The sequence below is a fragment of the Neopelma chrysocephalum genome, unplaced genomic scaffold, assembly GCF_003984885.1.
Source record: "Neopelma chrysocephalum unplaced genomic scaffold, ASM398488v2 Primary Assembly neopelma1_96936, whole genome shotgun sequence".
In the NCBI taxonomy this organism is placed as follows: Eukaryota; Metazoa; Chordata; class Aves; order Passeriformes; family Pipridae; genus Neopelma; species Neopelma chrysocephalum.
The window spans coordinates 2,725,861-2,870,039 of record NW_020925579.1 but is presented as its reverse complement, the minus strand read 5'-3'; the positions used below and the strand labels follow the sequence as shown (position 1 = coordinate 2,870,039).

The following is a 144,179-nucleotide window of genomic DNA, read 5'->3' as shown; positions in this document are numbered from 1 at the left end:
ATCTGTGGCAGCCTTCTGTGTCAATGAGCATTTCAGAATTTCAATACTTGCTGCTGTGGTAAAACATCCTTTAAATGTCAGATAATATGCACTTTATATATCCTTTGTGTACACTACATAAATTCAGCATAATACAAACTACATCAGAGTATTAGCAAAATACATAAACACGTCAAAGGCTGTTGTTAGAAGATATGATGGTATTACAGGATTCTCTGACCCCTTCTAATGGCTCCTAATCCCACTTCAGAGCTGGGTCTGCCTCCCTAACAGGCCACCGTCATACTGGGCTTGGTAGTCCCCACCGGCACACATGCAAGCTATGAGAAGATGCAGTTACAGAGCAAGTCTCCTTTGCTAAGTCAAGGTGCTTTGAGTGATGGGAGGATTTGCAAACAGGAAGAAAGGAAGTAGGGGACTTGGGCTGCAAGTGCCAGGTCTGTGTGGAGGGAACAAACCATTTCCTTCAGAATGGGAAAGATGGAAGTAAGTATGAGGTGTGAAACAGAGGACACTGAGAGGACACTTCACCCTCACACAAGGAATAACACATATTTGGTCATTCTCTAAATCACAAAATTACTTATACAGCCAGTATTTGTCAATTTTAGAAGCAATCTATAGAGAGAAATACAGGTTTATACGTGTCTGGTTGTTCTGATTACTGATACAGGAAACTTTTATTCCTGTAAATAAAAATAACAACAAAAAAATAACAATTGTTTTGTAATCCAGAGATAGAATTGCTGTTCCTTTTTACCATTCCTCCTACACTTTTCTTTTGATTCTGCATATCCATCAAGAGCTATTACTAGCTCCATATTCAGCTACCTTCACACTGTTGTGGTGGATTTTCATCCAGGCTCAGACCAATTCCTGTCTGTGTCAATGGGAGGACCTATGTTTCATCTGAACCACTGGAAGATGGACTAGCTCTTTCAACAGCTGAAAAATAAAATAACATTGTTAGGCACTGTTCCAGATTTCATACTGACAGATGCAGTTTCTTAATAGTTTCTATCATGCCATAACCAGTGATCTTTTTACCTTGCTCTTGGTGTGACCAAGGAACTGTCAAACAAAAGAAGTGCTTCTCACAGTTGGCATGGGACAATTTCAGATGCTCTAGACACCTGCACAGAGCTCAAAGGATTAGGCCAATACATTCAAAATTGTCTGCTCATGTTCATATGCTCTGCATTTCCCCACAAATCAAAGAGCAGAGATGGCTTACAAAAGAGCCAAGGAAGAGCCAGCTGGACAAGATGCTGGACAAGGTACCTAACTTTCAGATTACTAAAATCTACAGTTACCTGCATCTCACTGGAGTGTTTATGCCTATACATGACAACTCAGGAACAGAGAAGGATTGCACTGTGAGCAGGTCAACTGGATGAGTGCTGGGAATACAATGTGCTGGACCTGCATATTTACAATTTTGAGGGGGATACTGATGCCATAACCATCACCTTATTATTTTTTGTCTTTTCTTACTTTACAACATATTTTCTATAAAAATTGCATAAAGATTTGGTAGCTATACAATGTTGGGACTTTTTCTTGTTTGCAATCTCATTTGCATTCCTTTCAGAATTACTAATACACGCAAACTACATTTGAAAAAAATTTGAACACAAACAGTATAACTATTCCAGTAGTTCATATTTTGCTCTTTAAAAAGTTTACATTGTCCAAGAATGGATCAAACCCACTATTATGAGACTGGCCTTCACATCTATACTACAGTATCTGAATACTGAGACGATCAGCTAAATAGCACTCAGTAGGAAGACAACTGAGTAATGAAATTGCTCCAGTAATATCTGAGAAAAACAAATGTGTCCCAAGAACAGACATCAAGATGTGCTCTTCTGTCTTGCAATTGATGTTACTGGAAAAGAAGATCAGTATTGTTTTGATGCTAATATTTCCTATGTAGCCTACATCTTCTCATGAAAATCAATGTGAAATCAGTTTTCTGTTTTTACAGAAAAATAAAATTGAATTAGACAAAAATATAGAATTGAAGTCAGGAAATTGAGAATTTTTTTCCCACTTTTTTTTTTTTTTTTACCAATTTGAGTTATCTTTCTAATTTCTAAAAAGCTTGTTTTCTTGTCTAAAAACATGTCTTTTTCAAAAGTCTTAACCTTTGTTTACAAGGAACTGAACAACTAGAGTAATCAGCATCATAGAGAGGCTTTTCAGCAAACAAAGCTTTACTGGAGATTGAGGCTTTATCCAACAAAATATGATTTAACCAACAGAGTTCAGGTAGAAGGATGAAGATACTCAAATCAGGGAAAGATGAAACACAGGAAGCAACGCATGACTCATTTCCATGGGGACCCTCGTTCTACCTGCCTCAGGGTAACAAAGGAAAGAGAAGGAGACATAAAAAGGGTACAGAACAAAAAGTGGCCATGAACAGGACAAAGGGAAGATAAAACGACAAAAAGGTCAACAGCAACATAATTGTCTATCTTGGGATAGGCTGCCAAATAAAGCGATAATATTCAGCTTTCTGAAAATCATAAGCTACCTTAATTCATTAATCATCTACTGAGACACTTTGCAAATGCTAAATAACCTCCTCTAGCTGCTCTGGTTTCAATTATAACATAAACGCTACCATCTGCATGAGATGGTGCATGGTCTCCTTTGTGCCAAATGTGATGGAATTACTCCTGTCTCTACATCTCTTGACGGTTACATCCGCAAAACCGAGATGTTGCCTTGGCTTCGTTCAGAATCTACAGACATTGAGCTTTACTCAATCCTGGCCAAGCACTACTGTGCAAGCTAAGTCTTATTTGTACTCCCAGGATACATACTGAACTATAGCTTAAGGAAGCCAAAAGCCAAAAAAGTGTCAAGTTATCACACACACTCAGTTTCATTAACTACTAAAATCTGATGCAGTAGAAAGTTTTTGCATCCACCTAACTTGTCCTGTGTAGTAGTATTTTCTTGTCTTAATCTATCTTGGTTATTCGAAATATAAAAGCAAATTAACCCTTGGTATAATATCAACAAATGAACACCACAGATCATGCAACCTAACTGTGACCTCCTAAGCTCTCCTTGTCTTCTGTACCAAAGCTTTCTTAAGGCTCAAAGGTCTTCAGCAATATACTGGATTTAACCCTGCAAAATCGGGTCATTAGTGTGCCCCTCACATAAAATTTTTGGTATAACTACTTGGTGTAGTAGATTGTGTGTTCAAGGGGAAGCAATCAGCCTATTCCAAATGATTTCTGAATGAGTGCTAAGGATAAACTCATGTAGTGAAACACAGCAGACTGATACCTCTAAATTTGACAGTAAGAAACTTTACCATAGAGCTGATCAAATACTACACAAAAATTTGTGACTGTATGTGTAATGGATTGCTTCTTCTCTATCTGAGTCTGTTGGAGTTTGTATATTCAAGATGTTCATATCCTACCTAGGTGATTCGATCAAGTGTATACTTCAGGTTTCCATATACTCAGCCATTAGCATGTGCGACAGACTTTGTGCTTTCACTTTAGTAGTGACCCTTGCTTAGGCATTTTGAAGCTGGTACACAAAATACCAGACATTGCAGCATGCATAATCCATGGGCAGCTAATTCTGTGCTAGTAACATTCAGCAAATATTTTCCGATCCAGTGTAATTCGCAGGTAGTAGCACTGCTTCCAGAATCCAAGAAAAATTTGTGGAGAATAGAGGGAATTTTCAGTGTTTTCATGAAATAGAAGGATTTCTTTAGATGACTATTTAGTCTCTTATTGATGATATATAACACCTCTGTAGCTGCTACAGAATACCCAGTATTGAATTGTTCACATTAAAAAAATCAGCCACATGCTTTAAGAATTTTTACTTGGATATCCTTTAGACAAAAGTCTAAAAACTAAAACATTTTTGGTGTTTATGTTTTTAGCATGAAATATATTTTTGTTGAAACAACGGGATACTTTTTTACAAACATGTAACTAAAAACCAATTATCAAAAAGTAACTACAAGATGTTTTCAGCTATCTCTATTCACAACTCTGACCCCAAAACAGCTCTGAAAATGTTGACCAGAGTATGTTTTCATCTGTCTTCAATTATGCAAGTCAGCCACTGAAGACAAAATAGTCGACACTCTGTAACCAGCTTTCTGCATTCCATTACAATACTCTGATCTTCTAAAATTAAGAAGTTGTGAGTCATTCCCAAAATCACGAGATGGGCTTAAAATTACCAGATTTCAAAAGACAGCTTGGGGGAACTTTAATTCATATATTCAAGTGTTTCAGGTTTTTTTCTAGGCTACCACAAGAATAAAGGTATTTTTGGGTTTTTTTTTCTTGGAATAAGAACACATGTACAAGTCTGGGCATTTTAAGAAACAACAGATATTAAAAGGTTTATGCTGAAATCACAGGAGTTTGTAGCACTATCAAGAGCAAATTCTTCCCTGCTGACCTATGGTACTCAGCTTTTGCAGTAAGATTGGCATTCATAGTTTGAAGAAGTTGAGAGTCATGATCCAGAGTGAGGTGCTATTGCTAAAGAAAACCAATAAACCACCTGTAGAGAAACTATGATGCATACAGGAAAACGTAAGATTGCCAGCATGAATGCTAGGATTCCCTGAACTGTTAGAAAAGTGATACATGATGCTAAAAAGTCAGTGGAAATTCAAAGAACCAGACACTTCCAGTCTTCTTTCTGGATTTAAAAGAACAAAGGAAAACATTCAGGTTTAGTGCAGGGACGACATAAGGGAAACCCAAATTACATAATTGTTTTTTGGAAGATTACTTATATTGTTCTTCACATGACATTGTCTCAGTCTATAGGACATCTGCTTCCTTTCTCTATCTGCTCAGACCGACTTCTGGGATAGTAAGAAGATATCACAAACACTCAATTCACTTGTTTGCAGCAAAGGGCCTTTAAAGAAAACAGCTTATGGCTATTGGGTTTTTTTCCCAACTTGGATTTGAACATCAAGCTTCCTAATCTAGAAAGCAGATGTTTTCACAGTGCCTGGGAAATGATTTTTAGCATGTTTTATGTGATCTAAACATAATCCAACCAATAGAAACTGCTATTCAGTGTTTAACCTTTTCCTTAAGATTCTTTTCCCCAGTAGATTTAGTGTTTAACACAGAACAGCTGGAGACCGTAACATTTTTGGCACAAAAGACAAAAATGGAAAGCTTTTTCCAGTACAAAATTGTTTGCACACTTTCTCTTGACAATGCCACCTGATTCCCTCTGGAAGGATTAAATTTCTCCAAATCCATCATATCCAAATAGTACAGTATCAAGAGACCAGCAATACCATTAGTTTGCCCATCCACAACTGACATTCAGTACATTTCTGTCTGAGTAGAGCTGGAGGATGATTTAAAGGTAAATTCCAGACTAGCATTTTAAGACACAAGTCCTTTTGTCAACTGACTTTTGCTCTCACTTCTAGACTCTCCATAACCTCATTTGGCACGTAAAGCAGCTTCAAGCAGGAGCTTGCGTACTGTCGCTTTGTAGAAAAATCCTGCTAAATAAGCTACATACATTCAGCTCTTGATAATAATTAAAATTTTTAAAAATTCAGCAAAAATTCCAGGCTTAACAATAAAAATATCAGAATCTAAAAGGTGCATCACATTGCTGGATCACATTACAGCCCATGTGAAAGCTGACACATTGTTAACCTAATAAAAGTACACTGCAATTTATCAGAGCATATCTGTCTCGCTGGTCCTAATATTTTATTTAATGATTTTGAATTATAAAATAAGGCCTGAACTTTAACTGCTACTTAATCTATATAACCATTGGAAAAAAATTCCAAGAGTTTGTGAGTATTTAGAAAGCTTCACCAAGCTTCCTGGCTCAACCATAGGTCTCAAGACTCTGTTAAAAATAAGAAAGTGTAGAGTTTTCTGATTGGCAATACTTATGATAATCTGTTTCCATGTGAACACTGTGTTTTCACGCTATTTATTGAAAAGATTCTATTTTAATTTTGGTGAATACAAGTAAAAAAATTAATACAGAGATGTTATTTATTTGCTACCTCTGCAAATTGCCCATAGGATTTTTGAGGAATGCGGACAATTTGGGGTATGTCTCTCTGGGTGCTCAAAAACAAAAGGCAATGAAAGTTTGCTGAACTGTTTCAGAAGAGAAATGACAGCTCTCACATATCTACCATGTATCTTCTAAAAGAAGAATCTGCATTTGCCAAGTAAAGCTATAAAATATTATTGCTATTTTTCTACAGTGTTCAAGATTTAGTTCTTGTGATGTGCACTCTCTTAAATTGTGTATACACTGCAGTCACTTTAAAGTATATGGTTTCAATTTCTGGGTAGATTTAGAATTTCACAAGTGTTCTACCCCTTCTGAAAAGGTGTTTCTTTGAATCTTGAGTAACACTCATTTTGCAGCTAAGATAACATTTCAAATGGATCAAGTCTGGAAGTGGGATGCAGCCTTACAATTCATATATACAGTTTTGAAAAATAGATTGAAGGCACTCTTTGTACTTGTGCTGTGCATGTACTCACATGTGGAATCACAGAAATTACTTGTGAAATTGTAACTTTTATTGTCTACTTCATTTCAGTTGGCTCCATCATTCAGCTGCTCTTCAAATTTTTATCCCATAAGGGGTCTCAAGTGTTTTTCTGTTGCTCTAAGGCAGGCAGTATCTACAAGAAAATATAAAAATAAACCTACTTTCTAATGTTTCAAAACATATTTTAAAGTAATACATAGATATATTATTTTTATTTATTTATTTATTTATTTTCTTAGACTTATTTGGCTATATCCTATATATAACAGCCTATATTTATTTTCAAGGTAAGCAATGGTCTTTTTATTTGTGATGAAGGATTGGTACAGGTTGCCCAAAGAGGTGGTAGATGCCCCACCCCCGGGAAAACCCAGGTTGGGTGGGGCTCTGAGAAACCTGGTCTAGTTGAAGATGTCCCTGGTCATTGCAGAGGGTTTAGACTAGGTGACCTTTAAAGGTCCCTTCCAACTCAAATTATTCTATGTTTCTATTTTGTGTGAAGTATAATTTAGTAAAAAGATTAGATATTTTATTAGTTTTAATACCTTTTTCTCACATTTAAGATCTACATTTTTAATTCAAATGTTTCTTCTCTCTCTGAAGGTCCAGGATGCCTTCAGCACAAATGTAATACACAGTTTCCCTAAAGTTCCATTTCTTAGAAGCATCTATGGCATGATTAGTTACCTACTCAACCAATAGTTACTTTATGAATAAAGCAGACACAGTTATTAGGTTTCATGGGTAGAAAGGCAGATGGAACTTGCCACAGCGCTTTGAAGTTTTAAAGTGTTTTTTCCTTACTGATGCAGCTGAGCAGCTGCAGTTTTCTTTGAGATTGTGCAAATGAAATATTTTGTTTTTATTGCACATTCCAGTATAATACACCATGGAAAAGGTTTACTCCCTAAAGAACAGGCTTTGGGCTAAGGTCCTTGCCATGTTGAAAGGGAAAACAAACTGTGATGATGACTGCACTTGATCTATTGAAATATTTCATCCTCAGCAACATGTGGGACAACACAAGCAGGATAGCTCCACTGTTTCCTAAAACTTAACTGTGTATATGATCATCCATTAACTGGAAAAAAGCCTAACACGCATTTGCAGTCAATGTAGTTTTAAAATTAAAAACTAAACCTAGTTACTAGCTAGCATAATAGGCATATAGTTCACTCCTAAGTGCCAGCATCAACTCCCTACCAAGAGGCAAAAACCTCCTATGTATTACTGGTATAGATTTACAAAATTTAAACTCTGTATTATTGATAGAGATGTACAGAATTTGAAGGAGCATTTCAAAATAACCCACAGAGAGATACCTAGTGTTTCCATGAAAATATGTTATTTGTTAATCACCTGTAATGCATGTATGCATAGGACTTTATTAACAATGAAGCCCATGTCAAATTCTCTGAAAGGCTGTGAGCTACCTGTCTAATTGAGCTCCAAGCAGTGACTTTCAGACAGGAGTCAATTTTAGCTAGGGTAACACAAAGTCATACACAGCTGAATTCTCTTCCTTTCACAAACTAAAGGTAACACCAGTCATATCTTCTAGACGGAAACACCTTTTGGATTCTAGTTTCGAAAACAGCAGCCTGGTGAGGGGTTCTGCCTCATTTGAACACAACTTTAATTCATTTTTTTTTTAGAGACCCCTGGTGGCCTAGTGGTTAGCGTGCAGGACTTTCACTGCTGCGACCACGGGTTCGAGTCCCCGGTCTCCTGGCCTGATGGAGGTCGTTAGCCCTGTGAGGCCATCCATCTATGAGAAGGACACTCTAAACAAACCTACGTCCTGAGGACCTCACTGCCATTGTCCAAGCTTGCTTGGCCCCGGCAGATGAACCTTAGGATTAAAGGGTGGGCTCAGTTCAGCGCAGGCTGTGTCTCACCTAAAAAATACATTGCGCAGGCTGGAAAGGTAAAAAAGACCTTTCCCCAAATCTTCGTTCGCGAAGATGGGCCATTATTATTAATTCATTTTATCCTGCTCTACGCTCCCTGTCTTTTGTTATCAAGATGTCCAAACAGCAAAATAACAAGTGGCAGTCATTAGATATTCCTGAAAGACAATTACTATGAGGTAAAATTAATTCAATATGTGTAATTTTGTTGCTAGGGAAAAATTGATGGAGATTAGATAGCCTAGCACCTTCAGCCTCAGAAAAGAGATATCTGGGTAGTATACTGATGTAATCACAGGTGCTGTAGAAAAAGCAAACCAAGAATGGCTATTCATTACTTCCCACAATATCAGACCTGTTAATAAAGCAGGTAGCAGACATGAAACAAATCCGTTGGTCACTCTGATTATTAAATTGTGCTTAGCAGTGGTGGAGAGGAATCTTTGCATTCCACTGGCCATCCATTGTCTTCACTGACTCTTCACACAATTTAGACCAACCATTTCTGATATTATCTAAATGGAGAAAGATTTCCAGCAAGTGAGCTTTGATTATGAAATGCCAGTGCAGAAGTTTGACTTGTGCTATCCCATGCACATGCTGATGTTCAGGTCAGAGTCTGTCTACATGGAGGAGGAGGCTGGTGGTATAAAGGAGTAAGGGACTCGTACTAGCCGTGTAAAAACCAAGGAGTTCATTAAATAACTCTCCATAGAAGAAAGTACCTACTTTATCCTAGAAGCTGTTACTGAGCCATGCCAAGAATCAGTCTTCAGAACATCATCATGGTCAAAAGCCCTGGCAATATTTACATAGGTAGTCTTTTTAAATGTTTTTTTGCTATTTCTAACTGCTGGGGCTTTTTTGGTTTTGTTTTAGTTTTTGGTGGTTTGTGGTATTTTTTTCCCCACACAGCCTCAGTAAGGCAGTTCTCAAATATTATTTGGGACAAATCATTAAAGTTAATGAAAGAATGGAGATGAAAGAGCATGAGACTACTCTGCAGTGAAAATATTAATATGAAGAAAAGCAGCTGTCAATAAGCTAGTGGAGGATAATAAAAATAAAATTATTTCACATGAAGAATTATTTGATCAAGTGGGCTGTTCAAAGGATGGGTCACCTCTGCAAAACATTCTCTTATCTGCTTTGTGGCACCACAGCTATTCCCTGGACAGCTAAACATATTTCTGGTCTTTTATTTCACAAAGGAACTAGAAATAGGAAAAGAGCAGAGTTGGTGTGCATACCTGTTATGATCCAATTCTTTAAAATTATTAGAGAGATACCTCTGCCCGCATTAAAGTGCAAACAAGACCACATGCCATAGTCAATAGTACAGATTTTTATTTTACAGTAAATGTGAGGTAGAGAGAAATGGAAAGAAATAGGAAAAAGAGAGAAAGGGGGAGAGAAAGAGAGTGACAGAGAGACAGACTATGTGGGAAAAAATATCACTGTGGATTCTGACGGTATCCCACTGATGATCTTCTTGTGGTGTTCTCGGTGGTGAGAGTACCAGTCTTGTCAAAGTGATGGTTGCAGTCTGGATCTGTCAAGGGAAGCCCAGGGTGGTGAGGGAAGAAGTTCAAGTGTGTGAAGGAAGTCCTGTGGAGGTGAAGGAAGTCCCATGTATGTGAGAGAAGAAGCCTGTGTAGCCCAGGGTGGCAGGGAAAGTCCTGTGTGGTGAGGGAAGAACAAGTGTTGAGTGAAGACTGAGTGAGGGGAGTTTTACGTTGGACGATGTAATACTGCATATCCACAGCTTGCACCTTGACTGTTTGAGCCATCAGCATTCCAGTCTTTCATACCTGTGGATACGTTCTTCTCCTGGGATACTGGGACAATAGACCACTCTTATCTCAAGTTCCCATCACAGTCCAAATTAGTAGGCATATTCAGAGAGGTGTGGGCTTCTGTGAGCAGTTGCTTCTTTGCACAGTTTGGTACAGTGGACAAAAGTCCTTCAGTGATTTTAACAATGTTTAAGCCATGAACCCCTTCAGTGTTTCACAATACCAAGACCCCCAGGACATTATGATCGAAGTACCAGCAATAGTTGCATATGTCATTTCCCTGAGACCAAGAGTCCCTACTATTTTTACCATGCAATAACTCATGGTTAACTAAAACCGCAGTGATAATAGTCTGGACTAGAGTTAATGTTGGTCTCTTGAAGGTATGAATCCATTCTGAGTACTGAGTAAATTCTCCACAACATGGACAGCAAGACTGTCACTGGCTTCCATAACACAGCTGCTGTCCTCTGGCAGCTGGACACGAGTCCTCCTGAAATCAGTCATGGAGTTACCTTAAATGGTCAGAATTGACTAGAATTCCTCTCATCCACTCTTTGGTCTTCATTGTAGGGGAGCATGTCACACAAAGGAGCTATTTTCTCAAATATGATTAGGAGAGAAGTAAACGGAGAAGTGGTAAAATGAAAACACTTCATTTGCAGAGAGATTTAGGGAAAGATTAGTGCTTCTAACTAAAGGATTACTAACTTCTAAAAATTAGGTATATGCTTCCAGATGTTTGCTGTATAAGTCAGAATTCAGTACATGAATTTCCATTCTGGTGAACACAAAAAGGTGGATGTCTTAAAAGAGAGGCTCAAGAGGCTCAAAGGCTGAGTAGGTGGACAACAAACTACTCCATTGATGGAGAATGTGTACTTAAATATGCACAGACCTCTTAGATGTCCCACTTCAACACTCATATTATTCACCTAATCTAAAAGCATAAAGTCCATTCAATTGAGGTCAGTACTTCAAAAATAACATTGCTATTTCTAATGTGTTCCCCTCTTTGTATAAAGGCATATTGGCATGAGCAGTAAAGCCAAGAATAGAAGTGATGGGTTGTCAAGTCTCCGAAACCACACACAATGAAAATGCTGCAGTTTAGATCTATCAAGAAAATATGGGCCACCGGGTATTTCTGTCAAAGCTGTACCATCATGCAGAGAGGAATGTCAGACTAATGAGGCCAGAAGGTGCAACAAGAAGGTGCATGCTCCTGTCTTCCAGCTCCTGGGCAATCTCTTTAACCACCAGGCTACTGTGAAAAAGGCTTGACCACAATCATGGAAATACTTCTGCACAAGAAGGACCAGAGATGTTTTCCTCTGAAGTGGACTGTCAGAAATCACTGAGTGCTCCAAGCTGAGATTCCCCTGGGCATATATGGGATGCAAGTGCTGTGCTAGTTTGTAATGTTTTTATTTTGTTTTTAATGGGAGCAAGGTGATATGCACTGCAGTCTAGATTTAGGCATAATAGAAAACATGTCCAGCACAGAAAGGTGGGTAACGTTTACAGTAGAAGGAGCCCTAGCGCACAGACAGGATTAATGTACCTAGTTCTTCCAAGGTCTTAGCCCAGACACTGAAACAAACAGTGTAGGTGCTACCCAGAGAAAATAGCCAAGTTGCCTCCCAGTTGGTTTCCTTACAGGCTTCCCATGAGTCAAGTCCTACAAACTGTCAGATAGTTGTTGCACATCTGCATGCAGGCTCTAGAAAGCCCCCTGCCTTCAGGGGGTGCATGGACCAGGCCCTGAAGAAAAAAATAGTTGTAATTTGTCCAAACAACAACATTGTAAGCATTCTTTTTTCCACAAGTAACATTTGGCTATGAGTATAACAAGTTCATAAATCAAATTTCCCTTGCCAATGCAAATAATGCAAAAAATATGCATTACTTATGACTCTAGTTGATCTGACTTCCTACTGAATATGTCAAACACTAAGCACAAAGGGAGGTCCCAATTTGGCAAATGCTTGTACAAGGACGACTCTCTTCATGTTAGTGGTGCAAAAATTCAGTGTGAGTTGGAAGAAGGGAAGGGGAAATGTGGGCAGACATCTCCAGGGGACAGAGACCTTACATACTAGTTGAGGTATTCTGTTTGCAGTGGACGTATCTCAGTGTCTTTCTTTTAAGAAAAACGTTTTTTGCTTTCAGGTTCATTACTGAGAGTTCACTAGAGTAAATGTTTTTTGAGCATACCTTACTTCTGGCTCCTGGCCAGGCCTAAAAGCAGTTGTGGTTTCTTCACAGAAATACAAATTTTCACAAAAAAATAAAACATTTCAGCTTGTAATTCCCCAGTGGTCGCCTCTCCAGCCAAATCACCCTTGGAAACATATTTTAAACTATTTGAGCAGGGGAAAATATTTGGAACTTTGCCTGTTTTGCTAACGCTCAGCATCAAATTACACAGACAGAGCTTCTGTTTTTTTAAAAAATATTTTATGTCTATACTATTTTGAAGTACATGGAAAGTAGTATTTTTTAAAATAAAATAAATGCTCACTGGCGCCAGTATTACATCAGTGACTGTAACAATTGTGTGCATTGTATCTCTGGTAAGGATTTCTCAATCTTAATGCAATTGACGCAGGACATCAGGCTAGATGCAGTAGAAGATGTGAATGCAATTAAGTCCTTCCCTGAGTTCTTTAGGAAAACAACAGCACTATTACAATTTGATTTATGCTCCTCAGGTGATCTATGCCACATCCTTCATCTTTTAATAGAAAGTAGGACTGAAAACTGGGATCTAAGCCCAGTTTCATGTTGGAACATTTTTTTTCATTAGCAAATAAGAGCCAGAGTCTTACAACACTTACTAAGATGAATAATCATTGGTTTGGTCTGCAGCTTAGTGAACATACATGGTGACAAAAGGGCCAAGTCCTTAACTGGTACAAAATGGCAAAGCTCCAGAACTTAAAGGAACTTCACAGGAGCTCAGTTAATTTATGCTTTCTGAGGATCTACCCCAAGACATCTGCCTATGCGTATGTAGGCTTTGTGTATGTGTGTGATGATTGTGTGACATATTGAACTGCAGGGCATTTGATAAAGAAATATCCAAGCAACTTATCACATAGCTATGATTGCATCATCTACCCATTAATCAGTCTCCCCAGTTCAGTCTGGCATTTCTGGCTCTTAAACTGTTTCAAACAGCGCCATTTATATTTTAAAGCCAACCTGTCATGGAAGTATTTCCTCCCTCTCCCCACCAAAAAAATGGAATTTCCTCAGAAATTATACTGCATGAGGTCCAGGACAGACATGATGAATTTTGAAAATCATGAAATTGTCCTGGTTATAGAGCTGTATATGTGTATTGTCCTAGTGAATGAAACAGGAAGAACTTCAGCAGCTTCCCAGCAGACCAACTCCCTGAAATGTAGAGAGTCTGAGATACTAGGCTTTAAAACAGTCATTTTTATTCATACAAGTGATCCTAAATTATTTCAGATATGTTCTAAAAGTCCTAGTTTTAATTATTCTTTTCCTCATGGCAGTCAAGGCACTTTGCTTAACCGGCTAAAAGACACAAGGAACAGGCTCCTGAAAATGTTTTTCAAAGTTTCAAAGTATTTTAGAAGAGTTTTTATATAACATACATGGCAGGAACTGCAAATCCCAAACATTCTAATGAAACTGAGCTGCCACAGACTGGACATATACATTCTTAAACATCTATGTCAAAAGATTGTTTGGGCTGGAAAATCAAGCTTTCGAGAATTATGAATGAGAAGTTGCAAGATTTCTCAATTTTAATGTCATTTGTCCAATCCATATTATATATAAACTACCACATAGCCATATAACCCTCCCTCTGACCCATCTAAGCTGTGCTCCATTGAGTAAGCAGATGGATATTCTTTATTTGTTCCCATTTCTTACCTGGGCCTGCAATTTATTTGATACAATGTACTTAAGCTCCTGTGCTGGATGCACAAGTATTCAATCCTTGGCTCATTTAGGGATGCTCTTACCATGCCTTTGCTAGACCATTTGCAGGTTCAGTGCCCTCTATTCCCACCCCACAGCCTGAGAGTATAATGTACTGGAAAGGGAACACCAAACTTGTCAAAGACAGGTGGCTGGTGTTCAATCTTTTGGCATATTTAGAACCACAATGCATACTGCATGTATGGGGCATCTGCAATCAGCTTTACTTGCCCCTGTGTGCTCTCAGCCATTCTGAAAACCTGCCTGCAGATGTGTTCCTTGGATGGTCAGAAAAATATGTAGCTAATGGCCGTGCAAGAAGAGTCTGACTCAAATGGTGGTCCCACAGAAGATGTAGAGAAACAATCCAGTGGCTGAAGAAGCCATCATCTGCTTTAAACAGGAAACTAGCCTTTCTTTCAGTGCAACTTCCTACCCAGAGGAGATCCAAAAGAACAAACTGAGGAGAAAAAAATTGTACTCAGTGCCTACTGGTCTGCTGTGGGCTATAGTCAGCAGAGAAGGCCTCTGTGGCTGTTTAATTCTTAAGTTTCTGCTGAATTATTAAAAACAAATAAACAAAACAAAAACAAACAAAACCCAAACAAAACCAAAACAAACCCACAACCAAACAAAAACAAATAACAAAAACAGAAAACCAAGACCAACAAACCAACAAAAAAAACCCAAACCAAACCAAATCAAAACCAAAAAAAAGCCTAAAACACGGCCAAATATGTGAGGATTGTTTGAGTGTTTCCCCTGCTCATTACAAGGAAGAAAAGGAAACAAAGGGCACATTCTGTCATGAGGTCAACACGCCCTCTTCTTTAAAGGCTTACTTGAAATTATGGGATTGAAGATTAAACTGAAAATAAATTAATTTAAATATAGGTAGCATACTTTATTTCCTCTAAAGACAGTCTAAATTCAATTTGAAGCAGATATCTAGAATGGAAAACTTGCAACCTGAACAGTTAAAACCATTCGGTAAATTTAGCATCGGTCATAGGAACGAGGCTTATAATGGGAAATATACAGAAACTGTAGGTGTAGTTAACACATCTGCTTATGAAATGTGGAATAGGAGATAGATGCTGAGTAGAACACAAGATTCCAACTTTGCCCAGAGTGTAATCTGTATTTATTTAATTGGAGCTTTATATTATGACTTCTCATTCTTCTCCTGCATTCTTTCCACCTCTCACACTGACACTTTGCTACAGACCATGTGATGAGAAAACAACACAACAGAACACTTTCTTGAGGATATTTTTTATCTGTATAAGTGATAACAAAAGAATGAAAAGGAACTATGAAAGAAAAGGAGCAAGCACTACAAATTAAGACACTGACATGGAATATACGGTGCATTTATTCTTCAATGAGTGTGTTGTACACAAATGCAATGGTAGAGCAGCACAGGATGTGCAACTTGAGAGTATGCAGGTGATCTCGGATCTTGGAGTGATTGGAGAGGAATGAAAAGAAAAGTGACCGAGGAGCTCTGAAGCCAGGAGTGGGGAAGTGAAGACTAACAAATTGAACAGGGTATAGGTACCAAACTAGAACAACCCTGCTCCTCCCCCTTCTTCACTCTTTCTTCTCTGTTTCATCTCATCTCTAAGAGAACATTAAGATTTATTGCATTCATTAGTTTGTTTTCAGGAGTGATTTTTACTTGCCAAGCCTGTGCATGGATCTGGAATGCCACAGTCAAGCCCCACTTTGTGAGAACCTAGACCAACAGCACCTAGGGATTTTCACTAGCCTGAGCTCTCCTTCATTTACACCACTTCTTTGTTCAGAAGGTTCAGCATCTCTTCACTGGTTTATTTTCTTGCTGTCAGGCTGAAGAATTCACCAGGGAATCCCTCGTGCACATTCCCCTGTACCCCATCTGCTTCAAGGCAGAGAGATCCTTCTTCCCTCAAGGTTAATTTGTTGCATAGACTCTCTTTGATGAATCAGATATTTATTTTATACTGCTTTCTTTCAAATCCAAGTTCAATAAATGCCCAGGAAAAACTGACACAGTGTGCAAAAATATCTCCAATCTCATTCTTTTTGGCCAGAATGCAAACAGGCAACTCATAGCCCACCTTTTTGAAATTGAGCCTTTCTCCCTGCCAAGTATTTTTTAGTTTTGCCTAGTCTAGGATTGAAATACAGAAAGAGGAAAGCTTCTGTCACCGTCTAGTGATTTTCTCCAAGGTGAGAATGTTTTTTCTCTCCTAATTTTCTTCCACTGCTCCCAGCTCCACCTATGGGTTCTACCCAAAATGACTTAGCCTTTCTATACACCTGTGCAGGTGCACACAAAGCCTGAAGTCCTGGAAGTAGAATTCCACTAACCCATGCTCCTTGTTAACTGCACAAACTTCAGAGCCCCCAAAGCTTACATTTTCAGTGCTTGCAGATGAAGTTTTCCCCCTTTCCTTCCATACAAATTGCTGCATTTGAAGCTACATAGCCTGTTTTCTGATGGGACTCCCACATGTGGTTCACATGGAGCTTGTCCAAGTCACATTTAGCAGCTGCCTTGGTTTCCCTACTAGACGGAAAGACATTTATGTAACTACAGACACAAAGCAACCTTCTTTTCTGCCTTAGTACTGAGACCTAAGCAATCTGATTGTGTATTCAATATCCCTGTGTACTGCTATAGGCCCCCACAATATCTGGTGTCTTGCCTGGCAAGTTATTATAGAAAATGTAGAAGACAGACAACAACCAACAGCATGTGACAGGGTTCAATCTCACGGATTGCCCCCAAGTTATGACATCTTACAACCCATATTTTTGGTTATGATTGTGTCCAGCCGACACAGAAAAAAATCTTAATTCTATAATGATAGCGACTGCACCTACATGATGGTTATCATACACCTTTGGTTGTGCAAGCCAGCTCCAGTGCCAGCAATGAGGTTGCACAGTCCACCTATGTGAACAGAGGGGCAACTCTCCAGTAGTCATGCAGATGCATATGGCTTCTTCTATTTGCAAATCCAACTTCTTGTTATGAGTCAGAAGAGAACTGATCTGATTTGTGAAGATGGGCTATGAGGCTGTTGCCGTGAAGCGTTCATTACCACTTTCTTGTTGTCTCATCCCACACTCTCTTGTCATATCACATTCCAACTCTTGGAAGGTTACTGAAGACAAAGACAAGGTTATACCTGTATCTGTCTGCACTGGATGTTATTCAAGGACTTCATATTCTTTGCTCCTTCACCTTATACCTGACTTTTGTACTCTTTATAAAGAGAAAGATGTCATTCCCCATTGCATTCTGCAGACTTCTGGATGACTGTCCAAGTCCATTAATTATGTTTTTGGAAATATTTCATGTCAATGTTCTTTCAGTTCTACCCAGATAGCAAGCAGAGGCAGTTCCTCTTCCTGTGTCAGTGCAGCTGTAGAAAACACGGTACAGAGATATAGTGCACAGGTGTAAACGGCCTGATGCTGAGCAAGACTGCCACTTAAATAGGTAGATGATGCCTCATCACCATGAATAAAAGAGTAGATGCTCGTATATCCTGGCAAGGTTGCAAAATAGTGCTGCCAAAACAGCACTCAGACCAGATGGACAAACAGAGTCATCTGCACACTGACTTAATACTGAATAAACCAACTGCAATTTTAAAATAGCAATATAGAACATGCGTTATCTCACCAGCTAATACATGCTAAAACATTGTCAAGCAAACTGAGATCATTTCAAATGAACCATCCATCCCCTTCTACTATCTTGCAGGCAAGTTTTTAGCATATGTTTTTCCAAACAGTCCTTGGCAGTTATTCTATATTCCAAGCCTTAGCACTTTTAAAATGGACAGAAAATAGTTTTGGAAAATGACCAAACGTTAATTGTTAAAACTCAAACAAAGTAGTATGAGTCAGGAAACTAATCTTTTTTTAATATATATCTGAAATGAGAAATGAAATTCAGTTTGGAAAACATTTTTATTAAAAACTGTAGCTGTCTGTACTCTGAAACACCCTGGAGGTCTAAAGATGATATCAGTATATAAATATTCAGGGCTTCCTGAATATTTCTTTTCAGAAAAGAGTTACTTTTTTTTCCCCTTACAATTTCTTTGACCTTTAGAAAACAGTCACTATTTGTAGCTTGATTTTTTCAAGATGTTCTCTGGTACATAAAGATGGTAGGGAATTTAATTTAAAAGTCAACTCATGAAACACCATATAATAGTCAGAAGATAGCATTGCTTCAGGCAATATTTTATTAAGTGAACAGTCATTCAAAGCATTTTGGAGAATATTATATCCTATTCAAAGGCATTCACTTTATTCAGTGCTACAGCGAAAATATTTTACAGGAAAGATGATATTTGAATTATCCACAGGCATATGGGTAAGATGGTCAATACTCAGATTTAATGGAGATGAGTCTTTTTGCTTTACTGTCAAAAGGACTGATTTATAAAAAGATCAGGTTGTTTTTTTTTTTTTAAAGAGAACAAGACTTTCACGAGCTCCCACAGAACAGCTGCAAAAATACCTTCAGTCTGTCATCTGGAATTCCTGAAGGTGACTTGTGGATTTGTGGCTAATGAAACACTGCAAAATAGCACTCACCATGTTGTAAAATAGCCCTAATGTTTTACTAACCTCTTACAGGGAAAAAAACGAAAGGTGCCCAAAGCATTTTATTCTGTTATAACTGTATACAGCACAAAGTTAGAAAGAAATAATGTCAGAACAGAACCAAACATAGGGAGAAGTCTCTGTGACCTCAAAAGTGGATCACAGATGATTTATGACATTACAAAGCAATCACTGGAGATCTGGGGTCCAGTTAAGGATTCTCACTGATGAAAAGCAGTACACTTTCTCACGATTTACAATGAAGCAAGATTAAAATTTGGTCACCTAAAACGTATTCCACTTGACCTTCTACAGAACAAGAATTTGTTCCTGAAACAGGACTAGCTCACTCCACAAAGAAGCCATCTGATAAGAGTAGCAGTGGGTAATAGATTACTTAGGGTTGAGAGCAAGGAGAGGGCACCAAGAGAACCGTTTTCTCAAAGGTTCAGAAAACACAGTATGCATTATATATCATAAAGGCTTTTACTATTTCTGTTCTTCTACCTTTACAAAACAAGATTTAGTAAAGTACAGGAAATTACCCTATTTCTAAATTAATGACCTTGTACGCTGTCTCTTAAGATGAATTAAAGGGGAAGCTGTTTCCTCCTAAACCACATTACAATTCAATAATTTGAATTTTTAGGGAAAAATATAATACATTTGTATTTTTGTCAAATAAAAAGTAGCTTTAATAATTTTCTTTTACTAAATTTACCTTTGTTTAAAGTGTTCCAATTCAAAAAAAAATCTCTGCCAGACAAAAATAATCCAATGCTATTCATGGGGAGAAAAACCAAGTAAACTTGTAGGAATGCAACTAATAGCTTTACATTCCTGGGGAAATATTGACCCAAATTGCAAGACAATGCTTGCTGATAAAAATGGCAGACAGACACAACACAGCTGCAGCTGGGTTTTAATCACCTTGCCAATGTGGACAAGAGTTTTCCCCTTCTCACCGTTTCCAAGACATGTTCCATGAACAAAGCCAATCTGCATCAGATTTCTTAGGGACAAATACCTGTTCCCAACATAAAAATCTTTCTGGACGTAGATGGACCATGTAGACATTCCCCTTCAACCTTAAATCTGCCCAGTTTTAAGCACTTTGGTTGTAGTTCCAGGAAAAGGATACACAGGGCTTTTTTTCTGCCTATTTGAACAGGGGTGATTTTCATCCACAATGATGATAAATGCCTACCTGATTCAAAAGAAGTGTAACTTGTATTCTTTCTGTGCCTTTTCAGGTGTGCTGTTTGAGCACATTAACTTATCTATTACATAGCTCAACCTATATAATGGAAATTCTAACATCCAGAGACATCCTGAAGACATGAACATTACTGAGATTACATTGAATCCAAAATGCCAATAGTGGAGAAATATTATGATGCTTTTCATCTGCAATCGGAACATTTTCTCTACAACATTCATGTTTTCTGGAAAAACCCCCAACCCTTCTCTTTTGCTGAGTTGTCAAATCAAAACATGTAGAAAAACCAAAGGCCTTTTATTCCTTGTTTAATGGTCCAGCACAATAAAAGTTAACATGATAATAATGACAGTGACAGTTCAACATATGTTAATTACTTATTCAAAAACAAGGAAGAAGAAAACGAGCAATTTCTCTTCCCTGTTATGTCTACTGTTTCTCCTCTATTTTCTTACCTCCTTTCTTCATAATTTTTTAAAATATATTTGTTTTAAGAAACAGATATCTGGCCACCTCTTGCCCACATCTTCAAAGTATTGTACTAGAGTTAGCCTGTTTCAAGGCTGATTACAAACTGGGCCTCATTTGACTGAAGGGAGAGTTGCAGTAGTCACTTGCATGCTACTGTCTCAGGCTGGATGAATTCTGTCTGCCTAATTCGGAATCCCCTTGAACATCAAAGGTCTAACTCACACTTTAGGGTTAGCAGGGTCACATTCCACCTAAAAGAAGACTAATACTGCCTGAACTGTTCACAACAAGCTTCTTGTTTGACAGTTTTTGCCCTATTTTCTGTTCTCAAATGATGTGCAAGCAAATTTACATTTTGCCACATTCTTTAATAATTCACTTAGCACTTCATATGAATTGATTCAAATGACTTTCTCTGAACTATCTGCTCTGAGCCTTGAATATTTGTACTGTGCCATTCAGCCTGCAATTTTCCACCTGGTTTTAACTCCTGGTTTCTGGAATGTTCCCAAATCCACAGAAAGATTTCAGGAGGGACACCTAAATGATTCTGATGCAAAATCTCACAGAAATACATTTAGGTATGAGTTTGTACAATGCTTTGCCTTTGATAAATAGTTTTGTGAAGGAAAATTCAGTTAAGAAAGTTGGCAAAATGCAACTGGAGAGGTCAAAGCAGTATCAATAAATATGAACAAGTAGAAGACCTTTTCTCTGTTGTTTTTTCTAAATGTCAGCAGGGACTGAAAAATAAAAGCAATCAAGAAAGGGCCTGAGTGAGAGAAATGCAAGGGAAAAAACAGAGGCATAGGGAAAATAAGTATAAAGGTGTTACCACGAGAAGATAACCACTCAGTGGAATAAATAATGGTGAAAAAATTTAAAGGACATTGGTACTAGCCACATGAATATATATATGATCCTTTGATCTAACCTTGAGGAAATTCACTATCTTGCAGTAAGCATCAGATTATCCACATCAAAACACACTGCTAAGTTTTTCGGTGTATGGGAATTCAGTCCAGTTGAGGACAAACAACATGTTGGAATTCATAAGGCGTGGTTAACCCAAAACAAGCAATCAGTTAATGATCCTACTTTTCTGTCAAAAACCCAATGTCTAACACAGTCATTTACATTAGGTTAAATTGAGGTTAAAACCAACTATGAAATAGACATATCCTTTGAAAACAAGGTGTTATAAAAAGCTTTAAAGCACTCATGTACCAGGAGTGTATTGCAAAGCCTCACCTCTATAGCACCTCTACAGCACCTTCCCAGTGGTATGAAACAAATTTAATGAAAGCAAGTATTCTGTGAACTTAACTCCGACCATCACTGGAAGAAATCCAACTTGGACTTTAAGAAAGAGGCAAGCAGAGAGAACAGAGAATTTTCTCTCTTTCACCCCTGAATTAAAGAAGCAAATGCCAAACGTAGAAGGCAAGGACATGGTATAAACTTGTAAGGCTACTCTATTTTTTCCTAAGACATGAATCTTAATTTAGGGAGTATCCTTTCCACTATTTCTAAGTCTTTATGTCACGTCTTGTAGCTCATAAGCACAAGTAGGGTATCCAGAATAGGGTAAAGTCTGTGAACAAAAGAAAGAAATAGAGTTGTGGGGTGACTGTATAAGACCAATCTTAGAATAGAATGAAGTAAATGTAAATGCTATTGACTGGATTTTACAAGAATATTTGCAAAAACGTTATACTAAATCCTAACCCTAGTTTGCTTTAACTCAGTTTAAAGTCTGAATACACACAACAGATAAAAGCAACTAGACAATGTTACACAAGCAGCAGTTCCACCCACAGTGTAATGAACTGAATTGGCATGGGTGTCATGAATAACTAATCATCCAATCATTAGCCTAATATTTTATGAATACCACAGGAATTAACATTTTTAGAAAATTACCTGGGTGGGAAAATTAAATATAGCTGTGAACAAGGATATTTAAAGATGATAAATTTGCATAAGTTAGATGTTTCCAAACAAAGAAATCTATTGAAAGAAAGTAGTCGCAACTTCTTAATTTATCACTTAGGACACTTAAAATAGGCCAGAACAAACCACTGGAAAATTTAGCACAATGACTAATCTCACACTGACTGCATAATCTTGCAATAGGGATAGAGAATGTTCCAAAACCTCTTATTCCATCTCTAAGGTCTCACATCTGTAAGCCCCTGCACACGTTTGGGCTATCCAGCCACAGATATTAGGTCTGGCTCCAGAAAACAGCACGATGCCTGCGTTCCCAGAGTTTGGGAAATTTCCAGAGTACCACTGTTGCTAACCACTTTCCCAAAAGTAATGACTTTACTCTCATCTTTACAGTGTCCCTAATCCGATCCATCCCTTTTGCAGAACTTTGAAAAGAGCAGTCACCTTAGGCAAGTAGAAAGAAGCTCACCTTCACAAGAATGCACACAGAGAATGACTGCTATTTGTTAGGAAGAACAAAATACTCATTTGCAACACAACTGTAAACAGGTGGTGTCTCAGTGTACTTTTATATATCAAAAAAATGAACACAATAATTCACCTGAAAAGAAAATTGTAGTTATTATATGGTGTTGTTACTGAGATTTCCCATCTCAATATTTTAATGTTGATTGTTGGCACAGTGACAAGTTTATGACTAACCGTATTTCTCTATCATATAAGAAACCGTTAATTTTTGTTAGCTGCAGAAAGGAGATACATTTTCAAGTCTATCCATGACTGTGAATGATTCCTGTTTGAACATCAAATTAGAAAATCTGATTTTCAAAGGTTAGGTGCTCAACATATTTTGAAAATCAGGCTGTCTGGAAATGCCTCAGACTGTGCCTCTAATAAAGAAGCAACCGAATCATTCATCACTTTTGCAAATTAAACTTTTGAGACACAAAGACATTTTTCTTTCATCCCAGTATTCAAATACCACAGTTAAGGGTGTATTGAGGAATGGAGCAAAACTCTACTAACTGCTTTGACATCTTTTAATTTTAGGTGAAGTGTAGGAAGATGCATGTACCTGCATGAATATAGCTGCTGTTCCTGTCATAAAATCTGCTGATTATCCATCCTATCTCTCCCCCATACAGAAATCCACCTTAATTAATTTTCCTCTGATATTTCAAGCAAATGAATGAACAAACTTAAGGGAGTTTAGGCTGCTGACCATAACAAAAGTTGTACTGATTAACTTAACTAACTTTTAAAAGGCCTAGTTAAATCAAAGTAAATCTTTGCCTGAGCACACTTAGTTTATTTATTGAGTAACATTAATATATTTGAGTTGGTAATCTAGGTCAGGACTGTGAAATATTTGCATGCCTACTTCATGTTTAGCACACTATTTAGTCTAAATACATCTTGTTTCAGTAGATTGAAAGAATGAAACTCTTCTAAGAAGGTGTCATAAACAAGTCTGACACACTTATAGCAGGTCAACTCAATAAAGACATCTATTGATGTGAAGCCAGCTGTGCTTAAAGAGACCTATTGGAACACACCCAAAACCAGTCTGTTAACCCCCAATTTATGTTGAATTAGATTTTTATTACTTTAATCAAATTGTTTTGAAAGATGGTTTTATTTTAACCACAGCTACTTTTGTGTATAAACAATGCCTCAGGCAAACATCATCACAGGATACATCCAGGATAGCTAATAAATTGAACAGATTGATGATATGTTTCTGAATGGCATGCTTCACTGTTTCACTACAGCCATCCTCAAATTGTAGTACAGAAATTGAGTTTGGGAGTAGAAGAAGTAGGAGACCAAACTAGGTATTACTCTTCCAGAGTACATGTTCCACTTGCGTTGATGTAATCTGAAATGACAAAAATGAAACCACTACTCTTTTTTTGTCCATCAGACTATATGAGTGAAACTCTGCTTACCCACAAAGTTACTCATTTCTTCCTGCTTCTCATATAGAAAACCTCAGAATTTCCAATTTCTTACAAATTTGTATTATATGAATTTCAAAGAAGCATATCCAGAAAATTAAACAAAAATTTATTAATTGCTTCAGGGAATATGTAGTTGTAAACATTTGAAAAATATGAAAATAAAAAAGCCAACAAACCAAAACAAACTGACAAATAAAAAAATCTAACTGCTTTTGTGTGTGTGTTTGTTGACATGTCCAATAAAGAACTCTCATAATACAGTCATGGCTGAAATTGGTTTGACATGGCAGAGTAGTAGAGAGAAGACTCTTGGTAAGGCACAAGAAATATGACACTGATCTTGTGGATGATTATGATTGAATTTATTGCTAATACAGTATCTAAGTATAGTCTATGCAGTATATAATATAAGCATGCCCTAAGGGTTATAATATAAGCAGATTCGGCTAGAAATGTACAGGTTTACAGTCTTTCGTCTTACTGAATGTACAGTTACAAAGCAGCAGAGCACCTCTATAGCTACTTTAGAATTTTATTTCCACATGGGACTAGATCTCAGCACTTTTACTCACCAGTCCAAAAGTGAGTGTTTCCCTGTTGTCATGCTGGGTGTACAATGCAGGCATCCTGGCTGGGGAGGCGATCCACCTGGAAGCAACTGCAACGTTGGGAGACCAATTTGCCCAGTCTCCAGCAGCATTTTATACCCTTTTGCAGACCCTGTGTAACAAAGTCAACCTCAATCATCACAGCTCCATCATCTCCAGACTGCATTCATCATGTGAGCACCCAGACAGTTCCTCCCACAACTGCCACCTGGTGTTCTCATCTTAGGACAATTCCCATCTAGTGTTCTATCTAAGACAAATCATGTTGCCCATTGGAGACAATCACAAGTGTGTGGGGAAGGGAGGATGAACGTGAAGACCTGACTATCCCATGTCACATAGTGACAGTGCCTGTGGTTTATATTTATCTTGGTTAAATAACATGGTTATAATTATTTATTATAACATTTTAAATAACATGGTTATTTAAAATCTGTATCTAATTGGCTTAACAGGTGACCAGAAATCTCTTGGCTTCACCGTTACTTTTGCCTTTGTTAGGACCAAAAAAAGGGTTGGTAGCCTACTTTCTTCTTAGATTTGTTTTAACAGCATGTGTGGTCTAGTTGTAATTTAGATTGGAACAGAGTTTAAAAAAGGAGAAGTCCAGCAAAGTATTGTGCAATATTTCCATGTTTACTCTACTGGATGCACTGGATAAATCTCTCAGTGTTACTTACTACTTCATATATAAATAACAAACTCCAACTTTTCAAGGATGCTACTCAATTTTTAAGTAAATACTACAAACAAAAAAGGCATATTGAAGAAAAAAGGAGACAGTAGATTAAAAATCTATTTCAGACCAACCTGCATATCCTCTTGAATGGATGGACCTCAAGGCAGAGACTGGGGGACCAAAGTCCCTCCCACAGTAAAAGAACAACCTGAACATAAGTCTGTGGGACCTGATGAGATGCATCCCAGAATCCTGAGGGAATTGGCTAATGTAGTTGCCTGGGAAATACAGACCTGTCAGCCTCTCTTCTGTGCCTGGAGAGATTATGGAACACATCCTACTTGAAGCTATGCTAAGGCACATGGAGGACAGGGAGGTAACTTGAGACAGGCAGCACAGTTTCACCAAGGGCAAGTCCTGCCTGACCAACTTAGTGGCCTTCTATGATGGAGTGAGTAGGTCAGTGAACAAGGGAAGGGCTATGGATGTCATTTATCCGGACTTCTCCAAAGCCTTTTTTAGTCTCCTACAACGTCCTTCTCTCTCAATTGGAGAGAGAAGGATTTGATGGATTGTCTATTTGGTGGATAAGGAATTGGCTGGACAGTTGCATCCAGAGGGTAGTGGTCAATGGCTCAATGGGTGAATGGAGATCAGTGACAAGTGGGGTCCCTCAGGAGTTCTTACTGAGACCAGTACTGTTAAATATCTTCATTTTTGACATAGACAAAGGGATTGAGTGCACCCTCAGCAAATTTGCAGGTGATACCAACCTGAGTGGGTGTGATTGACACCTCTGAAAGACAGGATGCCATCCAGAGTGAGCTGGACAAGCTTGAGAAGTGGGCCTACGGGAACATCATCAGTTTAACAAGGCCAAGTGCAAGGTCCCGCACTTGCGTCAGGGCAACCCCTGGTATCAATACAGGCTGGGGGACAAAGGGATTGAGAGCAGTCCTCAAGGACTTAGGGGTAGTGCTGGATGAGAAGCTGGACATGAGCCAGCAATGCGTACTTGCATCCCGCTTGGAGTGCAGTGTCCAACTCTGGGGTCCTCACCCAGGAAAGATATAGACCCAACGGAGCAGATCAAGAAGGTGGCCACAAAAATGATCAGAGGGATGAAGCACCTCTCTTAAGAACACAGGCTGAGAGAGTTGTGGTTGTTCAGGCTGAAGAAGATTTCAGGGAGACTTTATTGTGGCCTTCTAGTACCTAAAAGGGGGCTACAAGAAAGATGGAGATAGCCTTCTTAGTAGGGCCTGTAGCAATAGGACAAGGGTAATGGTTTTGAACTAAAAGACAGTTCAGACTAGATATAAAGAAGAAATTTGTTGCAATGAGGGTGATGAAACACTGCTACACATTGTGCAGAGAGTTGGTGGATGCCCTGTCCGTGAAAATAGTCAAGGTCAGGTTGGATGGGGCTTTGAGCAACCTGATACACTTGAAGATGTCACTGCTCATTGCAGGATGGTTGGAATTGGAGGATGTAACAACGCTAAGGTTGTGGGTTCAATTCCACGGTACAGACCATTCCCTTTAGAGCAGAACTCGACAATCCTTGTAGGCCCCTTCCAACTTAGAATATTCTGTGGTTCTGTGGTACCCTGTCACGAAATTGTTTGGCTGGGAAGGGACCCTAAAGATCATCTAGTTCCAACCCCCTGCCATGGGCAGGTGTTGGCAAAGGCCAATATGTGATTGTATCCCTGCAGGTGTAGGCATGGAAACCAAATAGAGGTCTTGTGTTTTGTGTTGCCATGGAACTGGAGAGGGAAGGGGAGGGCAGGATGTGGAGCAAGGTGCAGGCTGCACAATCTCATTCTTTGACCTGATATTCAGAAATGTTTTGAACAAACCAAGTACATCTTCTAACAAGAAATATTCTGTACACCCACAAAGAAGACTTGACCACATTCCCACCCCCAGCACTTTGAACAACAGTGGCTATAAGAAGTACCCCAATTTTGCATCTAATCAAGAGAATTAGACATGAAATTGCAGGGACAGATTGACAGGTTTGTTCTCCTCACCCTCCCCCAAAGTGATGTCTTTTGGTAAGCCTTGTGTCCTCAGCTATGCTGAGTGTTGACTGGGGATATTAAGCCTGTGACTGCAATTGTATTGTTAGGGCTATATGCAGCTACTCTGCAGTTAACGCATATCCTAAAGGCAATCCTAAAGAATCATATATGTTGCATTCAATAAATCGTGCTGTTCATTAATCCAACTGGCTCTTTTGCTTGTGGCAGGACCTATAGCTCATAAGACTATTAGTGAATTCAGCATCGGACCTATAATTACATTTTTGCAACAGCAGGGCATCTTTATGTCATCATCAGAGATGACCTTTAAAGGTTTCTTCCAACCCAATTCTGTGATTCTATGTATGCAGTTAACCATTACTGCACATTTGCAGGACCCACAATGTTGTAAAGTTCACAAGACTTAACACTGGCAAAGACAAGCTTACAAACGAAGAGCCAACATAACAATGTCTAACTGGTCCTACAGCATGAGGTTCAGTAGTCTCATCAGCTATGAGCTTCAACTCAACCAAGTGACTATCGGTCAATACAACTACTGTCTATCCTCCCCGTTCATTATTTGTCTTTCTGACTAAAGCAATAGGGAGAAGGGGTGCTCACACTGGAAAGTCATGCACATTCAAGTGAAGAAAAAATTACTGTTTTGGGGAGAATTCACATCTAGTTTAGGTGGCTAACTTAAGACATGAATTTCCTAAGCAGGCCTGCTCAGACAATAAAAAGATAAACTACTCCAGATGTGGAGCAAGAACGTAATTTAGATGCCTTCACTCTTCCTTACTTCTCCATTGAAACAGACACCACTTGAGAAGGTATTATATTCATTCCCCTGCCCCCAATTTGTGCTGGGAATCTGGTAAGTCACGAGGTTTTTCTTTTGTAACTTTAGAATGCAGAAGGTATTATTTAAGGGTCTCTGAGGCTACATCAAATCCAAGTACCATGCACTGTGCACATGTTCATATTTAGTCATCTGCATAGGCTACTGTGAGTGACACTGGGCCATTTTTACAGGATGAATGTTGGTGCATGAGTAGGGCTTTTGCGGCCTCCCATGACCCTCATGCACCATAATGCCAAGGTTCTGAGAACTATTTACAGAGATGTAAATAGGAGGATGCTGCCTTTCACTGGCAGATGAAATCTACTGTTAGTAGAGAATTGAGTCCCTTCTTCAAGAAGAAAAATTGCTCTCTCACTGTGTATCCTTATCAGACACATATTTAAGATATTACTGGATGTACATACTGAAATTGTGTCAGAAAATTATTTCACAGGACAACTGCCAGAAATTTTTAATAGCAGTTGTAAATCTCTTAAAATGCAGAAAAAAGCAATATAATCCAATAAAAGAAATGTGCTTAAAAATAATCTGAAAGGAGTTAACCACATATACAGGCCATGTATTTCAATTACAACTGAACGTGAACTGCTAAATTTTTAAGGTCAACTGGTTTTGTGTCTATCTGGTTTTCTTATTTTCTAAACACTCTCAATGAAAAACAGGTCAGAGAAAGAGCTAAAGAAAATACAATTTGGAAAGGAGATCCATTAGGAAAAGGTGTGAAACAAGAAAGGGGGGAAAGACATCAGGATTAAACAAAAAGGTGCCCAGGATTCTTTCCAATAAATCCAGATAAGATAAGCACTGGCTTTTCTGGTTGCCAAAATGACCCCTAGTGCTGAAAGACAGTTACTCTATAATAATTTGGAGAGCTGGTGTAAAGAACAAAATTAATTGTTAAGACAGGAAAAAATGGCATAGAGAAACCTAGCAAATGTGGGAATTCAGAATGCTACCAGATCTTATTTTACTGGTGTAAAGTAAAATATATCCAGTTGTGGGATGTATTGTCTTATTTGGTGCTTTGTGAAGCAAAGCAAGAGTTGCTTTCCATTTTACCTTCATAGCTGCTCTGAAAACCGAAAAGCTGAGTTTGACAAAACAATTTCTGTTGTTAGAAAACCACAATCAAAGAAGTGGGGCCAGACAGTTATTTCCCTAGGTTTAGTTCCACACAAGAAAACAATTCTTTCCTCCAACAGAGCACTGTGATCCCTGGAGTCCTCACTCAAAATGGTCGTTACAAATACAGACAGAATCCAAATGCTCAATAAATAAGGACAGACAAGTATGTTTTAAAGCATTTCAAGAAGCTAATTTATTGATTAGAATATAATCCTGGATGTAGATGATCATATTCTAGATGGCTAAAAGGTGTGGGAATTGAAGAGCCCAGCTATTTTCTGTTAAAATTTCTGGCAGTTTTAAGATACCAAAGATAATTCCAAACTTCAGTCAATATATGCCTTATTATTATTACTACTGTATGAAACTTGCATTTCTTTAGCTGAAAGCTGTATGTGAAAATCTCTGCCTATGAATAATGCAGTGCTTCGTGCCATGTCTTGCCTTTCAGACCGGCAGGCAACATGAACACTGTCCCTAGCCAGGGAAGCCCGTCAGCACTAGTGCGACCAGGCGCTGATCCACTTTCTGCTCAGGCAGCACCACAGCAGCCTCTTCCCAGCTACGCAAGGGTGCAAGGTCAGCAGTGAAGGCTCCTCTACTCCCCCTCCTGGGAGGTCCGAAGTTCAGGTGCTGCCTTTCCTCACTTAGTCAACAGCCTGTTTTCTGCTCCAGAAATGAAGTACAGCCGAGCTGGACAGATTTTGTAGATGAAGGCAGGAGCTGGGAAGGGGCAGAGCTCATCTCCCAGCTGTCCATAGAAGGCAGCCCCACTGGCACAGATAGCCACTCCTGCTCTCCTGTGCTGGGGAAGCTCAGGAGGCCACAAGGCGTGACTCTTTTCCATTGAAGTCCCCTTTTTCAGACTATGTCTGGAACACCCCAGCATCCAGGCCTCATTCTTTCTAGCTGCACTGTGGAGTGGCTTCCCTAAGAATCAGACAGCACAGCAGCACTTTGTATAGTGCCTGCAATGCCATCTTCAACCTAGCCACCCCAAACTAGCTGATTTCCACCAGTGACAGTGTTATCATCAGTGAACAAGATTACAAAGAAATGCATGAGCAATCCCAGTGTAGATAGCTGATGCATTTATTGCACCCTGTTTGAATGGCATCTGGCATTTTCAATACCATCATTCAGAAAGAATTGAAACAGCTCTAAACTAGGAGGATGAAGGCAGGGTTTCTAAACGCAGTTTTCGCAGATTTAAAAACAACAACTTTTGCAACAGAATAGGCAAAACTATACTGAAGGAGAAACACGAGCAACTTGTAAAATTGATGACAATGGAGCAAGTCCTTAAGAATGCTTCTCAAAACATCAATCATACTGACTCCCAGCCACACCACACCACCATTACGCAGTCCATGTGCTTTTAGACAGACATCATTCCACAGTACATCGGATTCCAAAATCACCGAGTTTCTGGAAAATAGATTTTGTCCTGATTTTTGTGACAGATGGAGTTGATAGTCTCAGAATAGAAAACAGCGCCAGTTTTGACAGGCAGCAAATACCGATGCCCCTTGTGGTTGGAGACGATGTTGCTCTGGAATTAAGGTAGCACTGAAAAGAAAGGCAATGGGTAAATTCACCACTATTTACTTTGCTATGCTCCTCTCGCTGTGCCTTAATATTTTTATATCTACTTCCTTATAAGCAAAACAAAGCGAACGGAGGACTTCAGAAAGTATTTTGCTTTCACTGAAAACTCTCTAACAGATTTTTAAAAACTTTTTACTAGTTGGCAGATAAATTACCAAAGAACTATACTCAGATCTACTGTATTTCTGTCAACAGACACCTTGTAAGTCTGTGTCTTAAAACCGTGCACAAAAATCTCAGGCGAGAACCTGAGTTGAGTTTAAAATCGGTGGAGTATGTGGCAAGTGGAAAGTTGCAATACTGAAGGCACAGCAATGAAGTACTTACATGGTCGCAGCACACCACTAATAGAGATAGCTTTGTTCTCCCTGAATGTACTAGCACACTGAAACCAGGAGATCTGTCTCTATTTCAGTAAGAACAAACTCGGTCCCATTTTGAGCCTGATCCTCCCTACCTTTCGAAGGGAAGCGGCTCTGCCCTGGCTTGAATCACTGGGAAGTTCGGGAACACGCGTCATCCGGGCTAGAGACCTTTTTTTTTTTTTACCCCCCTCGTTGTAAAGACCAGGACCAGCGTCAGAGCAACGTCCCCGCAAGAGCAGCCCGGAGAGCTCCGCCGCTCGTCCCCGGCGCGGTGCTGCCGAGCACCCTGCGAAGCCGCCACGGCGCGGGCAGCCCCGGGGCACCGGCCCGCCCGCTGCCCGCCGAGCGCCTCTCGCCCGGCCGCCGCGCCGCCTTAACGGGAGGAGGGGCTCCTCGGGGGCCTGTCACTCTCCTTAAGCCTTTCCTTTCAAGCTTTGAATGTGAGCTGCCCTCCAGCCCCCCTCTCTCCTTCCCTCCCTCCAGCACATCGTAAAGAGAAGGAGGGGGAAAAGAAAAAGGTTTCAACAACAGGCTGGGCCAATGGCAAGTGGCGAGGCAGGGAAAGGGGGCCGAGCGAAAGGAGAAAAAAGTGGAGAAAGAGAGAAAGAGAGCGAGAGAGCGCAGGCTGGGGGGGATGTGTAAAAGAAGAAGCGTTGCTAATTTTTTTTTGTTTGTTTGCTTTTCCATGCATGCATAATGGAGCCTAATCAGAGCACGTTGCTGCTGCTCGGAGGGCACTTTTGTATTTAAAGCCTTGCAAAGAAAAAAAGATCCACAGACGGATCCGCAGAGCAGCTTGCAGGGCGTGTTGACAACAGAAGCAGCATCAGTCGCCCAGACAGAAAGAGACCGCGAAGGCTGCCTCTTCTCCTTTCCCCGTGCTCTCGTCTTGCTAGCGGGGAGAGACGTTTCTTCTCCTCGCCACCCTACAGCGCGACCAGTACCCAGAGGGAGTGAGCGGAACCGAGACTGTGAATGGGATCGGAGCGGCTGGCATGTGCAGAGATGCTACGAGCGGAGAGTTAAAAGCGCCCGAGGCAGCAGCAGCTGGGCATTTATTTTGTGGAGGGAAAAAAAAAAAAAAAAAGAGCCGGCTGCATGAAGAGCAGGACAGCACTATGAACTCTCCCGGCCGCCTGGGCGTGGCTGGGGGTGTACTTGGGATCCCCTTTCGTCCGAGCCCCTGTTTGCTCTGACTCCCCCCCCGCACCTCTCCGGGCGCCTCCGCCGCCGCCTCGCCGAGCCGGGAGCAGCGGGAGGTGGGCACAGGACGGCCCTGGACGCCCGCTTCGTACCCACGGCTTCAGCTCCCGGGGGCTGGAAGGCCCCGGGCCCAGCGTGCATGGATTGATGCGACGAGACCTCATGCACACGGCCGGCGGGAGTTTTGGAAACTTTTCCACGGGCTGCAGCTCCTTCTCCTCTTCCTCCTTCTCCTTCTCCTCCTCTTTCTCCTCGTCTACTAGCGCCTCTTCCCCGCTCGCCCGCGGCCACCCCCGTCCGCAATGGTGGCCCGCTCGCCCGCTCGGCACGGAGGCGGCAGGCGGCGGTGGCCGCGGGCGGCCGCCTGGCTGTGGCTGGCGGCGGCGCTGGGCGCAGTGTGGCCGCCGCGGGGCTCGCTGGTGCTGGGCCGGCGACTGATCTGCTGGCAGGCGGTGCTGCAATGTCAGGGGGAGCCCGAGTGCAGCTACGCGTACAACCAGTACGCCGAGGCGTGTGCCCCGGTGCTCCTGCAGCAGCAGCCGCCGGCGGCGGGCGGCGGGGACAGCCCGATGGGCGCTGCAGGCGCAGCCGCCCCCTCCAGGCGGCGGTGCCCCAGCCACTGCATCGCGGCGCTCATCCAGCTCAACCACACCCGGCGCGGCCCGGCGCTGGAGGACTGCGACTGCGCGCAGGACGAAAACTGCCGCGCCACCAAGCGCGCTATCGAGCCCTGCTTGCCTCGCACCAGCAGCCCCGCGGGCAGTGGCCCCGGCGGGTCTGGCCCCGGTGGCCCCGGCGTCATGGGATGCACGGAGGCGCGGCGGCGCTGCGACTGGGACAGCCGCTGCAGCCTGGCGCTGAACCGCTACATGACCTACTGCGGGAAGCTGTTCAACGGGCTGCGCTGCACGCCCGAGTGCCGCGCTGTCATCGAGGACATGCTGGCCGTGCCCAAGGCCGTGCTGCTCAACGACTGCGTCTGCGACGGGCTGGAGCGGCCCATCTGCGAGTCGGTCAAGGAGAACATGGCACGCCTCTGCTTCGGCGCCGACATGGGCGGCAACGGCGCGGGCAGCAGCGGCGGCTCGGACGGCGGCCTGGAGGAGTACTACGACGAGGACTACGAGGAGGAGCCGAGCCAGAAGGGGAGGGACGACGCGGAGGACAATGCCGGCGCCGATCCCGGCTTCGCAGTGCAGGCGGATAGCGTTGGCCGGCCCGCCGCGGCAGCCGCGGCGCTGCTCGCCTCCGTCTTGCTGCCCCTGCTGCCGCGGCTCTAGGATCCCTCCCTCCCCGCATCCTTCCCTGCCTCCCTCTATCACTGTCTCTCTCCACCACTGCCTCCCTCTGTCCCCACCGCCGGGCCGGGCCGGGCCAGGCCCCCTGCGCCGAGCCGCCGCGGGCCTCCAGTCGAGCGCTCCCGCCGCGGCCGGGGATCCGGCCGGCGGGGCCCCTCGGCACGGAGCGGCTTTAAACGTTCCGGCCGTGGATCCCCCGACCCATCGCCCCGGCGCCCCGTCCCCCCGTGTCTCCCTCTCTGCCTCCGCTGCTGCCCGCCGCCCCCCTCCGCCCCCTCGCCCCGGCCCAGCCCTGCGAGTCGGTGGCTGGAGCGGTGGCCGTGGCGCAGGAGCCGCTCGTGTTTCGGGTGTTGGTCTCTCTCGAGCGTGCACTATGCAATTGCTGCCACCCTGCCTTCGTGTTACCAGCGAGCGGAGCGGCTGACAGAAACTGCGAGCGAGGCCGTCAGCTGCCCTCCGGTACAAACCGGGAGTCATAGCACGCTGGTAGTGAGGGTCTTTTAAGAGTTTTGACATGAAGGTTAGTAAGAGGAAAGCAACCCAAACTTGCTGCCAAAGCGTTGCCGTACTGATCAGTCAGCAACTTGACTATCATTCGCCGTGTCTCGCTCTTCGTGATGCCGTGGTGCCTGAAAGGGGTTTACGCCGCATCTGCCATTAATTAAATTTAGGGAAATAGCAGACTGAATAAATTCGGTGGTTTACAGCACTCACTCTTGCACACACATCTTCCCTATAACAAAAGCGTGCCAGCAGCCGTCTCTTCCTCTGTAACCTAGCGACATTAAAAAAATATTTTTTTCAGAGTTGTTGGCTATACTGAACAATGCAACTTTTGTTTTAAAAGAGCTCTGCACTGTCATCTTTGAAAGACACTTTTAAACTCGAGAACATGTGTGTACAAATATCCTGAAAAGTTTTATTGCCTCGTCGTATCAGGGTGCTGACCTCTGGTAAATCTTATATAAAAAAAAGTATTTAAAACTGGGATTTGTTACCAGTCGCTGTTCATTGTATATAGAATTCTATAAATTGTATGCTTTGGGGATAATTTATTTAAAAAAAATAAGAAAAAGTTTGAATTCCGCATCTTATTTGCCAGATAGCTGCATTTGCTACTCGTTTCTGAAAAGGTACAGGTTTTCATTTTATGTTTAAAGGGATACCAGCAACACTGATTAAGTGAAGTATTTTCCAGAACATCAAATGTACAGTGTATTTTACAGATTGAAAGTTAACTTTCTTATTTGAAGAGACTTTATGAACGTGTTAGAATTGTATGAACGCATTTCTGAGCTGCCTTAAACCTTGCATTTTTTATAGGAGGTGTAAAAAAGGCCTGTGTTTTAAATATGTATGGCTTTTTGTATTTTCTAAACGCGTAAATTAGTAAAGAAAGAGCTTTAAATAATGGATGCGGTTAAATTGTTTTCCAGGGACACTTGAACTCTCAGAACCCGCGGTTGGGGGGGGATGGGAGGAAGCGGGAATTGAACCACAGAATAACGAACCAAAAAACACTCAACAAACAAAAATCTCTGTTTGCCTGTAATACTTTACATGGATGTAAATTACTGCTATTCTTACTTTAATGAATAATTACATGCAAAAAGTAAATACAGCTTTGAAAGTACTACTTTAAATGAGTTGTTCATTTTATAATGCGTTGGCATGGTAACTTGCCAGTGCTAGAAAAGAGGAAAGCAATTCAAAGACAGTGCTCGTGTATGTATGTATGCACCGCGCTTTCTTCGTGGGGGTACGTTGCTCTCACTGACTCTTGTAGAAATGCTCCTAGGCGTGCAAACAAGTGGTGAGAAATACATCACACAGAGATGGCAAGCGTTTCGAACAAGGCTTCTCTTGGGGCAGGCAGGGGCACAGGCATCAAGGCGACTGCAACAAAACGCAAAGTTTATCACTCAGCCTGCCTTCTCCCACAACGAAGAATGCAAAAGTAAACACACTGAAGGGATCAGCAATTACTAGATCTTGTAATACTGTTCTTAAGAGTTGCTTTGCGTCGTGTTGAAGCCTGGTTTGCTGCCAGAGCTACTGATCTACACTCAAACACCCTTAGATAAATAATTACACTCTTAAGCTGTGTCGAGTGCTGATACACTTGACCTTGTAAATAGAAATGTTTGCAGTAGGAATAAACTCCAGCATTGGAAAATCTTTTAAACATTAACACAAAAGAGAGAGCTCAGTCCTCTGGGGATTTGAGTTTGGACTGTCAAGCTAGGCACTCACAAAAAAAAAAAAAAAAAAGCAGGGGGAAAACGTTTATTTATCTTCCATTGATGGTGTTTATTTAAAGCTTTTCGTTTTAAAGTCTGTAATTGGAAGGCAAGTCAGAAGTTTAAAAGCTACCACAAATAAACTTTGACTGAGGGGGCAACAGATTAGCAAGATAGTTTTTTTTTCATCTTACCAGATCTTGACAGAGCACAAATCCACATCTGTCTGTTGTATAAATCAAAAAAATTAGAAATCCCTGCTTCTGGATTAGTTATTTCAATTAAAGATTATTTTATTATTTCTTCAGGATGTGAATTTGATTATTTTGCCCAGCAGTAAATGCACACAAGTGCACATGCACACGCATAAACCAACCCCAAATAGTTGAGATACCTAACAAGTGTGTGAGTATGGTGCGCGGCTATGATCTGAAGTTTGTTTTTAAAGTCATCTGAATGGTTGAGTAAGCTTATTGTTAAAACAAAGCTGGAAACTGTTTCTCCAGGAGGAGGACAGAGTAGTTGAGTGAGTCTTGTAAATAGAGTCAGTTTTCTATACAAAGTGTTGAGTTCACAATTGGGTAGGGTTGATCTTAAATACCTCTTCAGAAGATGACCAGAAACATTTTTTCAGTTTGTCAACAGTTAGCACCCATAAGGACTATTTAACTCGTTGTTGATGAAAAATTAAGTCCCAGCTAAAACCTTTATTTTTCTTCAGTTAGGAGTAAAGACATTAGCACTAGAAAATTACTGACAATTAACTGTTACAATAAACTCAAGACTTAATTTTACAAGCTCCTGTCAGAAGCATCTGCCTGGAATAAATCAACGCTGAGCACCACTAGGCAGGGACGACTCATCTGTATGCTTCCTTCTCCACAGAAAGTGGATCGTTTTAATTTAAATAATTGTACAGTAAATACAGCTGAACTAATTCTGTCCTGTGAGCTCCTCTGCATAAGGAGATAACTCTGTGGGTTTTACTGTGTTGTCGAAGTAAGCACAATTTCCAGGAGAAATGGCTGCCTGTATTGGTATGTGTCCCAGCCAAAAAAGCCTGTGCAGATGTTGATGTCCATCAAATCTGTATGTCTTTTGCTTGATATTTAGACAAATGGAAATTCTTGAACTGTCAAGTAATGTAGCAAGGACAGATTTAAGCAAGGAAAATCTCCCTGACAGAGGGAGATTTTTCACAGGAAGGGAAGTTCTCTTGTATGTCTGGGTATTGGATAGTGCTCTGTGCTGAGGTTCTGTCCATCCTCTCTCTTCCAGGGGGAGAAGGAACTTTCCATCATTTCATGTAAAATAATCCACTAAGTTCTGCTCCCTTTTCATTCCCAGTTACCAGGTTTGAATTCTTGGTGACAGTTTATTTGTCTTTGCAGGCACTTCAGTGACAAATGTTTAAGGGAGTGTGGGACAATGGTGGAGAACAAGGAGGCAGTTCATTGAACTGACAGTGACCATACAGTAAATAGAGGGAGATTCAAGCTTCACTGGTCACCCAAGCACACAGCAAAGCTTTTGTATGCAATCACAATGGACATAACATAAGGTCTCTGTTTATTTTTAACAATATACACCAGTGTATACAGACAGCCATACATAACTTTAAAATTATTATGAAACTAAGCCTTGCAATGGCCATAAGCAAAGCTCTGGTTTGGCCAAGTCTTTTCATGGTCACATTGGAAGGCATGATGGATTTTAGTTACAACCTCCTCTCCACTCCTCCTAAGAGCTTTTGGTGTACCAGATCTCTCACTGCAGGCATGCACCTATAGGACATATCTCAGAAACGGCTGCACAGGTGGTGGCAGACAGCTTTGCAGGTGCAGAACCAGACATTCCATCTCAATGCAATGCAAAACCAGTACTTGCTTTTTGGTTTATTTTTTCTTTTGAAGGTTGTTTTTCCTTTGGAAGGTGAGAGGTACTTCAAGTGCACATATAAAAAGTAGTGGGACACAAAATCATCACCAACTGAGTAATGGAAAATGCTTCTTGAGTGACTGAGTTGCATTGCATCTTCAAATGTCCCTAAAAAAAAATTCAGACCTTCAAGCGATTTTGTTCCTGTCCCCAGTAATAACATCACACACTGCCACACTGCCTGTGATAACATACCCATTGCAAGTCCTCAGAAGTAGGTAGTCGTGCAACAGAAAACATTTTCAAATAGGAAGAGCAGTACTTCTCTGTGAGATTTCATGTCTATGATACAGATTTGTAAGCAGTAAAATCGAAAGTTACTGTATTTTACTGGAGGCATTGGCTGTGGTAGACGGTTGAAAAGGCTCACATTGACAGTGTGAACGACATAAGTTATGTGCTATTAGCATAAATACTTTCTAAGACATCCATTTAATCAATTTCTTAAATAACAGAATGATCTACTACAAAATAGTGGACTGTATACACTATATTTTGGCACAAAGATGGTCATTCTCCCACTAGTAACCAGGGGCTCTAAATAAATGATTTCAACAATGTTTTATTAAAGGAGGACAAGAGCCCTCGAGCTGCATTAATCGGGGAGAAGTCGAGTGGCACTTTTGTTATGGAAATGTTAAACACATAATAGTTCAGGCAAACAATGTGGAGCCACTTCATTCTCCCAGCCATTCTGACACCTCTTAAAGAGGAACTGCAGGGAAGGATGTGGGAAAGATTTGCTTTCTTAAGAAGCTTTCAGCTAATATTTTGGATATTTACCTCCAAAATTCAGCCAGTGCAAATATAACTGAGGGGCATAAAAATAAAATCATAACGAAGGATGATTTATGCAGCTACGGCTAGTGATGAAAGTTTGGTGCTTAAAATCAAAATAGTCATTGACAAACTCTTCTTTTCTTTAAAGTTTCTTTTTAAAATGAATTTATTATGAGTCAAGTGGATAATATAGTATAAGCTGAATGTGCATGAAGAGAGATTTTTCTTAACACACAGTGATATAGCATTAATACTATACCTTGCACATACGTCAGCAAGGGGAAAGAGGAACACCCCAGAGTAAGGAAATATATGGAATGAGGTTTAGTAGGATGGGTCATGAGATGAAGTGTGATGTGTAGGCAACCTAGAAATACATGAATAAAGTGATACAGAGTGAAGACATGGCTACATAAAGAGGGATTCACTTTTGAAAGTGGTATCTTGAGTGGGTGAGAGGAAGAAAGGGTAAGGAAAGGAGATGCCCATTGTGTAGAGAAAGTTTGGAGAATGAATAAATAGTGTACTTGCTAATGAGGAGAATGAAGCTGCAAAAAAATATCAAGAAGTTAGCTGAGACACAGATTGAAAATAACAGAGGGCAGCACAGAAAGGTAGCTGGCTTTAATAATGATGGGAGAGCCAGAAAATAGGAGTAATGTAAGATTAAGTAATGTAGGAGTAAAGGAGTAAAGGAGTAATGTAAGGAGTAAGATGAATATTCAGCTTTGGAAAGGATTTTTTTTTCCCCATCTCCGTAAGCTAGAGGTGAAAGCTATCATCCCCATGTTCTTGGAGTTCATGACCTTGAACCTTAAACACTGTGTCCAGTTTTGAGACAATTCCTCTCTCAAGTTAAGGAAGGATATTGAAAACTTGAGGGGCTAGTGGAAGACTGCCATAAGGCTAGAGTTTGTGACCAACAAGGAAAAGATGAGGGAGCTGAACTTTAGTCTGGCTGAGAAGAGGCTACCAGGAACCTAATGGTAGCCTATAGCCATAGGAAGGGACTTCTGTAAAGACTGCAGGGCCAGACTCTTCTTGGTAGTGCTAGAAAGAAGGTATGACGAGGTGCAGCAGGCACAAACTGTGGCCGGTAGATTCAGACTGAGCATTAGGAAGAACTTTGCCAGGAGGTGAAGGAGGTAGTACAGCACCAAGACAGGATTCCTAGAGAAACTCTGTCACCTCCATTGTTAGAAGTTTTCAAGACTTGGCTAGCAAGAGTTACAGCTGACTTCATTTAGCATTGGCTGGAATACAGCTTCTAGAAAAAGTAGATGATCTCTGGAGGTCCCATAAAATAACTTTCCATTATTCTGTGGTTGTAATGTTGATCTGATGGTGGGACATCCAGAAGGGTCTTTAGGTAGATACAGAGTGACATGAGTCTCAGGAACATATATGGCATGTTGCAATGGAGATGGTGATGCATGGAGATTGAGGAGAGGACGTGGCTGTTACACATGCCTACAAGGGCAGAGAGGGTGGAAACAGCTGAGAATGGGTCAATGGAAATTTAGGAAGAGAGTGGAGACAAGAAAGAGAATTTAGTCCAGGACCTGGAGAAAAGAGGGAGAGAAGAACTATAACATGAGGGAAATAGTGAAATATAAGGGAATATAATGAAGAAAATGAAAGTGTCTGACAGTAACATTTATAAATTGGAAAATGGGCATTTTGGTTAAAAAAGGGAAGGATAAGTCTGGGAAAAAATTTGGAGAAAACTGGGAGTGCATGTTTATAAACATGTCCTTAGCACTTGTCACCACAGTATCTTGCTGCCTTGAAACAATAGAAATAAAAGACCACTGAATCTTCGCCCTTACACATATGTCTACATGTTAATATAGACATTGCAGATAAAATAGTGTATTTTTAATGTAGTGCTATCTGGAGATTACAGTGCTCTGTGTAGTCACAAAACACACACCTTCATGTAAATAAATATAGCTTGCTAGATGCCATCTATTAATACAAAATCAAGCCTCACCTGTTTATAATGTCTTATACTAAAATAATGCAATCACTTGCTACTTTATGGTGTGAGTGTATACTTGGTTTGCTTACTTTTAATTGTTTAAAAAATATAGGAAGCTAGGTGGTTTAAACAGTACAAGTACAAGCACTGTAATTTCTGGTCATCCACTGGCAATGACTCTAAGCCTTCTAATTCCAACATTGATAGCAGCTGAGGAAGTCTATTGTCAGCATGACCTTTGTAGTTTTAGCATGATAGCACTTAAATTTGGAAATTTCTCTAACAGGGTACTCGCCTGTCCTCTGTAATTCTATTGCATTCTGACATATTGCATCCCTACAAGGAGAAAATCAGAAAAGATTGCATGGATGAACAAGGAGCTTCTGGAAAAACTGGTAGCTTACAGAGGGTGGAAGCAGGGAAAAGTAGCCTGGGAGGAATACGGAGAAATTGCCTGAACAGCAAGGGAGATGGTTAGGAAAGTTAAAGCACTGGCAGAAGTAAATCTAGCCAAGGACATCCAGGGTAACAAAAAAAGCTTCTCTAGGTACATTAGTAATAAAAGAAGGGAAAATGTGGGTCCCTTCAGGAAGGATACAGAACATCAGGTCACCCAGGACATGAAGAAGGCTTGAGGGACTCAACAACTTTTTTTGCCTCAGTCTTCGCTGGCAAGTGCTCCAGACTCACTGCATAAGTTGCAAAAGGTGAAACAAGGGATTAGGAGAATGAAGAACTGCCCACTGTAGTAGAAGATCAGGGTCGAGAACATTCTAAGGAACCTGAAGGTGCACAAGTCCATGGGACCTGATGAGATGTATCTGAGGGTCCTGAGGGAACTGGTGGAGGAAGTGGGTAAGCCACTGTCCATTGTATTCGAGAAATCATGTCAGTCCAGAGAAGTTCCCACTGACTTTAAAAATTTTCCATTTTTAAAAAAGGAAATAAGGAAGACCCAGGGAACTACAGGCTAGTCAGCCTCCCCTCAGTGCTTGGCAAGATCATGGATCGGATCCTTCTGGAAACTATGCTGAGACATGGTAAATAAGTAGCTGATTGGTGGCAACCAACATGGCTGCACTAAGGGCAAATCATGCCTGACACATTTAGTGGCCTTCTATGACAGGATTACAGCAGAGGTGGGTGAGGGAAGGGCAACAGATGCCATGTACTCAAATTTGTGCAAAGTAGTGGACACTGTCCCACACAACATCCTTGTCTCTAAACTGAAGAGACATGGATTTGATGGATGGACCACTCGGTGGATAAGAAATTGGCTGAATGGTCGCAGTCAGAAAGCTGCAGTCATTGGCTCAATGTCTAAGTGGAGACCAGTGATGAGTGTTGTCCTTGGGGATAGGAGTTGGGACTGGTGCTGTTTAACATCTTTGTTAGTGACGAGGACAGTGGGATTGAGTGCACCCCCAGCAAATTTGTAGATGACACCCAGCTCTGTGGTGTAGTCAACAGGCTGGAGGGAAGGAATGCCACCCAGAGGGACCTTGACAGGCTTGAGAGATGGGCCTGTGTGAACCTCATGAAGTTCAAAAAAGCCAAGTGCAAGGTCCTACAGCTGAGTCAGGGCAATACCAAGTACAAGTACAGGCTGTCATACTAGCCCTGCAGAGAAAAACTTGGAGGTGTTTGTGGACAAAAAGCTTGATATGAGCCGGCAACGTGCGCTTGAAGCCCTGAAGGCTAACCACTTCCTGGGCTGCATCAAAAGAGCCATGACCAACAGGTCGAGGGAGGGTATTCTGGCCTTCTACTCCACTCTTGTGAGACCCTACCTGGAGTACTGCTACCTGGAGTATTGCATCCAGGTTTAGGATCTCCAACACAAGAAAGATGTTGACCTCTTGGAATGAATCCAGAGGAAGGCCACTAAGCTTTTCACACGGCTGGAGCATCTCTCCTGTGAAGACAGGCTGAGAGAGCTGGAGCTGTTCAGACTGGTGAAAAGAAGGCTCTGAGGAGATCTTTTAGTAGCCTTTCAATACCTAAGGGGGGATTACAAGAAAGCTGGAGAGGGACGTTTTGCAAGGGCATGTAGTGATAGGACAAGGGGGGAATGGCTTTAAGCTGGAGGAGGGCAGGCTTATATTAGATATTAGGAAGAAATTCTTTACTGTGAGGATGGTGGGGGCACTGAAACAGGTTGTCCAGAGAGCTCCCCAACCCTGGAGGTGTCCAAGACTAGGCTTGATGGGGCTTTGAGTATCCTGGTCTAGTGCAAGGTTCCCTGCCCTTGGCAGGGGTGTTGGAGCTAGAAGATCTTTAAGGTTCTTTCCAACCCAAACCATTCTAGGATTCTACATTTCTGTAGGAATCACCATCACACTTGGTAGTGATGTTCTTCATGTTATCTCTTTTCGAGAGTTACAGCATCATTCTAAACTCATTCAAACATTTTTTATGTCATGTAAAAGTGGACTATAGCAGGAAATAAAGCAGCAGTCCAGAGAAAACTGTTATGCTGTCTTGTTTTTCATATTACTGCATTCAGGTGTATACCATATGTTTGCAAATTAGTCTAAAGGACATGGCAAAGTCAAGTGTAGACATATGTGTTGATCTGTGCATCTCAGGAACTGAGGCCATGGAAAAAATGTAATATAAGAGTGTGGATTTTATAGAAAGAACATATCTGCCAAGTATCTTGTCCAAAACATCTCACCTTTCTATGATGTAAAGTCTTGTTTGCATAGTTCCAAATCATTGACTCCTGTTAGAGGTAGTCTGAGTTTGCAGTAGTATAATTGTTGTTAGTATTTAGCCTATGGCTGTATTTCTGTGCTTAGTGAGAAAGATTACTCAGCTGAATGATGGCTGAGAAGGCACAAGCTTATGTGAATCAACTTAACAAGCAACTAACACTTGGGTTTGGCCTGGTGTAGCTAAAAGAGTTGGCCTAAAACCTATTGAAGTGAATAAAGCTGTGTGCTTGGATGTGTTGAAGAACATGTTACTATGCAAAAGGTATTCCTAGCGTGGAGAGGACATATCTGTAAAACCAGTAGATAAAAATGATATGGAAGTCTGAGAAACTGGAATCTTTTCCCTTTTGGATTACTCAAACCTTGAATGGTTTCGTCTTCGGCAATATTAGTCTAAATCTTAGAACACACTGTTTCCATGTAGAGTCTGAATATATTCAGAAATAATTCTGACTCTTTTCAGATCTCATTTAGAAGACTTTGGTCAGAATGTTGTCTGGTTGGCTCACATCTGTGTTCATTAAGCAAGGGAAAGAGGTATAGCAACCAAGTGCTTCCTCTGTACTAGGAATCATCCTGTCCTGTAAGCTGTATGTACAAGCTAGCTAAAGTCTGCCTTCAGGATATTCATGGGAGCAAATTTGATTTCCTCAAGTAGTTTAATAGGGAAAATTTGTTAAACTTATGAGAACAAGTTAGAGCATTGTGTGGTGATGCTCTCTCAGCTCAGCATTGTCACAATACTCTGCTATGTAAATTAAGGGAGATAGTTACACATTAGCAGCTCTGACTCAAAAGATGTTTCTGTTTTGCAGTAGGGATAACTGAGGCAGAAACTGTTTCTAACCCTGCCCTGATTCTACTCAGGCCCTACCCTCATCCCAGGGTATAGAAATACTTTAAACTCCACTTGCCATTCAGTCATCTTCTGGAATGCTACATCAGCAGGGCACTGCTGTTTGGAAAAGGGTTTGAGCCTTAATCTCTTTACCCCTGCTGTCCTTCTGGGTGAGGAGATTAAGACAGGGTGCAGAAAGCTGGTTAAATTACCTCCGTTCTAGAGAGTCTTCTACACTGGGGCAGTTTTAAATATCATGTTTGCTGCCAGAATGGGCAGGGACCCCATCAAAGACTTTTGCCAGTAGGATTCTGTTAAAAAAAAAGGAGTAACTGTAGTAAATGAGATACAGCCTTTTGGAATGGTACAAATATGCCCTTGACTCGTAGTCTGTAGAAATCGTGTAACTTCCATTTGTTTGGACTATTTTTGTGATCTTTCAGTGGACAAGCTTTATGGCAAAATAGTTCTGCAAACAATTAGTGCTGCTTTATATTTTATGTTGTCTATTTTGGGAGAGGTAGTATGGAGAAGAGGTAAAAATATATTCCAAACTTCACCTAAAATTTGGAGAGAATAATGGGAAACCTTTTTCCTTGCATTTCATTGACGATAATAAGCTAACTGAAAACACCATTTTGAAAATATTTCCCTAACTGTTTACAGCTTTTACAAATCTCAACATTAAAGTTATCAGGAATGCATAAATACTGACAAAATTACTATGAATGTATCAAGACTCTAGGTCAGAGGAAAAAAAGATAAAAATGAAAAGCTGCAACCTTGCAACTCTAAGGTTGTAGTATAAATTGTTTACTGTGGAAGATAACATAAGTAGCCCTGGGCCAGCAAGACAATCTGAGAGGTATTGTGGCATGAAAAAAACCCATTATTTTAGATACATTATACTGAAAACATAAATCCTAATAACAATATTCGCTTCAAAACTGATTTAATCTTTAAAACAATGGCATTTTTATTAAAAATGGCGTTTATTTTTTCTGAGTTTCCTTAAATACCTCTGAGGATATACATATCTTCAAAGAAAATCATTTAATATCACACAGGGCTGAGACTTTAAACATTAAGACCTTCAGGAAATTCTAGTCTAGATGAGTGATTTTTTTTATTAGATTTAAAAAAAAAAATATTTTAAGTAACTACCTGTATTTAACAATAGCTAAATACTCACTCTGGAGAAAAAGTGATGAGTGGTATAATATACCAGCCAGACTTGCTTTTCTCCTAAGATTTCTATTCTTCCATTTGTTTCAGATTTGTTTAAGAAAAAGAATGTGAAAGACACGGTTTCAGAAACACACTGCCACTTTAAGAGGATACAACATGCCTATTAATAATTGTATTACTCCTCTATTATTGTTAAGAATAATGAAGGAATGGGAGCGTTGGCCCCCAAGCTGAATTTATCCTGAAATGTTTTCAATTAACTCTTGGCACTGGCAGGAAAGCATCAAACCTTTCCCATGCTGAAATATGGAAAATCTGCAGGGAACATCCCAGCAGGAGTGGAATTTCATTAAAACAAGCACATCATAATTCAACGACTTCTGCACCCTTTTTAAGCCTTTCTATTGATAAGGAGTCTGAGGTGATTTTTATGGATTTGCAAGGAGAAATGATTTCATAAGATCTTTTCAAAGAGTTTGTTTTGGCTGAGGCGTTTGAGTTATTATCTGCTCCCTGATGAAAAAAGAGTAAGATATTTGGCATAAGTGTGACTACTAAATAAGAGGCAGGACTAAAGAGACTTTAAGCAAAATTTTATCCTTCAGACAACCACTTTCTGTAATCTCTATATGAACTGACTCTGTAGGAACTGATTTTCCCAGATCTTTTAAAGAAAGTATTGCCATTAAAACCTGCCCTTTTGAACAACTACCTGTGGAGACTAAAACCAGCTTGGGGTTAATTACACATTCAAATAGAGACACAGACATTTTATATTAAATATACCCATACGTTTAGTAGTAGAATAATAAATTGAAGTGTGTATTGATTTGACAATATGCATATCACTTTGCTGGTACATGGGCTGCCTTAAAATATTTGGCTATACTATATGTAAATAAAATTAACACATATGTGGGTTCTAGTGTATTTTTAAACACTGCTGAACACTTAATACTTTTTTCTAATAAGTGCTGCATGATTTTATCTTGACATATCTCTCCACAACCTGCAAAATAATTTTTCCTGTCAGGATATAGCTAGGACATAGAGACATGAATTGTTGCTCATTACAAAACACTAGCATTTATGTTTCTTAACATATGTTATAATCAAGTATTTATACTAATCCCCAGAAAAGGCTCAGGCTGCATTTAAAGTGTAAGATTGAATATCTGTGTCAGTCTTGGTTTCCCTGTTTTGAAGTGGTATTGAAAATTTACAGGAATGTCTTGTCCTTTTTCTACTCAGTGCTCAAAAAAAGCATCTACTTATTTGCTGCCATTCCCTCAATCTCACCACTACTCCTAAGGCAGAAAGAGCATCATGGAGAGTTAGGAAAGCAAGCTGCTGAGGCTGGTACCACACAGGGACAGGTTATGGGGAAGATGCTGAAGAAGGAGATGATACTTTGAGTGTGCTTTCTGTTGTCAGTCATCTTTTTTTCCCCATGCCTGTCCCACTCCTCCTAAAATGCCTCCAGGCTAAGCATCTCCAGTGCTGACTTGAGCACACACACAGCCTTTCCTTCTGAGAATGGAATGGTGCATGTTAACATGATGCCTCCATTTGCCATGTTAACAAGTAATTGCTAGATTCACATGGTTATCCTTTAGCAAGGTTGGACTGCAGGAGCCCTTTCCAGTCTGGCACGGACAGGAAAACTCATATAAACAAATCAGCCTATGTGATTTGAAACCTGGCTGCCACAATATCACTGCATGTCTGTTATTCAACATGAACAGGAGGACTTCGCAGACACACATATACCCATAGTTTCACGGCGATCTGCTTATGACCTAAGCAACAAAGATTTATTCTTAGATTTCAGCAGACTGATACTCTTACAGTTTTTCTTTCACATATATGACAGATGAAGAAACAATGTAGGAGTTAGAGTACTAAGGATTCTATTTTTCTGAAAGTACTGCAGGATTTTTCTGCCTTCAGTGTGCCATGTTACAGCTACACCTTCTGCACTCCCAACAGCCTGCAGCAAGAATTTACACTACTTAACTGCACAGTTTTAAGAAGGTTTTCCTTTTTTTGGTGGGACTTTGCCACCTGACCTTTCCCTTGCTCCACAGTGATTTTATAGCTCTTTTCCACATCCCTTTTCAAGATTCCTTTTCTATCATTCTGATCATTCTTCCTGCTCTTTTCTGTACTACATAGAGTTTTATTATAACATCGTGGGGCTAAGAGGAGCAGAACTATAGGAAGACGCTCTTTCTCCTTCTTTTAGATGGTTTCTAAGCTCAAGAATATGGAGATAGATTTGAACTCAATGATTCAGAGAATTAATCGTGAAACAGTGTTTCTAGCTTGGGGTATCTGAAAAGTAATGACCACAAATGGCTACTAGTGCCCTAAATGCAATGACTTGGGTGTCTCAGTTCAGTTTGCAACGGATGAGTCTAGTTGAGCATAGGAATGTAATGAATGCAAGAGGGTTAGATTTTATATTTCTGTCAGAGTTCACTGCATGATTGGGCAGGCCTTTTAGTCTTTCTTCCCTTTTGATTTCTTTAAAAGATGGATAACACACTGTGACCTACACAGATATGGAAATTTAAATTCAGTGATTTTTGTGATACTTTTGATGCCCAGTAACTGGGAAGATTTACCAGGGAAAGGATTGCACTGCACATTCCCCAGTTTATATACATTTCCATTATTTTTAACCAATATAGCCCAGGATTTCTGCTGCTGTGGTAGTCCATTCAATGAGCATGACATAGATTAGAAAAGAAAGAAATGTAGTGCACTACTAGTTGTTAAAGACAAAATCTAGTTCGATCTCTTACCATTCTTTTTGAAGTAGTTTTTTGCTGTTCTCATAATTAGAAATCTCACAATGTACTTACCCATAAGTTGTCCAGAACTGCTTGTTACCATTTTGTTTTAGACTCCTGATGTTCCTACTTAAACACAAAAGCTTGCAGCTTTTGTTATAGCACCCTGGCATTCTGCCAAAAGGTTGTAGTGTTTTCTGTTTCCTCTCCGTGTGATTTCCCACCATAAGGAGTATTTAAAGCAGTGCTGTGTTTTGCAGTACATTCTCAGAACTCATCCACTCATCATGAACTCAGTATTATTTTTATGCGCTTTATGACACAAGATCAATGATATTCAGAAGGAATTTCCTACCAAGCCACAAATGCCTTTTGAACCAAATTCGTCAGGTCTAGAACACCTGATCTAGCCTACTGACGTCATACGTATGATGAAATAAAGCTTTATGAAATCAGGATGTTTGTTTTTACAGCTTATTGTCAAAAAGCTTTTCAAAATGCAGATAGGGACAGCATAGTTAGCACAGACAATAGTGTTTAACAATACTAAGGTAATAATTAACTGAAGTTTAATTCTCAAAAAAAGCCAGGTGCTCAGAGTTTCTATTGACACCAGTTTCCTGATAGAAATTCAACCACAGATCTCAGGGTGGCTTATGAATTACAATATTACCTAACATCTTTCAGTACCTTGCCCTGCCTTCTCCTAGAGCTACTAGAAACACAAAGGGAAAATCATGTTTTTTAATTGTTTTAAACAGATTTTGGGATCTGATGATAAGAATTCCAGAAAGCGTAATTCCATTTTTACTTCCCTCAGTTACAAACTGCTCCTTAAAAAGATCACTTACAAACAGTATTAGTTTAGTGTATCAGTAAATAAAGAGCAGAAACTAAAGCTAGAATAGAGAAATAATGTTTGATACAGTAGTTAAATCTATTAGATATTTATATGACTATAAGAGATTAATCCTATAGTACTTAACGAAGTTGGATGAAGCCATTTCAGAGAGAATATTTAGCCATTATTTCCAAGATGTTATAAAGAGTAGATGAAACTTCAGAAACCAAACCAAGACAAACTCATTGAGAAAATGGCGGAGAGAATAGGGCAAGGGCAAAGGCAAGGCAGGGGAAAGGGTAGAGAAGGGAAGGGAAAGGGGAAATAGCGAGGAGAGGTAGAAAGAATTTCCAGCACATAAAAGGTTATTGCAAGGAAGAAGAGAATAAGTTACTTGTTATAGTTAGAATTAGACATGTACCTATTCAGGAGTAAATCTTCACTCACTGACAATTTTTAAGAATATCTCACAAGATGTTGCTGGTCTGGACTAGTGTTGTGAGTTAACTCTGCTAAGCACTGAAATGCACACAGCCCCTTGCTCACTCCTCACTGGGTGATGAAGAAGAGAATCAGAGGGCAAAAGTGAGAAAACTCGTGGTTTGAGGTAAGAACAGTTTACAGTTCAATAGGTAAAGAAAAAGGACAAATTCATTCCCTAATTCCCATCTGCAGGCAGGCATTCAGCCATCTCCAGGACAGCAGGCCTTCATCTTGCATCACATGCACTTGGAAAGACAAACACCATAACCATGAATGTCACTCTGTTTCTTCTCTTTCCATTCAGTTTTTATTGCTGAACGTGGTGTCATATGCCATAGGATATCCCTCTGGTCAGCTGGGGTCAGCTGTCCCAGTTGTTTCCCCTCCCAGTCTCTTGCCTACCCCCAGACTACTTCATGAGAGAAACAGTTGGAGAAAGAAAGAAAGCCTTCCTTGACAGTGTATGCACTGTTCAGAAATAGCCCAAACAATATATTGTCAACACTGTTTTGGTCACAGTTCCAAAACACAGCACCATACGAGCTGCTGTGAGGAAAACTAACTCCATCTCAGCCTAAACCAAGACAACTAGTCTTACAGGACAGAACCAGAATATTCAGAGACACTCTGGAAAAGTCAAGACTTGTCCAAAGTTGGTGTTTACAGAAGAAAAGACCATTGAAGGACAGAATTGTAAAACTTAAATATTTTGTTAATGCTACATCATATTCCTCCATCCTTTTGCATATCACCTTGCACAGGTTCTGTTATGTTGTATTCTGTTTAAAGATGCACATAATACACTACTATTTTTTGTATACTGTTCTTCCTTTTTTCTTTTGAAATAAAATTTGATAATTGGTATATTTAAAACACAAGTCTGTATCTCAGTCACCTGAAGAAGTATGTCTGAATTGTCCAAGATTTTCCCAAGAATACATGTTGAGTTACATCTCTTGTGTGTAGTTTTCTGTCTTCGTCTAACACAGAATTTTGCAGAAGACATCCTTTTTTTCATTCTCTTCTTTTATGTATTTATAAGTGTACAGATACTGATATACGTATTATATGCTATGTGCTTAGCAAAAAAAGGTCAAAGTGAATCTACAGTTAGAATGGAAGGTGCTGGGTTTTTTTAATTAACTGATATATGCAGTGCATGGTTCTACAGGCTGGCACCAGTATTTGAGAAAAGTCTGTTGCTTGGAAAGCTGAGTTTCGCTCTTTCAGTAGATGACCCCAAAGTGTCATCAGGGAAGATTTGTTGATGATGTATTTCATTCCCATTTTATAAGTAGTGAGCTTTTTTGATAAGTTTTTTACAGTCTTTCATTATAACCCTACATAAATTTCTTTCACGCCTCAGAGATATCTTCTAATCAATTCTTCTAAGCAATTCTTTATACTGCACGTGGTTTTTGTCCCAGTCCAACAGAAAATATGTATAAGAAGGGAGAATCTGAGGATTTTTGTCTTCCCATGAAACAAAAATAATTTCTTCTGTGTAAGTGTTATGATCTTGTATAATTTGAAAACTCTAGTCAATTTTAGTCGGTGCATAATAGGACACACGGGTAATACAAATAGTGTATGGTGATTACAAAAGAGGCAACATTGATTGCCATGTTTGTCTTTACTGTAACCTTTTGATGCTAAAGTATTTTGGCCCTATAAATTTTAGGACTGACTGACATTTAGTGTGTTTTCATTCTGAGTACCTACCTTTTAATGGGTTATATGCACAATTTCTTTGTGTATAGTTTCTCTAAGGGTGCATATGAAATTTCACCTGGAGATATAGATTATTATTGGCTTTTATGGAGAAATTGATTTGTATTTGATTTAAAAAATGATGAACTACTTGCAATTTTCATTGCAAAGACTGTGAATGCCTTGAAGCATTGTAGGTAGCCCATTTCCCTCAGAAAGACTTTGTGAAATAGTATGTTATTATTACCCCCAATTTGGAGGTTAGGAATGGAGGCTGAGAAAGAGGGAAGGCCACTTGCTCAAAATTATGTGGAATCTGCCTTTCTCTGGGATGGGTCAATGTACTGCTCCCAAGTCTTTGGGGTCCTTGAACACTAGGTAGTGACAAGGACAACAAAATAATAGTAGGAATTACCATATAATACATCATTTTGTAGCTATTGTTATTTTAGCTTCACCTATGTTAAGACAAAATATTCTATTATTATCACTGAGGATCTGTGTTAAAATCAGATGGCGCAAGAGCCGCTTAGTTGGCAAAAGTTATTTTACTATATGGTTATTCTCACTGGAATAGGTATTATTTTAGAAATGGGATATTTTTCTATTTCTTCAAGCATAATTTTCTTCTTTATATAGGCATTAGTGCAGTTACCACACATTCATATCCACTGCAGCCATTCCCTCAGATCTAGACTTCAGGAAGCTCAAATCCAAATAGTTTTCAAATCCAAGCTGCCACTTTGATTTCATCACATCAAACCCTTGTTGAGATCAAACCTTTGAAAGGAGAAAAGATTTTTAATCCAGTTACCCCAGATGGGGTACAACTCTCCAGGTCCTGAGAGCTGATGGATTAGGAATTCTCAAACTCCCCTTACCCACTCGTGCACACACATGCGGGGAGCAAACAAATGCTTTGCTCACAAACAGTACTGCAAACAAGCCAATGTCTAAGAATGAAGAAACATCTTTCTCCCCCCTTCTTTCTGATATAAAGAAACATCCATATCCCCAGTCAATTCTGCCCTTATTTTGCAGATCTAATTTTTCTTATTCAATCAAATGATTTTGAAAACTGGATAAAATTCATAGTAACCATAGTGAATGGTGCAATTCACTGTCTACCTTTAACATGATTTAAAAATGGATTTCTATTTCAAAATGTCTTTGCTTCACTTTCATAATACAATCCTTAGTCTTTGATTCAGTCTTCAGACAACTTTTTCCTTAAGATAAATGTGGAAAGACCATGGATAATTTGCAGTGCATGAAAGCCAAAACTCGCTATTCCATTATCCTGATTATAATTTTCAGAATCTGAAATTGTTTGTTATGCTCTCAGATTCAGATTACATGGAAGGACAATTTGTGGAGATAAAAATTACATTTTTCAGCAATAAAGCTCAATGATGCATTCTTACAATGATAAGAATGCATTGTTGATATTTAGCAATGCTCTATATTCTTGTAATTTTGATGACATCATACTCAAACTATATCCAAAAAGTATGAATGTACTGCTATTAAATGAGTTGGTATGTTGCCCTGTGACCCATGAAATGAGATCAAGAAATAAGTCATGAGCAGAAAGGCAGAATATGATGGGTAAAAGCATGAGTGAGAAAGCATAAAGCCATGTTTAGTATGTAGCAATTACAGCTGGCATTTCTGCAAGCCATCAAGTGTCTGTCTATTTCTGTGTCTTGTGTGTCTGTGTGTATGCCTGCATGTAATTATACACACAGGAACACAGGACTTATACATAATCACTTTTAAATTTATTTTTTATTATTTTGATACTGGTTGTCTTGGTCTTTCTAGGATGAGCAGATAAAGGAAGTCTGTTCATATTCTCTCAAATGTTGGTGACTTAATGTAGTTTCCATTCCACAGACAACAGGATAAGACAGAGAACTAAAGAAAATTAGGCAATAAAGTCAGTAGAAAAAAAAAGTGTCTGTTACTTTTCTAAGGGACAATAATGAAGGAAACAAATGCCTTTGAAAATTACAAGGAAATAAGGCAATATCCATAAACCTCAGGTTTATGCGACTTTCCCCCCCATCTCCCCCTGAATCAAAGTAAAGCAGTTAAACTTTAGTCACAATGAGCAACAGCCCAGAATTAGACAGACAGTCACCTCTGTGTGGGGAAGATTTATAGGGACCCCTCCCGGGCCCTTTGCAAGTCCAATTCATGGGCTCCCCTGACCAAGGCTCAGAGCTGTTGCTCCAAAAAGGAAGAAGGGAAGGCTTGTCTTTTTTTTTTTTTTTAAATCACCATTTGTTATTAGAACACAGACTTCCAAATGACGAAGGAGAGAAAGGGTTGAGGGAAAGTTATTTCTCCCCTCTCCCTTGTGTGGTCCAGCGTATTCAAAGCAGGGGCCTGTCTAGTTTTACTGAGAAGGAGGAATGAGCTGATTTAACATGGATTGCAGCACTGCTGAGAGAGGGGGAGTGCAAGAGTGCAACTTCCAATCAAAGTGTGAGCTGTTTTGGTGTCCATATGTGTGGATGTACAAGGAAGAGAAGTGGCCAGTCTCTAGGCACCTTCTTTCTAAGAGCTCAAGGGCAGATAATTGATGTGACAGACAATTCTCCTTAACCCCCTGCCAACAAAACAGCTCTTGGGCAGCTCGCAGCTCTCCTCACTCAATAAAGGCCTGAACCTATCACAAAAAACATGAGAAAGATTTACTTGTTGTGAATAGCAGCAACACAAATAAGAATAGCAACCAGCTCTCCCCCACACACTGATATGTATTAGGAGACTGAGGTATGGAGGAAAACAACTGCAACGGTAAATCTATGGGCAGAGTTGGACCCAGATGTCATTGTCTCTGCTACTATCCAAGCAGAATTAAAAGTGGTTCTTATTTAATGTTTATGCATCACCTATGTAGAAGACAAACTGCAAGACCCTTATTCTGCCCCCATTTAGTGGTATCCTACAAATTCCATTATCAAATAATTTGTGTCAACTACAAACAGAAAGTACATAGGGAGACACATGGCTACTAAAGCATCTTAGACAAGGTTTCCTGGTCCAGAATCCTTTGGCTGAAAGTCCTCTCTTCTCATGAACTCATGAACTTTTCATGCCTGTGAAGAACATCACAAGCAACCACTCAGTAATAATGGCAAAAATTTCATTTTGTCCCAGTTCTAGACACTTTTTGGTAGGTTGGGGAAGTTACACTCACACTGTGTTGGCAAACATCCTTCTAGCATATTGAGCAATGTGCTGTCTGTAAACAGCAGCTTGTACCTAGAAACAACTGAGGAGAGCAAGGAAAAACTGCCGAGTCCTATTAGCAAATTAATTCTAATTTAGAATACCTTAATATTTAATCAAGCATTCAGAAGCTAGAAGTAGCTGAATATGCTGGTAGTCAGACTTCATCCTCTAGTATCAATACACACAGAAACAGTGGAACAAATAAAGAGTTTAATCAAAGTATCCCTGCATTAGTAAGCCTAGGCACAAATAATCCCATTGAAATCCTTGTCCTGGATTAGAATAGAAGGCTAACTGCAAAGTGTGCGAGTCTGAAGTCAGAAGCTTTTGGATAAGTTACTGCGTATGGTGTAACGCAAGCACTTCAGATGGACAATCTCATGGCTAGGCTTCGCGAACGAAGATTTGGGAAGGGCTCTACCCACTATTCTTGCAAGCGCGTTGGTGGCTAAAAAGGCCAATACGGGAAAGGCAAGTCCGGTTGCAAAAGACACAGCAGAAAGACTCCTTAGATGGTATATTCTGCAAGGCTCGATTCTTTCTGCGTTGTCTTTTCTCCTCAAGAGTGATCCTGCGTGCTTTCTCAAAAGCATCAGCGGCGTTATAAATGGACTGTCTCCAGGCCTCCCGGTTAGAGGCCAGAGTAGACCAGTTATGGTGATCAATATGCCCAAGGCTGAGTTGTTGCTTCAGGGAGTCCTTGTATCTTTTCTTCGGAGCTCCTCTCTTGCGGCAGCCGGAGGCAAGTTCACCATAAAGCAAGATCTTAGGGAGGCTGTGGTCCTTCATCCTGGAGACGTGCCCTGCCCAGCGCAGTTGCGTTCTCAGTAGCATGGGAGATGGACAATATTGTTTATATGTAAGGTATACCTATATACTCATTAATAAAGATAGACTGAGACCAGGAAGAGGTAAACTAGCCAACATATTGGCTTCATATCAGAATGGGGAATTTCTATTTGAAGTCTTAATTAGCTTACTAATTTTCCAAAACAAAGATTTACCAAACAACTCTGACTTGACTGTCATAACTCAGTATCTTGAGGTATTATAAATATGATATAGAACAATAATTTTCAACTTTTGGTCATCTACACTCTGTGGTTGTGGGCATCCTCAGGACGTTCGTAAGGAAATCAAACCATCAAGTCCCAGATCAACATATTTAAATTAATCTTCAGAGATTAGAGTTTTCAAGGAATTAAAAATCAAGAGCAGATTGGAAATGAGCAACCCAGAATATTGATAGGTTTGCAAATGATTATGTCCTGTTTCCTTAACTCTTTCTTCTACTCCTACACCCCTGCTCTGCCAGACTAAATACTAATATAGTTAATTTCTCGTGCTTTAATAAGTTCTGTGTTCTCTCGTTCTTTACAGAGTGAAGGAAGGGAGCTAGAGAGACAGCAGGGATTGCTATTTCTTTAAATGCAAAATGCTGCACTTGTTCTTAGGTGTGCTTGTGCATGCGGTGTGCACCAAAACACGAGGCCCTGACCTGTGGGAAAAGGCATCTCCGACAACGGGAGCGTAAGCCTCCTGTGACAGTGTTTAGCAGCGCAAGGGTCTGGCTGGCGCATGAGCCAAGGAGTCGAAGGTTGGGCAGTGCAGATCCGCCAAGGTGCCGAGGAGAGGGGCGTTGTGTGAGCGAGCGGATGTCCGGCAGCGCTGGGAAGGCAGAGTAGGTGCTTGTGTGTGATTGAGCAGGGAGGGGTGGGTGCCTTTGCCACTGGGCGCTGGGGAGAGTAGGAGGAGGAACAAATCCCTCCATTTTGATGGCTCTTCTTTACCCATCAGTTCCATTTACTCAGTCTCAATAGCTGGGGCTCAACAGCATCGTGGCAGAAGCTCCTGTGGGGCTCCCACCTCCTCCTTGGATGCGCACTTCCCAGCAAAAAGGAGAATGAAGAAGGGGACAGGGAGAGAGAAAGAAAGAGGGAGAGTGAAGGGGGGAGGGTAGGGAAAGAAAAGGGAAAAAAACCTTGCTGACACGGGGCATAACTTAATTTTCACGGTGCCGGGACAGCTGTATCGTGTAATCTGCCATGGCATGCCATTAAAACTTCAATGCCTTTACTGACCCAGAAGGGAAACTCAGACCGTGGAGAGCCTTTTGAAAAGAAGTGGTGATCTTTCACGATTTATGAGCTTGTCTTAAAGAAACAGACTCCACTCACTTTAAATTAATCACCCTTTTCAGGGTACATTGAAATCTGGGGTCTCTCAGCTGAAGACTCTGGAGACCTGGTACCTTATGAATGCTTCTCCTGTCTTTATTATTATTTTTATTTCGTTTTATTTTTATGCATACCAAAATGTGTTGGTTTTCAGGGGAACTGTATCTTGCAAATTGAGGTGCAAAATCCAATTACACCAATTCAGTGAAAGTCTGAATGGGGTGGCAGAGGCACTTACACATTTTTGTCTCCGCATACATTGTGCAAAGGGGAAAAGAACCTGAGAAATATGAGGAGTTAAGGACTCAAACACTAATGAAATGTGAGACATCCTCTGTGATTCACCAGCCAAAAGTAAAGTAGCAGTAAGTCTTTCTGCTTCCACTCTTCACACGGTCCAGGGAACAAAGAGCTGTAAACTCATGCTAATAAAACTAGAACAATTTTGAAATCATAAAAAAGCCCTGTGTGTTACAAGGAAGTGTAGATAAAACACTTCCTTACTATGTTCCCAGAAAAACTGCTGTGATTTACAAGAAGAATGCCTGGGTTTAGAATTCACAGAGGATGTAAATCAGCATCTTTCCATTGTCTGCCATTAGTATAATATCTGATTTACTCCAGCTGTTTGTCTGGTCTCCTCTTCAAGCACTCGATTTCCTTGGCCAGCAGTATTTCTTAATTGGCATATTTTTAATACAGAGATACTAAGTGACCCGGCAATTTGAGGATTCAAAGCAATGTAGTAGTGATTTTCACTTCCTTAAAACTTTCCATATCTATCAGCAACAACATGCATTTTGTTCCTTTGGTGAAGTAAGTATGGAGTAACTTAAACCAAAGCAAAAAATTCAAGAACTCACAGGCAGTGATGGAAATAAAGTGATAGATGGAAATAAGATCTGAGATCAGAGTGAAACTTATGTATGGAACCTGAACGTCTGAATTAGTTAAGCAAACCCCTGCCTTAGAAGACTGGGCCAATGAATCCTCTAATGCTCATGTCTGCTTTTGCTAGGAGTCCAAAGTCTGACAATCTTTTAAATTGTTATTTATGATAAATACCAGAAGTGACTACTCAAACTAAAAATTCCTCCATAGTTTTCAGGGTTTAAAAGTTTTGCCTGCCTCTCTGGAGTTTGAATCAGCCAGAGGTAGGGCATGAAAACTCCTTTACATATCAAACTATTCTTTAGGCATGGATCTAAAGAACTGTGCATGGATGAGCGTATCACCTATACGTACCCAGATGTGCTTGCCCATATTTTTCAGAGCTAGGGTACCCTCCAGAACTCTAGTTTATGTAAGGCTGGTTGTCTGTTTGCATTATCTATCTCCCTGTGTATGTATATTGGCATGCTCCTCCTTGGCTTTGATAAGCATTTCTACTAATTCAGATGTCCTTTTTTAAGTTTTAAAAATGTCAGCTGCTGCTGTTGCAGTTTCTGGGAGGCAGCTGTACTACACATGCATGGAAGCTTCCACATCTCTATTTTGTAGATGATCTACTTTTTAAGAATTATTTTTCATCAGCTTGTTACACTCAGAGCATTTGACATCACATTTCTAAACTACATATTTCATTACAAGCTGTTTACACTCTTATTCTGTGACCCAATGTGACCCACTATGAGACATTATAATGTTAGAAACATCAATTCTAGGGAAAAAAATAGTGTGTGTGTTTACTTACTATAAAACATTTCAGTAAGTCTGTCTCAGGGAAGTAAGCTTAACAGTGCTGAGAAAAACCTATTTTTCACACCAATAGAAAATAAAGACAGTTATTTTTTTGCAGAATGTTCCATTTTTTTACATTCCTTCAGACTGTTTTCTGTAGTGGTTTGTACTTTTCCTGCACACAGAGCTTAATAACATCAGAACAGTCTTCAGAGAACACATTGAATTACTGGATTTTTTATTCCCTACATTGCTGTTGGTATTTGTACTTTTTTAGAAACCTCAGGCTACTTCAGGCTCACCACGGAGATGTATTTAAATAAACCAGAACTTACTAGTGACCTTCCAGATGCTTGTAACTGGAGGACAGAAGATGCTCTCTGACTATCCCTTGTCAACTTCTTCAACAAGGTGTAGTCCTGCAGTCAGTCCAGCAGTGACATGAGGCTCTTTGTCTCCAGACATATACATAAGGTAGTTTTGGATTGTTACTGTATTTGACCTGTACTTCTGTCAACATACCTTTACACATCTCATTCACTTGCCAGACTTGCAACACTCTTGCAATAAGAGTGAAGAACTGGCCAAACAAAGCAGGTAGCCAGTTAGTAGCAGCCATTAAATCTAGCTAAGGCCTTGATGGTGTTTTGTTTTGTTTTTTATTTTGTGTTTAGGCACTTAATTACAGCAATTTTTGGGACATGGCATAAATCTTCTCTGTCTTCTGATGCCTTTATGTATTTCTCCACCCTGGCCTGAGGTGTCAGTTTTTCATAGTGCTGCATGGCTCGCAACAGGCACTGGGGTGGCAAGGGAGCAACTTTACTGGCTCTTCAAGTGGCAGGGTTAATTAATGCTGTGGTGTGCTCTATTGTAGAGTGCAGGAGGACACTGCACTCATCATTTTGCCTTATGGTGTTCCTTTTTTTTCTCCAGGAACACTACACAGTTACAAAATCTGTGTTCTTTTAGAGCAAAGTCATAACTAGCATACATTGGCCCATTAGGACTTTAGATAGTTCATGAAGCAGAGTTCTCCTTGGGTTACACATCATAAACACAGTCAGGAAATGAAATGTTTAGTTCTTTGAACCTCTTGGTGAAATGACAAAGAACAGCATGTCTTTATGAAAATAATACCCTGCTGCTATATCTGACAAGATTTCTGCAGTTCTTTCTAAAGCAGTATCTGCAAGGTGTGTGACATACAGTGCCACAGGAAAGGGCATGAAATAAGAAGGTGAGAGGTTGAAAGGTGCTTTGTCAAACTGGCAAAGTCATACAACATGCTTGCTGGGATGAGATGTTATTCCAGTTTTTGGGCATCTTCAGAATCAACCAAACACAGTGCAGAGAAGAGGGTGGAAGGTACCGGCACCTTGCATCCTAAGTGACGTAGGAAGTTTATTAGCAGAACAGTTGTTTCACTTCATGTCTGTAGGAAAGTTATAAGCAGTTGTTTCTCCATTTTAATGCTTTAAAAATAGAATATATATATAGGGTGAGACTCTAGGTAAAAGAAAGGCCTAACACTTAAATTCATTCTTCCTCAGTAAATTTAGTCAAGACAGATGGATTCTTTCGTGCTGGGGTAGGTTTTTTTCCCCTGAAGATGCAGGAAATGAAAGCCATTACATTAGCAGTACATGTGGACTTCCTGATTCTTTACAGATTTGAAAACCAGTGTAAATTCTGGACAGATAGGTGAAGTACTCAGAGTTAATCACCTGTGTACAGAAACGCATTCTGGTACTTTGTTTGTCATTGTCACTGGCCCTACACTGCTGGGACTGCTGAGGGCACTGGCTCTGAAGGAAATGGCCCAGCCTGGAAAGTTTTATGCAGGTAAGGGGTCCAATAAAGTCTTTAAAGTGTTAAGAAATTCCCAAAACTACTCTCACACAACAGGTAGTAAATTCTGCTACAAAAGAAAGGTCATATTTGAAAAATTTGCAAGGATTATGGATACATGTGCAAGGAACGTCTCTGACCATTGAGCAGCTGTTTGATATATCATAATGTTCTTTTTTTTTTTTATCCCATGGAACAAAGAGCAGTTTATGTCACAAAGGAATAGGTATTTGGGAGTCTGAATTCGAATGTTGTGTGATAACTTAAGCAATATGTTGCTAAATAGTTTGAAAATGCAATTGGAACACTGTCATACAACTTTTGAATGGTTAAGTAGTGTTTCTACTCACCTGAAAGTACTCTACATTTAAGACAAAATATATATTTAAACCATTATACTCTATGTATTAAAAAATTATAATTTACTAATGAATAGTTGTTGCTATATTTTCTACAAACAGAGACTAATTAAATATGCTTTAGTTTGTGTGAAAATAAACATTCCAAATGTTAAAAAAACTGAAGACATTTGGCATTAATAATCTTCAGTCAGACACAGCATGCTACAGTATTTAAAATAGATGCAGCAATCTAGATATTCTTCTGGGTTACCAAAAAAAATGTCCTGGTGTTTAATGGCAAAAGCACCATCCTTCCTGGTAGGTTTCTGACACATAGGAGAATGTGGGTATTTAAAAGGCCTCTTGATTGATCTGGAGCATGCTCTGAGGTTATGATGCTGGGAGAGAGAAGATTGCAGGTATAAGGGAGATTTTTAAGAGTTTAAGCATCCCTCTGCAGCTCAAATTATCCAAAGAAATCTTACCAACTTCATGTCTTCTTTCAGCATTAATTACAAATATCTCATTGGAAGTATTTTTGGACCTAGAAGATGCCTAGAGAATTTTGGTTCTTCAATCAGACTGCAATTTTACTTAAGGCTTCTGTGTCTAAGAAGACTCTCACAGGAGGCAAAATTTGTTTTCATGATTACAAGTTGATCTTCCTGCCTGTGAACCTTTCACCTTTCACTTCTGGATGGAAATTTTGCACTATATTCAAGTTGGTATGGTAAGCCTGGGGCAACTAAATTTCTGGTGAAATATTGTACTCCATTGGACCATTTCATATTCTGGGCCCAGACTTCTTTGGAGAGTTAGTTAAGCCAGAGTACAGCTCTAAGAAGAAAAATATTTACATTCTTGGAAGTAAAACTGCATTAAGTCCAAGTCTTCAGATTGTTTAAACTTGTGTTGGTTAAATAGCGGTTCATTATAATAAAGACTTCCTCCTTTGTATGAAATTTAATTTTTTCCCTATTTTGCCTCGTTTCATCTCATTTCTCTGTCCTGCAGTGAGCATCCTGCCTTCTGATAAAAATTAGCTAAATGACCTCAGACCATTGTTTCACTTGAAGCTTATCCTTTTCAGAGCAAGGGACCACGTGGTCTACAGGGGTATGTGCAGAGATTAGGCGGAGAGATTATGCAGTTAGGTGATGCCTTTCCATTCACAAAGAAGCTGAGAAGTGTCAAAAGGGACCTGTGGGAGGAGAAAGAACTGCCCACAAGCCAGTTGATGGGAAGACAGGAGAACCTTGCTCCATCTTTTGTTGTCTTACATGAGGCTGGATGGATGTAGGACAGGCATAATTAACTCCATGTTTCCTGTGTTCTATGTGCATCTCTTCAGACACCTGAGGTGAAATTAATCTCACCAAATATAAGTGTCTCAGACACATTTAATCTAAGCGATACATGAGCCTTTATAGTCAATAGAAAGGTACAGGCACATCTGAAAGATGGCGCATTCCACTGCCACATACCTAAGGCAACTGATACAAAGTGCCCTCAAGAAATGTCAGGGATTCTCCATTGAGGAGGTGATATCAGATGAGATGAATCTCATACCAAGAGACATGATGGCAGGCATGAGCGGCAGTTAGAGTCCCAGCAAGGGTCAGTAGAAGCAAGGAAAATTTAAGACTGCTGAAAGATCAGATTGGACCAACAACTTCAGAATAACGGAAAGTAAGTGGACAACACCATGCTGTAGTTCTTATTTGTCAAAGCATAACTTACCAAAGACTAAAAATAGAATATTTATAATTTTCAGTATTGGGAGGAAGTTTGAAAGATAACTCTCTTAATGACTGGATTTCATTTTACCAGGCAGTTTTAGCTACCATGCTTTAGTCACTGGACATGTAAGAAAAAAGACTTAAGATGACATAACCAACAGTCCTGCAAGAAAGTAATTCATACCTAATCATTTAATGCTCCTTAGTTGTCCACTAAGATCAAGAAGAATTGGGCATGTTGAAAACAACAGCATGAATACAAATTATACTTTTCTAAACTTGCAGAATCCAAAGGGTGAAAGAGAATGATTATGTGTGTTACATATATATGTGTTTAGACTTTCTGCAAGTAACTGATACATAAACAATACATTAAAACAATCAGAAATTATGATTATCTGATTTATAATAAGGATGGAAAAGGGTATGATATAAATATTTTTATGGGATTATGTGCATCAATCACACAATCTGAACATCTCTATTGTATTCAGATTTGATCATTCTATTTCCAGAAGAGAACATCTAACATGGAATTGTTCTTTATGTAAGGACATGGCAGGATTGCAAGCAATAAGATGTTAAAATGGGAGATCTCTTTAGTTCGGCAGTTCTCAGTGTTTCTGGTGAACACCTTTGGGTGCACTATTAGAAACATTTGGGAACAGAGACCAGTCTTATAGCAATACTTAAGATGATGTTTATTCTTTCTGGTTTTAAACCTGCTTTTTAACCTTATTTATGCAGGACTATTGTTTCTCCCTTAATTTTCTGAGAATTTCCTTTTGCCTCTGCTTTTCATGATGCCTTCCATTTTCTTTCCCTTCCTTTTCTCCTCTCCACCACCCCTATCCCCCTCTGAAATATGTTGTTTGGTTTGGAAGTTCTCCTAATGATTTTAAGGATTAGAAAAGCAAAAGGGAAAGTGGATGATTTAAAGAAGTATACCAATACACCCTTTCAGAGGGGAGAGCAGCTCATAGGCAAGGATGGAGAAAACCAGTAACTGTGCAAAAGTACCTGAAACTCTAGTCCATTTAGCAGAACTGATGTGAAGATTTGTCATTGTTCTCCGCAGATGCCCTCAAGTTTTTTGAAAAAACATTCATACCCGAACAGGTGTGCACCAGTCTAGATCCCTGAATATGAGGTATTCCCAGGCTGAAAGGAATTATTTGTTTTGTTAATATTGTATCTGTAAGACCTTTTGAAAACATCAGGTGCTACTTAAGTATTATTATATTCAAATAATAACTACTTGAAGAATCAAATATTTAATCCTCTCTTTTGCAGAGAAACACACAAATACAGTGCTGTTCTAATAAATACTTAATTTTACAGATTTTCTGCTGAAGTTTCTGATAAATGGTAAGTTATTTGTTCAGAAAGATTTTATGGTGCTCATAAAAATTCAATCACAGTTTTAAAATAACTTGCAGTTTTTCTGTAACATGATGCTGCCATCTTAGTTCCCAGAGGGTATATTAAATTCAAGTAGCAATAACAAATCATTTAAGCAATAAATAAATAACCTGAGACTGAGTTGTTAAGAGTTAATAGTCTCCCATACACTCAATAGAGACTGAGGCTCCACTCTATTAAAGTGACCCCCGGGGCCATGGGCCAAATTGCACCCAGTTGTTTTGTGGAAGGTATTCATCCCTCACACATTCATTTCCTTCTTTATGTTGTCTCCTTTCATCAGTGAAGGCACTCTGCAGTCGCTGAGTCCAGAGAACAATTACGGTACAGTCTCAGAGAAAAGAAAGAAAACTGGGGTCATAAATATGTTAAATGGGTACGTGGGTTTAAGTGGCTTTGTAAACTAAACATGAGGGAAACCTCAGACTAATTAATGAATATGAAGCGGCATGATAGGAATGTTTTAAGGGGAAATTCACATTACACTCCCCCCCTAAACTTAAAAACAATTTTTTTTTCTCCACATTTAAAAATTCGTTCCAGCAGGACGGTCATGACATAACACATCCTTATGTTTTACTGAAATGGTATTCAGGTGGGAACTGGCTGCGGAGATAGCTGAACTGATAATTCATTCTCATCATCTTACTGGAAACTAAATTCTTTCCTCCACAAAGATCAGCCATTTATCATGATAGTGAAGCTATGCAAAAAAAGACAGGAAGATTTAGGACTAAAGCCAAAATCACTATTTAGCTTTACCTTGTATGCCAATTCGTGACCTGATTTATACTCACAGCTAAAATAAACATGGATTCATTGAGTGTCAGTGGTATCAGAATTTGGTCCTATAATAATAACAGTATGGGTCCAAAACTGCAGTCTTCATTCAGTCTTAGCAGTGGGATAGTTTTTGCTTTCAGGGTCTTCTGTTCTCATGTGGGAAAACTGGCAGGAGGCAGAAGAGGGGAAAAAGAATCTGTGGGCTTTCCCTTACTTATAAAGTTTTTCCTTTTATTTACGATAGTCCAAATTCTGGTGAATTTTGTTCTCAAGATCTACTACAGGCTTCTGCTGCCAGCATCCAATGCTGTCTCTAGGTCCACAGTTGATTTCCATGGGGATTTCTACAGGTCTCACTTTTGGGTAAAAAAAAGTGTTAGAAAACAAAACTATTTGTTTTAGCTAAGATCATACTCTATACGGGGAAAGACCAAAAAGAAGGGAGGTATTTTTTTCTCAAAAATCCAGAAGAAAATTGGTATTTCTGTGCAGATTATTTGGTATGCAATGTAATGTTCCCATACTCAGTACAATTCAGTGTGGTGTCACCAACAGCACAGTAGAACTTTGCTCTGAAGGTCCATGTCATCTTTGCATTTTCCAGAGCCTCCTCAGGACACCACTCATTTGTCATGAGATTGATGCTGTCTCTGTGTCTTGTGTCTGTGCCAAATCCCAGGTTACCTTAGTGAATTCTAAGGAGGAAACAAAATCCATGGGGGTGGCAGCTGCTTTTGCAGCAGTGGATCAGGCAAGCTGCATGCTCTGTTAGCACAAGAGGTGAGATGACTGGAATTGAGGAGAGTTGCTGTTCCTGCTGCTGTTTGTAACTCCTTTGTAATTTCCTATAGTGTTTTTGTAAAACATGAGATCCCTCCACCCTCAGCAGTTATGGCCAGGTGCTTTTTAGAGGATAGGGACCATCTCCTCTGAAGGGAGATGGAGGAGCAGAAACTAACTGGTGTCTTCACTCTGCATGGAGGAACAGCAGCCAAGTGCCTCCTTTTCTCAAAACACAAGACTGCAGCTCTTTGCAATCAATAACATGTCTTGCTTCTTGGGCACTACAGAAACTATCTGTGAAAGGTAACTAGAGAGTAATCCATTCAGGTAAAATAGGACAGGCCACCTGAAACTGGTAGTGGAAGTAGTTTTAGCTGCTCTGGCTGATTGCCCAAGGCAGGAGTGGAAATGGCCATGTGATCCTCACCACCTGCAATACTGCAGAGCTGATGACCTCTGTCTGATAGATGGGGTTGAGCTGCTCATAGGGTTCTACTCTGACCCTGAAGGACTTTAAAGACCAGATCTGCTCATGTTGTAAGTCTTTATTCTTCCCCTACCTCCACAGGGTTTGTCCATTGCACAAATTGCTCCTTTGCATGGAAGGTTTCAAAATCCATTAAGAATATTTCATAAAGGCACAAATGAGCACAACAGAAGCTTGCTATGTATGACATTATTGCTGCAATTAATACATGCATATTACAGCATTGATATCTGTGATTGTCCCCTTGTTTTTGTTATAATCTTCTGCTTTCGGTTTTCCTAATTCTCCAGATTAGGATACCTAACAGATTTGATCAAGTCAGCTTTTAGACAATCACAATTTCCTTCGATGTAGAGACTTGATGGCTGCCATTGGTGTCCCAGGTATGTACACACACTGCTCCTCATATTAGGCACGTTTTCTGTAGAAAAGGTCCTACTTCCACAAAATTAATGTTAAGGAGAGATTTTAGTTGAGTTCAGAGGAGGGAAGTTTGAAACCCCAGTTCAGAAGATGACTAAACTTCAGTCACTTCTCCTTCTAGGCATGGAGGGAAAAACCTTTCAACAAGCCCTTATCCCAGGGTTTCAGGATATGTGTTTTTAATTTCTCTTTTTAAAAGTGCTGTTGAAAATCAGCTATAGCATAAAAAAAAGGGACAATGATGAAATTAAACCTGTGCAGTTAGCCGGTAATACTGTCAGTACATTATTGACATAGTTACACAGAAATGTATCTAAAGTGTTTATTCACCAACACTCAAAGTATTCCAGAGTCAAAGCTTTCCATGGAAGGCAGTGGAAAGAAGTTTTCAGAAAGGAGCAAGTGAGCTGGTTTAACTCTCTGCCAGGAAAAGACCATTTTCCTTCTGTCTACTTGGCCTGCTTCTCAGCTGACAAACCACCATTGTCTTCAATGCAGTGACACTGATCTATACCGGCGTTTCAGCTAATGGATAGTTTACAGGCCACTTCTGGTTTTTGTCAAGTGTAGTCAAGATCTGTAAGTATTTTCAGCTCCTTTTCTTTTTTTTTTCTGGTAAACTTTTTCTCAACTATTTTACTTGCTGGCCTATCAGGTCACTGATCTGCTAGCTTAAATGATCTGAGCAGGAGTAAGAGTAATTTGCATCCTATAAATGAAATTAAGGGGTGATTAATGTAAATGGACTAAAACAGGCAGAGAGCTTTCAAGATCAAAAGCCATTTTCTGTATACCAACATGTAACAAGTGACACCACTCCACATCCAGGACAGAAACAAAGGCAGTGCTTTCACTGAGTCATCTTTTTCATGGTTATTATTTATTTATTTTTGCTATTCATTCAGCTCAAAGCTGAGCATGGGCTGAGAAATTAATTTAGGATTTCAGCCATCCTCCCAACATCAGCAGAACTATAAATAGTTTTCAGTCTTTTATCCTTTGAAAACTCCAAAGACCCTTGTAGTCTGCAGAAGGCATGCCAAAGGAGCCCAGAGTAGGGTCTTTAATGAATCGACTTAATTGTGTCTGGTGATTATACAGGTATATGGTGACAAGGCAGACAGTGTCCAGTCCTAACAGCAGTCTTTGTGTTTGGGAGATGATTCTTTCAGACCTTCTGTTCTGCTCCATCTGATCCTTCTGTGGTTTTCCTAGACAGACTAGATAGGAACAAAACTGCATCCCCGTCCTTTCTGACTTCAGCTTGGGAGCAAGTATAACACAGACTGAATTGGACATTTTGTTTCTGTACCAGTGGTTCCTGTTCACCTGTTGTCTCCCCATTCCAGCTCCTGGCATATGGCTATGATTTGAAACCATGCAAGCACTATAACAATTTAGTATTTTTTTTAATTATAAAGAGAGAAATACCATCTAAATTTGTCCTCTCTGAGCTTTCCTTTTCAAACCAAATAGCATGCTAGGTGGTAGATTTTCCACTACTACTAGGTGGTAGCATTTCAAGGAAATGTGAAAATGAGAAAAATTTAGCAATAAACAAAAATGTCTCTTTCCCTATTAAAATTATCAGGAGAATAAGTCAAGTTTTTAATGGACAGCAAAAAAATTTAAAGAAACCCAGAGAATGTCTCTTGTGGCATCTGTAAAAATATCATCTGATACCATTTAGCTTGGGTAGAGGCATGTGTGACAAAGTTTATAGAGAAAATGTTAGTGTGCAGTTCAACTTGAAATAGAGAGCCTCAAAACACACTCTTCATATTTTCAAATTGCTTTGTGTATGATATGATCTGTGGCAAGAAGGATAAGCATTGCCATCTAGTCAGTATTTACTTTGAGCTTCATAAATACAAGCACAAGTGTCTAATTTATTTTTTTATGATATTTAGACAGAGTGAATGATGAGGACCACATAAAAAAACCCCACAACTGAATTTGCATGATAAATTATGGTGCATGTAAAGATAATGGACAAGTGAAATGAAAGAAAAAATCTGCCTTTGAGGTGATTGTTGATCCTGCAGTCCTGACACCACCTGAAGGGAGGTTAAAAGGAGTTTTGGCACAGGGAGGCTGAGGGCAAAGAAAGTTTATGCCTAGTAGCCTTTTAGCCTTTTTTTTTTCCCGTGGAAGATCGATCTTTCAAACTAAAAGAAAAATAGTCTTCCTGTCCATTACATATACAAGCCCTTGAATTATCTTTAGCGGTTGCCTTTCCTCTGAACTGTGAGACAACTTAATTTGAAATTACTCTTTTTGGAATATCCTAAACTCTTGACACATTTCATGAGGCACAAAATTATTACAGTTATCAGTTAATTTGTTTGAAGACTTGGTAAACACTTGTTACGAAGAGTTTTAAAGACATCTAGTAGTTAGTAGAAAAGGGAAGCTGTCTCCAATCCTTAGTTTATTTACTTAGCACTTATTAAGCACCACTTCTGTATCTACCCAAGAAAGAAATATTTTAAGCAAACCGTAAAAGTAGGTTTGACCCTTTCACAGGCACATCATAAATCAATTGTTAAAGCAAGGGTGAAAACTCTGAAAGAGGTCAGAGGTGGAAGAGAGGTCATCCCTGAGAAGGGACAGTGTGAAAATCCATGAGGGGTGGAGCTTAGCTGGAGATAAAGGCTGGAAAAAGGAAATTCTAGCAATGTAAGGCTCTTACACCATGAAAGCATCAATAAAATAGTAGCTATCAGAGTGCTGAAATTATTCACAGATCATTTCTAAGCCTGCAGCTCCAATTGCCAGATCAGTGATGCCAGCTCATCTGCCTAGTGACAGAGAGGCATTTTTTTAAGTGAAGCATTTACTTCTAGTCATATGCAAAGTCAGAACAATACTTCTATCCATTTCTCAAGAATTGTACCATTTCTTCTGCTAAGCTTTGCTTCATCTTGCTGCCATCAAGTCAGAGAGGTTTATCTCAGTGACATAACAATTTCTGTGGACAAAATTTGATAACTTTGGAACAAGCACTGTATAAAAATGTTTGATGCTATTCTCTGAGCAAGAAAAGAACTCTGTGTATGTTTGACTTCATGGTTTTGTCTTCATGTACTAACTACTAATGCACCACTATGTTCAGGACTGAATATAGTGACTCCAGACAGACTTGAGGGAACTGTATGGTGACATGAAACGGAAATAACACTCTGAATGCATTTACAATACCATAAATAAAGCACTACCAACCACACTAATTTGTCTTTTTATCATCTCCGGGTTTCATCTCATCTTTGGTCAAAAGATTAAATGATGCAATTGTAAGATTTTTTTTTCAGTCTTTAACCAGACTCACAGTTAGTTTTGGGGTTTTTTAATGCGGATTTTAGCTCAAACTCAGAATTTCAATGAAGAGCTCTATTTATGCATTTGTTTCACTCAATAGACTAAAGTTTAAATTCCCAACAATTAAAGTTATTCAGATTTAAATGGGAAGATTTCCTGATTGTTTTGTAACTGCACAATTTATAAGTCATAATGACATTCCTTCACTTTGTCCAGAAAAAACAAAGGCTGATTTATTTCCTAATAACAAAGGCAAATGGTGAGGCTGTATGAAACTGCTTCCTTATTTTCAATGGGTCAGTGCCAGGCTGTTAGGTATCTTGGAACCCCTCCTCCCATCTGTAGCCTGCCCGTGAAGCATAGTGCTCCAGAACATTGCCAATCTACAGAGCACACCACCTGTTGAGTTATACTGGAGACCCAGATGGGGTACAGCTGATACCTGCACAGTCTGTTGCAAGAGACCTGCTTGATATTCATTGTATCAACTGAGGTGACTGAAACACGGTAGAGTCCATTCATCTGTCTAATGTATATACCTTCATTGATGCTGCATTGTGATGTAAACAATGTCCTGTTCCTTCCTTATAGTAACCTAATTGACAGCCAGGCATTTTGAGTGCTCCAAAGGGCTATTGTTGTGGTGAATGCCGTAACAATAGGATTTCATATAGGTTGGGGCTTAAGAAAAGTACAATGTCCTTCTTCTGATATAAAACCAGGAATTGTGTACCAGTTGAGAGCGGGATAATGGGTTCATCATGGAATTAAGGCTTTGGCTTTGTTGAGAATCAGCCACTTGATTTTTATAGATACACTTGTTTAAAAACTTCCCTTTGAATTAAATGCATAAATAAATGCCTCTGTAGCTGTATTTTTCAAAAACCATGTCTCTTACTCCCCTGAATGATAGATTCACATGACGAGAAGCTTTAAACTACATTGCTCTTTGTCGTCAGTTGGTGGTGAATCCTCTGGTGACTTCCACAGGCACCAGAAGGAAAGCCAACAAAATCACAGCCTTCATGTGAGGAACAATTTTGTGATAATATTGCTAACAGCTCAGCCCAGAAGTGAGAGTTTTAGGCACAGGGGTTATTTAGAAATGCCCTTTAATTTTAAGTGCTTCCCATTTTTTGCCTCCCCCTGGAGACAGAATCCCTTCCTCTTCCATCTAGCAAATTGAGATACTGCCAGTCACAGGCTCTGTTTGAAGATCTGGCCCTTAACCTCTGGGGTTGTGAGAAAATATTGAAAAAGAAAGCTGAAAAAATCCTGATGTTTGGAAGGATTTCAACTAAATAATCACTAGTTAGAACCCTCTGGTAATGAGGGCATTGCAGTGCCTTCTGGTTATTGAACTTGAAGATGTTTCTCTCATGGCCGTGCATTTCATGGCAACAGAGGAATCAAGAAGAGGTGGATGGGAAAATGTCTTCAAATTTGGAATGACTACAAATCAAAGTGGACAAGGGGCTGTAATTTGTGCTACTTCAAAAAAGATGCTCCCAGACCCCAGCTGGTGTTGAACTCACCTGGTTCCTCTAGCTCCTCTTGAAAGAGCATTTTGAAAGCCTCCCTTTGTGAAGGAGCAAGATTCAGGATGGGAACAGTTCCAGGCATGGAGGAAGATATATAGCAATTGACATGACTTTATTATATGGACTTTACAGTTTTTATGTGTTTATAAATATACATATTGTATGCTTCCCTGCTTCCCTGCTCCCTGCTTCCCCACTCCCCTCTCTGATAGGCTGAAGAAGCTGCAGAGAGGAGAAAGTTACCATTCGTCCTTTCCTTCCCCGGTTCCTCCCACATTCCTCCGCCTTCTGCCTGTGTCCCTACCCCGATTTGTTCCCCCCTTTGTCTGTCTCATGCTCTATCCCATGTTCTAGCCCTTTCCCCGCCTGAACTGATAAAAAATCCCGTGCACGCCTCAATAAAGCATTCCATCTGCATCCTTACCTTGTCTGTGGACTCGTCCGTGCTGTGTCACGGCCCCATCCCCCGTCAGACCGTGGCATCCCTTCCTCCTGGGGATGTTTGTCTTCCATAATTGAGAGGATTTTCTTGAATGGTTGGGCTTTTGTCCCTTCAGAAGCCACACCCAACCCTTCTCCTGAAATCGGTGAGTTAGATTCTGTCTTAAGTAAGATAACCTTTTCACTTCTGATCAGTTAAGGTTAGTTAGGCTGGAATTCTCAAAACTGCTGAAGAAGCTTATGTATGCTTTTCCTACTGAGGAAAAATGGTTCTTGTGTTTTCAGGCAGAAATTCAATGACAACACACATAGGTCCCATCTCTAACATGAAGTGGGATGACAGCACAACCTGGTACACATGGACTCTGGCAGCAGTAAAAATCCTACAACTCCTGTTCTGCCAGGTTCCCACAGATGTAGGATATATGTGAAGTCTGTACCTTCAAGAGCATGGAAGTAAATCAAGCTCAGATATTGAGATACCTTTCTTTCTCTGTCCTATTTATGTCTTCAGTCATGTGTTTGAATGATCTTTTCCAAAACACAGCATACTTTAATTCAAATTTTTCCCACACATACATTCATGGGGTCAAAATTAATCTTTACATTGATTATTTCAATTGGTTTAGTATGTTTTAAGAGGTGGGAAAGAATGGAGTTTGCAATATTTTCCTGCTCCCCTTGTTGGTGTACTTGTGAGTTCGGTGTGCAAACAGCACCTTCCTCTCCAGCCCTCTTTCCTGTGATTCCTGAAACACACTGAAGAAGCTTTGCAGAAATATTTAGCCATCTCAGTGAAAGCTGGACTGTTGTGATGACAGCAGCTGCTAGGTGAAGGATGAACAAACTTTTTTGGCGCCGTTGCCAAGTGCATTAGGACAAGCTATCTGCAGATGTTGAAACTTGATTTGGGTGGAAGAGTAATTTCCTATTAGTATTACCGCTAGGGATGGGCAGGTTCTCATTGCCTAAATGGGCTCAGACCCAGTACGCTTGAAAATCCACTAAATGTTCACATAGTATTTATTTTGAGTATCTTTGGGAAAGGAGCAAAACCAGTCCATTTTTGCCAGAAAAAAAGACAAAATCTGTATTGAAAAGATATAATCCAGGGTGGAGGACCCAATGCAGTGAAACAGAAGCTTGTAAATAAATCCAGACCATAGTATATCAGTTTCCTAAATCTTACTCTCTGAAAGTACAGTAGGGATTTAAAGATAGGAGTTGCCATCCTCTTGCCCACCTGTTTTGAAATAAAGAAAACTTTTTTAAAAGTATATCAAGTTATCCATTTCAGCACAGAGATTTTAGTAGAAAAAGGATTCCAACTCCACCAAAAACAAAATCCCAAGAAGGGAAGGTTTGGGAAGGGAAAGAAAGGTTTGGGAAGAGGAGGAGAAGGGAGGGGAAGGGAAGAGAAGGTTTGGGAAGGGAAGGTTTGGGAAGGGAAGGTTTGGGAAGGGAAGGTTTGGGAAGGGAAGGGCTGTCAGAAATTTTAACAGTACATACAATCACACTTTACTGTAGAAGTTTACAGCTTTTACAAAGTTTGCATGGTAAGGATTAAAAATAAAGCCAACATATCAGTGCCTGCAGAGGCTTACTGGGCATCTGTGTAGCTGTGCCTTTGTATTGCTGCAGTCCCACTCGAGGAAGGTCACATGGGATGAGGCCTTTACAATGTCTATCTCTTTGCCTTATGACTTGAAAACAGTGTAATTGTTAAAGAAGCTTCTAAAAATTGCAAAATGTGAGAAAAGAGTAGCTCTGAAGCGGTCCATAATCTGTGTCAGCCTCTGATTTTTGAACATGATAATATTTTACCGACATGGAAAGTTTCTCCCCAGAGGTTAACAAAGTCTGTAACGGGTGAGTATTTCAGGAGATTTGCTTTCTGGGAATGGAAAAATATTAGTGTTGGTGAGTCTGAACTGCAAATGATAGCTGGGCCACATGTGTGCGTGGCACCAGGACCGGTGGGCTTTATTTGCAGCTGCTTATGCCCAAAAGCAAGAACATGCATATAGCGGAAGTCAAGCTCTCAAGCAAAAGGCATAGTTTAAAGGGGTAAAAGTAAGATATAGACCCAGTCATGCTTTAGTTGTCAGCTTTTATTTGAAAGTCAGCTATAGAGGAAAATGGCCTGAAGAAGAAGCTTTCTCAGCAGGAAAAGGTTGAAAATGGAGCATGACATTTATAAAACAGCCTCTGAGAGAGCAGAAACTCTCCCTCAGACATATTGCAGGTTTCCACATTTCTCTCGAGCAAAGTGCAACATAAGGAGCACACGTTTTACAGTTCTAAGCATATTTAATACAATGTTTTTACAACAGCTGTTGCTTTCACAGAACTTTAACCCCGCTGTGTAAATGCATCACAGGGAAAATACTCTGTTGTCTTGGAGACAGCCTTTGCTCGCTAGTCCTTTTCCACCGAGCTGGTGTCAGCTTTCAGCTCCGGCTGCATTCCAGGCAGGCAGGCACATCCCGGCCTCTCTCCTCTGTCTTCATTATTGGCCCCGCTGAAGGACAGAGGGCTCAGGAATCCGGGATAATTATTGGAGCTTCATACCTCGGTTTCCATCACCACATCTGATGAGAAAATGGAAAAAAAATAAGTCCAAAATAGGGAAGAGAGGGGAGAGTGGGAGTCTGTAAAAGATTTTCTGATGACCCATTTTTTTCTTTTCCTTTCTGTTATATTTTGTTTCTTGCTTATCAAGTGTGGTACAGAGCCAAATGTCTTTTTCCTGTTAGATTTAAACCAATTTATTGTGTTAGTTGAGAAGTGTTATGTTACATCTGACACTTGGAAGACCATTGGAGGTATCATGTGACAAATGCCTCCCATTAAAGGACTCAGGAAACTTCTCTTGTCTTTGAGAAAGGTGATACTAGCTAGTGACTTGACCCCTCCAGCTCTCTAGCATATGGACTCATTGCTGCAGGTAGTATGCAGCAAACACTGCCGTCATCAAATGTGTTTGTGGACGCAGCCCAAAAATGTGTTCTAAAGTTCTGTCTTTAAACTTGGACATATGAAAAAGAAATTATTGGAAACTTTTCTTAAACCCCAGAATATTTGTTTTTTCATCTCAGTTTTAGACATATGAATATGCTTGAAGTGGCTGTGCTCCATGCATGAATAAAAATAATTAAAAAATGATGCTATGAACTTCAAATGTAGCCACCAAGCATCAAAGAGATTTTTCAGAATTGCATAGCTGGACCTAATCCTGCAAGGCACTGAATGCCTGTAGATGCAGTGAGTGTTGGAAGGACCCAGGTCTTCCAAGAAAACACAAATGATCTTAAAGAACTAAAGCCTGAAATCCAACAATCTCTCTGAAAACAGTGAGGTGCAGCCTTACCTTTGACTACCTTATAGTCAACATTGCTTTCCTTCATGTGTAGGCACTTCTTTTGTTGGCAGGTAATATAGAACTAATGCAAATCTAAAAAGTATAGAATCATACAATCATAGAATCATAGAAACATAGAATCAGCTGGGTTGGAAAAGACCTCCGAGATCATCCAGTCCAACACTTGACCCAACACAGCTGTGGTTCCTAGATCATGGCACTAAGTGCCACATCCAGTCTCATCTTAAAAACCTCCAGGGACGGACAATCCACCACTTCCCTGGGCAGCCCATTCCAATGCCTGATTACCCTCTCTGAAAAGAATTTCTTCCTAATATCTAACCTAAACCTCCCCTGGCACAGCTTAAGACCGTACCCTCTTGTCTTGCTGATAGCTGCTTGGGAGAAGAGACCAACCTCCACCTGGCTACAACCTCCTTTCAGAGAGTTGTAGAGAGTGATGAGATCTCTTCTGTTATTGTTTGCTATTGTAGTTATTGTTTGTCCCTGGACACCCTCATTAATGCACAAATCCAGAACATACTCCTATCCAGACAACATTTCATGGAAATATGCATTTCAGATCCCTTGGTTTAAACGACAGTTCCAAGGCATATGCTTAGCATTAGGAGTGTCCTTTCCTGAACCAGAGCCCAGAAGCTTAGCTGTATGTTTTTCCAAAAGGTTTAAAAAGTAAAAATTCCCTTTGTCAGAACACTTGCGTGAGCAAAGACGTGAGGGAACCATTTGTAACTTTAACAATGCTTGACTGGAGTAAAAGCAAGGTCCAGCATATTGTCCTCTATGAAACAGAGCAGCTCTCAACAGAAGTAAAAGTTTTGGCTGCTAAACAAAATTACAATGGATCTGCAAATAAGCTCAGTGCAGACAAAAGGAAGTTTTAGTGCTTTAGCATTAAAGCAACATAGAGCTCATAAAAGAGCTGTGTGTCCTACAGCATTGTAGGAAACTTTTCCCTGGATTAGGTTCCTTTTTAAGCTTGTATTTTGACTTGAGCATTGCACATCACACTGGTTTATACCTGCTGATGCTTACAAATTGTTGGTTACAAAATGAGGAAAGACGGAAGATGCCTTCAGCACAGGTCTATCTCAGCTGGCACAGACTGCAGCAATGTCTTCCTCTCAGGGACAAGAGGCCCAAGAGTCAGTTTATCCAGATCTACACAACCAGTGAATATGCTCCACTTACAGTGCTTCTTTTCTAACATTTGCTTGCCCCAGACTCATGAGGAAGAGCCCTCCAGATGGAGAGCTGCATGAGCCAGCAGTGTCAAAGGCTGCTGGCAAGCCGGGGATCACAGCAGTGCCATGATTCTGAGCAAAGCCAGCAAACTCTCATATGCAATTCTGCCTGCAAGGGGCTTCCCCACATGGATTGGGCACCCAGAGCAGCAAATACAATTGCAAATGCAGTAGTGCATGGCTTCACAATCCCCAGAGGATCGTATGAAGTAGGCTTTCTACTCATCCCTTTTCTCCTGCCCCAAGAAATGGTTTGAGCACCCTCAGTGGGGTATATTGCTTTTTTCCATCCCTGATGATTTTGTCCCAACGAGACAGGAGCAAATAAAGGAAAATAAGATTGTAGATTTCCATCTTCCTTAACGTTCTCTTGCTCCTGCTTATTCTGCAGACACCAACAGGGGACAATGAAGAACATTGATCACCATGCTTTCCCTGATGCCTCCGGAAACACGGTCTGAACCCCAAAAAGTTAGGGTCAGCAGAGGGTGTTTGCCAAGAACAGTAGCAGTATCTTAGCATAGAAATTAATTTAGGAGAATGGGGACAAAGACACAAGGCAAACAGAGTGAAGTGAGCAGGATTTGGCCTCTTGCGAGATGTGTGCACAGCTGTCTGCGATCTCAAATAATATGCCCCCTAGATACAGGGGTTCATTAGGAAATAGAACTGAGAAATGCTGTCAGGCTAAAACACACCAAGGAGAGCCACTCTGATCTGACTTAACAGGAGAATTAACATATACTTGACATTTAGCTTTAGTGAAGATATTTCTTACCTCAGTATCATAGGCATGTTTAAACTGTGTCACCTCTGTCCTGGAAAGTACAAAAACTTTCCGAGTTTGTGCTACCAGCTGCATTGTTGTTTTTTTTTTTTATTTCTGCGCATTTAGAAGTGCACCTAAAAGTTATACACTGAATAGGTAGTAGGTTGCAAAGGCAGCTGCAAAAATCAGTGTGACACTTCAGTTGCTCCCAGTGAATACTCAGCAGAGGTGAGCAATTAGAAATGCATAGTACCTAATCATATCCATTTTGCTTTTGTAAAAGGGCGATCCTTATCTGGGTTCAAATGAAAACATGCATGTGAAAGGTTTGCATCCAATCACAGACTATACAATCTGACATATTTCTAGTGGATATGAAGCAGCCCAGCTGGAAATCCGAGACTCTGAATGTTCCCAAATACGCAGGAAGCCAGAATTATTAATAAATGCATTAGCAATAGGCTTGGCTCAGTTCAAAGTATTATATTTCAAAATGGGCTTAGGGATTTTTTTCTGGCTTAAAACTGACTGAAGTGAGATGGTTGTGATTTATGTAACACTAACCCTGATACACAAAATTTTTTATAGATTGCACTCCTGCATTTGCATGTAGTTAGAAGCAAAAATGTCCTGTAATTTTCAAGTAGGAAATCCTTCAATGTCAGAGTTATATTCTTGGAATTTCATCTTTGCCTTTCAATGTGTTTAGCTGGTATTTTATTTATCTCTGTTTGTGATCTCTAATATCTCCACTTTCTTATCCTCCCTGTCTGCTGTCTCTGTCGTTTTTGGTGCAGTTGCAGACTCCTAATAGTCCATGATAAAAACATCAAGACTGTTTAACTCTCTTGGAAACAGAGCATTGAAACCCATATGGTCAGTCAACATTTTTTCTTTGGTTTTTTTTTTCCTCTGGAATCCAGAAATAAAACTGGGTGTGACAGTTATTTGTAGGAAATCACTGGTAAACAATATTGAATCATGTTTTTCTGTCCTTTAGCAAAATGTCAAACTAGTAAGATTAAAAATTTTGAACCCTAGCATATGCTGAAGCATTTGCTTGAGAAAGAAAACAGTGTTTAACACATGAAAATGAAAGAAAAGCTATGCTGTTTTTGTAGTGGTATTTATGATTGAGGTAGGCAAAAATCTTGATTTTTAAAACTGAAGGATGCATCAAAACTTTCCTAGACAAATGGCTAGGTTTGAGCAACAAAAGAGAAACTATAGGAGGCTTTATGTCCCATTGTAAGATCTCCAAGTGTCCTAAAGAGGAGAGCAGAGCACTGTGCAAGGAGTCAGGTGACAGATACCTTGCTGTATCCTCGTGTCCTGGCCAGGCTCCAGCTCTGGAGCTCTGGAGTATGTCTGTGCGTGCAGTCATCTTTGCCGGTTCTTCAGCTTTGAAGCAAGTCCTTTTGTGTTTCCACACCTCACCCTGGAGTTCAGTAGGTCTAGGGAACCCCCAGGCTGCCCACTGCCTTGGCTCCATTCTCAAGTTCTTCAACACACTCTTGGTTTCTGCTGCCTGCAAAAGGGTACTGAAGAGGAGAGAGTGGCAGTGACTACCCCTCCCAGCAGCCATCAAGGTGGGTCCACCAGTCTGTGTCAGACACAGGAGCCTGCCCTACAAAATGTCCCCTGTGAGCCTGGAGCCCCAGCAGGAGTGGCTCCAGTGGCTCGGTGCTTACAGTCTTCTTTCCTGATACCTCTTCTGACAGACCAGTTCGGTAAACTTCTAGTTTGTCTGTGAGAGTTTTCCCATTTGACAGGACAGAGCTGGACATTGACATGAAGGCATTGAAAACAAATTATTTAAATGGCCTTTTCTAGGGAGATAACTATCAGGTTAAGAAAAAAAAGGAACTTTCTGGCATGAGAAACATTAACATTGGATAAGATAAAGTATTATAAGATATATTCCAGTAAAAAGCTTTCTCTTCTGAAATCCATGAAACACTGAAAGAGAAATAAATTAATTTTCTGTGGAGAAATCACCTGCAGGATTGAAGGGTCACCAGATGTGGTTTGATGCGCCACTTCTTTATTTTTTGGACTCAGTGGTCTAAGAAGTCTTCTCCAAAGTAAATGACACTGTGATTCTGTGATTTATTGGACCAGTTGCTGAAATTCTTGTGCCCTGTCACCCGCTAATGGTAACAAATCTGTCAGCTGTCTGAGATATTTGGCAAACAGGTGGGATTCAGAATGAGGTCATTCTCACCTGCAGTTTCTAAAGACACTGTTGCTGATGCTGGTCAGTCTAAGAAGCACAAATGTAAAGGGAAAAAGGATTATATGGGTGTTTTAAAAAGATTTTTGCTTGACCTAAGCAAAATGAAAAATCAGAGAAGTAGAATCTGAAATAAAATTCTTTTCATGAAATGAAGCAAAGCACTTTCTTATATTTTCTCACTTTTTAGTAACACAAAATATCAAAGTACCATGTATTACCATTTATAATCATTTAAAGACATCAAGTGAAATATTTGACACAAAAACAGTTGCTCAGGTGAATTTAATCCAGATGGAATAGTTTCAAGAAGCATGGTCTTCTTTTTCAGCAAAAGGACCATTAGATCCAGTATATCCACATTTGCCAATTAAATTATTCACCGAGGGCCCAGTTAGTAACACAGACTCAAGGTGAGCACTTGTTAGAGCCAGGGAAACCCCTGCCAGAGCCAGTATTGGAAGGCTGATCCTTCAGGGAAGAGGAGGATTGTAAAAAAGGTGCTATGCTGAAAAACCTTCTTGAAGGAAGAAAAAAAAGCCCAAACATCCATGGGAAAGCGAAGCCACTGCTGTTTCGCATGCTGGTCACAGAATTGGAAAGGGAAGCCTCCACAGAAAGAGCAGTCCACAGTTCGGGCACATGCAGACTAGCCACGAGTACCTGGCCATGTCATTTATGCTGCCCGTGTCTCCACCTCACCCTTTCCTGCACTGTTACAGTACACTGCATAGTTTTCAGCCTTTGGAAGGTGTTGAAGTCCAGTACAGGTGATAGCTCCAGAGAAATCATTGCCCTCAACACCTGTTCCACAAATAACAAGTGTGCCTGGTTTCTCTTCTTGAATCACCTGATACTGTCTGACCTGAACTTCCATACAGGTACAAAGTTATCTTGAGAAACAATTTGCGTCAGAGTACATGAGATTCATATTAAATAGCATTTATTTTTGTTTAACATATGCATTACATAGTAAGCATATACTGATGAATGATTTCTGGTTTTATCAGTCTGTCATTAGAGTTACATTGTCATGGAACCAGAGCAGTGAAGAGATTATCAGTCTCATGAAACAATGTGCAAAAGGGTTAGGGTTGTGGTTATGGTTAGCATGAAGTGCTGGCCCACAGAAGGAGCTGTTGCTCTAGTTCCACTAGGTAATATTAGTGTTTTGGTTTAGGTAAGAGAGTGCTTTTGTGGAAGTCTCCCAATCTCCCATCTTAGCTCATGGAGTTTCAGATCACTCACTGGTCTCAGGGCACACAAATCACATTCCCTTATGGTTAAACTAAACCAGAGGACATCACTCAGCAGCACACTGTATGTATTCCCACTAATGGACATTTAGCACAAACTGGAATCAGAGCTAGTCTGAGACAAAACTCCTGAAACACATCTGTTCTGGATGTTGTCTCTTTGGTATTGCTCCAAGTGTGCTCCAAAAGCTGTTTACTTATTAGGTACACAGATGTCTGGGTCACTGACATACATTAGATTGTTACCTTCTGAATGTGTGATTTTCTGCCACTCTGTCCATCACAGAGTCAGAGTTCACACAGAAGATGATTGTAGATCATTCTAGACATGACTGTATTTAAACACCCTGTATTTTTTCTAGGAAGGTTCTCAAATTGTTTCCTTTGTTTAAATGACCTTGCAATATGACAAGTGAGCTCAGCTCCTACTGTCTCAGATTTTTGCTCTGTGTGCCTTTACTTACTCTTTTGGCTCTGAATTCACTTACAAACCGCATTCAATAATAGCTTAAAGATAATGATCAGACAATAAAACAAGGTTAAACAGTTGAACCTGCCGTTGGATTAATAACAAATAGGAAAACACTATATAGAAAATTTCACTACCTCTTTCCTTCATACAATCACTTCTCAATTATCTCAGGACTGCTGACAGAACTTCTCTGCTGTGTTTGCTTAGGCAAAATGTGCCCAAGCAGCAAATTAGCTCCTTTTCTCTCCTGGATACCAAAATGTTGTTCTTTCAGCAAAGGTTTTGTTAGTATATAGTCCTACCTTCTGCAGTAGCAGAAGGGAGATGGTTGGACAGGTATGTCCTTCCCAAAATCACAGCAAAGAGAGCATCTTTGTCCACCATCAATGACTTGAAAGCATCAAATGCTTTCCTAAGCTAGTGCTTGCTTTTTGTTAAGACATGCAGTTGTGTTAGAAAGCCTGTGACTTAAAGACAATGGAGCCTTGACTTTTAAATTAGTAGCTTGTTATTTCAGTCCTATTGTTAGTCACACGTGGTAGTATTAGAGAGATACTATTGTATATTCTGACTTTGTTAGCAGTTCTAAACCCTGCTTTTGATGCTGTGTGGTGATAAAAACTATACAAAAGCTTGAAATGCAAATATATTAATATGTATATTGCTCATAAGACATCTTTTGCAGACACAGGTTGTCTTATGTGCTGCAGTCATCATTGCTTCAGTATGAGTAGGATGCACTGTGGTAAAACAAAGGTGCTATTTTTGTTCAGTAGTTAATGTTAGAGGTTAAATTTCAGAAGCTTAATCTTGTGCTGATTGATGTTTTCATCAGATTGTTACAAATATTTTAGTACAAACCCACACTTTCACAACAGACAAAATAAGCAGCTGCTGAACCTTCTTTTCATCACCTAAACAAACAAACAAAACTTCACAAAAAGCAAAATTTTACCAGTGTGACATGGCCTGGAATAAAATGGCAAACGCAGAGTGGTTAAGCCTGTAAATTCATATATTTTCTTACTTTATACTTAATGTTGTTTAAATACAGTACTATGTAGGCTTGATTTACACCTAGAGCTAGGAATGTGTTCACATGCTACTGTTCTGTATGTATGGCTTTTGGCCTTGGCAAAAGCATCTGCTTCACATGGCAGAAAATTGGAATCAAACTGACTTGGTTTAAATTAGTTCATTATGTGCTAAGTAGTGGTTTGGAGCTGTGGGTGTCATTGGAATGTTTTTCTTGTCTACAGAAAGCTAGGAAATTACCTAAAGTAAAGATGGAAAATATTAACTAATGCCAACAGCACTTGAAAAGAATGGCTGGAGGTGTCAGGTCTTCACTACATAAATCATGTCAGATTATTAGCTATCTTTCCTGAAGTGCACCTGTAATGGAGGGGGTTTGATGAGAAATGATTTTAAAAATATGTGAATGATAAATTAGAATATGCAATGTGCTTCATGTAACCACAAAGTTTTACAAACACTATTAACTCCACAGAAAATTTTAAGTGAAGCCCACTGATTTCTCGGGAAGACTCAAATAAAAAGAACATTCCTGAAGGAAATATTTATCATAATCAGCATTTCAGTAGTTCTGCTAGAAGTGTTTTACTGTTCTATGGGACAGTGGTTTGAATGGGAATTGAGGGATTTTTTGATACTCTGCTTTCATACTACACTGCCTGGGAATCAGTGGAGAAATGGTGACTGTGGCTCTTCCTAGGAGGCTAGGAAGTCTGATTGTGAGTGATCTCACAGCATGAACACCACATCTCTGGTTGCCAGACACTGAAAACTCACCCTTAGCAAGTGAGCCAGCTGGCCAGCTATCTGAGAGATGTGCTGAAAAACATAGGTTGTCTCACTGTTGAAGGGAGAAAACCCAACCCCCAGTTCAAAGATTGAGGCATCTATTTTTCCTTTCTAATTTTCACCTTAATACATTTCAGTCTGAGCAATAAATGCTATCCATAGAACACATGGTTACTGAGTAGTGACCCTTTGTCCAGGCCACTGTTCCTCTTCAGAAGAGACTGCAAATTAATTACTTGTTTGCTTTTGGGCTACCATGCTGCAGACCAAAAGCTGTTACCAGTTTCTTCTCCCTCTCAAAGCTGTTACTTTATCATACACAAGCACTCGACATGAGCCACAATTTACTTATGCCCTCACATACACCAACCATGACTCTCAGCAGCTCTCTGCTCCCTCTCTGAACACCCTCTCTGATGACTAATTCTCTGCAGCCAAAGCCCTCAAGTCTCTGAATACATCTTTGCTCTCTTGTCTGGTTTAGTTAAGTAAACCCTCCTGGCTGCCTGAAAAAATCCAAAATGCCCAAAAATATGTTGGGCATCAACAAGAAGGATCCTGATGGCAGAAGACATTGTTTTGCCACCTAATAAAACCTTGTAGTGCTGCATGCAGAGCCTGGAGCCTGAGAGAAGTGTAATGTAGTTGGAAAACACACATAAAAGGGAAAGCAAAATGCTTTGATTGGCAGAGCACAGTCTTAGCAGAAGGGTCTGAAAGGACCATGACTCTGATGCAGAAAGGAGAGGGCTCAGGGATGATATGACACATCTACAAAATCATAAAGGTAGTAAATAACTTGGATGTCAGGATCCTGTTTGGTAAATCTCACAATGCTAGAGGTAGAGAACACTCCATGAAGTTCATAGATCACCTTAAACCAGATGAAAATGTATTCATTTGCAGTGCGCACAGTGAACCTCTGGAACTTGTTGCCAGAGGAGAGTGAGAAGGCAGGCATTACCAGCAAGGCCTCAAGCAAGGCATTAGAAAAATTTGCGTGCAACATTATTATCAATATATGAGCACTAAGAAGATGAGGCAGTGATATAGCCTGTCTCATCCCTTGGTGATGCTGGGGAAGAAGGTGTGCAGGCTCACATGCTCTCCTCCAAAATAGCACATTCCCTTATGGGTAGACATCTTGAAAAGTGTCCAGAAGCTGCAGACAGGCTGCCAACATCTAGCAGGGTCCTCGAAAGATTTCATCTACAACAGAGACTGCAACATGGAAACAAATATCAGAGGCTAGACCTTTCTAGGGCATAGGTGGAAATCATTCCTTTTCCTGGTCAAAGCTGTGACAAATATTCTTGTTGAGCAGTGTCTCTAGAGAAGAACTGTTGTTCTGCTCCTCTGGAGACATACCTCTATGGTATGACCAAATTGTAATACAGTGTCACCATTGTCACTGTACCTCTGCATATCTCCTGATAGTGAAACCCATTGAATTCAACTAATGACAGCCACATGGTTGTGAATGGGCTGCTGACTTGCCAGGGTTGAAGACAGTACTCACAGGCCAAATGACAGTGGATCAGCTGCCAGGTTTGATCAGCCAACTGAGAGACCTCAACAGAGTAGAGGACTGGGCAATCGCCAACCAGATGAAGTTCAACAAGGAAAAGTGCCGGATTCTGCACCTGGGATGGGGCAACCCGGGATGTACAGACAGACTGAGGAATGAGATGCTGCAAAGCAGTACCATGGAAAGGGACCTGGGGGTCCTGGTCGATGGCAAGTTGAATAGGAGTCAACAGTGCCCTGGCAGCCAGGAGGGCCAACTGTGTCCTTGGGGGCATCAGGCAAAGCATCGCCAGCCAGTCGAGGGAGGGGATTGTCCCACTCTGCTCTGTACTGGTGAGGCCTCACCTGGAATATTGTGTGCAGTTTTGGTCACTGCAATATAAGAAAGATATTAAGCTCTTAGAGAGCATCCAAAGGAGAGCACTAACGATGGTGAAGGGCCTTGAGGGGAAGCCGTATGAGAAGCAGCTGAGGTCACTTGGTGTGTTCAACCTGGAGGAGACTGAGGGGAGACCTCATTGCAGTCTACAACTTCCTTGTGAGGGGAAGAGGAGGGGCAGGTACTTCTCTGTGGTGATCAGTGACAGGACCCGAGGGAATGGCCTGAAGTTGTGTCAGGGGAGGTTTAAGTTACATATTAGGAAAAGGGTCTTCACCTAGAGGGTGGTTGGACACTGGAACAGGCTCCCCAGGGCAGTGGTCACAGCACCAAGCCTGGCAGAGTTCAAGGAGAGTTTGGATGATACTCTCAGGTACATGATGTGACTCTTGCAAATGGTCCTGGGCAGGGCCAGAGTTGTACTTGATGATCCCTGTGGGTCCCTTCCGACTCGGCATATTCTGTGATTCTGTGGTTCTCTGATTTTGACTCAATCAACTGTACAATGGGAGAGATGTTACCATGTTGATTATTTTGCCTCATCACTCAGAACTTTGAATTCATTCTCAGCTTGGTTATTCTGGTGGTAATAATGCAAAAATACATATAAGCAAATAAGGAAAAAAGTAATTTGTACTGTTTTGTTTCCTTTTGCTCACATGTAGTCTCTGGTGCCATACTGAAGAAGGTATCCAGTCCCTTAGGTCTGAATTCCTAACACTTAATTTAGTAGCTCAATTTGTTTCTTAAATCAGGAGTGAAAATGAATGCGATTCATTCAGCCCTTAAGGCAAGTGGCCAAAGAGAAGGGGCACAGAAACACTGCTGATATGCACCCACTGATGACTGGCAGTATCCTGGAGTCAGAGACAGCTCTGGCATTAGGAAAATAAATCTGCTGTGTTCATGAGAAAAACTGTGTTGGTTTTCAACCCATGTATTGGGCTGAAAAAACAAAGTCAGGGCAAGTGTAAGGATCTCCACACAAAATGCAACTGCATGCCGATACACCTTGGGGACATAATGATATTAAAAATAAAAGCATGAGTAGTATAAGAATTGCAGAAGCTAAGCTAAGTAGCTACCTCCAATATTTTTCTCACAACGATGGGGATAAGAGGCAGTCTGTAAGAAAAATTGCTGAAGAATTTTTTCATCCCCAAAACACCAAACTGAGCAACAGTGTCGTAGAACAGAGAAATGCTGAAGAGCCACATCTCTCAGGAATTAAAATAAAAAATTAACATTTACTCAAATGAGGGAGTAAGAAGATATTTTGAGGATTCGTGCATATTGTGGCAATGAGTGCAGTTCCCTCTTTTGAAGCAGGAAGCTGTACATTTATTTGATGTTAGACCCTGCAACAAATATGAAAATACCTTCATTTCCTGTTTGGTAAGCAAAGGCAGAAAATAAAAGTTGGTGTCTGTGGATTGAACGGTGTTATTCTGAGTGTGAAGATTTGTGAAAGAACATGGAATAAGCACTCTTCAGCTTCATGGCTTTCTTCCCTGCTAACAGCTGGTCAGTCACGGGTGCTGGCAAAACCCCCACCGACCTATTGAAATGTACTGGGAAGGGCTTTGTTATTTTATCGCCACATTCAGAGAGTTCCTAATTTCTTCTGGTTTGAAGTGCTCCTTGTGAACATAGGAAAATAAGAAGAACTCCAGAAGGAACCTGAATAAACACAGAAGAACTTATTTGCAAATGCAACAGCTAAGGAAACTCATACAATATCTGTACACAAAGCACACTGTCTAGGATGAAATTTGACTGTAGTCAAAATACAGTTATAGAAATAACAAATGCAGTTATAGAATCTCTTTCCCCTGGTACATACCAGAGGAGCAGGTAGAGCACTGAAGAAAATGCCTTTTTAGAGAGTGTGGGAGACTGTCTGGGAACTCAAGAAAACCATAGGACAAATAGTCAAGCAGTCATTACTCCTGTGGGACACCCAATAGCCTTAGTAATGCCAGCACCTTTCCCCAGATTCCTCCTGAAAATTGGAGCACTAGTGGGCACTTGGCTCTCACAGTAACACTGTGGGAGGCCAGGAAAGCAGCCATGGGGCATCTGAGATAGCGCTGGGGAATGTCTCCAGCATTAGGCGAAAATCACATTTGGAGAGATGTACTACTCCTATCTTAGTAAAGAGCATCAGGCTATACTCACAAAATACCTGTTTCAGATAGTGCCATTTCTGGGACTGGACCACAGTCACAGGCAGGGAGGGAAGCAGAGATTTCCGTTATTTCATTGTGGTGTCAGACAATATTCCTTTTTCAATACTTTTGCCTTTGCAACTCAAATGACATTTGCTGTGCCAGGAAGCTAATAATGATGAAAGACTGAAAACAGTATGGATTCTGGTGTCCCTGACAAATCTGCTCTTACCCCATGTCCCATTTCAAGCTTGCACATCATACTTCTTCAGTGGTAACACAGGTTTTGGTGGACATAGTAGGTCACTGGTGCAAAGAATATCCTTTTGAAGAAAAATCTATTTTTTCAGCCATATCTGCATTTTCAGATGGCATTAGCAGAGTAGCAATATAAAACAAGTTATTTCAATTAACTAGCTCTTAAAGCAGAAATATTTTTTCTTAAAGACAGATACTGTATGAGCCACTGCATTGGAAAAAACAAAAGTTATTTGTCTATGCTGATGAAATTTTCATCTGTCTACTGAACAAAACTTATGATATTATGTTTAGATGGTATTCCACAATGTTTTTTTCTAATAGCATTAATAGCCCGAATTTTGCCAACATTTGACATTTTTGCCTGTGCTTTTACCTAAGTATTTGCAGGTTTTGGATCTATGTTCTCTAAGGCTTTTGGCAGTTTTCTGTGCCTTTTTTTTCTTTTACTGTAGTAAACATGCAACAAGTAGTGGTTTCTGGAGTTACATTTTTTCCAAATGGGTTCCAGCTTCTCCTGACTTATTAGATTCAAGGAAGGAATGAGAGATTATTGCAAAGTGAGGGCAGGGAGGTGAGAGTAATGTAGCCTAGGAAATTCAAGGCTTTGTTCCAGGTCTGTGTATTAGGACAGACAGTATGAAGTGGAAGATGAAGATCCATCTTGAAGTCTGAGTCACAAACAGCAAAAAGGTATCTCCCAAGATGTAGTATGCTCTCAGAGCCTTTGAGGAGATCAAGAGCCATATATTACTTGGCTACCTATCTGCTATTTTCAGGGTGGCAGTGGATAAGATCTTGCTGAGGCCTGTGAGAATGATTAAATGCAACCGTAGGCAGAAGGTTGCAATGATATAGATAATCTGGTCCCTAAAGTAAGCTTAGTGGCCTCAGCTAATTAAATTTATGGGCTGCTTTCCTTATTGCAGAAATCCTAGGAGAAACTTGCCTTCACCAGCAGCTTGATCCACAAAAGGTGCTAAGTTTTTCCAGCTATGAGGAATTTCATGTAAAGTTTTGTGTGCTTGCACCTCTGAAACTCAAGCCTTACATCTGATGCATGAAGAATCTCCAGAGGCATAAAAGTGATTGAAAGAGAGGAGAAAAAACAACAAACTCAAACTTCATAAACATTAATTACAGTCCATCATCAGTATCTAAGCAGCATGATACCACAACAATATGTCAGTTGTCACTTTGTAGCATGCAAGTTTTATTCCCAAATTACCCCAGTAACCTAAATAAGAAGGGCAAAATGCACAAAGAATATGGCCATCTGGAATACATAATGTGGAAAGATCTGCAATGCATTACATGGTCTGGAAAGTGACTGGTTGAATTCCAGAGAGCTAAGATAGACTTCAAAGTCTGGCCGCACATCAGTGAAACTGCTGATCAACTCAGATATTTAAAGTGGGTGTAGATGAATGAATTTATTATGTTTTTTATCTGTTGCATGCATATGGGAAAACATGTCTGTAGACAGGTTCTCTGTTGATTTTATGCTTTCTTCTTTTATTTTAACTGTATACTATATTTTCAAAATTTTATATTATATTGCAGTTTTACAAAAACAGTATTTCCCTATCATTTATAATGCCATTATACAAGAGAGAAAAAAAAACCAAAAAAGCCCAAACAATTGTAAAGAGTAAGACATGACTCAAATACCTAAAAAAAAAAAAATTGTGTGATTTTAATTTTAAAGTAGTGAAAGACAAATCAAGCTGGGTTTCCACCTTTGCTGTTTTTAATAAACCCAAAAACATCCATCATTTGGGATTTGTCATATTTTTAATGCAAAACAGCTTCCTCCTAAATTAATTGATATATCTGACTCTTATTCACCCAGACTTCTAGCTTCTCTACTTTTTGTTGTAGAAAGGGAAAGAAAGATGAAGCCATATACTTCATTATTTTCAGGTGCTGATCCTAGAATCATGTGCATCAGACCTGGAATTTGATATGTTCAAGGCATATTTTACTGAGTCTATGAATGAAATCATGAATCTCCAAACTTTGGTCACCTCTAATGGGACAACTGAGTTATTCTACTCTTCTTTCTCCTCTATTAAATGGTGGTTTTATTACACGAGCTTATATAAACTATCCTTCACTTGGCTGTCCAAAGCCAAAACTACTCAAACTAAGCATGATCTTACTATTTAACCTAATATTTACCTAATTTACTGAATTTAACTATGAGTCATAAATAGATCATTTTTACTATAAGGTACAAAAATTCTGCTCATGACAGTTTTTTCATAAATTAGCTAGGTCATGTTAGCTTTTATACTGAGTATTCTTCACTATGCAGTTCAAAGTTTCCTGTTTATGCAGTGCAAGTGTCAACTAAACTGCTGGGAAAGTTGGTTTTAATTGACTTTTAATTATTCTGTAATACATGATAGAAATTATAGTGTAATACACACATAGTACTGGCTGCAATGGAGTAAGAGAATTGTCCAAGGGAAATTCATTTGTGAGTGGGTTTTTAACTGGGCCTGTAACAAAATCCCAGTTTAGTTCATGCAGTTTTCCATTCTTCAGCTAGACTAGCACCCACTCAGGAAGATGCAGCAAAATTCCTTCAAATAGTGTCAGTAGCTAGATCAGCAAATACAGCACAGCAGAAATTGCACTCCCTCTTAAAACTGTCTTTTCCCATTCAGGAAGATAAGAATAACTATCTCAAAATTGTGCTGAGCTTGGAAGATCAAATATTTTCTCCACAACCTTTTTCCAACCCATTAATGGAGTCACTGAGGAAGATGGTTGTATTTCTGTAAGGGGAATGTGTTTAAGGACTGCTAGCTGCGGTTAGAGTGGACTTCAGGCAACTCTGACTATAGCACACTTGATATGGCAATTACCATCTCCCTGCCAGGGGCCTTCCTCCTCTCTGAAGCCTTTTCAGTGGTGCATTCTTTACCAAAGCCTCAAAAGCTGAGGTCTGATGTGATTTACGTCATTCTTGCCAACATCTTTGAAACATCCATAAGGGCAATCCCTGTGGACATTTGACTCATCAGCTTCCTGTTTCTCCTGGAACCCAGATGTAAGAAATAATATACTATGGCTGAAGAAAAGAAAAAAAAAAGAAAAAAAATTGGCTGAGCATTTCAAAACCTTCACACACCATGGAAGTTTGGGTGTCATTTTCCTCATATTTTGCTCATACTTTTAAAAGAAGAGGGAAGGAAAACATGTACTTAGTCAAAATTCCTGCCATACTTCCTGAGCCTATGTGTTTTGCAGATGGTAAGACTTAGAAGTCAGATTGATTTTAAATCAATGTTAAATAAAGAAGAGCATCTGCTTCATGTAGTCAAAATGTATGCTATAGTCCCAGTCATCTGATCCAGCTGCTGATGGCACCACTGACTCAGTGACAGGGAAAGTGTAGTGGTAGCACAATGAAGACCACCTCAGCCAAGTGGGACCCAATAGCTTTAGAAAAACTATCTAAAATTCAAGACTTCATTTACCACACCTTGGCACAAGACACTGGATGAAGGGAGTAACTCCTTGTAAAATCCATAAAAATTTCTTCTTCATTGTAGCAAGAGATCCAAAAAACCCAACTGCTAAAATAGCTGACATTTCCAAAATGACTGCAGATGGTATCTAAGCTTTGTTGTCTGGTTGCAGTCTCATTGTCTTTTAAGCAAAGGAGTGCAAAACCAAAACAGGCTTGGATAATTGGCTGGAACACATTATTCCCCCTGTACAACTTGCTATTAGCAAGTGAAGGGATTCCTATTTGAATGGAAGGAGTGGAGCTCTATTTGCCTTCAAGAAAGGCTAGTAGCCATGAGTACACTGCCATGATTTGTTACAGTTGTTTTCATGCTTGAGAAAACAAAATTTCAAAAACCATAAAAGTAAGGTGTTTTAAGAACTATGAATAGAGAACAAACATAATAGTTGATATGAACAATGTATCAGCAACTTGAAGACTAACTTTTTATTAAGTCATCCAGAAAAACGTGGAAATTATTATGATATTTACAAAAATACAGGTTCACTTTGAGAACGAACCATCCACAGAAATGTTTCCTAGATAATTAGTTTCCAAGAAAAATAGTTCAACCAGCTGTAAAAAGGTGTGAAAAGCATGCTAAACTAAGAACAGTAACACAAAACTATGTGCAATAATGTTCTAAAGAGTCTGAAGTATACTGGATGTAGCTTCTTTGAGAAGCTACTGTTCCTGTTTGGAACTCAGGTCAAAAGATATGAGTGTTTAGATAAAAGCTGAGAATCACTCCAGTTAATTAAAATGGGATTTGACCTTAAGGCCTCTCCAGTCCTACTTTAGAAATTGGACTGAGGGCTGTTTAACAGAAGCACAAGCTTACATCCCATCCTCAAAGAAAGTGCTAGCAGGTAAGAGGGAAAGGTGCTTCAGGTCTGAAGAAACCTCTCAAAACTAAGGCCTCTTTCAGAGTCTCTAGGACACAGGAGTCTTTGTTTTCCGAGCATTTTCTGGCACGCCAAGGTTTTATTTTGGCAGATATTAACCCAGTAAGTTTGAGGGCAAATTAAAGCTTTAACTTTCCTATCAACTATCTACTGCATATTAAAAGCATACTCAGCCTTGTCTATGCTTGTTAAAACATTTTATTCCAAAGGTTCTAGAGTAACTTTTGGAGTCAATTTTATGGATCCTAGCTACAGATCTTTTCAAGATCTTAAAGCATTCCAGATTACCTTCATGGCCATTTAAAAGAAAGGAGGGGAAAAAAATTAACTCTTCTTGCTAACAAACCAAAAATTTCTGCTTAGTAGACAGCAAAAAAACCCCTGACCTAACACAGTTGTGGATTTTGAAGCAAAACTCTGTCTTATGAAAATTAGGAAGGGAGGTGAGTGTGTAGTAGAAAAAGTGTCCATATATAAAAGAAATACATTAAAGCTAGCATTAGAAGGAGAAAGGGAGAGCTTGAGAATAGTGCTAAGTTACTCATCTGAGGTGTTTCTTGGGTTATAATGTCTTGCATGTCTTAAAATCATCACATTTGGCAGTCATTCAAGACCAAGCTTGGCAGTCACTGTTTACTAAAAGTCTGAAAGCAGGACACTTATCTGTTGTGTTTAGTTTTACATGCATGCCTTTCTCTTTCATCTTCCTCTCCTGCTTCATGTTTTTCCTATTCTCATTTAAATGTTCCAATTTTTAGAATGTTCTAACAATCCTTTGAAGTATTCAATTTCCTCTTTGCCAATCTAAGCCAAAACACAGACTATATTCCATTTGACTGATGTTTGACCATGAGGATGCTTTGTATCTCTGCTTGCATGCACACACCCACCCCCACATACATACAATGCAGGCGCACACACAACACACTTTTAAAAAACACCAATCTGTTACAAATCGGAAAGCAATCTTCAGCCCAAATTTTTCAGGAGCTCATTCAGGGACTTACTTAAGGGCAATAGGAGGAATATTCCTTGTGTTCACAATTATTTAATGGAGAAACATCTAGATTGCTTTCAGAGCACCATCCAGCAAAAGATTGTGTGTCCCACTAGAAAACTAAGTTTTTTTGACAGCCAGTGATGATGAGAAGCTGTACTTATTTTGCCATGCAAAGTGCAATTTAATGTGTACTCCCCTTAAGAGGTGACATGAAAAAACACCTAAAGTCTTCTGATCTAATGCCCAAAATATATTGCATTTTTTTGCTTTATAAATTTTAATGGAAAGAGTTATTTTGAAAATGTGCAGATTTAGACATAAAAGAACTCAAATAATTTAAAATAATTATGTCATAAATGTAAATTCTTCATAAATGAAGCAGTGAAGCATATAGAGCAGGGGCAGGGAGACACTGTTAAGCAGGCACCCACTTTGTAAAGGTGCATTCCAGCAGCAAATATTTTAAAAAGTAAATCTATTATTTACATCATTGAAGGGATATTATCTTTTTGTGGGTGTTGGCCATTTCTTGTCTCCTTTGGTTGGTTTCAAGGAAAATCCTGGTGCCATTATCATGGTCTCTTGGCATTCTTGCAATGACCAACCTCCACGTGCTTCTCCAGTCCCCCGTCCTAGGCAAGAGCTATGCAATTTCCTCTTGAGCCCGCAGTGATCCAGGAGGATGAATGTCCAGAAGGAAAGAAAGGGTAGAGCCTGGAAAACCCTGCGAGAGTTTAATTCATCTACAGTCTTTTTCCGTGGTATTTTCCTTTGCAGTCTGTTGGATAAATGAGAAGAAAAGTTTCAGAGCAATGGGGAGCTCATTTGTACAGAACGAAACTGTCAGATTCTACCTATGTATAGGTGGTTTTATGTAAAGACCCCCATTTTTTTCTGATTGTCTACTGGAAACCTGCATGTTCTCTAGCAACTTGCTCGTTTCCATCTTGAGTAAAGCAGTGACAAATTTTGTTATTTGTTTCTGATTTCCAAAAGACTCTCCTGCAGCACAGTCAGTACATAACATGAGGCATTTTAACCCAAGCAGTATGCTGCTCTTTTCCCAAAAAAACAGCCAGTAAGGTAGACATGATTCTTTTTCTTCATGGAGAGGGAAGGTCACTGAGATATAAGAAGAGAACACAAAAGGAGCACTTCTTCCAGATAGTCCATGATCAGTCCCTGATGAGCTTTCCTTACTTCTTTCTTCAGTAAGCCCCAGCTTGGCTACAGACAAAAAGAAATACACAGGGAAAGCTATGTATTCAGCTGAGTATAACACACCTGCAGTCTCCCAGGAATGCATTTTAACTGTGCTGCATTCTAGTCCAAAAATTATTTGGCAGAAGCCTTACTAACAATTTTTTGTTTTGCATTTTGTATCTAGCTTTACAAATGATATAAAGAATACTGAAGCCCAGACTCCAGACTGAATGAAGAGGATCAGTAAACACATATATATCTCTTTCTTGATATCTGATTGAAGAATAGTCAGTCTTGTCCCCAGAAGTTCACAAAGATGTTACAGGATCCCAAGAGTGAACTTGGCGCCCAGGCACAATATCATGTGCTTTCTGATCACCAGTCAAAATCTGAAAGCTATATATAGCTTTACAAGACTTGCATGTAGCTAGGAATATTTCTAAAATTTATAGTTTATCTTTACAAGAAATGTGTGCAATTAATATTTTCAAGACATATCATTTTTCATTGTCCCTATGCTCTTCTGGAAATTACACTATAGTGGAAAAATTAAAAATTAATGCAGTTTTATATGTAGCATTGCATTGTACATGAATGCACAGAAGAAAATTCAGCTTCCTAAGTGTACTTTCTATGGACAGAAACAGAACAATCAGTGCTTTAGAGACATACCATCCTCCTGTATGATATGAAAGTAGCAGAAATCACTTTTTGGCTCTGAAATTCTGTTTACTTTGTGAACCCAAGTAAATTTATCAGCAAGAGACAGAGTATAGGGAAAAAAGAGACTGGTATAAATCAGGAGAAAACTCTGTAGCAAAGGCTTCTTTCACATAAATAATATCACACAAATAAACTAAACCTGTGAAAAGGTATCACTAGCCCCATACTATTCATCAGAGACAGGAGAGCTATTCTAAGCTGCTGACTTTCAAATAATAATGCCATTAATAAATATTTTCTTAATAAAACCTCAGTTAAGCAAAGATTTCTCAAAGTATACATTCACTAACAAATCCTACCAAATAGTTCTAACATTTAAATTAAGGATTTTATAATTATAAGCAGATTCCACAGGTGAAACAGATTTTTAGTTTATCCATTTAGTCCACCCTATTTGGGCTTAACAGCATACTTCATAAAATGGACACATTTTATGAGATTTGTACAGAGATTTGCTCTTCTTGTAGTACTTACTTTATATGTAGTAGTTACCATATAAAACATTTATTTTCTGAAATGAGAGGGTGTGGGATTTATTTGTGAAATTAAGAGTCTTACTGGAGCTTTTTTTGGTATAATATTGGCTCCTTCTGTGTTGATTAATGGGTTAGTATGTTGGCATAAGGTATTGATCAATGCCCAAGTGTGAGACCAAACCTGAGCTGTTGCTTGGGTTGTGCTGGATGAAATAAATTCCAATCATGCTTCAGTTATGATCCCTTTCTTCCTTCAAAGAGCTATACAGCAACCAAGTTTATCACAAGCTTGGAAAAAACCCCTGGATTTTACTGGCATATGAATCCTAGGAAACAGCAGGTCCTTGATTCTGTTCCCTGCATGTGAGTGTGCAGCTCTTCTCTCTAGGGACAGTAGGCTACAATGTTTTCAATAATATAAGTAATTCAAGATATGTTTCTTACTGTAGTTATTGGGCCGTCTCTTAACTGAGAAGAGCAGTTCTTGAGACAAAACCGTGATAAACAAAAGAGTGAAGCAGAAATGCAATTCAAGGGCTTCTAACATAACTGATAAATGCTTTTTATATTCCTGTATTTCTGTCAGGTATGATATTAAACATTCTCTAGTTGACACTGGCAACAGGAATTTCAGAAATGTAATAAACCCATAGTTTTGCAGTGAAATCACCCATGGTGGGAACAGAGTTTTGAAAAATGATGGATTTACCTGCTGTATGGAAAAGCCCAAACAGATCTGCTTTGTGGATTTTCAAATGCATAAAATACTTTTTCTGTTTCAATGTGTTTTTCTAAAAATCTGTCCATTTAAAATTCATTCAGGATGATACAAAAGACGTTAGCTTCTGTATTCTTGGGACTATGCATTTAAAATACACGTGCACATTTCTAAGTGAGCTTCAGAATACATTGCTGTTCTTTAGCTGATATAAAGTTAGCCTATTAAATTACAAAAATCAATTTTTTACTGTCTTTTTTTTGCAGATGAATATCTCCATGACAAATAGTATAAGAAAACAATATATTACTGAATTCTTTAATTGCTTACCCTATTGTGAACATTTAGTTATCACCAGAAATCTTATGTGACTGCATGGAGTATCTCAAGTGTAGATACCTGCATGTATCTTAGGAAAAGCAGTGTTACACACCTTGATAAGTTCATATTTATAAATTTAAAATGTTCAGGTACATGGAGAATGAATATTTTAAAGACAATTTGTGGGTTGCTTTAGGAATTTTTGTGTGCAAACATTGCCCAATAAGGAGAGTAAAAAAATATGTGCTTTCAAGCTAAATGTACCCAATAAACCGTAAATGACGCAAAACACATTTGGCTTCAGATTTTGCAATGCACTCCATAAATGAATTTTGATTAGTCACAGGTTTGCAAATCTACAAAGCAAAGTTGCATCCAGTGTCTCTGAATGTGGAACCTACTTGTGGTATTCTGCTGGAGACCCTGCAAAATTGTATTTCACCAGCTTTGTGAACTCTTTTGTGGCTGTATCTGAACTGTACTTTGATTTTTGTCTTGCTCAACATAAAGCACAAAACAAAATTCAAAGCTAAAAATTCTGTACAGGCAGAAGTAGGAGAAAATGATAATTTGAAAAACAATGGCTCCACAGTCAAATTCGCATAGGACTACTCTTTTGTTTTTATTTGCTCTGCAATACATGAACAATTTGTATTTTGAAACTCAAGCACAAACACTGGAATCAGGATTTAAAACATGAGGTTTTAAAACCCTCTTGCATCCAAAAGCTGCTCAGATCTGTATCACTGTAACTAGCATTTTCATTTCATTTGTCATAAGGAAACAATCTCAATCCAGTACATTGTTATTGCTCCAAGACTGTCAGAAGAGATTTTGGTCCATATCTGGACGTACAGAGGTGATCTCAGTAGAGAGGGATAAAACATTGTGTGGTAAGAGGGCAGGAGACCCCTGGTGGCCTAGTGGTTAGCGTGCAGGACTTTCACTGGTGTGACCACGGGTTCAATTCCCCGGTCTCCTGGCCTGATGGAGGTCGTTAGCCCTGTGTGGCCATCCATCTATGAGAAGGACACTCTAAACAAACCTACGTCCTGAGGACCTCACTGCCATTGTCCAAGCTTGCTTGGCCCCGGCAGATGAACCTTAGGATTAAAGGGTGGGCTCAGTTCAGCGCAGGCTGTGTCTCACCTAAAAAATCCATTGCGCAGGCTGGAAAGGTAAAAAGACCTTTCCCCAAAATCTCGTTCATGAAGATGGGCCATTATTATTATATATTATTATAATTATTATAAGAGGGCAGACATGAGAAAAGAGAAAGCAAGAAGAGAAGGCTGCTTGGAAGTAGGTCTCACTGTCAGTAAGTGAATATCCAGTCATTCCCTTCCTGATGTAAATAGAGTAAATATTGTGTTCATCAGAGTCAGAACTTCAGCGTGACTTTCCTTTTGCTAAAAGAAAGAGAAGAAATTTGCCCATAATGATTTGTGCGCTTGAGTGCAACTGGAATAAATAAGCAGAGGAACTTTCTGGCATTCAGAGTCTCCCAAAAGAGATAGAAAGCTGTAGGAAGTATGGGAAACAGAGGACCAAAACCACCTTTGGTTTCTTACTTTACCTCATCTATTCTGGTTTATCTCAAAGAAATTATACATGTAATCCATTTTGTGATGTGTCAAACATGTCTGTCCTGGTTAGAACGGCTGGGACCAATTCATCCCTGGATGGGTGTAACCCAAAACTGTGTATTCTATAGCCTCCATGCCATTTCCCAAAAACTGCTGTCAGTAGAGGCCTGCAAGGTGGGAAGATGTTCCTGTACCCTTTTATGGAATTCCCTGCTCTGATATCCTTATATGGAATTCCCCGCTCTGATAAGAGGGACTGAGCATCCGCATGCCCTTTTATGGAATTCCCTACTCTGAGGGAGGGACTGAGCACTCCCGCCTGAACTGGAGAGTATATAACTGGGAGTTTCAGAGCCTTGGAGCTCTCTCTCGTGGGACCCAGAGGAAGACAGCAGACCACCGCTGCTCCCAACCAGGCTGAGACCACCACCCTCAACTGGACTGCAATCACCACTTCTGACCAGACTGCAGCAGCTCTCCCACCAGCAGGTTTTATCCCCTCTCCCTTTGCTTTGGACTCGGGGGGTGGGCCAAGGTACACCACTTTTGTTCATACCCCAGGGTGCTGGGTTTGTACATTTGGGTTTTGTGGGTTAAAACCAATTGTCTGTCTGTATACTTGTACTTATTGCATTATTTTAATAAATTGTTATTCTGACTTATAAATCTCTCTTTTGAATTGAGTTCATTTTGCCTTGCTGGTTAACTTTTAAACCAGCACAATGTCCCAGATGTCAGCCCCTAGTAACAGAGTAGGGAAGTCTGTTTATAGGGAAATGCGATAGCTGCAATTTATGGTCTGACAAAGTCACTTTAATAACTGATTAATGAGTTAGTGGGTTTCTGGTACTTTGCTTCTACTAACCGCTTCTCTGCCATCAGTTGAGATGTCTCATTTTATGATTTTGAAGATGCTCAGAACAATGATAGAAGGTAAATGAACTAACAGCACCCAATAGAGCTGGATTTTAATTTAAACAAGTACAAATATAATTACTATATATCCTTGCTAGAAATTTACCTTTCAAAATATGAAAATCACCACTAAACTATGATGTTCTTTCCAGTGTTTGAGCACATTAAAAAGTTCTTGGTTTTTATAAATGACAACTCCTTTCACAACTGGAAAACATCTGTCAGAGAAGTTTGGTCAAACCAATCAGGCACTTCCACAGTCTCTCACTGCACCAGTCAATATTATAATAATAATAACAACAATAATGATAATAATAATAGCAAGGAGCAGCAGATGTTGAGCTCCTATCTTTGGGTTTGCACAAACGATCAAATGAGGAGATCCAGTCATAACATGTTTGGGGAGGCTGCAATTATTTTGCAGTCTTGTTGCATACCCGAGGCCATAAACTCATCTCCACCTGAAATACTCGGTGCCACAGGTTTTAAGTGACAAAGAAGGGAGTTTGAGTCAGAAAACAAGGACAGGGCTCAGATCTGAAACAGTGGAAGTAGTGGGGTGAAAGAGACAACCGAAGAGCAAAAAGGAGGGGCAGGACTCTTTGTGTGGGATGGCACTGTGTTGCATAGATATTTGAGAGAGTATAAGCATGACAGCTGCATGATTACTGGTTTGTGAATGTCCACATAAGAGGTGAGAGACACACTGTGACTGCAGAGCACACACAGAGAAGAGGCAGCTGAGAGCTCAGCCCACACAGTAACTGTGGGCACCTCTAGTGCCATTTCAGATTCATAGCCCAGGGTGTGAGAAGGGTGTTGATCCTGTGCTGTACAGGCAAGAGTGGACCAGAAAGCCTGGATGCCCCTGCCACAGGTCGACCGGGTCACAAGGCAGGGGACTCAGAGCCCATGAATCTGAGCAGATGTGCTCATCCCAGCAGTGGAGCAACCCTTCCTGAGAAGTTTCTTAGGCAATCTGACTTTCTGACTGGGGAAACTGCATGGGCCTCACCACACAGATTCTATTTTGCTGTGTGGTAGTTGGGTCCAGGCTCATACAAGGTAGGTGGGTGTTCTAGAAAAAATCCAGTCTCATCTCCCTGAGAGAATAAGGAAAAAGAGACATGCTGGGAGTTAAACTGAAAACATACTGGATCCCAGGGCTGCCAGTGATTATGAGTAGATGTTGAACTATTTTTGTGCACAAAGCCTGTCTGGTGTGGCTTGTAATGAAGCATAAGAGTAGATGTGATGATATGTGTGTTTTGTCAGGACCTGTTGTTCACTGTTGCCCCACAGTAGCTGCTAAGCAGGAGAGTCCTAGAAGATACTTACCTGTTTGCAGGCATTTGTCACACATTCCCGGATGCAGAATACAGATGTCTGCAGCACAGCTTGAACTATAATGAGTGCCTGACACATGCAGGGACAAGGCAGACATGGTTAAGAAAGGAAGTCCTACCATGAGAGTGAAAAGCTTAGAAGGTCTCTCTGGGTCATGTATTTGGAGGTCAGAAAACCTCGATGAGTCCTAGTGCAATGCCATGATTTGCCAACCAAAAGAACAAAGAGCAAAGGATGTGCCTCAAAAGATTGCAGTGGACATGGCTCTACCCTGATTAAACTGGAGAAAAGACTTGAATACCATGTTTATATAGAGACATAGTGAACTCTATTGTAATATATTCCTCAGAGTGGAAGTGTACTTGAGGTTCCAGTCATTCATTTTTGACAAAAATAAATAAATTTCTGATCCCTGCTTTCTTCTTCACACGTGTGGGTTGCGTGCAGCCACTCTGCATTCATAGGAAGGTTTGACTGGATCTCTGGAGAAGTACCTAGAGGCTGAACTCTGGTTCTGGTGGAAGATTTTGTGATGAAAACCCAGAACTGGAAATGAAGAGATTGCATGTTGCCAGAAGCATGCTGGCCTGTAAGCTTAAGCAGTCTGCTTAACATTTCAAATAATTTTTTCAAAACTTAAATAACTTCACTCCTCTGTCTCTTAAGAGTGGCATGAGAAGGAATTGGATTGCAGAGGTGCAGAAGAGATTGAAAGAACATGCAGACTCTTCTGCTCCACCATCACAAACCCAAAGATAGGCCTACTTTTGTTATGGTGTCATGTAAGAAATAAGCAATTAGTACTACTGCAGTTCAGAGGCTGAACCACATCCCTGCCTCAACACTTTCATTTTCCTGGGATGAAAACTTTTCTGGGGCTGGATTGTCTTGTCCAGACAGGCTGAGGAGAAGCCTTGTATGGCCATCTTATCCCATGAGACAATCGAGAGAAATTTGAGGTTCTAGCTTTCTGTGAAGTGTTTGTCACCTATAGACAGGGGGATCTCATATCTTGCCTGTGCAAACTACCTATAACGCTTGGCTTTTCTGATTTAACTCCTCAAAGCAGTCAAGTTTCTGGAGAGTAGCAAATGTGCCTTCGAAGTTGTGGAATCTAGCATCAGTACATCAGTACATTTGTCATGAATTCTTCACCTTTCCCTACTTCATAGTAATTTTTCATCCATTTTGGATCCTTTGCACAACGTAATCATCTCTTCAAGGGCTTAACACTAGTATTGAAAAGAAGGTGATGAAATATATCACAAGGAGAACAAATAACAGAACAGTCTAGAAATGTGATCATCTTTGTTATTTCTTTCACCGAGACTACCCAGACTTGCCATTATCTTTTCTCCAGTTTTACTGTGGATGAAATATTTCCTCTAATTCAGCAGCCAATATCTTGCTAGATAAGAACTATCCAGCTACACAAAGGGAGACATATTCTTGGTCCTCTCCTGTCTTTATGCAATAAATAAAAAATAAAAAAAAGATGTGATGTTGTTTATAAAGAAGCTTGTCAGCATTTGCCAATTCAAAGCACAGAACTCAATTTGAAAAATGGAACAGAGAGAAGATTAATCAAAACTTTTAAAAAAGGGTTATTAGCTTCCGTACATATTTCTCATTACTTAGTGGTATGATTTCTTGCAGTTGAAAGACATAAACATGGTAGGCTGCTTTCATAAAAGTAATAATTTGTTTTTTCTTTTTCAGCAAAATTCTTAATCAGATAAATAATTTTAAATCAAGTTCTATAGAAGTCAATGACAGCTACATCCAAAGTTAATCACATGCTGGCTTATTTTGGGAAATGGTCCTAGTGAAGCTCAAGCATAAGAACAGATTTCATATGCTAGCAGCTATATGGATCACCATGGTGGTGATGGTGAGAGAGTAAAAGCATTCGCAGCTGTGTCATTGTTTGTGTTGTGTTGCAAATAGAAAGGCGATTAAAAACTTAGAAAAGACAGAACTAAGGCTGACCTTGCCTAACATCCTGTCTACAGCAGTGTCCAATGCCAGATATTAAAGAAAGAGGTGTATTTCTCTTGAATACTTTCCTAATATCTGATGACAAGAAGTTCAGTAATTTCCTGGGCCTTCATAAGCAGTAGGCCCCATTAGATTTTTCTCTTCTGAATTTGTGCAATTCTTTCTTGAAACTCTGCATACTTAACATGCACGCTGCCCTGATGCCCCCACTGTGGAGCACCCTAGCTTAACTGCACACTCAGTGCAGAGGTATTTCATGTTTTGTTTTCCACGCTCATCTCATTTGACGTCCCCTGATTCCTGCAACAGAGGAAATGGTGCAGGAATTTTTTTTCCCATTTTCCCTATTATTTTTTCCCATTGCACTGATTACCTCATTAGGAACTACTAACAACAACCTCAGTAGCCTTTCCCATAGAGCTCTAGTCTATTTAATTGTTCTTTGAACAAAAGCATTTGATCAGTCTTGATGTTTTTCTCTTTGCCTTTTCCATTTCTTCTGTGTCCTTGAGAGACTACACTGGACTGAAGGTATTGGAGAATAAAGGTTATACCATGGCATTTTCTACTCTGATATTTTTTCTCTCTCAAATAATTCCAAGCACTCAAATTGCCATTCTGACCCACATAGACCAATGGCTGATTTTTTTTTTTTGTGAAAACCAAGATCCTATTACCGTATAGAAACAGCCCCACCAGAGCTTCTCATAGTGTAAGTACAGCTGAAATTTTGTCTCTGACATGCACCTGTTTACAGTTATCTACACTGAATTTCATTGGCCATTTTCTTGCTTAATATCTTAGTATTGTGAAGCCTTTCTGTAGTTCTTTTTCATTGGGCTTTATCTTTACCTCCTAAATAACTTAGATATAATCAGCAGATTCTAATATCCCTTTTCTGAATCTGAAATCCTTGTGACCAACTTGATGACCAACTTCCACCATGAAAAAATGATTATTAGTTCCTGACATCTAATTTTATAATTTCTTTTATTCTATGCAAGGTTTATCCTTAATATCCTAAGTCCGATTAACTTCATGAAGAACCTCTGCTGAGGGACAATGCTGGTGCCTGATGCCAAAACAAGAGCTGTGCATCCTCCTTTACTCACTGCCAGGAAGCAGCAGCAGTACCTGAAAATCCTCTTGTTGGTAACTTAGTTTTGGCCCCAGTTATCAGGACTCCATTAACAGTCTCACAGACATTGCAGTTTTGTACCTCTTTGTTCAGTGAAATGAAGGGAGATGTACTGATGAAAAATATTCTCTTCAGTCTCAGATGGAGTGGGATAGGCAGCAAATCTAGCAGTTTAGCCAGGCTCATTCCTCATCCTGCAAGGTTTCTCACTTGTATCTTTTCTTAGCTTATTGTAGACCTCTTAGCCCTCCATGTTATCTGCCAGCCAAATTCCTGAGGTATCTCTATCATCCACACTCCCCTTCCACCTTTAACCTCTTGCAATTGTAAATGTTTATTAACATGACACAAGTTATGTTTATTAACATGACACCTGTTCCAAGTGCTTGGCATGATAACAGACAGTTGTTCCCTCTCTCTGGGCTGCATGAGTGCTCAAAGATTTTATTTTTTTTTACCCACAGGGAAATTGCCTGTAGTAAAATTAACATATTTGGACTACTGTTACCTGGACTATCTGTGTCATTACTCTGTCAGTTCATTAGGGAAGAAAAAGTAAGGGCACGCTTCATTGTAGAGAACCATGGGTCTTTATTTTCAGCAAAAATGGTTTAAAATCAGAGTTAAAAAGATATATCACATTGTTCTAGAGAATATTTACATGTCTTGGAATTTTTTGAACTACTTTACTGAAAATCTTTAAGCCATACTAGGGCACACAATGCTTGGTGTAAAAGTTATGCCCTCAGGTGGCTGTTTGTTTTCTTTCTTCTCTGTGTAACATCAGAAACTGCCATAGCTACAGATAAGTATCTTACACCATCTGATAACTGAAAGTAACCCTTTTACACATTTTTAGCCTGGCTTTTTTGAGGATATTGACAATTAGAATAAAGTTTGAAATAAAATGAGGGCAAAGGTGCATGGGAGCTGGGAATTAGGCCAGTCACTTATCTGATACCAAATTACAATTTGAAATAAAATCAGAATGATTTGCTAGCAGTCAGAAAGTGAAGTTGGGGGAACCTCAGCTGAAATGACTTTGACTTGTGTTTGGCAATCATGGCCATACTAACACTACTTGGATCATTATAGTACCTAACCAAAAAATAAAATTTTCTTGAAGTCTCTTTGATAACCACAGATTGTTATATTTTCTCTCCTTTTTTTGGCCTACATATTTATTAACGTGTTTGAAAGTATTTGAAGTCCTACTTTGAGGGACAAGCACATTGACAGTAAAATTACTCCCTATGATTCTACTCACTGCCACAGCAGAAAATAAGAGTAAAAAAAAAATTCCTTCGTAGAAAAGCATCATTCACTTGCAGAAGTAAGAGAAAATTACATGCTGCTTACCTCCAGAAGAGCTTCCTTCCCCTTGTGTGACTGATGGGGAGACCCTGCACTCCTTAGGTCCTCTCTTTCAGCATTTCTATTTACTTCAAGTTACCTGTCAATAGCGTGAGAGAGAAAAGAAGATATACCTCTGCACTGGCTCTTCGGGTTGCCAATTATGAAGGTCTCCCCTTTGCATTTTGATTATTTAGGAAATCTTCTTCCTCTGAAAGTAAAAGGCATCTTGAGACCAACATATCCTTAAAAAGAGATTCTGATGTTATTTTTGTCTGACACATGGCTTCAGAAAGATCTGCATTTAGTTATTTTTTAATACAACATGACGGGTCCCAGTAGGTCTCAGCTCAAAACCAGCATTTCCCTCAACCTCATCCCATTTAGCTGTAATGAAGCAATCATTAAGACTAAGACATGACAACATGACCCCTGTGAAAATACAAGGTCATAAATACCATGTCATCATAAATCTGCAGTAATTAAATAAAATTTTAAAAATTACAATGTCTTTATTTCACACCATGTATCACACACAAGGCAATCCTGAAAGTGCAGATGTTGAGGCAGTAAGAAACTCAGCACCATGCACTGGAGAAAGCCCAAAGCCCTGACTGTAGGGCTGAGTTATGTGTCATTGCTATACCATTACACGGTCTCTGAAGTCCAGGTTTCTGTTAAGTTCAGTGGACTTTGGATGTGGTCCCAGATGCACAGTTTAGAACATCATCTTGTATATGTGCTACATTTTCCCTCTGATTCAGAGGTTTTGTCAACCTGCAAATGCCTGCAAGCAGCTCATAGGCCAAGACAGTCATGCCTCCAGAGCCACACCATTTTCTTTCAGCTTTTGAATGACAGCTCCAAACCCCAAATCCAAGCTTTGTTTAGTCTATGGGCTTCTTCCTGCCCTATGGAAATCACCTGGAGACCTGGGAACCACAATTCAGCTTTCTCCTCCTCTGCCTGTCAGAACAAAGGTCTAATCATCGCAGCAGAAACTAGAGGTGTTCAGGGCCAGGATTTCAAAGGGCAAGAGCTGTGTTTGTGCACACAATATTTGAATGTGCACTTGTTCCATGCTTAATCTCCCTCACGTGCAGGAGAAAAGGAGTGGATTTGCATTTGTAAGACAGCTGTGTCCTGCCCCAGAGCTCATTTGGCTGAGGCTGCCATCTACCACTTTGTAGCCTGTGATTTGCATTTGTCCATTTTGCTGACAGCATGAGGGAATGTGTGGATCCAAGAGGGATAAATTAGATTTTAGTCTTTGACAGTCTGGCCTTATGCCTTTTCTAGCCATCTGGGAGCTTCCTATTCTGCATTGCCCCTGTACCATGGCTTCTGCCCAGGCTTGGGTGCTTTCAGCTGTGCCTGACAGTCTGGTAAGGGTTCATTTCTCTGTGCCACATGTAGCCTGGAAGGTGGCTCAGTCTTTCATCCTTCAAAGACCCAAGGCCGAAGGAGCATGTCAGAAGAAAATCTGCCCTGATCACAAGGATGGAGTGCTTGATTTTCCTCAGGTATTGTTTGAATAAGTGATGTCCTGCTTCAGGGCATTTTTCAGCATGAGATTCATGCAGGTGCTTTTATCGCAGAAGTTAACTACTCTCTGCTGAATAGATGAGCTCACAAAAGAAACAATTGACATTAGAGGAGGGAAGGGGAAAAACGGGAGGCTCAAATCATTAGCATTGTCTTTCCTTGGAACAATTGAACTGGCTTCGTGCCCTTTGTGTCTTCATACTGTATAGTTTCAGTGTAAACCTTTCTACTTCATTCCACAGAGAGATATTCACATACTGTTTCATAAGTCCCCTGCTCTTTTGTCAGCAGACAGGTTCTGTGTCAGCCGGTTCTGTGTCAGGTTCTGTGTCTTTTTCATTCTGCTGCCAGGGAGCTCTGAAAAGATGAGCAAACCCTACGAACCCATTATCAGTTAGTTGTATTAGCCCACAGGGATAGGTGTTGCAATAAGTGATATCTGATGGTGGCAGATATTTATCTCCATGGCTGCATGAATTTTACCAATGTACCAACTGTAGCGCAATCACCTTTTTTCTGGGAGATGCAAGTGTACTGCACTCTGAGGGTGACTGATAGATTGTCAGACTTGTGGTCCTTTAAGGGTTAAAAAGGCCAGAGGCAGTGTGAGAAAGCTCTTTTTTCACAACATTTCTAACAAGCTGAACAAAATCCAGGCCTTGTTTAATGAGCACATATTTTATACAAATAAGCTCAAACGAGCTTACCCATCTCTAATTGAACTAGAAAGGAAGCATTTGTCCTAATTGGATGGCATAACTGAAGAATTAATTGTGTGGCTGCTTAGAATTGCAATCCTACGGCCCAATTCACAGAAAATACCTTCATGATAGGACATACACAAATTTGCTCCTGTCTTTTTACCAACACATAGGCCCATGTGTCATTTTGATGCTTTGGTTTTGTTTTTTAAAGAAAGATTGGTCATGCAGATGTACATGGGCCTTAGTGGAGGATAAGTACAGTATTTCAATATTCTAATTAGGCCAAGAAAGAATAGTTCTCTATCACTGTAATTAGGTACTCAGTTAATTCCAACAGGGGAAATGCTGCGCTAACTTATTTACAAATATCAGAAGGGTGACTATTCCATTGACTTGGCTTACAGAAACAAAAAATGTGGCACAGGAATTCCATATTTCTTTCAAGTAAGGCCTGGCTCTGTGCATGGCATTGCAAGAAGCTGGGAAGCTGTTGAAGAAACATCTGTGTGTGTGCTCATTGAAACAGAGGAGCAGCATTGCTCAACACCTTCTCCCTGTGAATCTTGCAAGTCTCTCCTGCTCTGTTTACCAACCAGAGCAAGTTTCAACGACTGATCGTGCTGTACAGCCAACACTGCTGTGAGAGAGGAATGACATGTACCTAGCCCTGAGCATTGCCAGAAGGGCTGTCAGTACAGTTTTCACTCCAAGATCTCTGGCAATGATACATGAGACAGGGAGCTGCACAGCGGTCAGACACAAGCTGGGACCTGAAGCAGGTTGGCAGTCACAGATATCTCACTTTGGCTTATAAACGAAATACTTTCTATAGGACTCCTACTTGAAACTCTGCTAGTCTCTGGCCTAGCTCCTGACTTCATTTTAGTCCTTTTAAAGCAGTGTTCTCAAAGTAGTAAGTGATTTAGGTGCCTAGCTGTCTTTGGAACTTCTCTGTAAACAATATGTTGAATTACTTCAAAAGGCCATGAAATTCCCTGTTGAAAAGCTGTAGCTGTGAGAACACCACCCTTAATGTTTCATATGCTCTAGCATTAGCAACAATATAGGCCTAGTGTCAATTTTGTCTTGGCAGGGAGTCAGTATAATGTAGGTCAAGATTTGAAGATTTGGCTACATATAAATGTGAACAATGGAGAAAAAACCATGAAGTATTGAATGATAAGTTTTTCAAGTTCTTCCCAGTTGTTCTGTCTGCAAGGAGAGCTCTGTTGTTCTGCAGCATAGGCAGTAAAGATGTGTTATATTAACTGCTCAATTTTCGATTCTATTTGATCTTTCAACAAATAGGAAGTTTATTTGTTAGACTTATTTCTTCTTCCTGTGTCAGGTTTTCATTTAAAAGTTCCAAAAGTGCCTATCTGTCTTTTCCTTATTTAGGACTTTTTATTGCTTGAGTCCTGCCTGTTTTCATTTATTTTCCAAGATGTACATGAAGTGGATAAAAAAAACAGAGGATCTTCCTAAATAAGAAACAGTAAATAGAATTGGAGACCTGAATATGATACAAGACAAAATTAAAAACTTTCAAAAAAAACCAATTTGTATCATACAGTCACTGCTGTAAATCTTACTGGACCAAGTTTAGCCAGGAAAAGCACAGAATCTGGCAGAATTTTTCCTCCAGAGCAAATGCTCACATTCAATTTAAAGTTGTACCAGATATCTTAACAGTATGTGTGTGCTTTTCCACGTGTCCTAAGTTAAATCAAAGGAACATGAACTACAGGGATTGAAGGGGTTAATAGCAGGTCTATTAGCTCCCAGGGTGGAGAAACTGGGAAAACTTTCGGGTGTGTCCTTGATGATAAGGAAGTCAGTATGCAGGCCTAATGGAGAAAACAAAGGCAGGCTGTAAAGTTGGTAGGCCTAGGATGTGGGAACCGCAATAAGGCCTTGAGCTTTCCCAAATGTATCGCCCACAGATCCTAGCCAATGAAAATGCTGTTGCTTGCTTACCTAAAATAAGGATACTGCTTGCTGCTAGCAAGGGGTATAAAAAAGCAGATGAGAAAATAAAGGAAGATTCAGACATCTTTTCTGCACATAACTGACTCCTTGTATCTTTATCGGCCGTCACCACTCTACACTGACAAGGGACCACAAAAAGACCTGTAAATGTACCTCTTATGGACAAAGTTCTGCTATCAGCACTGCAGGGTGCCACTTCTAAACCACTGGCACTCAAACTTTCTGCACTTCTGGGTCCATGCTGAGAAAAAGCTTGGGTCCACAGCAGCCATCTATCTCCTGATCAGGTTTCCCTAGGTGGGACCTGATTTCTAACATATGTCATCAAAAACATCTGCCAGGATGCCAGAGCCAGCAGCCTGTACACTCCTCATTTAAAAGGAGTCTGTATAGGGAATCTCTAAATAACGTATAAAACAACAGTAATTCTATTGGTTCCTGAGGTTCAACCAACTCAGCTAAGGTTAACATGAGTCACTGTTAACCTACAATTCTGTTGGCATTTTAAAGAGGGAAAGAAAACAGGCTTTGACCCTCCTTGCTTCTATATGGGTCAGTTGTAATGATTCATGCCCAGGATTTTAAATAGGCATATGAAGAGAATTATTGCACCTCCTTGTGCAGGTAAAGCAGTACAAAACATCACATCTACTTTCTAGGATTTTTTATTTAAATGAAATTCGGAAGCAATTGAGTAAAAGTTTACTCCTGGAATGTGTGAACGGTACTGTCAAGGGCCTGTAGAGGATTATAGCATTTATTCTTTATTCTGTACAACTGGCAGTGGTATGTGGCCACAATAATGAAAAAAGAAGACCCCATGCAAAGTAACAGCCGAAACATGAGCTTTTCTAGCCTGTATAAAAGAGCTCAATGATTGTAGTCCAGTCAGTGACTTAAATGAAGGGTTCAACTCTCTGGTGTTCTGTGGGAAACAGGTTGCACTGCCAAAAGCCTTGACATATAATCTGGTGCAGTTGGCCAGTCTGCTGCAGTGAGAAGATCCTGGAGCAGTCCGGAGACCAGATTGACTCGCAGTGATAGGGAAAACAATCGCTCTTTTCAGAAAATTGTGGTCTTTGCCTGACAACCTATTCATATTATCTGAGTCCTGTTAGTACAGGAGATAATACTTTACCAAGTTTAAGGGCATATATGTTAAGAACTTCTGGTTTTATCCATGGTAGATTCATTGCAATACTAGGTACTAAGTAAGGGGGTACTTCTTAGCCACACTCTTCATGAATACAGCATCCTCAGGCAACCACCACTGTTTTTAATTTAGTCTCTTCAAATTACTGTGTAGCATTACTCACTGCTTTCCCAATGCAGTCTGTATATCTTGGCCTGGAGTTCATCTATCTCACCACAGGAATGAAAAGTTAAAATCTGCCACCACTCACACTGGTGTAAATGCTGAGAAAGTACTTGAGGCCAGTGTACTCATACTGGATTTATGTAGATGTAAGTGACAGCAGAATTATTAAGGGTCTGTTTAATACCAGCAAAAATCTATGTTGTTTTATGATTCAGTCTCTAGTTCTCAATCATTTGCACTGGACAAGTTAAAACAATATTTGACACATTCTTAAACAGCAGGGTATAATTTATTACAAGCCAATTACAAAAGCATCACAAGATAAAGCAATCAATTGGTTAGACTGGGCAGACATAAAGAGCCACTGATAAGATGCACAAAGTCAAAAACAAATAGGAAAAAACCTCACAGGGTCAAAGACAGGAAGATCTTGCCTCTTCATGAAACTCGTGTTTCTCTTTCAGTTGACAAATGTTCATATATTTGGGAATGCTGTAGGAGCACCTGCCTTTCTCCAGATCTTGGGACAGAGGTAGTGTGTGCCAACTGTCTAAGACTGCCTGAAGGTACAGCAGGCCCAGACTGTTTTTGGGCAGTGATCAATGTCCATTATTTATTTGACACTGATTTATGTCTGGTGTGATAGACATGACAGAGAAGACAGACTTGTCAAAGGAAGTTCCTATGGAACAGCATGTTCTGTGTAACCCTCTCCTGCAAGAGCGTGGGGATACAGTGTGTGCAATCAAAATGGAGCTGCAGGCAACTCGTAATCAGCAAAGGCATGTTGAGCACAGGCCAATCTCAGGAAAGCTGTAGGTGATGCTTTCTCTGCATATAAATGAGGTATACCAGTCATAACTTGTGTCTTGAACCAATTTCCTGTTCAGAACTGTATGCTTATATATTGTTCAGAAATCATAAATTGTTCCTGGAATAGCACTTTCCTTCTCATGAAGAACTGCTTAAAATTATGGTTGTGGGATCACAAAACCCCCAAAATTTCTTCACATGGTTTGTGAGCCGTGTCTCTGTCACAATGAGAATGTGAGTTCACCATGCAAGACTTTCTGAAGCCAATGTAAATCGTCCAAACTGTGCTGAAAGCAATATGACTGTTCACACCAATGGAGCAATTGCCTGTGTCTCTCCAGAAAATCTGAGCTTCTCAGTTCGCTGCTGCAGCTGGCACTTAAGTCTGGAAATGAGGAATCATCTTATTGTGTGTATCAACTCATCCAGGCACACCTTTAAAAGGTGACAGAAGAAAAGATTCTGAGACGCCTCAGAAAGCCTCTAACACGCAATGTAAATTATTTTTCCCATCCTTTGCATCTCCTCATTTTTCTTGTACTCCTGTGAATCTGTAGGGTATTCCAAACGTCAAAACATTCTTCAGCTCTAAGTAAAAGAGGCAAAGTAACACAGCCTGGCTAAGGGTGACGGGGAGTGTCCACTCAGGGTCTGACACAGGTTGTAGGTAGTGCAGGAGTGAACACTTTATTAAAATGGCTCTCCTTTATATAGGGGAGCTCAGAGAACTTTCTAGAGTATTACAAACAGGGCGAGGAGTTTGTTAAAGGAAAGGTTGCAATTGGAGACAGAACACAAGGTAAGGGACTACAAATGAATATGGATAAAGTAGAAGGGGTGACGCTCTTGTCTAGAAACAAACCATTACGAAACTGAGGATAGGCATTTACCATTCAACTTGCAAATACCAACTTAACATAAACTCATCATTCTACTCTGATAACTTTTCTCCTATTAAGTTATGTTCATTGTCTTAAACAAAGTCCTCTTCTTCTGCTGATTCTTTTAGGGCTACAGTCCATCTTCAGTAGGCTTCTTTTTCTCTTTCCTCTACATCCACAGCAAAGTCTCCAATTGTTCAGCTTAATGGCACGAGACCATTGCTCAGTTGGCTGTGATGGAGTTCTCAAGAAAGATCTTGCAGCATGTCAACAGGTCAGCTTCTTTTCTGTAGAGGCTAATTTGAAAATCTTTGGTTTGCTGATTGTCCTAGCCACAGAAAGCCTTCATAACAAAGCTTCTGCTTGGTTAGTATTTCATACCATACTATTGGAAAGAGGTATAACACAAAGAGGAAAAGACCAAAATTCAAAGGAAATGGGTTGCAGTCAGATTACTCAAGAAAAGAAAGAAACCATCAGCAGAACTAATGTTCATCTTCTTATTAAGAAAAAGTTCAAGATGACTTTCAACTTTTGAGTAATATCTTTCATTAACCAAACTGTGAAACGCCTCTAAGTTCTTTAAAATATCTTTTTGGGAGTAACCAAAAAATTAAAAGTATTCTTTTAAGCTGGTTTCCTATGAGTCTGATATTCACACACCACATTCTTTGAGTGAATCTGCATATATACACCTTAAGACAGCATGTGAATGAGCAAAGGAGGTAGACTTTATTAGTGCCCCAAGGTGAGGAACCCTTTCAGAACTGCTTCTTGGTAGCTTACCTTCAGTAAAAAAAAGGACACAAAGTCAGAAGACCAATGTGTGCTAACTATTTTCTGTGCTAACTATTTTATTTCTTTTCTAAAATCCAAACTAGAAGAAAGGGCTAATTTTATTTTGGTTAAGCTGCATGATACAACCCAAAGCACCCAGAGATGAAATACATGCTTTGTTCTGCCAGAGCTACCTTCTAGCTTGTGTTTCTATCATGTAGTAAAAAAACCCAACATCTGAGTCCCCTCCTTAGGGGCCTACTTCTCATTTCCTGTACTCCAGCTATGTCAGTTGAAATGGATAGGTGGGATAACAGTCAAAGATGCTTCAGCAGAGTCTACTATGTGAGACAAAATTAATACGTTGTTCATGGCCTAAATCTGAATTCTTCGGCATCTCCACCCCTAACATCATTTATTTGTTCCTGGTTGATATAAGATAATGTAAACTACTTTGGAAGTTCTAGCAGCAAACACACCAACTTCTAGACCAGTGCTGCTTCTCTAGAAAAACTATAAAAATGATGCAACAACAAGGTCATGGGGTCAAGATAGAAAAGCAACATATGGATATGAGAAACTAAAGATGATAAGGCAAAGTTTAGGAGATGTGACAGTGTCTATCACTTCCATGTAGGTACAAAAATGATAAGATTTGTTTTTCCTGTCCCACAAGCTTGCCAAAGGGAAGAGAATTCTTCAGTATGCCCTATAATTAGTCTATGTGGTATTGTCCCAAAATCTTTTGCAGAAAGTGCTAAAAGTCATAGAATATCTTGCAATGAATAAAATGTATGAAAGGCAAATATTCTCCAATACAGACACTTCTCCTTAATAATAATTACATCATCAGAAATAATTACAGATTGATGAAGCATTACTTGATTAGACGAAAAAGAATCTTTTGAGGTCTGTTAAGATACCAGTATTGCCTGGTATCATTCAAAGAACCATTTTTCCAAATGTTTGTACCCTTACCTTGCTCTGAAACCTAATGCTGTGTATGTAGGACTGCTTATACAAATTCTCTAATTTATATTCAAAGCAACAAGAAAATTCCATAATGAGTTGCAGGAGGAAAGAAGCATCTTTAGATGGTAATTAGACAGTTGGTTAATTAAGACCTTAACTAAGAGGAATGAATTTCACACTTTCCCATCTGAAGTTTAGATGGCAATTTTGTGTATCCATTGGTACATCAAGAATCAAGCATGATAATAAAAGCATAATTGAGATATTGATTTTATTAATTCTCATTTTAGCAAGATATTGCAATGGTGTCTTTTCTTTCCTACTCTATCTTCTTTACTCCCCACTACATCATCCTGAAGTCATGTTTCCCTTCTCCCGTTCCTCCTTGTGTTCCTCTCATGTTCTTTTCTTCGTCAATATCCTTTCCAACTTCTTTTCTTTTGGGAAAAAAAATATTTCTCTTCCATGGTGTCCTTCTGGCCTTTCTCTTTTGGTCTTTGTTCATTCTGTCATCTACCAAAATTTACAAACTTACTATTTGTAAAAGACTGCCATCTAAGTAGGCAGATGAGTATGCCTTTGGCTCCTTCCTCTTTCTCCTAGGCATGGGAGGAGAGCTGGAGTGGGTGAGATAGCAGCTACGCAGTCATGCCGTATGAATGGTGTGGCTTCCTTTGCCATCTTGAGAAGTAAATGCCAAATAGAGAAGGACCTCGAGCAGATAGGTCATTCTGCCACCGTGATCTTTGAAAGAGTCCTTCACTAACAAAGTTTCTGGGGAAATTACTCAGGCATGACTCCTACCTTTGGTTGGCTGTTTGCCCTTTTACATTTTGTGAAGCTCATGGCAAGAATTAGCGACATCAGCACCACATATGCCAGCTCATCTCCCCACTTTTCTCCCGAGGCCTTCCTCTGATCTTGCCAGAACCTGACTCATCAACGATTCTAAAAATAGAATCTCATGGTGGGACTGCCACATATCTGATTGGATGTCCTGCTCACTTGTATAAGGAGATTTTTCATAGTAACTCTTTCTGTTCCAAGGCAGTCACTGTTCACCCTTAAAAACATGACCACCCAAGCTAGATATGGATCACTGTATTTTACCAAAGAAATGCAATAAAATTAATGGACCTACTGGTCTGCTGAAGACTTCTTGATGAGAATGGGGATCACACTTCTTTCAGCCTAACTCCCCATGAGGGTGCTTGTTATAGTAATGTACTCATAAGAATACCACCTAGTCCATTCTTCGGTCTCAGATAGTGGTCAATTACCATTGCTCAAGAAAGTAAGGATGAGGCAAGTACCTAGTTCAGGTTTATTGCAACTCAGTTCTGAATATGGTGTTTGTGCTTAAACAAAGACATAAAATTATGACCCAGTGAGGACAACATACTCTTTACCTACCATGTGACAATTTATATTGTGCTGCCTGCTGGCAGTGTCCTCCTACTTCCACAGAATGGAGCTGATTCACTGGGACTTCAGCTGCAAGAGGTAAGATTATTCTGGGCAACTGCCACATCAGGCTATCCATGCTGCTTCTGTGGAGACACAAATCCTCAGTGAAAATAGAACAGTAGTGCCCGTATTTCAACAAATTCCAATTTAGATGTTGATAGTGTAATTGTTCTTGAAAGATTGAAAGTATATCCTTAAATACAGCAGTGTCAAACAAAGCACAAATCCTTTGATGCTTAGTGAATACATAGGACCAAATATACTTTTCAGCAGATTTTTTCAGATTAACTGTCCTCAATAAGCCTACACAAGCATGACTGAAAAGAAAAATGTCTCTCAAATGCTGGTCTGTAATGAAACACTAGTTAATATGCACCTATGCTGAAAATGCATATGCTGGTTGATTCTTTTCTCTAGTATATCTGGTCATAGAAATATTTTACCTGTTGATTCTTTTACAGGTCAAGCATCCATGTGATTTTTTTTGAAAGCCCTGGGTAGTACTGGTAAATCAAAAATTTGAGCTGAAGCTTTACAGGAAAACACCAACACTAGTATTCTTCATCTTTGCTCAGAAATCCTGTTAACATCAATACTGTCTGACCAACCTGATCTCCTTTTATGACCTGGTGACCCACCTGGTAGATGAGGGGAAGGCTGTGGATGTGGTCTATCTGGACTTCAGCAAAGCCTTTGACACAGTCTCCCACAGCACACTCCTGGAAAAGCTGCAGCCCACGGCTTGGACAGGGGCACTCTGTGCTGGGTTAGGAACTGGCTGGAGGGCCGGGCCCAGAGAGTGGTGGTGAACGGTGCTGCATCCAGGTGGCAGCTGGTCACTAGTGGTGTCCCCCAGGGATCAGTGTTGGGCCCAGTTCTGTTTAATATCTTTATTGATGTTTTAGATGAGGGGATTGAGTCTACCACTAGCAAATTTGCAGGTGACACCAAGTTGGGGGTGTGTGTGGATCTGTTGGAAGGCAGGAGGGCTCTGCAGAGGGACCTGGACAGATTAGAGAGTTCAGCTGATTCCAACGGGATGAGGTTCAATAAGGCCAATTGCCAGGTCCTGCACTTTGGCCACAACAATCCCCTGCAGCGCTACAGGCTGGGCAAAGAGTGGCTGGAGAGCAGCCAGGCAGAAAGGGACCTGGGAGTTTGGATTGACAGGAAGCTGAACATGATCCAGCAGGGTGCCCAGGTGACCAACAAGGCCAATGGCATCCTGGCCTGGATCAGGAACAGTGTGGCCAGCAGGACCAGGGAGGTGATTCTTCCTCTGTACTCAGCAGTGGTGAGGCCACACCTGGAGTGCTGTGTCCAGTTCTGGGCCCCTCAGTTCAGGAAGGATATTGAGGTGCTGGAGCAGATCCAGAGAAGAGCAATGAGGCTGAAGGAACTTGAGCACAAATCCTATGAGGAGAGGCTGAGGGATCTGGAGCTGTTCAGCCTGGAGAAGAGGAGGCTCAGGGGAGACCTCATCACTCTCTACAACTCCCTGAAAGGAGGTTGTAGCCAGGTGGGGGTCTCTTCTCCCAGGCAGCTATCAGTAAGACAAGAGGGCACGGTCTTAAGCTGTGCCAGGGGAGGTTTAGGTTAGATATTAGGAAGAAATTCTTTTCAGAGAGGGTAATCAAGCATTGGAATGGACTGCCTAGGGAAGTGGTGGATTGTCCGTCCCTGGAGGTTTTTAAGATGAGACTGGATGTGGCACTTAGTGCCATGGTCTAGTGACCGCAGTGGTAGTGGATCGAGGGTTAGACAAAGGTTAGACTCAGAGGTCCTTTCCAACCCAGCTGATTCTATGATTCTATCTACATCTACAAAATGATTCAAGATGATAGATTGAGGAATACCCCCGATGATGACAGATAATAGAAAGTTGGAAGGAGCACACTGCAGCTTATGTCTTTTTTCTGGCTGATCTCTGAAATGCTTTGGAGCACATCTGAAATAATTAAGATGAATAGTGCACATCTTGTTTCCTAAAAAGATTTTAACATTTTTAGGGATTGTTATTTCGTCTTGAGTGACTACTATCTGTGTCACAGGTCTGATTGACTCCTGTCAGTGTAAGGTTACTTATACATGCTGAATCAGTATTTCTGTTGGTGGCAGTAATCTGCTTCACTTTTTCCACAACAAAAATTGCTTAAAAAGACAATAGAGTGAATGAACTTGTGGTAGTTCATTTAATGGTGTTTCATTGTATATTCTGTCAGAGACGAAAAGGGATGAATGGGAGGAATTGCTAACACTGCATACTTTCAGGCAACAAATAAATGAGTCAGTTAATTAGTTGTGCCTGGTGTAATTTCTCTAGAAGATTTAGTTTCTGAAGTTTATAGCAATCATAGAATGGAAGGAACAAAACCAAGCAGCATGATTATGCTGTAACTCACAGAAAGAACAGAGCTCAGCTGTCATGTACATTTGGAGCTCTTTTCCACTTTGAAACATATTTGTAAAACAAAATGTGCATTTTGAATAATGTCAGTACTCATTTCATGTTAATTTTTGCTTCTGACATTGAGGCTTTCTGGGCTGACTATTACCTCCCAGTATGAACAGTCAGTAATACTGCATTCTCTTATCCTGAATTGCAATGGGATTGGATGGTTGCTATGGATTTTCTCCAGTGGGAATGTCTCTGTGTCATTAGCTGATGTATGCGCCATTAGCTGTGATGTATGCAGAATGCTGAAGCACATATAGACATCCTTAGAGACCTGTCATCATTTAGATGCATCTTAACAACATAAGGACAGTGGGAGAGGATGCTGCTTGGCTGGTTTTGCCCTCATTCTGTCTGACATCCAAAGCAAAACTGAGGGTCAACACTGTTTCAGTCCCAGACAGAAATGTGTATTGAAAATTTATATTGAAAAGCATATTGAAACATCCATGACAGAACCATAAAGAATAAAGAAATTTATAACACTAATTCACCATATTCACAGTATTTTAACCATGAATTGTGATAAAAATGTTAAGGAATTTTCTTCTTTATGCACAGTTTTCCTCATCTAGGCACAATGTCTCGCCATAGCTATACCCAAGGCATTTTGTCAATGCCTTAAACTCACAGACTTATAGGTCAAAGCCAAAGGGTCCAAATACAGGCTAGCCAAGTCTGACCTCCTATGACACAGTTGCCAGAAGGCGGCAGCCAGGACCTGTAGGCTACAGTTTCCTTCTCTGCCTATCAGAACAGCCAATACAGTGACTTCAGCCTGCTGTAAGCACATCACTGAGAAAATTATGTGGAAAAGCTGTCGCAATTGAAATTGTACTAAAGATCATATATATGTATGAATATTTAATAGGGAAAGAATCCCCTCCCAGCTCACAAGGGAATGGGAATACAGTGATCGCCCTATTGACAATAAAAAACACCTTGTTGCATAGCTGTTTAAATCCCGGTGACGTTGTCAGAGAAGGAGCTCTGCCTTCCAGGATTATGGCACCTCTGTACTTTGGGGAACAAGGTACAGAGGTGACGTTCCAATTTCTGATTCCTCAGACTTACAAGAATAAAATCAGACCAGTACATTCAGTTGGTACCTCACAGGAGAATGCAGGACTTAACAAAATTTTGGTGGCTGAAGATCGTGACTTTGCAACAAAGGCTTATACCAATTCAGAAATCAATTTATCAGTGTTTCTACAGCTCAACTTCTTTCATAAACTACAGATCTTCCACATTTATCCCTCATTTGCTTAACTTTGGCCATCCTTGACTGCGGTGGTATACTCCTGTTCTTCCCGCATGGTTTGTTTCCAAGCTAGAAAAAAAGCCTCATTCTTTATTTTTGACCATGACTGTTTCTACTTGAGTTAGTGCTGCCTCCAATGTTTCTGCTGTTCATAACTGCAACTTTAATTTAGAAGTACTGATAAGCCATAGGCTTTATGCCTTGATAGATCCCATACTGGTTAGGTTTTAATGTTTAGGATTTGGGTAAGTCTCCAGCCAGCCCCTCAGATTGGAATTAATTTGAGTGCTCAGAAGGATTGTGAAAGCTCTGTGGCTGTTTCAGACTCAGCAGATTCTGCAGCAAGAAGGACCTCGGGGATTTATCAACGAATCTAGAGTAGTTCAGAGTTCCTTGGTTAATAAAATCTAAAATAAAATGTTGGTTATCATCATTATAATTATACAGTTACACAAGTTAATTCAATCTGATTAGAAACAGCCCTGTGAAGAAACCACATGTTTTACCTCTTTTTAAATGGTTACAGTGAAACAACTTCTCACAGCTCCTATCTAGGGAGGAAAAAAAATAGCTAAAACCAAAGAAAAACACCGATTCAGACTTTCAGCTTGTTCCCCCGTGTGATGTAGGGAAGTAGTGAAGAGAGAGAAAAGGGTCTTGCTTCTACCCTTTTCCTCATTTATTAGACTCTAATATTTCTAGCTACAAGGAGGACTAATAAAAAACAGCCACATATTATCTGTGTTTTTTAACATTAGATCAGCTGAAAACTGTCCTCCTTTACCAGGAAGTGCCTATATTTGCCAACAATTCTTTGTGTCTGACTCATTTCCTTATTACCTCTCACCCCTCCTCTGTTTTCTCTTGAGGGATTGACGTTCCTCCACCTCAAACAAAAATAATTTCTTTGGCACATGAAGGTCAAGGACCGATCTTCTGATGTCTGCCTGCTTGCATGCCTATCTGTCTCTCTCCCTCTGTTTCCTTCTATCTCTCTGCTTCTCTAAGGCATCTATCCTTGTAGGCTCTTGTATCACATAAAACAGGTTTTGCTCCAAATTAAGGCACTTCTTTTTTTTTTACAGAAGGTGAACCTAGATGTGCCACTTAAGATTTCCATATTTAGTGATGTGACCAAGAAGTCTACCTGTGCTCTGCAAACCTGACTCAGTAGTCGAACAGTAACTTAAAGCAATGTATGTAACAGTAGAAAAGATTTAAGACCTCTCTCAGCTCAAAGTTGAGAAGCACTCTTCCTCCTTTGTGAAAAGTTCGAAGGGGCAAGAGCTGCTTCAATGGGCTATTCTCTCTGATCCAATAATATATCATGAGCAAGAGAAAGGTAGCATGTCCATTGTTCTCTATTTTGATGATGCCCAAATCTTGAAGGATGCTCTTTATGCATTAAGTGGGTACTGAAAGAATTTAACATTGTCCTTATACTGCCTTTTCCTTTTTGAACAGGAGACAACTATATAGTATATGATATACAGAAGGTAAAGCACGGAAGAAAAACAGCTGCTACCTACGTAGGGTAGGCAAGCATGCTTTCAGCCCTGCATTTTTATGATTTAACCAACAAGGGAGTAAAGGGTGGAACACAAAAACTGTAGCCATATTGCTAGCTAAAAAAATAGATGCCAAGGCAATTAGTCAATCCAGAACAAGGAAAAGCTTTTTAAGCAAGCAAGAAACCTTTAACATCTTCAAATCCCATTACTCAGTAGTGGCTTTTTGTTTCCACTCTGAGAGTACATTTTCACTCTCCATTTTAGATTTTCACTTACTAAATAATCTATGTCTAAATTAGTAAGTAATCTGCAACTTTCAGACTGCTTTTTTTTTTTTTTTTCTGGCACTGTGTGTCATCTCAGAGATAAGTGTTGTAGATAAACTGGTTCACCAGCCTAGGATGGAAAGCAACAAAGTCGTAGAGTAGAAGAGTGACCAGGGAAGAACTCTGGAATTTCTGTATCCTACAGATGATCAGTAGGCTAAGACGACATTTTATCTTTTATAACCAGGGCTCAAATAGAAGAAGAAGCTCAAATGTGAGTAGAGACTTGGTTATTCATCCTTAGATATAGTAATAGAGCCTGGCCTTCAGGGAACACAAAACCTTCTTCCTGAAGGTCAGATGACCTTTCAGCACCTCAAACTGGAAATTGAAAATGGAAACATTAGGCATCTTTATTGCTTTTCAGAATTGAAATCCTGGTGTGCAGAGTGGCAGCCTTTATCTAAACTCTGGCTTTGCAAATGCTACTGTCCAGGACAGTGAGGGAACCAGTTAAAATGCTATGTAAACTTTACAGAATTTGAAGAAAGAGATACTGAAATTATAGACTGTAAGTCTTCTCACAACAATGTCAACTCAAAGAGTAATGCTTATTCAGTTGGGAATGGTAAACATGACTACTATCAAAACATACCTCCTGCCAGTACTAAGCTGTGCAGGGTTTTATTTATTACTCCTAGAGGGTTATTCACACCATCAAGTTTGGACATCTGACTTAGGTATGATTCAGAGGATCAACACTACATTCCTTAAAGAGTCAGCAAAGAGAGATGAAGGCACTTCCCAAGCACACAGTAATTTGTGTAATTAGGTCAGATGCCTAATGCTACATAAAGTGTATGGTTTGTCTGCTTCCTGCAAGGGCCTTGCTGGCCTTGCTAATTCTATGATAACTTCCCTGGATGAGATTTCCTTGGGGTGACAAATGTGTCCATTTCTCCTTTCCCTGCTGTCATGGCCTCAGCTATCAAAACCCATCCTTTCATGTTTGCTTCTTACTGCTGTGACCATTCTGTACTTTGCTCCCTTCCCACGACAATCATGAACCTCTGTATGAGAATGAGGATTGTGCAGAGGATGGCTGTGGTGGGGATGGTAAAGGCAGGGACAGGCACAAGCATTAAGGATGCAGGCAACCATACACAGGTGTAATGAATGTTGTGGATGCAAAGTGCAGCTGCTCCTGATACATCCTTCAGTCACTCTGAGCAATAGCCTTGGCTTTCCCTGTTCTCTGCTTTGCTGTATCTGTCAGCTCCTGAGATGCTTTTTAAGTGTTGGTAAACTGCAGGAAAAGGTACAGGAGGAATATATATAGTTATGATCTGCTGCGTTCAATATATGAGCAGAATCAAATGTCTCTATGTGGCATGAAAGCATGCTGCAAGCACAACCCTCCCTGCATTTCGAACATTTTGGTAACTGGTAGCATGAACTACTCAGGAAACATTTGCTCCTCCATAGAAAGTTTAGACAAAAGTGGCAAACAGTATTTTCAATGTCAAAAAAAGCAACATCTCCACAGACCAACTGTGACTATTGTTCTTTATACAGATTTGTCTCAGTTAGAAGAGACAAGTTTGCTTGTCTTGGAATGTCTGCTAAAGAAGATGAGTTATGAGATAGACCAAACTTCTCTCTCTCAGCAATTGTAAATTCGAAATTAAGGGGCTTTAATCGAGGAAGTGTGGAAAAAACAGAAGAAATAACAACCCCTTATTAAAAGATATATGTATGTTGGCAAAACTAGTAACAGAACACAAAAAAACCCTAGACAGTAGTCCTAGAAAAAAAAAACAAAAACCCAAAAAGTCTGAATGAATACTTCTCTGTCCTTTAGCGCAGTTCTAATCGCGGTTGGCAGGGGGCGCTGTTGGATCACTGGAGGTGCAGAGCCTGCAGTGCTCTGTGTTGACCTGCAGGGGGCGCGGTTGGGCTCTGGCGGTCACCACGTGAGGAGGGGTCTGGGGGGTGGTCTGGGAACGCGGGAGAAGCCGAAAGGAAGGCGGAGACCCCTATCCCGATGGGAGAAGGGCAGAAGGAAAAGCAGTTCACCCCCACGGGACCCACCATTGCTCCCAAATGATGGCACTCCAAGGCTCTTCCCCTCTCTCCCAGCAAGCACAAACCTCTCTGATGAAAACCCAGTAGGTCCCGGCTAGAGTCACGAGACAGTGTGCGAGCCGACCAAGTCTGGCGGTCCAACCTCACCAGGACGAAAAAAACCCAGAAAGGCAGACTTCCAGGTCCTCTCTCCAAATGCCTGCACGCACGCAGATCCCAGTCTCAGTCCCAGACAGCGAACGTCCCAGTCTGCTCCTCTCCCCTCTGAGGAGTGCCAGCAACCCCCCAGCCTCTGACGGGCCATTAGCCAGGAATTCGGTCAGATCTTTTGTAAAGCTAATTGACTCTCTTCCCCTACTCACTCCGTTTTTCTTAGAGTGGAGCAGGGGGAAGAAAAATTCCATTCTTAGATTTATAACCTATAACAAGACTGAAAAAATAAGGTGAAGAAGCAGACCACGAAATACCATAACTAAAATTACAGATGTTTGTCTAGCCCAGAATGCTATAGGTCCAATGCTCAGAGCTAAAGCTGAGAGTACCTGAAAGTGGACAAATGCTTAGTTGTAAAAACAGTAATCAAAAGCACAGCATCTGGCTACAGGAGCAACTCCAGCTCTAAGAGGGCTGGGGAAAATTAACCCTTCATTTTGTAGACTGCTTTACCTTTAAATTATTAATATAAGTTCAGCAAAATATATTGCCCTAGGCATGACCAATTTTAAATGCTGTATTTGCATTCACTATGTTTTAAAATAACCTGGGTAAATTAGTCCCATTTAGACCACATCTGCTCTTTCTCAGTTCCTGGGACTCTAATGTATCAGAAATGAATGTGAATGGAAGATTTTGAAGTTGCCTTAGTCTCCAGAAAAACCTTTTTACCCCTTTACCACTTTAAATAAGATATATGATAATAATGTTTTTCAAATGTAATTTTAGATTGTAAAGTTTTCTTGTGATATTGCACCCTGTGGTCTGGGCTTTATCAATCTGACTTTGGTTACCAATAGCGCTAAATGAGAAAACAAAACTCCACATGACTCAATGATGTTTGAAAATCATTAAATCACAGTCCACAATAAAATTTTAGAATTCAATACAATACATTTTCTTAAGTTGAGCTTGCTTTCATTAGAGCAACGGTAAAGAAGCAGCACTGGAAGGAGTTTATGGGCATAGTGGGCCAAATGGCCCCACTAGGGGCAGGACAGAGGTTGCCATGAGTGGCAGCACTGCCCTTGGAGCATTTGAAGGTGATGGGGTCCCACAGCTCTTGAGTACTGACACACTCCCAGTACATCACATTTGGACAATTGTACCATGGTGGTTGGGGGCGGGAACTGCATGATCCTGGAAAGACACAGCAGTTGCAGGGAAATAGTTTGCAGAGGCCCATAGGAGGCAGGTGAAGTGCCTGCTCCTGTCATGTGGTTGTCTCATCCTCAGTTTCTTAGTGTTTAAATATGATTAAACCTCTCCATTGCCTGCAGAGCTCAGTTTCACTGCTTTCATGTCCATGCTGTCTTGCAGAGCAGAGCAGAGCAGCATCTCTGCCCTTCCACCTTGTCAGGAACAATCACAATTTGACTTTTTCTCTGGAAACCAGTGTTTTAGTAAGGGTTGGGTGCAGTAGTCAAAGGCCTGGTGACTCAACTTATTAATATCACTGAAGAAATGGATGCATGAGTTCCTTTCTTCTTGGTTTTCTCCTTCATGACTCAGCAAATCCAGCACCAAGTACTTGCAGTTGTGGTAACAGCTCTGGGACTTATCTTCTTGGCTTGAACTGGGGAAAATTCAGTGAAAGTTCAGACAAGCACAGACCAGAGGTCATGATCTGAATGCTATGAAATCTTGCAATCTAATTTAAAATAAAGACTTCAGAGTAAATTAAATATAAGAAGAAAGGATCTTTCTACATCTTCAAGATCAATCTTGAAGTCTTTTGCGCTCTCTCACTGTGCACAGTTGCTTGTTGTATCATCATCTTGGCAAATGTTAAACATGAAACCAGGATCATTTGGAGCAGAAGACAGTTGTGCTTTTACACAGAGTTCATTCTTGCAGAGGACTTGGACACGCACCACACTGTGTATGTGTGTTCAGAGAACACAGTGTTAGAAAAAGCAAAAAAAATCACCAAGAAGTGCTGTGAGAGTACTTTTGGTCATAGAGCTGGTAATTCTAGATGATAGTAATTTTGGCTCTCCCTTCAAAGTCTCTAGCAATAGAAAATCAAAATAGAAATCAAAACAGGAAGGACAAAGGAAGATGAAAGAGAGAAATATTAATGATAAATTGAAAAATGATACACATGAAACTATTCAATCCAGAACTGAAGACAAAATGATTGCCAAGTAATATTTTAGTCAATCAGTATGTCTCCCTGCCTTTTACACAAAGGCCAGAGATTAAAGTAACTAAGTCCTACTTAGATGCAGTATATTTTCTATTTCAGAGGAGAGACTCCAAGACATCTGTTTCCTGAAGATTTAAATGCTTTGCATGAATCTTAATTTCCACCAAGAAAACAAAGACATAAAATGGAATCTGAACATTATTTACAGAGGGAAACTTTGGATCATGTGCATGAAGGTTTCAAAGCCTCAAATATGTAGACTGGGATCTTTTAGATATGAAATCAGACTTGCTAACTGTAGAAAACCAGTGGGAAGAACTCAAAAGAGCAAAATGGCAAACAACTGTTGGAAGGGAGCAGCAGGCACAGAACAAATGCCTATTAGAATCACAGTCATAGGATGGCTTGAGTTGGAAGGGACCTTAAAGATCATCTACTTCTAATCCCCCTGCCATGGGCAGGGATGCCACTCACTAGATAAAGTTGCTCAGGGCCCCATCCGGGCTGGCCTTAAACACTTCCAGAGATGGGGCATCCACGACTTCTTTGGGCTTCACTACTCTCTGAGCAAAGAATTTCTTCCTAATACCTAATCTAAACCTGCACTAATTCTGTTTAAAACCATTGCCCTTTGTCCTGTCTCTATCTGAACATACAAAAAGTCCCTCTCCATCCTTTTTATAAGCCCCTTTAAGGTACTGGAAGGCTGCTAAAAGATCTCTCCAGAGAGATCTTCTCCAGTCTGGACAAGATCTCTCAGCCTGTCTTCATAGGATCTTCTTTTCATTCTGTGATCATTCATCATAGTCCATAATAACTTGTGAAATTAAATAATTATTGATGCTTTGACTGAAAAAATAGTCCCTGGAGCAAGGCAATAATCAGGACCTCTAAATAAAAAGCCTTGTTCTCGTATATTTTTTTTCCTGTGTTTCATTTCTTTGCTATTAGAGTTAAAGCAGCAGCGTGGTCATCTGAAAAATGCTGGAAACCTTTACTCTTCAGCAAGTGCAATGGCAGCTGCAGCAAAAAGATTGGACTTCCTGTTGGTTCCTTTCATCCACTGCAGAGGGGAAGAAGCTGCAGGCTTCAAGATCTGTTGGTCTGAGTTCTGGGATATCCCATGGACACCCTGGCTCACAGGATGAGGCTTTTGGCATCTGCCTTGACATGGGAGCCTACTGCAACCTCAGAAACACTGCATTACCCTCCAGGATACCAAATAGGGACCTTCTGTAGGCCTCTACCCCTTTTGTGAGCCTTGCAAGGATGTCTCAGAGGCTGAATGGTGTCTCGTGTGGAACCAGGTGCCTATATCTCCCCCATGCTGTCCTTAGCATCTGGTGGTAGATATCACACTTAGACTCAGGTGGAGAAAGAAAATAAGTGGGGCTCCCTTTTGGAGACTAGATCTGTTTCACGCATGGGTTTTTTTTGAGAAAAACTGGAAATATTTTTGATGGCATATATAGCAAACATTTTGAGAAAGAGTAGTAAAATACCGAGGGAGCTATGTTGTTCTTAACCAGTGACAATACAGATGATTAAACATTAAAAATTCAGTGTGTGAGATGATTTTTGAAGTGTTTTTGTGATTTCATTAAAATCACTTCAGATATGATCCAGGTCTGAATCTTGCACTAATTTTCTTCAAAGATAGTTTAAAAATAGATCAAAAGCTATTTTAATTCATAAAGAAATTAATAATTTTTAGTAAATCCTAAGAAAATTCATTTTTACCTAAAAAGCATGTGTGGTATTTCTGAGTCTGATCTGTTGAATTTTTCATGGACAACAGTAGCAAATTGTTTTCTTTCCTTTCATTACAAAGTTTGACACACCCATTGGTACGGTAGACCCATAATCTGCCTCCTTAAGACTAGTGACTGTAGATCCACAGTAGGACTCGTAGATAAATTCTGAGGCCAAAGAGCATTTTTTTCATCCTTGATAATGTATGAAGTTAACACAGCTCTGCCAGAAGCAAACACCTAAGCCTCTGTGTACAAATATTGGGCAGGTAGGTAAGACATATTTCGACTTGTCAGGTTGTTTCACTTTCTGTGAAAGCAGTAATTTGGAAAATGGAAAAATATATTAATAGAAGCCAACTCTTCCACAATATGTGCCAAAAACCTCTTTAAATACAGACCTAAAACTTTTTTCTTTAATCTTTTTAGGGTTTTTGTCTTTTCTTTTTCCTTTCCTTCCTTTTCTTTCTTCTGAAAATTGCAGAATTACCACCTGTTGTCATCACCATGTATGTTCATACTTGTTTGAATGTGAGTCAAACATTAGTCTGTAATTTAATTGAAGACTATAAGGTTTATGTTGGGCTGAGTGCTAAGCAGCTGCATGTTGTGCCTGTGGCCTTGAATCAGAAAAAAAAAGGGGTGCAGCATTTCAAGTGAATATGAAACTGTTTTTTGCGAAATACCAAAGGTTAGTTCTCTTCACCTTCACAAAGGCCCATATTGTAGGTGGGAAGACTTTGTCCTCCTTGTTTTCTCTATGAATTGGTTAGGAAAAGTTGTAAATTTTCAACCACTGAGGAGCTAATGTACATTGTTCACAGAAAGTCAGGAAACCAATGTGTTAAAGGAACTTCTGCAATTATAGTTCTTCATAGACACAAAACATTCATTTGAGCACTAGAAATATAATATTGATCACCATGCAGGTATATTATCTTTCTTAACCTTTAATACCTTAAAAGAAAAGGGTCATAATGATGATTTAATTCATTATCTCAATTCTATATAAATATAACATCCTGTATTTCACCCTAAGCACTGAAATGGTTTACTGGATCAGCAACTGAATATACCTACTCATGTCTCTGTGGCCAATACATAGAAAGTCAGCCAAAAAAACTTATTACATTTTAGGATTTCAGTTCCCGATTAATTCAGGCTGCAAAATGCAAAATCCTGCTGGATTTTTTGCTTTGGGTTGTGTTTAGGATCTTAGCTGAAAAGAAAAATAAGCTTCTTTTTCCAAAATGGGGCAGGAGGGTTGTCCCTCTTAGTGGAATGGAAGGACTCTCACTCAAAATTCAGTGTCTTTCAATCAACTGCCAAAAGGGTATAGCTACCTAAAAGGAGACCCCACTCCCACAAGGGGTGTTGTCCCCATTGCCCTTTCAGCTCTTGGCAGAAGCACCATCTAAAGAAAGCAGAGTGCTTCTACTCAAGACTTCAGAAAGATTTCCAAAATAGTGCTGTTTAACTTATCAACATTTGGAAAGACTTATTATATGCTATTGGAGTCCATCTTCTGTGGCTGCCCCAAAACCATCGTCAACAGAGGTCATTGCCCAGAGACATGACCAGACAAATAAAGCAGCTTGGAAATTAATAGCAGCCACTGAAAATGAACTGCCAAGAACATGGAAAACAATTACAACAGTAATGATCAACCCTGCATGTAAAGAGTTCACGTTCCAAAGATTGGTGAAATCATGAAACACAAATAAACTATGGAAGTGTGTGCTTATCCGAAATGTCCTGGTTTTCAGGTGGCAGGCACACAACAGTAGATTTAAATAAGTACGTTTATACCTTCCATGTATTAGCATGGCTATTTTATTACTTGGCAAAGTTCTGAAATTGAGACCCCTGGTGGCCTAGTGGTTAGCGTGCAGGACTTTCACTGCTGCAACCGCGAGTTCAAATCCCGGTCTCCTGGCCTGATGGAGGTCGTTAGCCCTGTGTGGCCATCCATCTATGAGAAGGACACTCTAAACAAACCTACGTCCTGAGGACCTCACTGCCATTGTCCAAGCTTGCTTGGCCCCGGCAGATGAACCTTAGGATTAAAGGGTGGGCTCAGTTCAGCGCAGGCTGTGTCTCACCTAAAAAATCCATTGCGCAGGCTGGAAAGGTAAAAGACCTTTCCCCAAATCTTCGTTCGCGAAGATGGGCCATTAAAGTTCTGAAATAATTGTGTTTGCTTATTTTGCTTTTACAATTATTTTTACAATTACAAACTATTACTGATGTATTTTAAGAACAATTTGCTTTGTCACTGAATGCTAAAGACAAGTAAAATACTTTGCTTAGAGAAATCTGGAAGTTGTTTTGTTTCTTCTGCCTTGGGAATTACAGATGGTTCAGTATTCTTCATGCTTCATTTACAGACATTGGCCTTTACATACGAATTATTTTAGCCTAAGGATAAAAAACCAAAAATAATTTCAAAAAAAATTTAGAAAGAAGCAGTTCTTGCTTCTTGCCAAATGTCAGTGCATCCTTGAGTTTGGGGAACAGCCTTGTTTTACAGGAGAAAAAAAATTAAGGATGTGCTGGTACCAGTTAGGAACATATTAGTACAACACTAATTATAAACTGGAATGTGTCAGAATGAAATGAGTTATGATCTGGCGAGGATCTGCAAACTATAGTCAGATACTTAATAAAGTTTAGACATGCAGCTGTGAATACTTCTGGATCCTTGCCACCTTTTATTAGTGGCGCCCAGCAATGCTGCTGTAGTTAAGAGTCTGTCAGCATTTCCATTATAAAACCCCACTTTTTTAGGTCTTGTAACTTGCCCATTTTAAATCACATCAAGTTCAAACTTGTCATTAAAATTGTGAGAAATTATTTCTTTTCATAAACAAATGTTAGAGTTTTGATCTGTCTTTGTTTTAGATTCAGAGAGGTAAAGAGAAGTAAGTAAGTGCGTGTCATATTTTATTAGACATTTTATTTTTGCCAAACTTAAAAAAAAAAAAACCAACTCAAAAAACCAACAAAACTACAAAACAGGGCTTAAGTTCAAAAAATAAATATTTTTACCCCTTAGGGCTAATTCTAGGGTTTCCCACTGAAGCATAAGCAGAGAGCACAAAAATGGCATTACATTCTAATGTCTCGATCTACTGTCTTGAATCTGACCTGCAATTTCATATGAACTAACAAGATGGTTTGAATAAAACACCATCTGATTATCAACATTGTGCACTGTGGTTTCTTGTGTTTCTTTTATTGTTTTGTTCACATTTTAAATTTTACAGTAGACTTTTCATTTCACTACCAAATTGTTTTCTATCAAGGCCTCAAGTATTTTAGTCTGATGTTTATACAGTCCCAGAGCAATGCAGATTTACACCTAAGGACCTGATGCTCAGCTGGTTAAACATTTTAAAACAATTCCTTATCACACTGACTTCTCTATTTCTACCTTCTTTCATGAAAAGAAAGACAGGAAAATTACTTGAACAGGTTAGTTTTTTACATCCTTGGTCACCGGTGCCATGTAATGCATGTAACTATAAAAGACATGCAGTTCTAGCCAGGGTTCCTGTGAATTGAGGTTGTATCTCGTTTTTGCACTCTGTGTGCTGTGCAGGTGGTCAAAATAGGAATCAAACAATGAACTTCCTTAGGGAACCTTCACTTTTGTTCCCTTCTCTTCTACTTTTCTCTTAACACATATGAAAAAGAAAAAAAAAAGTAAGTTATTCAGACTGAAATATACCACTGGTTTGTGGTGATCACATAACATCAAAACCCCATGAGTTTTCAGTCTAGATGAGCCTGAAAATCTAAGCAGAAATTGAGGGAGGAAGGGCTTGTAGGGATCAAGAATTATTTTTTTTTTTTTATGGCTGTATTTTGTCTGAGGAACTGTCTCAGTCTGAAAAGACTGGAAGGTTTGCTAAAGAGAATGAGTTATGGGACAAAACAAAACTCCTCTCTCTCAGCAATTATGGATTTAAAATTTACGGGGCTTTACTCGAGGAAAGTGTGGAAAACAGAAAAGATAACAACCCTTTATTAAGAGATATATGTACGTTAGCAAAACAGTTAAAAAAAACCCAACAGTAACAGAACACAACAAAACTATGCAGTGATCCTAGAAAAAAAACAAGGTCTGGTAAATACTTCTCTGTCCTATTAGCGCAGTCCTAATCGTGACCTGCAGGGGGCGCTGTTGGATCGCAGAGGCGCAGAGCCTGCAGTTCGCTGGTGCGGTCGGTAGGGGGCGCTGCCGGGTTGCTGAAAGTGCAGGGCCTGCAGTTCGCTGATGTTGTCGGTAGGGGGCGCTGCCGAGTTCTGGCAGCCTCCACGGGGGGAAAAAAAAAGGGCCCTGGGGCCGGTCCCAGATCACGGGAGTAGCCGAAAGGAGAAATGGGGGAACTCACTGTGGTTTTCCAGGTGGTAGCGTCGCAAGAAGCTCCTCTCTCCTCTCAGCGAGCACAAAGAAAAAAACTCTCCGATAAAACACAGCAGAGTCGGGCCGGGGCCAGGAGGCAGCTCTCAGGCCGAGCTAAAGATCAGCAGTCCGGGCCAGCCAGGGCAGGCAGCCAGGCAGCAAGCCTCCAGGCCTTCTCTCCGGCCAAAGCCCTGCACCCAGACCCTGTCTCCGTCCTCCCCAGAGCGTCCAGCAGCACTGCCCCTCTCCCCTCCGAGCAGAGCCAGCTTCTCCAATCGCCCATTAGCCAGGAATGCAGTCAGGCTGGCTAAATCTAATGTTATGCTAATCGCCTTCTCCCCCTTCCCTGTTTCGTGCTCCTGTTTCTCTTACAGGGGGGCAGGGAAGGAAAAAATTCCCCTCGGATTATAATCTATAACAGGAACAAAGAGCAGCTTTGGTATTTACTGGAAACTTCTCAATAACCGTGTAAATTATTTTTTCCAAGATACAATAGATGACAGACACTTTCACATATTGTGAAGACATCACCTGGTCTCCCCTTTCCAAGTCATGCAGGCAAACCAAAACAAATGAAACGTAATGAAAGCAGAGATGCCTACAGCTTTAGGTATTGGAAATATATCTGTCAGTCCACATGCAGTCCAACAGTTGCAGCTCCATGGCAGCCAGGGCTACTGCACACCAAATCTGGGTATTCTGAGCAGTCTAGGGTCAGAACATATTGCAAGTTCAGCTACCTGACCTGACATTCCCTATGGATTTCCCCTTATGTCTTGCTCCTGTCTCTTTAGAGATGGCCTCTGATCTCTTTAATTGCAGCCATGGTTTATAATCCTAGATTTGGCACGTCCCTGAGTTCCCCTGTATCACGCGTTTCATACCTGTTCTATGCCCTCAACCTTCATCTAAGGCTGGGCATGACTGTTGATATCCTATCTGACAAAAAGATAGACTGATCATTTGGAATTGATTTTGAATTTTAACATGGCAAATTAAGGGTCATGTCAGTGGTCTTAGCAAAAGAGTTATCTAATATGCTTAGCTTTAGTTTGCGCTAGGCTAACAGGATTTCAGGCTTGGTTACTACAGGTCATCTGATGCACAGTAACTGGTTAATCCACTTGTTACCTGATAGTGCATCTGAAACCTACCTTTGAAAATCCAGTCTCAAGTAATCCCTTCTTCTCCTCCAACTCTCCCTGAGCAATCCCCTCATTCTCTCCTGCCCACCCACCCACCCCCCCTGCCCTCCCCCATCGCCCACCACCACCTATCCCCAGTCTCCAAATCCCCTGAGAGGCGAGTATGGTCATTATTTCCTTCAAAGATACATCAGAAACAGATCAAGTGTCTCTAAAACTCCGTGGGTTTCTAACAAGCAAAAGTAATGACTTGGATAGTATCATATCTGAACTACTGCAGCACAAGCTGTGTGAGGTGTCACAAGCAGCAGTAGCAGGGCTCTGTGTTGAAGTTGAGGTTTTAGGGAACCATCATTTCCAGTCAATCCAAAGTCTCACCATTAGAATTTGTAAATTTGGAGAACTCAGAACAGCTGAGTGTCCCAAAGAGCAGTAAATTAGCACCCTTTAAGCAAAACATAACTTCAGCACTTTGCCATGTTGAGTTTCATTAGTCAGCGTCTCTTGTTCATTCCCTTCAAGGGTTACATTCTCATAATTTAATTTACCCCTTTTATTAAGGGGTTCATTCCCACCTTCCTTAGTCCAAATGGAGCAGTTTATTGGCATTTTTGCTCAAGGTATGAAATCAACATGTGGATTTTCAATGTGCTGAGCACTGGGTTGTTATTCAAAGCAGTCCAGGACTACTTATGAGGCAGCTCTTGAAAATCGGGCAGGCTGCGTAAAATACGGAACTATGAAGGTGGCAGCTCTAGCCTCCAGATCCTGGCCATGATCCATGGAGTGCTCTGACAGCCAAGGCATTATGGCACAAACAGCCCTACCATGGTTGCCCCTGCTCACTTGATCCTCCAGTAGGGAGGGGACTCTTACAGTGCCAAAATCACAGAGACAGGCACTCCAATTTTCAGACCACTGAAGCCTGGGGAAAGCTTCTCTTTGGCCTATATATTGTGTGTTCACTCTTCACCTTCAGCCAGGGGGGCATTTTCTAGCCAAGTTCAGAAGAAGTTGATTAAAAATTTTTTTAGCCTGGAAGAAAATAAGAACTGAGGCTGGCTTAAGCTGCAACAAAAGCGTCTGCATTTTTTCTGTATTCATAGTTCGAAAAGTAGCTTAAAGTATTAATATCCAAACATTTCTAGCCCTATAAAGCTGCTGATAGAAGAATGCTAGAGCAAATTATTGGAACAAAAATGTTCTTAAAACTGTAATGCTGACTGACCAGGTAAGCAGGAGCAGTTGCAGTGGAAAAGTGTTGTGTTGTTGCACTGGCAGCCAGCTCCTGGGATCCTTGTCTTAGAACACATCTCCTCATCCTCTCTGCTCAGCAGAGTACAAAGGATAGGCCCATGGCTGGCACAGCCTTGGGCCTGGCATATCCAAGGGCCCACAGGGGCAGGCAGCCTCCTGAGGGGCTCTGGTCAACTCCCAGGGGCAGAACCACTGGTGAGGTGTCAAGCATGACCTTTCGTCTCTCTCCAGTTGCTCATTTTCAAATGACTCTGTGAGACATTTTGCTGTTTCCCTGTCCAGAGCTGCTGCACAAACTGACTTCTCAGTGATGCCATGACAATTCCGTGGTTTCCAAAAGGAACCATTCCTTTGTGGAGATGTGGTGAAAATGAATGCAGAGAATACCTGTTCACGAGGAAGCCAGACCTGGCTGTCTGGGGCAGACAGCACCAAGGGACTCGACAACAGTTAGATTCCAGATCATTGCATGCAGTAGCAAGCTGTAAAGACAAGCCAAGTGCCCACACAATAATTTCCACCAGGAAATAATTTCATCAGGAGCAGTCTATGTGTCTGCAGCAAGTCTGTAGATGGAGCATAGAAGTCAGCCTCTAGGAAAAATAACAGCACAGGAAAGACCACATTGATGCAGTCTAAATACCACCCACTTCCCTGTGGATGATAGAAGAGAAAAAAATTCTGATGTCTTGAGGAAGGTCTAAAGCACAGAGTGACACAGAGATAGTTATTAGAAAATACTAGGCGCAAGAGGCTGTTCAGACAGTGTCCTGGTTAGAACGGCTGGGACCAATTCATCCCTGGATGGGTGTAACCCAAAACTGTGTATTCTATAGCCTTCCATGCCATTTCCCAGGAACTGTTGCCAGTAGAGGCCTGCGAGAAGATGCTCCTGTCCTCATACCCTTTTATGGAATTCCCCGCTCTGATACCCTTCTATGGAATTCCCCACTCTGAGGGAGGGACTGAGTACTCCCGCCTGAACTGGAGAATATATAAACTGGGAGTTTCGGAACCTTTGCACCACTCGTGGGATCCAGAGGAAGACTGCAGACCACCGCTCTCAACCAGACTGAGACCACCACCCTCGACTGGATTGCAATCACCACTTTTGACCAAACTGCAGCAGCTTTCCCACCAGCAGGTTTTTTCCCCTCTCCCTTTACTTTGGACTCGGGGGGGGCCAAGGAACACCACTTTTGTTCATGCCCCAGGGTGCTGGGTTATACATTTGGGTTTTGCGGGTTAAAACCACTTGTCTGTCTGTATAATTGTACTTATTGTATTATTTTAATAAATTGCTATTCTGACTTATAATCTCTCTTTTGAGTTGAGTTCATTTCCCCTGCTGGTTAACTTTTAAACCAGCACAGACAGGCACACTATTCCACATGGAAAAAACAGTAAAAGACAAAAAATAAGTCACCTCTGTGAACATCAATTTCTGCTATCAGTATCATGGGGAACATTTAACTATCATGAATAGCTAATACTTGTTTTAAATTAACATGGCCAGCTTCATTTGCTATATGAAGTCATTGACTTTGTTTTATAGAACCATAGGGAAGGGTACAAATAACAAGGCTTAACACTGCTTAACTCTCATACAATGAAAAAAAGAAATTGCCTGGACCATATCAGTGTATATGTCAAAATATGGGAAATTATTTTCTTTGGAAGGTTTAGTGAAAAAAAGTTGGCAAAGTTGAAAATCCTCACACCTTGAATGCACAAACTGGTGAGCCTATAGAAAGCAACAAGTCACTGAAACAAGTTCTGGTAACACTTTCTAGCAATCTGCCCTATATTCACACTTCCTGGGCGTGAGATGCAAAAGTGAGAAGAATAGATCTATTACAAACCATCAGTTATTCCAGCATTTTAGTCTTTCTTAGTCTGATGAAGCTTTAGTAAAAGACAGTTCCGCCTCTGCTGTGCAAAGCTGTCCCAGGGAAGCAAACAAATAACTCCAGGGCAACTCAATTCATATTTACATCAGGGCCCACTTAAACAGCTTGATTAATGCAGAGAGAGTTAAATAGAAATTTGTGTCACTATAGCCTTGTAACTATTCACACGTTCTCTTTTGCTGCGTCATGTTGAGTGTCTGTAATAACAAAACAACTAGGTGGGAGATACCAAGGAGTCAGCCTGGCTTCTCCCATTTAAAGATACTGCATCGCACTTTGCAATCAGATGTGATTCCCACTTGCAGCTCTCTACACCACTCTGGTGGTTTAGAGGGACTTTGCTCTTCAAAGCTGCCTCCAATGCTGCCTAAATGCCTCACCACACCATTATTCCTTGGCTGCCACAGCATTCCTGAGCAATCCAGAGCTGCTGGCTTCTCCAACAGTCTGAATGTCTTCTTCTGAAGCTTGAAGGGCTCAGCATCTCTGAAGAGGACCACAGTGTTGCAAGACTGAGCTCATTTCCGTGCTGTTTCTAACTGTCATGTAGGTCTGCAGAAAGAGAAACAACAGTGTCACATTCTTGAATGGATCTCATTTAAGGGAAGAATTCAGACTTATGAGAACAGCCACAGTTCGGACATGTGGCTGATTGAAACACAGCCATTTTCTGTTAGGGGAGGCTGGAACTACAAAAGATAGACATGTTTGGTTTTCATTTCATAGATACTTTATTAGGGATTTAATTTTACTACAGTACATGCTTAGGGCAGGCTGTAGATTTGAAGAATTTTGTTGATTTTTTTATGTTCACAAATTAAATGAGTGTCTGATTTCTGCCCCAGTTCATTAGTAGCAGAGTAGTAGATCCATCAGTGTGCTGACCCTCTGTTTTTAACTCCTCTGACCTATTCAGGGGATGGGATCTGGCTACAGCTAAAGGACAGCTACAAGAAAAACATGCATATTCTGGAGTTTAGAGAAAACTCACATCTATGAGAGCTGATGCTCAGGATACTGTGCATGTCACTAATGTCTCCCTTTCCCAGCAGTTACCACCATAGTTTTGAGGAAGCACTAAGAAGTCTGATCAGAGCCATAGACTCGGGCAAAAGCATTTGAAAGGCACAATGGGAACAGCTCCATAACACAACCAGCTCCACCTGCCTTGGCAAAAGTTTCTTGAAAGTGCAGCTGGAATATTTTGGGGCTTAATAAGAATTTCATAAGCTTCACAAACCACTGGGGGTTTTGGTTTTCTTTTTACAGCTTGTAAGTTTCATGACATACCTAGTAAAAGGACACTGCAAAACTCAGGGCAGATATATAAAGAAACAGAAAGCAGCTATGTGCTTGTCTTGTTGCCTAGTAGTCCTCGTGTGCTTGAGCTGCTTCACCACCTCACCTTCTAAATCATGAATGACTCTACCACATTGCTGTGATGACTGGTAGTACTACTGAAACAAACCTTGTTTAACAAGAAATAAGAAGGTGGCAATGAAAGGTGAAAAGGCTCCTAGATGTATCAGCTGCAACATAGCCCTGGTGTGTTGTCTGTTCTAGGATGTTTGTGGAGGCAGGCATTGTTCTACAAAACTTTAAGATGTGAATGTCATTGCCATCTGCAACTGCTGGAACAAGGTAATTGTGGGATTTTTCCATTGTCTGAACATGTGAATAGGTTTGTTTGCTTTTACTGAATGGATGGGGATGTTCCCTTCATGAAGCTTATGTGGAACTGCAATTAGAAGTGCTGGAAATATAATCTGGTTCTGGACAATAGCAAGCAAAAGGTCAGCTTGCTTATCTACTGTACTGCTGTTTCTGGAAACAGAGCCAAATACATGTTTTCAAGAAGTGACAAAGCTACCTATGTGCTGTCGCTCTTCAGAGACCGTAGACCACAGAAGAGCCAGCAGCTGGCAAGTCATAATGTAAGGCCTAACATTGCCATCCGTAAAACAGAGTTCAGCTCCAAAATGCAGATGAACACTTGAATGGTATACAAGATAGCTCTAAACTACATACTATCTTCAGTCATCTGAAATAGGTGCACAGAAAAGACTCAGCAAAGGCTGAGAAAAATCTAAAAAGAGAAATGAAGTTTTTCTTAAAAACAGTTTTTCTTTTGGCCAGGTCTAGAAATCCCTTCCACCTATGTCAAGTACAGCTTGATCCGGAAGGCAAGATATGACTTCAGACAGTGAGAATAATAAAGAACATTTCTTGTATGTTTAAATATCTCATCCTCTATATCTGGAATCTTGCTTTATGGTGAATTTGCCACCGGCTGCCGCATGAGAGGAGCCCCGAAGAGAAGATTCAAGGACTCCCTGAAACAACATCTCAGCCTTGGCCATATTGATCAACATCACTGGTCTACTCTGGCCTCCAATCGGGAGGTCTGGAGACATATTATCTTTAATGCTGCTGATGCTTTTGAGAAAGCACGCAGGATCACCCTTGAGGAGAAAAGACAACGCAGAAAGAATCGTGCCTTGCAGAATATACCACCTAAGGAGTCTTTCTGCTGTGCCTTTTGCAACCGGACATGCCTATCTCGTATTGGCCTTTTTAGCCACCAGCGTGCTTGTAACAAACGTGGGTAGAGCCCCCCCAAACCTTCGTTCGTGAAGCCTAGCCATGATGATATCTGGAATACTGATAGGCTTCACCAGGAGTTTGTGGGTGCTCAGCAGGTGCTCAGTTTTCAGGCTTTTGCCTTGTGTGTTTAATTTTAAAAGTAGTGGAAGAATTTTGTAGATAGAAGCAGCAGGTCACTCATATTAGAATAACTTAGACCCAAAGATGTTTTAGTGCAACTGACAGTAGGACGAAATAGGTCTACTTCAAGCAGCTGATGTTAAAGGGCTTTGTTATTGAACAGCATCCTTACACTAGCTGGTGGGAAAAGAAGAGAATTAGCTACTCACAAAATGGTGTAAACATTGAAATAAATGCAGTGCATTATAATAAGGAAATCTGGGAAGTCTGCCAGTATAATGTTGGTCAAATTGGCTAGTAAGAACAGAGTTAATCCTTGGAACACTCTTCAGTGACCAGAATTAGTTTGGATCTATGAAGCCCTGAGATGTTCATTGTTTCTGCTGAAGCTGTCTTATGGAACAACTACCTAGAGTCCCTGTAATCCACTAACACATTCACTTCTTATATGCTTTTATTACACTCCACTGCAGATGTTGCTGTTTCCAATTAGAGATGTAACTCCTATCACTGGCTGTTAATAACTATTTTGCCTTGAGACATATCTTATTTGCTAACTGAAAAAGGCAGGTTAATGGTGCCTGCACTATAGTATATCATTAGAAGTGAGTTTGTGAAGTAAACTCCCAGTGGCTCTAATCTCAGGAATGCTGACTCCTCCTGAGGTCAGTAATTGGGTATTTTGGAATTTGCCATAGCAGCAGGCCTAAGCCTGTCTTCAGCTTTCTTTGAAATTCAGACCCCAAGGTCAGCAAAATAATTGGTTCATTTGAACAGAAAATCAGAAAATGAAGGCTCCACTTTTCCCCCAGTATCTAACTTTCAATTCACCAAAGAGATTTTGAGACCTTCCTCTCTCTTTTAGGTAACACCACAAATGTAGGCACTGTTCAGTTTCATTTTCACTTTGCTTTGCCTGTCTGAAGCTCTAAGTTTTTGACTTGCCATGAATCCTAGACAGTAAGTGGAGCAAAGCATAGTTACTCTTCAAATGTAAGCTAGAAACAATTCTTGCTTTCACTGTTTGACCACTACAACAAGACAAGATCTATTTCAGTTTTTTCTTTCCAGTTTAAAGTTAGTTCTTTCTATTGTTCTCAAAGTGTAGCTTTGACTGCCTCAAGGGCTTGTTTTAGAACCCCTTGCAGTGGCTTTGGTCTCAACATCTTTATTATGAAGGAATTTGGCCATAATTATTGATCAGTAGTCACTGTTTCTCCAAACAGTGGTTGAAATGAAAGCTCCCTATCCATATTCACTGCCTGTGGGATTTTACATTTATTACCAAGTAAATCTTTGGAAGTTTAGGGTTTATGATGTCAACAAAATAGTAGAACAAGACCAGGATAAGTGAGGACATCAGTGTATCATGGAGTCACAGAATGGTTTTGGTTGGAAGGGACCTTAAAGATCATCTAGTTCCAATCCTTCCATTAGGTTGCTCAGATCTCCATCCAACCTGGCCTGGAACACCTCCAGGGATGGGGTATCCACAACTTCGAGTGCCTCACCATCCTCAGAGCAAAGAACTTCCTCTTAATATCTAATCTAAACCTACTTTCTTTCAGTTTGAAGCCATCCCCCCTTGTCCTGTCACTACATGGTCTTGTAAATAGTCCCTCTCCTTTTTTCTTGTAGGCTACCTTCGGGGACTGGATGGCACCAATTAGGTCACCCCAAAGCCTTCTCTTTTCTAGGCTCAGCAACTCCAGTTGTCTCAGCTTTCCCTTATAGGAGAGGTGTTCCAGCCCTCTAATCATCTTGCTGACCCTCCTCTGGACTTGCTCCAACAGGTTCATGTCTTTCTTGTGCCAAGGACCCCATAGCTGAATGCAGCATTCCAGGTGGGATCTCACCAGAGTGGAGTAGAGGGTCAGAATTACCTCCCTTGCCCTGCTGGCCACTCTGCTTTTGATGCAACCCAGGATACAATTGGCTTTCTGGGCTGCAAGTGCACAGCTCATGTCCAGCCTGTCATCCACCAGTCTTTCTTGATGGGGCTGCTCTCAAGCAGTTCATCCTCCTAGACTGTATTGATACCGGGGGTTGTCCCAACCCAGGTGGAGCATCTTGTCCTTGGTCTTATTAAACCTCATAAGATTCCCATTGGCTCACTTCCTGAGCTTGTCCAGGTCCTTCTGGATGCCATCCTATTCTTCAGGTGTGTATCCTTCCCTAATGAAAACACTAAATATAGCTGAGTTTGCTTTGAACAGCACAACCTAAATGAGCCATAATAATCCTGCATCTCCAATGGAAAAAAAAAAAAAGAGAAAGTGCAGGATAAATGCTGCAGAGTGCTAAACACACTACAGTTTGGCTACTGTTTCTGCAAAACTTTAAATATGCGACCTTCCCATCAGTAATTCAGTGCACATGGCTACTTTGCACTTTCAAACATGTAACAATTGACTCAAAAGCACCCAATTTTGTTCTTTCCTATGATCTTCTAAGGAAGAAAAGTGATACATCGGATATAGGTAGTGGGACAATTATCAGTACTCTGGAGCAGACATACTCACAATACAGCACATGTTGTAAAGTAGATGTCTCTGCTGAAAGAAATGAAAATTGGTTTTGCAAATGGGAATGCCATTAGCAGGAACAGACACTGGAATTTTTCCCATATTTTTCTCATTTGCCATTGTTTTTTGTTTGTTTTTGGTTTTGTTTTTCCTGTGTTACTTATGACTTAAGCTTTCATTTTCCATGAAGGTCTGAAAGTTTTTGTTACTGCCAGATTCTGTTCTGGAGTCCAAATTAGAGATGAGGATTCTCTGCAGTATTCACCACCTACATTTTATATGTTTTCTGATAATGACAATGTCTATGTTGAATTGTTAGGCACCTCAAATTATATAAAATACAAGAGCAAAGTTATGAAGCCTTTGCATATTCCTTAGGTCATTTTAAGAAGGATATTAAAAACCAGCCTATTCCTAAAAAATATTATGTTCTTTCAAGCATTACTACTAATAAAGTAAGGTATTACAATGCATCCATAATACCAATTGCTTTCTCTGTCACTATGATTCCTGACTCACTATACTCTACTGCGCATTTCTTCTTTGAAGCCTAGTAATTCAGTCAAAAAGAGGGACTTAGATTGTGGATCTATGAAGAAGAAAGCAACCCCACAGCAGGTGGGTTTTTCACGGGAATGCCTATAAAATCCTCACTACTGAAAGCAACAGTAGGATACCCAAATTGCCCAGTGCTGGAGATTTGTTATTGCAATAAGCTTTCTGTCAATGCAACGCGGAACTGGCTACATAATAGAAAAAAATTTGGAGGATATTTGCTAGGCACCAAACTTCCAATTTACTTTTTCTGCCATGGTAGTGCCTGTAAGTTCTGACTCTGAAACTGAATTGCATCCGGCAGAAATTAGGGGTGTTGGGGGTGAGAGTTACAATATACTTCTCCCATGCTAGTACAGTGCCCAGGTGGGCTCACGCCACACAGATTAATTGGAGGCTGATCAATTTTATGATGGCTGACAGTTTTCCAAGGGGTTTCTTTGACAGCCTGGGATTGCTAAGGAAGAAGAGAGCCTGAAAACACCCATCTCTCTCAGACAAGATCCCACTGTGAGTAGAGGCTGATATGGTGACAGTACCATGGAGGGACCAAATTCTGGGGTCAGAGCTAGTAATTTACTGCTGCTTTTTGTGCCTTGAGAGCATTAATCAGATGAAGAGGAGGCAGGATCTGCCTTATGGGAGGAACAACCACTGAAAATGGTCTGGAGATAAGATGACTTCAACACTTGGGACCTGCCAAAGCGCTCCACATAAAAAGTGAAAAGCAAACAGAAATGTATCCAGACCTGCTGGATGATATTGGTTACTATAATTCCCCACTCCTGCAGTTTTAACAACACTTCTTTCCTGTCTGGAAATCTTTGCCTTGGCTCCTTCTTGGAAATAAATCCCTTGTTCTTAACTTCTCTGTTTCTATGTTGGTTTGATTAAGACTTCTGTGGGAAAGTTTGAGATTTTCTTTTATTTCATTGTCAATGTTTCACCTTTTCCCCTGACCCCTCCTCATTGCTTTGGAAAGATTTCATTTCCCAAACAGATGTCTCTTGTTTCTGAAAGCAACATCCACATATTCAAGATTTCTTTCTTTTACTCTACTTTTTTATTCTTTTTCTCATCATCTTCTTTCTTGCATAGATATATTCCTTACACCCAGCGCCTGAGACTTTGGACCATTCCAGTGAGAGTCTGGCAAGCTGCAGGACCTTGCTGCTGTTTTGAAAGCCGATGTACAAGTTGAACAACCATACTTACAAGGAACACTGCTTCTGTGTTTGGTAGAGCTCAGCCTTCAAGGTGCCCTACGTATGCTGGCCAGGCAGAAAGAATTTAGCTTTTGTTGTAGGATGTGCAGGTATGTGCTTGATGACTGTCCACATGCTTAGGACTGAAATACTTAAGAACTAATTAGGTGCCCATTTTTTTACCCCACAACCAGTTAGCAACTCTGCCCAAGAGAATGACTCTCTGTGACACATAGCCATGGTTGTAAGTGCCTGTATCTCAAGATGCTCAATTTTTTTCTAGTTAGGATAATTCTACATCAGATTTTCAAAGCTGAACTTTGATTGTTGATTTCTTCAATTCCTATTCTTGATGTCAATAGGTCTTGGGTTTTTTGAACTCTGCTAGGTGCCTAAGTAACACTGAGTATCTGTGAAATATAAATATAACCAAGACCTTGCATGTTTTTCATATGCTCCAGGACAGCTGATGCCTGGACTTCTATGCAGGAACACAACTAGTAGAGCCAATTCTAGCCTGACTTCACAGATTCACAGAATATGCCAAGTTGGTAGGGACCCACAAGAATCATCGAGTCCAACTCTTATCCCTGCACAGGACACCCTAAGAGTCACACCAGGTGTCTGAGACTATTAAGGAGGTTGCAAAACATGCTTGGCACTGAACTCATTAACCAATTAAGACAACTATCTTTGAATGCTCCTGGGCTCTCCAGAGTCTCTGAACCTGGCTGGGGTGACAAGGGTATGAGTAGTGCTTCTTGACTGGGAGCTCTGTACCAGGCATGGCAAGGAGAACTCCTGTCCACCTCAGAGATTGTAACCTGGATAAACATTTACAAAAAGTCATCCACATCCTTCCCTCTAATCTGTAGATGCCATTGGCAAGTGAAAGGTTGATTAGTTTTGACCATATCCTTGAATCCTCTCTTTGCAGGCTCATAAGCATCTGCACAGTGCCACAAAGATAAAGACATATTCTGTGCATGTGGGGTTTGTAGGAATCTAAATGTTTAATGAGAAGAAGCCTTCAATTACTTCATGGTTCGTTTCTGGTGCCCAACATAATTTTGAACTACTGAAGTCATGACAGATCTAAGGAGAAGAACCACAGGTCTATCAGTGATGGAAACCAATTCCATATGTCCCATGTATCCCACTCATTATGTGCCTGGCTTTCCACAGGCAGCACCACCTTGGGATGTCAAGGGAATGGGGAAGGAGGAACAGAAACCTGCTTTTATTTAAACCTGATTAAAAGAGAGAATAATTTTAGGTGATTTATTCTCATTCCAAGAGATTGACTCCACAGCTCATGTAGAAAGCAGCTGCCAACTTTTCTTGCTTGCCACCATCCCTTGTCCCAGTCAAATATTTTCATAATCTTTTGCCAGAGAGCAAGGATGGCACTTTGAACTTCTTTCAAGATTCGTCCTTTGGATATTGAAAACAGCTGCCTGCCTCTGCCTGAGGAGCAGAGCAAAGCCTACCCAGAAAATGGGAAAAGCAAGCAACAACATCCCCATAGACCTGATAGTTGGAGCCAAGATCGACATTTCTACTGTAGTAGCATGCTCACCTCTACCCCCATTTTTACTCCAGTCAGAT

General features: G+C 40.3%; 1 protein-coding gene and 1 long non-coding RNA gene across 2 annotated transcripts; one reads left to right on the top strand and one right to left on the bottom strand.

Moving 5' to 3' along the window:
* The first annotated feature begins 31,869 nt into the window (after positions 1 to 31,869).
* On the top strand, positions 31,870 to 35,873 carry GAS1 (growth arrest specific 1). The gene has a single exon (XM_027670805.1). It carries the CDS (start codon positions 33,235 to 33,237, stop codon positions 34,210 to 34,212), a length of 978 nt encoding a protein of 325 aa, XP_027526606.1. The 5' UTR covers positions 31,870 to 33,234; the 3' UTR covers positions 34,213 to 35,873.
* Positions 35,874 to 74,311: 38,438 nt separating this feature from the next.
* LOC113960913 lies at positions 74,312 to 133,755 on the bottom strand. The gene is made up of 3 exons (XR_003532145.1): positions 133,624 to 133,755; positions 104,692 to 104,785; positions 74,312 to 74,561 (listed from the first exon to the last, which is right to left on the bottom strand). It is a non-coding gene; the product is annotated as an uncharacterized LOC113960913 (long non-coding RNA).
* Positions 133,756 to 144,179: the final 10,424 nt, after the last annotated feature.

Excerpts from the sequence above, each read along its gene's own strand:
- GAS1 (XM_027670805.1), top strand. The coding sequence starts at position 33,235 with ATGGTGGCCCGCTCGCCCGCTCGGCACGGAGGCGGCAGGCGGCGGTGG.